The following is a 141,323-nucleotide window of genomic DNA, read 5'->3' on the forward strand; positions in this document are numbered from 1 at the left end:
AAGGAAAGAGAGAGAGAAACATCGATGTGTGAGCGAAACATCAATCTGCTGCCTCCTGCATCCCCCCTACTGGGGATCGAGCCCACAACCCATGCATGTGCCCTGACCGAGAATTGAACCAGCAACTTTTCAGTGTGTCCAGGACAACGCCCAACAAACTGAGACACACCAGCCAGGACTTTTAAAACTGTTCTGAGAAGATGACTACAGAAGCTAGCTCCTTTCTCTTTTCCCCTTTCTGTCACAATTTCCTCTTCGTCCCCACGGGACCATGGTTCTCAGCAAAGAGGTCAGGTTCCTCTTTGGCCACAGACGAAGTGACTGCACGAGAAGGGGAATGAGATGGAGGACACTAAGTTTCAGTGAACACCCACTATGTGCCATTTTGGGGGGATGAGGAGACAGAGATAAAGTAACATGTACAAGAGTACACAGTTAATGATGACGATGCTAATACTAATACAATGAATATTATCAGGTGAAACCATTATTTGAAAAGCCAACCATTTCTGATGGTTCAACCTAATGCATGTTATTCAGGCACAACACAGGATGTTTTGTCTTCTCTGCAAGGAAGGTTATTATTCTGATTTTTCAAAGCTGAAAAACCGGAGGCGGAGAGAGTGTTCAGGTAACTTGCCAATGCCTTCCAGCAAGTCAGTGGTGGGGCCAGGCCGTGAATTCAGGTCAGTTTCCAAAGTCCCTCAATTCCCTGACCTCAAGCCAAAACCACGTTGTACAGTCCCCTGTCCTGAAACTCATGCCGACTCAGGAGTGGAAAGACACTGGCCTGGGGGTTGGGAGGCACAGGCTCTCCCAAAGCGCTGGGTGGCCTTGGGCAGGTCTCTGCCCTCCCTGGACGCACTGTTCACATCTATGAAGGGAGGGAGGGAGCTCAGCGAGGCCCCACTGTGGCCACCTCTGGCTGTGTGATGGGCTCGAGGGCTGGGACCCAGGGCCTGCGGTGGCCCTTGGTGCTGCGGGGGCTTCAGTGAACCTCGCTGACTGTGGGGCAGAGGGAGCACAGTGGTTGGACTGCGAGTGGGTGGCTTGCAGGCACTAGGGCTGCTCCTTGTGCGGTGGGAGGCTGCCTTCCTGGTGACCAGGCGTCCTTCCTGCCCAGGCCTCAGGTCTCTGAAGGGAGAGATTCTGGGAAATCCCTCCCAGCCTCACTGGGGGATTGGCAGCCTACGATGCCCCTCCACAGAAGGCCCACTGCTCTTGACCTTTATTGGGTCTCTGAAAGGTCGGAGTTGGAAGCTTGCTAGGGGGCTGCAGTGTCTAGAGCAGTGATGGCGAACCTTTTGAGCTCGGCGTGTCAGCATTTTGAAAAACCCTAACTTAACTCTGGTGCCGTGTCACATATAGAATTTTTTTGATATTTGCAACCATAGTAAAACAAAGACTTATAGTTTTGATATTTATTTTATATATTTAAATGCCATTTAACAAAGAAACATCAACCAAAGAAATGAGTTCGCGTGTCACCTCTGACACGCGTGTCATAGGTTCACCATCACTGGTCTAGAGGCTTCCCCTGAACTGCCACAGTCACTTATGCCACCAAGTACTCAGTCATGTTCCTCTGCCCCCCCCACCCCCCCCACCCCCACCCCCCGGAGAAAGAAGACCAAGCCCATGGCCATGGCCAGCTGGAGACAGAGCTGTCTGCCTGCCAATCTCAGGTACCCGCCCCGCCCCCGGCACTCAGCTCAGAGGGGAGGAGTGAGAAGAAAGCCAGTGCGTCCACAGCCAGGCTGGGGGAAGGGAGGGAAGTCCGGTGGCCCCAGGGAAAGAGCTCATATGTCTTGTCTCTCATGACCTGGATTGACCTCCTGGTTCATGAACTTGAGGTGGCTCATGAGGGAGGCATTATGGGTCTTCATGTAACCATCTGACTGGCCAGCCACAGTAGCCACTATGACCATTTATTGAGCACTTACTGTGTGCCAAGCAAGATGCTCAGTTCTTTGTATTTAGTCTCACATTTGATCCTCACAACGGGCCTGGGGGTAAATTACTACTTTAATTCCCATTTTACAGCTGAGAAAAACAAAATCTTAAGAGATGCTATATAACTTGTCCAAGTTCAGACAGCTAAGATACAAATCAGGCAACAAAACTTGGACTCACTACTACATTATGCTAGTTCCATCCATCCAACCAATTACCCATTTGTATTAGATAGGACCCCAGTAGAAAACAGATTCTCATTAAATCAGGAGTTCTAAGAGGGCTTAACGCAGGGATTATGCATAAAACTGGGGAGCGGGTGGTATGAAGGGAAACCACACAGGATCCTGCAACATCCTGGAGTCAGGAAAGCAAAGTTGATATTGCCTAGAACCTGAAGGGGTGAGGGGAGGGAGATGTTAGTGGGACCTGGGGGGAGAGAGTCATGCGGAGAGGGGCCTGGCAGGAGCCCTGCCCTTTGTCCAGAGGCAGCACTCAGAGAGGGGGCCTGGGGAATAAGTACTCTGACTCCCCCCCTTCCTCTCTCATTCTTCCATCTCCTGCTGGGCTCCCCTTTGTTCAGACCCAACCAGAAGCCAAGAGGCACTGGAGTAGATGATGCAGTCCCTTCAGGTCAGCATCTGGGGCACGGAGCAGGGTGCTGAAAGGTGGACAGCCCATCTAGAGGGGCAAAGGGAAGACATCGCCCGTCCACCTAACATGTCTCTCCTGGCACTGTGCAGTGCGAGGCTCTGCTATTGGTGTGAGGATGCTATTCAAGGCAAAACAGATGTTGTTCGTTCGTTCATTCATTCATTCATTCATTCATTCATTCATCAAGTGTCCTTGAGAAGCTAGGGGCCCAGGGAAGAGTGAGGCCCAGTTCCTGTCCTTGGATTGCTCAAAAACCCACTGATAAGTCATTCCGAAATGTGATTTGGGCTGCCTGCTTCCTTGTGTAGGTCCAGGGGGTGGGAGGTCAGATGAGATGGAAACAGACTAACTAGCAGAAAATTTATTTGCTGACTTTGCTAATTTGACCAATTCTCCTCCTCCTCCTTCTCTTCCTCCTCCCCCTCCCCCTCCTCCTTCTCCCCCTCCTCCCCCTCCTTCTCCTCCCCCTCCTCCTCCTCCTTCTCCTCTCCCTCCTCCCCCTCCTCCTCCTCCTCCTCCCCCTCCTCCCCCTCCCCCTCCTCCTCCTCCTCCTCTTCCTCCTCCTCCTCCTCCTCCTCCTCCTCCTCCTCCCCCTCCTCCCCCTCCTCCTTCTCTTCCTCCTCCGCCTCCTCCCCCTCCTCCTTCCCAATTATTCTTAAGGTTATATTTGTCTTTTGGGGGTGGGGCTGTAGCCAGGGCCAAGGTGAGGCTCGGTGCCGTGGTCTCATTAGCGTCATTATCTTATGGTGAGGAAACAAAGCCCAGCCATGTGAGAGCAAGTCACAGCCCATAACTAGTAGGGCTCCTGGGTGCACAGGGAGGCAGGCAGAGCTCACTGACCTCAAGACCTGGCTTCTACTCCAGCTCAGCTACGAGCCCTTGAAGGAGTGCCTCCCTCTGGGACTGCCTCCTCAGCTGTACAGGGGCTGCGGGACCTCCAGCCCGAGGTTGGCTGATTCTGGGAGGAGGCCACAGCTGTGGACTCCTGTCGCTCTCCCCGTGCCGTCCCCAGAGCGTTGGTCAGGCCCACAGAAGTGCACGAATGCCTCTGTACTTCTGTTTCTCTCCGGAACCTCGAGGTTGCCGCCTCACTTCCCTGCACTCACGTAGCACCTGCTCCCCTTGGCCCTGATTTCATTACTGCACCCAAACCCCTCCAATCTCATTACTCCACTTGCTGTGAAGTCAGTGGTGCTAGTAGCGCTGCTCCAAAGGGCCCAGGCAAGCTGGGGGCAGCTGAGAGTCCGCCTGGATATGTGAGGGGGTGAGGGGTTCACTTCTCTGATGCTCTTTTGCCTGCTGACATCTCAGTGTGTCCAACACAGGAGTGCCTGATGCTCATACACTGAGCATTCTCAGCCCTGGAGTCTCTGGCCTGGTGGGGAAGGCGGCCACTTGTCTCTTACTTCCTTCTCTGTTTCTTGCTGTTGTTTGCCCAATCGTTTAGTGGGCTTCCAAAATAATTTCTTACAAGACTGTACGTATCTGTATCTGTATTTCCGTCTTCATGATATGCACGAGTCTCCGGACACCAGACCCAGGCAGGGCCCCTGGCAGATGGCAGATGTGAGCGTGGGCACCATCAGATGGGAATGTGGGCCCTTCAACAGAGGCCAGTGGGGGAGACGTTGGTGACTAGAGCCACCAGTGGGAATGAGAGGGCAGTGGGGGGTTGACGTTATGGAATGAGCGTGACCAAGAACAGGTGGCCCTCGCCATTGGCCTGGCACTATGCACCCAACCCACCTCCAGAACTCCAGCTCCCCAGATAGGAGGGCGGGGGAGAGCCCTGCCTCGTCTGAGAGGACCCTGAGCTGACCAGGGTCGTTTCCATCAGCAGCAGAAGTGAGGCCTCAAGTCTGCACCTGTGCACCCGTGAGCACGGCTGACGAGGCCCATCTCTCTCTCCAGCCTGAGCCTGTGTCAGGGGGTCCTGCCAGGCGAGCACCTTCTATTCTGCTCTGATGGCAGGAGCATCCAAGCCCATCCCAGCTGGAAGTGTCACTCCCTTTTTGGAGAGGGAGCTGAGCCCGAACCCCACGTGTGCAGGCTTACGGCCGCTCCCTCATCGCAGAGTTCTGTCTCCTGCCCAGCCGCCGCCAACCGCACCCCCTCCTCAGTTGGCAGCAGGTGACTGCTTGGATTATACATTCTTGGCTACGACTATGTGTGACTGTGGGCTTGACTGTGAGCGCGGCGAGAACGAGGTTTGCATGTGAGAACGTGCACCCACACAAGGAACCTCATCAAAATTTTAAAAATCCGAGAACATTGAACAAAGACAGTCACGTGCTGCTGGCCGCGAGCCTCTGAGTCGAGGCGCGTGTTTCAAAGCGGGGCCCAGCAGTCAGCTTGCTGGGCGGGCCAGTTCAGCAGCTTTGAGCCAACGGACCCCAGTTGGGACTCCAGGGTCTTTGGGTGTCTGGGGATGAGGGGCCCCTCAGGCTGAAAGGTAAGGGGGAGACTCGTGACAGAGGCCAAGGATAAACTCGGGGTCACCCAAAGCAAACATGGCCCTAACTTGGATCTCACAGAGAAGGCCATCGTTGGATCCGTCCATGCAGAGGACCTGGCCTCTGGCGGGAGGGGGGTGGGGAGGACCCAGCCTGGCAGAGGAAAGAGCAGAGCTCGCCTGGACACCGCTCTTGGCCCCTCGGGTGTCACTCAGTTCCCCTTCCTCATCGCCCCACTTTACGGAGGAAAAAAGCAGATGCTGCGAGAGGGGGAGACAGCTTGCTGAAGGCCATACAGCCAGGAGGAAACTCCATCCTATGGTGGTGGCGCCCTTGCTCCCTAACACACAACAGAACTACTGTTGGGAAGCAGGGCGGGAAGGGGCCGTTCCTGCACAACGGAATGGAGTTCACATCTGGGACGTTGCAGGCACAGTGGCTGACGGCTGCTACCTGAATGTCTAGGCGCGGCTTGGTGGGCACCCCACAGTTCGGAGGGCCAGGGGACCCTATCAGAAGGAGTGTCCTATACGGAATTAAGTTATGTTTTCTTTAATGAGAGGGGTTATAGGCGGACAGTAACTTTGGAATCCCCAAGTGTGGCCTTTCTCAGAACCCTCATTTTAGGGACGCTCCCTCCCAGCCTGTCCTCGGAAAATGAGAGGTCCTGTGGGAGAGGGGGCGGGGGCAGGGTTGCTGAGAAGGCAGACACTGGAAGCAACCTGAATGCCTGGCTCTGGGGTTTCCTGGGGTTGAAAACTGAGAAAGGGCCCCTAAGAGTTGCCACACTGTGGGCTGAGGCTGGCCTGTGTGAGGGGCCGCGAGGTGGGCCGGAGCATTCCTCTGTGCCGCGCTCTGGGAAACACAACCACCCTTTGACAGGAGCGGGGAGGGAGGTCCGGAGAAAAGCCGCCCCTGGGTGGGACCAGCAGCGTGGTCAGGGAGAGGGAGTGTAATTAGAGTGTAATTAGCATGTTTTGTGGGTTGAAAAGGAAAAGCTGCCAGATCCCCGAGGAGAAAAAGGTACAACTGGAGGCCAAACCTTGTCTTGCTAGAACCGCCTGTGGCCATGGGCCCAGCACAGGGACCTGCCAGCCTGGACCCCAGGTGTGTGTGCGATGATCTGAGCATGGCGTGGAGGTGGCAGCCTGGCCCTTCGGAGGGACATGTGGTCCGGCAGAGGGCCTGCTCCTGCTGCAGACCGTGGGGGCCAGCTGTCTGTGTGGGGGTGCTGGCTGGTAGGCAGGAGCCATCAGGGCAGAGGCTGCTGGAGACGGGTGTTCTGACACTGCTGGGAAAATTGGACTGTCTTTTGTGTGTGGAACAATTCAGGAGGTCCCTCCCCAGGAGAGAGAGACCAGATTGGAGGCCTGAGAAAATTTTTATTTTGGGTGTCTTGGGATGAGGGTCTTGTTTTTAAAGCTAACAGTCCTAAAGATCAGTTTGCTACATTTGAGCAACTTCAATTAGAAACTGCTTTGTAACAAAAGACAATCTAAGGTTAAAATGCAAAGGACAAATCAAGAGAAGTATTTGCCACATGTATGAGAAGAAATCAAAGTGTAGGAAATAGAAAGATCTACAAGTCAATAAGAAAAGTCGGACAAGCCGATAGGAAACAGGACAAAGTGAACAGGAGAGTCACAAAGAAGAAGAAGGATTTCCCCATGCAGAGGTGCCCACCGGGCTGCTCCTCGGGGAAAGAAAGTGTAAATTGAACATCGATCGGGGAATTAATTTTGCCTATAAGATTGACAAGTTCTGAAAAATATTGATGATACTCAACGTTGATAAGGCTTTCTGGCAATGAAAGTTGGTAAAGCTTTTTTGGCGGCCAACTGGCAGACTCCATCCGAATTTAAACTACACATACGTGGCTGTATCTGACCTAGCAATTCAGCTCTTCGGATCTACCCCAGAGAAACGCCTGCAGATGTGCTCCCAGAGGAAGGCACAAAGAGGCTTATTCCAGGACGGCTCCTAAGAGTAGACACTGGAGGAAACTGTACGAGAAAAGGGATGGTACATTCATCCTATGAAATACCAACCAACCACAGGGACATGGAGCCTCGCAAACGGGGACTTGTAGGTGGTCCAAGAGAAAGGGGCCTGAGTGTTTGCTTCCCGGGCTGCCCTGCACTCTGAGGGGCTTGGCGGCTGAACGGAGCTAATAAAGCAGGAGGGTAAAGGCAAAGGCTGAGGGCAGCCCGTCAGCAGGAGGCTAATGGGAGGCCAGGCAGGGACGGTGCCTCTGCAGGCATCTTGAGCCGAGGTGTGGCCAGGTGGGGCGTGGCCTGGGTTGAGCTCATTAGCTCAAGACCTCGCGTGAGAAGCTCAGCAACCAGGCAGGTACAGGATCACCCTGGAGGGATCCGGGACTGCACCTGCCTCCTCAGGGCAGCCCTGTCCCTGCCTGGCGGCTCACAGGAAGGCCCCTCCACACATACACAGCTGGGGAGGCAGGTGGAGGTAGCAGCTACCCGAGGAGTAGAGCATTTTTATGCCAGGCAGACTGAATATTCCCTAGCCAGACCGTTCAAATGGCCAGATCAGACCAAGCTTTAAACCACATTAGACGACGTGATGTAATCCTTCCTGGTAGCCAAGGGAGGAGTGGTTTGAGAGGAAAGTCAGTTGGGTAAGAAACAAAACATTACAGCTTCCTTCTGCGTTGGAGCTGAGTTCTGGGGCCCTGACGCAGTGCACTTTGTTGAGTCTATTTCCTCGGCCTGGCATGTGCTCCCTTCCCTCCCCTTAGCTCCTATTTGCTTCTCAATTTAGCCCTGATTTCCTCCTCAGGGAGCTGCCCTTGAACTCCCAGACTGGCTTCCACACCCCGAGCTTCCCTTGCAATAGCATTTAGCTCACTGTGTTGTCATGCTTGCCTCCCCCATCCGACGGTGAGCACTGGGGGGCAGAGGCCATCTACTGTGCATCACTGTACCCTCAGCACCTAGCACAGTACTTAGCACATGGCAGCTGCCGAATAAAGGTGTGAATAAGTGAATACAGGAGTGAGAGGGGCTGCATTTAGGGTAGACCTGAGCACCATATGACCTTGGGCTAGTCATTTCCCCCTCCCTGGGCCTGTTTCCCATCTTCGAAGAGGTGAGGGTGGAGGAGCTGGGCTTCTCTCTGACAACCCCAGCCACCCAGTCCTCTCTTGCCCAGGGAGCCCAAAACTTCCGGTGTTATGTTCTGTCTGCCCCTGAGAAATCCAGACCAGAGAACCCTGTCTATGCAGCCGCCCTGCCCCCTCCAATGCAGGCCTTTGCAAAATCCGGCTGCTTCCTCTTTCCAGACATGGCTCACGGCTGGATTCCTCCCCAGGCCTCCTCCTTGAGGGACCCTGAAGCTTCCAGATGGGTGTGGTTTCTGCCTCTTTCCCGGAGTCCAGCAGGCAGCAGCCCAGCCCCCGCTGAGGAGCTGCCCAGAGCCTCTCTCTCTGCCCTGGCAGGGGGGGTCCCTCTCCTCTTAGACTCTTCCTCTTCCTCTGTGCCCTCCCCCCTCGCCCTCCCCCCCTCTCCTTTCTCCCCTCTCCCCTCTCCCCTCCCCCCTCCCCTCTCCCCTCTCCCCCTCCCCTCCCCCCTCACCCTCCCCCCTCCCCTTTCTCCCCTCTCCCCTCCCCCCTCCCCTCTCCCCTCCCCCCTCCCCCCTCCCCCCTCCCCCCTCTGTGTGTTTGTTTCTTGGCCGTTGTGCCTCTCGCTTTGTTTTTTCTCTGCCTGCCTTTATCTCTACTTGCTCTTTGTACCTTTCTTTGCTTTGTTGACGTAAGAACATCCAAACCTGCAGGGAATTTTTAATTAAAGTTTATTTGAGCCAAACAGAGGCTATGCCTGGAAGCAAGATCTCAACAGATGGCAACATGTGCTTCTCAGGATGGCAGTTTGCAGCTTCTTTTGTGCATTTGGAATTAAGGGGGAAACGTAGGGAAGGTTCCATGAAGCTGGGAGAGAGCAAGGTGGGGATTAGAGTACAGGATAGTTAACAAGATCATGTGCTTTCCTGAGAGTGGTTTCTCTTTGTTAAACATTTTTTTAATTGAATTTATTGGGGTGGCATTGGTTAATAAAATTACATAGGTTTCAGGTGTACAGTTCTACAAGACGTCATCCGTATACTGTATTGTGCGTTCGCCACCACAAGTCAAGTCTCCTTCCATCACCATTTATCCCTCCTATCCGCTTTTCTACCCCCCCCCCCCTTTCCCCACCCCCTTTCCCTCTGGTAATTGAGCGTGACTTCTGAGGGGTCTGAAAAGAGGCACGTCAAAGGTGTGTTAACCTAGGTCAGTGATGGCGAACCTTTTGAGCTCCGCGTGTCAGCATTTTGAAAAACCCTAACTTAACTCTGGTGCCGTGTCACATATAGAAATTTTTTGATATTTGCAACCATAGTAAAACAAAGACTTACATTTTTGATATTTATTTTATATATTTAAATGCCATTTAACAAAGAAAAATCAACCCAAAAAATGAGTTCACGTGTCACCCCTGACACGCGTGTCGTGGGTTCGCCATCACTGGCCTAGGTGTACAGAGAGACTCAATGGACAGGGCTTGCTAAAGACAAAGATAAGCCTTTCATCAAAGAAGTTGTAGGTCTGGGATGTGACCACCTGCCCAGTTAGGAATTTATGATCAGATTACCCTGTGGGGTTACTTTCTGTAAAACTCCTTTTTCACTCACACCTTTTCTGTCCCTCTCTCTGTGTCGGTGGTTGCCTGTGTTCTTTTCTCCTATTTCTTCTCCAGACCCCTGTCCCACCCTAGTGGCCTTTTGTCCCTCCACAGGCCTTAGCCGCCCCTACTGGCTGAGGGCTGTTCTCAGTTTGTCCCAGAGCCCCTTCCTGGCTCCTGACTCGTCTGCCCCAGCCCTGGCCAGCCTGAATCCCCACCCACAATCCTCTGCCGGGAGGGTGCTCCGGGACAGCCACTGGCGCCCGCACAGTCTAGGGGGCATGCTGGGCTCACACATCCTAGCATTGCCTTTTTGAAGAAGAGGAGGGAGGTGGAGAGACCCTGCCCCCACCCTGTGTGAAGCAGCCTGACCCTCTTTCTGTCCCTGACTGCCCCAGTGGTCTCCCCAAGCAAGGGCTGCATTCATGGCTCCCCGAGCGGGCTGCTTTCCTCTGCTGGCTTCTTCCCACAGAGCCTGCTGGGAGCTGGGCCATTTGATAGCAGGACTGCTTCAGTTGAGAAGAATTAGACCCCAAGGCCCAGATAGAGGGGATGTAAGAGCCCAAGAACAAACATGAGACAGAGATGGTGAGGCTGGAATGTGAAAAGTGATGGGGGAATTAGGCATGGAAGATTCCACCCGGTTGGGTCCTGGGCTCTGCCCCTTACCGGTGGGGCAGTCTTAGGCAAATCACTTCCGCTTTCTGAGCCTCTGGGTTCTTTCCTGTAGGATGGAACAACCCATGCCCTCCAGGAGTGCTGTTCTGAGAATTACCTGTGAAGACAGTTAAAGCATCCAACACTGAAGGCTCATGGTAACCATAGATGCTACTGGACATGGAATATAAATGTCTGACCAAGAAATGAGCTTGCGTCAGGGGCTCTGTGTTAAAATCCCATTTATACCTCCTGAAGCCGGTGCAGGGGCTGGGAGGAGAGATGCTCAAAAAGGGTTGAAGAGTAGATGAAGGGATGAGGGGATGGATGACTGAATCTCAGTCACTGATCAACTGTGGCCCTAAAAAAAGTCACCGGTCCTCAGTAAAATGGAGAGGGAATTTTTACCTTGCAAGGGTGTTATAAAATGAAATTAGACAAGGAATGTAAAAGTGCATAATTAGTGTTCAACAAATCTTAGCCTTTATAGACATTATAATACTCATAGCACAAGAATTAAAGTGAAAAATTCAGTGTGCACGGCCAATCCTGATACAAAACAGGCCAGTTGCCCCATTTAAGCTCACAGTGCTAAGAGCATGGACAAAGGGCCTGGCTTACTTTTTGGTGGCCCTTGTGCTCAGAGCAGACTGAGTGAAGATGCTAGGAGTTGTTTTGGCAGGCTCTTGACCAAGTGGCTGCTGAGGAACCAGAGCTCCAAATCCAGGGACACTACAGCCTGGGGGCAGACCCAAGGAGGCAAGGATCTGGGGGCCAGTCCTGCCAGTGAGGGCAGAGGCCCAGGGGGAGGCTGTCTCCATGACTACAGGCTTCATCCCATTTCCATAGTGAGACTGGATACATCCTATCTTAAGGCTGGGCACCAGGCCCCTGTCCCACCTGAGCACAGGCCACAGTGGCAAGGCAGCCAGATCTGCCCTTGCCTGATTCTGGCTGCCCTTGAACACGTCCCATGTGCTACCGAAGGGGTACAGAACTGGCTCCCCCAAGATGTGCCACACTGGCATGTGAATTATTTTGAGCTGAAGGCAATTGAGACCCTGTGGGCTCTCAAGAAACTTTTGCCTCTCCCTTAAAGAGTCTAAATTAGGGGCCTTGCCCATAATAAGAGTTATCAACAGAAATAACCTCTTATGACTTACCTATAGAGCAAGGAAACATCTAATTACTGACCATCTGCTCATCCTGCAATGAACTTCCTTGCCTCTGAAGTCCCAAGGTAACTATTCCACATATACTTAGCTCAGAATTCCACATATACTTTCTGTCTATGAACCTGTCATATATGTGGTGGTGGTGGTGGGGGGGCTATCTCTGACTTTCTCATGTATGTGGGGTTTCCATACATGCATATGTAATTAAATTTGGTTATTTTCTCTTGTTAATCTTGCTAATGTAGATTTAATTTTCAGAAAGAACCTTGAAGGGTAGGGAAAGTTTTTTTTCTTCCCCCACACCAACCCATCTGTGCCTTGGCTGCCACCGTCCCTGCCCCCTGAGATGTGCAACCCAGCCTTCTCTTTCTGTTACTGTCCTGCTCACCCTTCAGCTGCCAGCTCTACTGCAACCTCCTAAGATTTCGCTAGGTCAGAATGACTCACTCACTAGCCTGATCTTGGGCAAGTTACCTGACCCACTGAGCCTCAGTTTACTCGTTTGTTGCCGGGAGCCGGTCCATACTTGCTGTTTCAAGGGACCTGGCATATATGGCATACTGTTCTTAATATGTTTGCTCACCTTCTTGGCGCTGTGTTTTAACCAAGGTCACCTCTCCGAGAAAGGTTGTTTCCCCAGGTAGGGATTTTCCCCTGAAGTTAGGGAGGGAATAAAACCCCTCAACTAAGTGCCAGGTGGGTAATTAATCACTTTAACTACGAACAATCATGCTTAAGCTACATAATCTTTACTCCCTGGAATGGAGATAAGAAACGCCCTAACCTTTGGAATAGAGATTGATAGGATTGGAATCAACTGGTATAAATACAGATGCAACAAGACAGCAAAAGACAGAACTCAGGAGACAGAACTTAGAAGAGAGAACCTACAGACAGAACCTACACAGAACCTACAGACGGAAGAACTTCGCTGGAGAGAACATGGCAAAAGATCCTGGACTGAACCTGACTACAGAAATTGGCAAGAGAACCTGACTAGAACCTGGTGACTGAACCTGGCTGGAGAACCTGCACAGAACCTGGCTGGAGAACCTAGCGAGGGAACATGGCTACAGAACCTGGCTGGAGACCCGAAGCAGAACCTCTCTGGAGATCCAGACCAGAGCTTGGCTGGAGATCCTGGCTGGAGATCCTGGCTAGTCTGCTGATCAACTGAACACTGTCTCCGTGTCCTTCCTTCTTTGCCGACTCCGTCCACACCTTTGGGGACCCCTGGACCTGCTGGGGTTGGACCCCGGCAGTTTGTAAAATAGGGTTGTTTATACCTACCCATAGGTCTTATGAGCATTTAGTGAGAAAACACATAGGAGAGTGTCCAACATGATTTTGGCACGTAAGTTCTCCCTTATCGTGACCCGTTCTTTCTCCAATAAAACATCTGTCTTGTTATTCCCCTTACGTTAGCTGGCATGTGTGCCCCTTCAGAATGGGAAGTCTTTGAGGACAGAGTTATTCCCATGCCCACTGCTTCATACAGGACCCAACCCAACCCAACATGCACAAAGGCAAGTGGCCATGGCCCTGACCATCACAAGGTAAATTAAGCCACATTTTCTGAGGACTTGCTATGTGCCAGGCAGCATTCTCTAAGCATCATTCAACCACTCAACAACTGATTTAGTGAGCATCTACCATATGTCAGGTTCTGTCAATGGCACTTAGGCGACCTCAGTAAACAAGAGTCACACATTCTGTGCTCATGGAGCTTGTATTCTAGCAGAGGGGGCAGATGACAGCAGCAGACGCTAGGTGTTAGCGGGTGACAAGTGCTGTGAATGAAAATAGTGCAGTCACAAGGGGGAGTGTGGGGGAAGGAGAGCAGATTACAATTGAAATAGGGAGGTCGGTGTGGGCCTTTGAGCCAAGGTTGAAAGGGGTGAGGGAGTTCATATTGACATATCTGTGGGAGGCATGTTCCTGGCCAGGGGGACAGCCAGGACAAAGGCCCTAGGTGAGCTGGCCTGACCTGTTGGGTGGAGAAGGGGAAGAGGGAACATTAGGTCATGGGTCTGGGGTGTTACTGGGTCAGTGCACCGGGGCCTTAGAGGCCATCGGAAGGACTTTTGCCCCGAATAAACTAAGAAGCCACGGGAGAGCTTGAGCAGAGGAGTGACATGATGTGACATATCGTTTAAAAGGCTCGCCCTGCATGACTATTCTGTGGGTTTAAATCCAGGCCCATCTCTTTGTAGCTGCATCGCTGGGCAAGACAATTACCTCTCAGCTTCAGTTTCCTCTGTCAAAAAGCAGAGGAAGACTATGTGCCTGACGGGTCCCTGGCCGAAATTCCCGTCTGCTTTGAGGCCTAAGAACAGCAGTCTTTCTGAGCAGTTGGTTCGTTTCACTCTCACGAACACTGTGGAGGCATTTCTCATGCTTGCTGGTTGGTGGGAAGCTGAAAGCAAAGTGGGCGTCCACCCAGAGCCCATGCATCGATCTGGAGGCAGCTGCCGCTTTATTCCTGTGCTTGTCCCTTTCCACGCCTACTTAAAAAAGCACTTTACATGCTATAGGCTTTAAACAATTTCCTTAATATAACAGATTACAGAAATAATACATGCGAATGTTAGGTATTTTGGGAAATGGGCATGTAAAGTACAGTGGGGCCTTGACTTACGAGTTTAATTCATTCCGTGACGGAGCTCGTAACTCAAATTACTCGTATGTCAAATCAAAAAGTGAACGAGTGAGACACGTGATGCTGGGCTGATGTTGTGGCGTTCACTGTGACGTTCGCTGCACCAACTAGCGGTGGGGTATCTGAAGCTGGTTTGTAACCCGAATTTTAGCTCACAACTCAAAGCAAAAAATTAGCCGAGAGACGGCTCGTATCTCGAAAAACTCGTTAGTTGGGACACTCGTAAGTCAAGGCCCCACTGTACCATGAAGAAAATATATGGACCCAAAGATAATGACTTTAAAAACAATCTTTATTGTTGAAAGTATTACAGATGTTCCCTTTTCCCCCCCTTTGATCCCATTTTAGCCCACACCCTCCCATCACCCCAGGCCTTCACCACACTATGGTCTGTGCCCATGGGTGACGCATACATGCATACACGTTCAAAGACAACGACTTTTACTCCGTCATATCCTTGCCCAGGCTGCCAGGGAAGTGCACCTGCGTACCATGGTGGAACACAGATAATAAAGGCAGGAAACAGTTGGCTTTTGAGGTTTGAGTGTAAGCAGCACATTTGAAAAAATTGATGAGGAGTTCGATTCCAGACCAGACAAGGAATGTTCTAATGGAGAGGAGAGAGGTGGAGGGAAGGTGAAGAATTGGGGGTGCTAAGAAGGGGCTCAGCACCATCCCCCCACCCCCCACCCCACCTTGATTTTCCCCCAGAAAGCCAGTGTGCTGGACCAGCCCCAGGGAGGCAGAGGGGTGTGGTGGGACTCCCTGAGCTGGGAGGAGGCCGACACTTGACTTCCCTGCACCCGGCCGAGGCTCTGGGTAGCAGAGCAGAGATGGGTGCGGAAATCCAAGCGGAGGGGCCGAGGGAGCCTGGAAGATGCCCCAGGAGAGGCTTGGAGGTGAAAGAGGTGGGTCCTGGCCCCACGGGTGTGTGTGTGTGTGGGTAGGGCTTTATGGAAAGCTCCCGGGGGTCCCCTTGGCTCACTCACAGGTCAAAAGTGCACCTGCTGTGTAGCCGTATCAGTTTCCTGTGGCGGCTGCCATGAACTGCCACACAGTTGCTGGCTTAACACAACACTGTTCAGGAGGCCTGGGGTCCGAAATCAGCTTCACCGACCTGAAATCGAGGAGCTGCCAGGCCATGTTCCCTCTGAGGCGCTTCTCCCAGCTTCTGGTGGCGGTTGGCATTCTTTAGCTTGTGGCTGCATCTTTCTCTGTTCCATCTTTGTGTCTGTCCACACTGCCTCCGCCTCTCTCTTATGAGGATGCATGTGATCGCAGGGAGGACCCATCTGGATAATCCAGGATGAACTCCTCTCAAGATCTTTATCGGCAGCACCTATGTTGACATTCCATCTCCTGCTGTATAAGGTCATATCACAGGTTCCAGGGGATTATTAGAAAGTGACTGTGTTTTGGGGGGGGAAGGGAGGACTTTTTTTCCTGCCTACCACACGGGCTGTGCAGTGGCCAAGAAAGCTGCCTGGAGCTGAAGGGCAAGGCCTGGCCAGGCAGCACCCACTGAGGACCAGCAGCCAGGGCTCAGACAAGCTGATGGGAGGTCTCAGGGGACAGCATTGTGGGCAGATGACGACACCTGTAAGAACAGGATCTACCTAAAGAACCCCGTAAAGGAGGGGGGGCGGGCTGTGTGGGTGGGGGATCCACAAGTGACTGAGATTAAGTTTCCATCTCATAAAACGGGGGTTCACAGCAGAAATTAAATTAGAAAATAAAATGAAGCAAACGCTTTGTTTGGCACCGCTGAGTCTGAGTGGCCTGCAATTGGAATTCATGACCTATACCCACATACATGCATAATCACACATACACTCTCACCTATAAATACCTATTTTTAGGCTCTATTTTTAAACTTAAAGTCCTGCAACCATCTTTCCCTGCCATTAAATTAAATATTCTTCTACATCATCATTTCTACAATTGCCTTTAGCCTTCCATGGACTAATATACAATTTAATGTAGACGCCATGCAGTTGTATAAGACTGGATTGAAACAGGCCGGGCGTGCGAGGGGAGCCTCAGACATCAGACTTTATTGGGTTTACGGGAAAGTTGGGTCCTTAGCCTCTGGTGAGGGGGAGGCCACCCGGCGTCCACAGAGGCCGGCCACGGACAAACCACATGCAGACGAGTGAGCGCTTACCCCGTGGCTCTGACTCAGGCAGGAAGGGTCTGAAGACGTATGCACATCAGCATTGATGCCAATTAATATCCCCATATAGGCCTGACGATCTGACCAGGTCAACAAGCACGCCAGTGTTGGAACATCGCCAACGCTGGGAACCAAGTGAGTAAAGGAGAGGCTCATGTGCATCATGAGACCAGCTGGCGACTTCCCCCAGCACCCCCGTGACTCTCTTGGAGTCTTAGAGGAGCCCGGAGGCTCTGTTGGCAACACCGGTATGGCCTTCAGCCAGAGCAGATACTCCTGTGTCCTCTTTCAGGAACAAATGTCATTATATGCTCACTAGAGGCCCAGCGCATGATTGAAATCGCGCGAGGAGGCGCCCTGCTGGCCGCCGAGGGAGTCAGGCCAGGCCCGCGCCACAGGCGGCCGGGATCCTTGCCTGACTTCCGCCCCAGGCCTCCCTGGCCCCCTGCCTGTGTCTGCTCCAGGCCACCGGGGCCACCGCGCTGGCTTGGGCAGGCCCCCCTGTGTCTGTCTCCGTCTCCGCTCCAGGCCTCACCTGTGCGCTCAACTTCTTCCTGTTTGGCCGTGACCCGTTAGGGAGCTCCGGCCTAGTTTGCATATTACCTCTTTATATATATATAGATATATAGATTAGATCAGCCGTTCAGCAGCCACTTCCTGGTGCCTACTTTGTGCCAGGCCCTGGGCTGGGTCCTGGGACACACAGGTGCTTCAGACATGATTCCTGCTCTCAGAGGGCGCACCCTCAGGGTGGCTGGCGGGAGACAGAGTTCAGTACTGTGGTGGAGGGCAGCATGGAGACCCTGAGTCACTCCATGAGTCAAGGTAGACTTCCCGCAGGGGTGATAAACAGGATGGGTCTTGGTGAGTGACTAGAAGCTTGATGGCTAGGATTGATGTGGGGAGGAGGGCAGGAGGGCATTCCTTCCGCTCCATTTAGGGAGCACCTGCTCCGTATGGTAGGCCCCCTGCGAGGGAGTGGCTGTGTGAAATGAGAAACACAAGAACATGGGTGCTGAGGGACCCGAGTCCCAGAGAACCAGTGGCGTGCTCAGTCACACGGCACATCAGGGCTCAAACTCTCCAAGTCCCAGCCTCGCTCTGGAGGACAGCACCAGGCAGCTGCCGGGGACAGGCTCCCACTCTGAGTGTACCCACGCAGGCCGGCCCCCGGCCTCCCATCCCTGACTCTGCAGAAAGTGTCTGCTCCCAGGTAAGACCACAGTAGGTCTCCAGGCCAGGTGACCCTGGGGGCAGTTGGGGGGTGGGGGGGGGGCAGGTGCTGAGACAGCTGGAGAAGTCAAGCCCAAGTAAAGACTATCATATTAGATGTGGTGACGCCAGGGTCGGAACCAGAAAGCAGCTGTGTCACCTGCCCAGTGCTAGGGGCAGGGCGTGGGGTGGGGCAGGTTGCTACCCAGAGCAGGGGATGGAGGTTGACCTGTATGGCATTTTATGACCTAGCCTTGGAAGTCCCATAGCATCACTTGGCTGTACCCTATTGGTCAAGGCAGTCACAGGACCTGCAGGTCCCAGGGGAAGAGGGTACAAGCCCTACTTCTTGAAGGGGAGCGGCAAGGTTCTAAGGGGTGCAGGTGCCGTTGCCTCATCTTCGGGAAATGGGATTCGCTGTACATACCACGTAGCAGCCTGTGCTTTCACTTTCTTTATGGCGCCTTTGGATGAAGAGACGTTCTAAACTCTCTAGTCGCCGACTTTACTGCACGTGTCTTTCCCTTTATGTTTGCATTTTTTAATGTATCTTTCGAGAAGTCCTTCCCTATCTTAAGTTCATAAAGGAATGTTCCTATACTTTCTCCTGAAATTCACAAGGATGTTGGTCTTCACGTTGAAGTCCTGGCTCCACCTGGAACTGGCTTTTGCGTATGTGTAAGGTGCAGATCACATTTCATTTCATTTTTTTTTTTTTTTAGGATAACCAGAGGTGTCAGCACCATTTTCAGTGAATTGTCCGTTCTTCATCTGCAGTGCAGCTCTTATATATCAAGTTTTTAAAAAATCACAAATGAACATTGAATTTTATTGACTCTTTTTCTTTTCTTTTTATTGACTCTACATCTCTTTTTCATCTGAGATGAAACTACGGCTTTTCTCCTTTAACCTGCTATCGTTGGATATTAGTGAAGACAAGATTTGGCTGTGAATGGCAGAAACCCCCAAATAACAGTGGCTTAAACATAAGAGGAGTTTGTCTTTCTCCCATACAAGTCTGGAGAAAGCAATTCAGGGATGATTTGGCAACTGTGCCCCAGCAAGTCCTCAATTTTCCAAGCTTCTTCACAGGAAAAATACTGCAGAAAATTATTCATTTTTCATTTGTAATAAGTATTATGTAGGGAAGTATTTTGAAACTATATAAACATTCCATCCTCATCAAATCCTCCCTCGCTCCTCCTCCTTCCTTCCCTCCCTGACAGTTTGGATTCGTGGTCTCTTATTTTATTCACTGAGTTATAATCTGTTACCGTCACTATTTATTTTGATGCACAAATCGTTCCAGATTTGACCAGAGACTTCTGTGTCCTTTTCCTATAGCCCCATCACTGTTTGAGCACTTCCTTACTTCTCTGACTAAGAATCACGGTGACCTCTGGTATCTGTTGTCCAAATTACGCCATTTCCCTCTTCGCTGTCAGCTCACGTTGCTTAGGCCTGCCAGCGTGCCCACCTCCAGTGTGCTTCCTCTGCGTTTACTGTTTAACCTGAGGAGCCAAATCACTAGGATCGATAAGAGCATGTGGAAGTGAAAATCACTGTGTTCATTTCTGTTCAGCCCACACCACACTTCAGTTGCTCTGCCTGTGGCCGGGACCTGGGTCAGGCAGAGGTTCTCGGGCCTGTGGCCCTGCCAGATCCCCAGCTCAGGGAGAGGCCAGGTGTTCTCTGCTCTGGGTGTCCTGGGTCTCCCTGCCACAGCACCCAACCTATGGGCCACATGCTGGCCCTCTTCCTCATCCCTTCCGGCTCCTCTCCCCTGTGGGGCTTTCTTTCAGGCTCCCAACTTTCCGCCAAGTTTCTTTCTCCTTTCACTGTCTTTGTTGCCTGTAATCCAGTGATGGCGAACCTATGACACGTGAACTCATTTTTTGGGGTTGATTTTTCTTTGTTAAATGGCATTTAAATATATAAAATAAATATCAAAAACATAAGTCTTTGTTTTGCTATGGTTGCAAATATCAAAAAATTTCTATATGTGACACGGCACCAGAGTTAAGTTAGGGTTTTTCAAAATGCTGACACACCGAGCTCAAAAGGTTCGCCATCACTGCTGTAATCTAAGCCTGGTTCTGCTACTGATTTGCTGGGCCTCCGTTTTCTCATCTGTAAAATGGGAGAGGGCTGACCGTGGTAGAGTCTAAAGCCGGGGTCCTCAAACTACGGCCCGCGGGCCACATGCAAATACAAATATTGTATTTGTTCCCGTTTTGTTTTTTTTACTTCAAAATAAGTTATGTGCAGTGTGCATAGGAATTTGTTCATAGTTTTTTTTTTTTAAACTATAGTCCGGCCCTCCAATGGTCTGAGGGACAGTGTACTGGCCCCCTGTTTAAAACGTTTGAGGACCCCTGGTCTAAAGCCCCTGCTGGCTCTGTGCTCTCCCAGCTCCTGACTCTGGCACATGGCCTTTTGTTTGCCCCTCTCTTGTGCTCCTTGTCTGACTTATCATATACTCCTCCCTTCTGCCTCTGATTCTCTTTAGTGTCTCTCCTTCCTCTTTCTATGACTTTATTTCCCTTTCAGAACATCTACTTGCTATCTTAACTTTTCTTTCTTGAGTCTATTTCTCTCTTTCTCCCTTTCTCTGTTTCCATTGCTTCCGACTCTACAGTCTCTGCCTCTCTCTGTCCTTCTCTCTGGCTTTCGACCTCTTCCCCATCTACGAGAAATTTGTTCTGAATTCTGTTTCTCCTTCTTATCCCATCACTACTTGACCACCGCTCCTGGACTCCCTGCCCAACATTGCTTTCTCAGCCTATTCCTGAGTCAATGTTTCTGGGTCCCCACCCTTTCCTATTCCTGCCCAGAGTTCCCTTTCTCATTCATGCCCTGGCCTGGGGCTGGGAGCTGGGAGCCCCTACCAGAGCCAGGCTCCTCCCTGTAATGGAAACAGCAGCTGTGAGACTGGCTCCAGGAGGCATGTTGGGTCCAGTTGGCTGCCTCTGTCTCAAAGAAGCTCAGAAAATCAGACGCGGCTCTCAGATGAGGTGTCCCCTCCTGCCAAAGCCCAAACCCAGGGAGCGGGCACCAGCTGCACAAGCAACCTCATCCCATGTTCGGAGGTACCCGCGCCTGTACACACACACACACACACACACACACACACACAGCCAGGCCATGAGCACTGGCAACCACCTCTCACTGGGAAATGCTGCTGGGACTCAGGGTCATCTAAAAGGTGCTTCCTCTCTTCGGAGGCTACTCTGGCCTTAATTGCCAGTTTCCAGCCTTTGGAATGTTCGCCACGTGGACATGGATCAAGACTCAGTAGGAAGAGAGAATTCTGACCCGACCGTGGATTGGGTTCTGGCTTCGTTTCCATCAAACCCACAGGTTCTACGCCTTGTAGTCTGGCCCTACACTTTGCAGAATCTAGATTTAACATTCATTTACTGGGCAGCTCTCTACCAGTGCCAGGAGCACCTGTCACCCCACACATACCTCACAGCAACCCTGGAGGCAGACACAACGATCCTCCATTCCACAGTAAAAAGACTTAGGCTCCCAAGGTCACAGGCCAGTCAGAGGCAGAGTTTGCAGCCCACACACGCCTGATCTGCCCACATTGCCCGTTACCCACCACGACAACCCAACAGTGGCCATTTGGCAGTGGGAGGAGACGCTGAGAGAGCCTGTGGGAGCCGATCACTGGCACCGGCTCAAGTCCTGGAGAAGGAACAGCAGAACTGAGTGTGGCCGGGTCTGATATCCAGTGGGGGCCAGGCCACTGTCATATTTCTGACGAAAGGCTCGGATCTGCATATCGGGGGGTGGGGGGGAAGTGTGGCACTCAGGGTTGGAGGTGAGGTCCCATCACGGGTATCACACCCTTACAGGAAGCCAGAAAGCCCCAGATGTCAGAGTGAGGAGCGGCAGTGCCTGTTTGGAGATGCCCAGCTGGTCGTCTGATGGTAGAGGAAGGAGCAGCCTTCTGCTTGACTCACGGCCCAGACCCCTCAACATTGAGTCAGAGTGGGTGCCTCAGGCCTCCAGGGCCTAGTGTTGGCTCTGTGCACATGGTCCTGCTCCCGGCCGGGGTTAGTTCTACAGACACTGTAGGGCCTGCCCTGTCTGGGGTCCTGGGGCCATGGATAATACGTTGACAGTGCTTCGGGCTGCAAACTCTCAGGCCCATGCCCTCCAGGGTGCTGACCAGGCCCCGCCTGACAAGCGTGGCTCACTTCCTCATCATGCTGCTGCAAAGGTTTTCTAGATGCTCCCAGGTCCTCCTGCTGTTTGCCGCTGGCTCTCTGTCAGCTGGTGGGTCTCGCCAGCTGCCCAGTGTTGCTTCTCTCTGCTCAGCCATTTTGCTGAGAGTGGGGTGAAACGGCAGGCCAGCTCATCAGCCGCACACGCTTGAGGAAGGGAGGGGCTGAGGTTCACCAGACCGCAGAATCCATTCCAAAGCGAGTTGTTCCCACCGCCTTTTGTGCCTCCACCTTCCACTGGGTTGCAATCCTCTCCTTCCCCCACCGGCTACCGCGGGGGCCCTGGCCTCGTCGCCTGTCTTCCTGGAAGCTAGGAACAGAGCTGACATAGAGGAGGGGATCAGAAACTGTTGAGGTCACAGATGAATGAAGAGGCGAATCTCAACAAGCTGGAGTAATGAATGGGAGGTGCCCCGAGTGAGTTTATTAAGAATGAGTGCCAAGATCCTGCTCGCGCTGGGACAGGGGAGTGGGCATGTGCTGCTGGTGGGAGGGCAGACCCTGCAGGTGGCACTCCACACTGTGCACAGCACTGGGGGCTGCCGAAGCCCAAAGGTAGCCTTGGGCCCCGGCAGCCCACGGGTGGGCCTGGGCCTGCTCAACCCTGCATTAGCCTGCAGCACCGTGGCAGGTCCCAGACCCCACCTTCTGAGCAGAAAAAGGGCAAACCTCATTGGGCAAACCTCCCATCTTGAGGCCTGCCCCGTGCATGCCACCCCTGAGATAGGAGCTCTGTGGCCTGGACAATCTTCCTCCTCAGGCTCAGGGCCACGGCCCAGGCCAGGGGGCCAGCTTTCCATCTGAGGACCACTCGCTCCTTTGTGCTCTGGGCCGGACACTCCCTCAGCCCAGCCAGGCCGCCTGCTCCAGAAAACGTTGGTTTGCTGTTTATTTTTTTGTGTGTGGCACTGGGCTTAGCTTTCTGCAGGGGCCGCCTGCCCGCACGCTCATTCCGAGGCCGTTTCCATCAGACCTGGTCCCTGTGATCAATCCCTGGAGAGATCAGGAAGGACAGCAGCGCATGAAACAAACGCAGAAGGAGAAGCTCAGCCTCCTGAAACACTGGGGTAGGACGGCGAATTCACACCCAGTGGCTGGAGGAGGCTGGAGGAGGTGAACGCAGGCTCCACATTCACAGTTAAGTTCCCACATGAGGAAGGTGCAGGGGAAGCTCCTGGGCGGGCTGTGGAGTGGGTATGTGGTACCCACCCCAGGCGGCAGGATGAGCTCACTGAATCTGTCTCCAAGAACCTTCCCAGCCCCTGAGCAGCTGCCCCCACACAGCTCCCACACGGGCCTCGACCTGTCTTCATTCCCCAGAACCACTGGTACCCTAACTGTCTCTGTTCACCTAGAAACCCCATTAGGGACTCGAGAGACCCCTTTACCTCCCACCTTGTGCTTGAAAGTCAGACAAACCCGTCTGAGCCATGCATGCCTCCCCTGTGAGTGCCGAGGGCCTCCGGCGTACTGAGCATTGCGTGGCGTGTATCTCGTTGAATCCCCCCGGCAAGACCAGGAGGGACACTTATTTCTCCGTTTTACAGAAGGGAACTGGGATCTGGGCTGTGAAGTCCCCTCCCCGAGGCCGCCCTGTTCCTGGAGGCAGGGCAGCTGGGTCTGTCTCTAAGCCTGTGCTTCTCCCCTCTCCCCCTGCTCCTCACAGACTCTCACCTGGTCCTCTGTGCCTTTGGTTCTTTCACCCGCCAGAGCTGCCAACAAGCTACAGGCCTGGCCCCGTGCTGGCTGAGCTGTGCCCTCCTGTGGGAAGCTTTCTACTGCCAAGGAACTCTAGTGCAGGCCAGTTACTGGGGCCTTGGTGCCCTCTGCTGGATAAAGACTTCTTCTGGCTCCATGCACACCTTGTGCTTCTACCAGGACTTTCTCTGTGGAGGCAGACGCCAGCCCATGGCCCCCTCAGACAGAGAAAGCGCGTCTGATTACAGGGCTGGGCCCCCAGGACTAGTTGGCTAAAGGCTAGGTTTGGTCAGATGAGCCCTGGAAAGAGCTGGACTTGAAAGGCCATGGCTACTGGGTGGACGGCAGGATGGAGTGAGTGGGGCTCCAGCTGGGGGTGTCAGCCCTGGATGGACCCCTGCGAGTCTGCTGAGGTCTCCAGGTGCCAATGTGGGAGGTGCCAAGCCAGGAAGATGGACAGACTTCAGAAATAGGGTGTCTTCCAGGTGAAAGGAGACTTGGGCCCCGGTTTGACCCCCAGGCCTGCGTGTCAGCTGCATAGGCTGACCCTGGCCCTTTCCCTCCAGGCACACAGCCAACGCCCGGATGAGCCTGGCACTCCCTGGTCTGCACATTTGCTTGTGTCACCCCTTTCTCCTTAGGTGACCTCCCGCGCTGCTCCTGGGAAAACCTCCCCTTTGTCAAGGCCTAGATGGACGAAAGCTGCCTTCGCCATGGACTCTCTCAGGGAAAAATTGTGCCAATGTCTTCCATTTGCCCACCAGATCCCCTCCCTGCCTTTACCCACCCCTTCTGGGCCCCAGGAGGCTGCTCTGCATAAGCGATACCACCGGGGTGTCTTGCCTCCCTAAATGACGTTGAAATGCCAGAACGTCCTTGGAACGCTGTGGAGGAAAGAGTCTGAGGCTCAGGAAAGTGGTGCATCTGTTACATGCAATCTGCTCTCAGCCCTGGGAGACGCTGAGGTCACGCCCTTCGCCAGCGCATTAAGGAACACATTCATGGCGGGGGGTGGGGGGTACCTCACCATCCTCGAAGGACTCTATGATGCTTGTCCTCTGTAAGCCAGGGGTGGCCGGGGGGGGGAGGTGTAATCCAAGTTCATGAGCTCCGTGTGGAAATGGGAGCCCAGATAGATGGCAGCACTGAATCATCAGAAACAAGATGAACACAATGACCAAATAAGCCACAGATGTGGAGTGCTTCTCGGTTCTTGGGGTGTGTTAGGGATCCATGGGGTGGCTAGCTAACCACAGGGTCCCCCAGGGGAAGGGCAGGGGAGCCTTCCAAGGCGCTGCTAGACACACACAGGAAGACAACGCCTAGGTCTGCTGGGTGGGGACCTGGAGTCATCACCGTGCGGATGCATTGCCTCAGACCAGGTCCCAGGCTGAGCAGCTCGCAGGCTCAGAGCTCTGGACTGAGCTGCATCCTGGGTCCCTTTGAGAAAAGAGTATGTCATCCTCCTCCAAGGACTCCTGTGGTCATTTATCAGGTGACTGTTCTCTTGGAAAAGGGAAACACCCAGCCCACCCAGGAGGGTACCAGGCACTGGCTCTGTTGCTGGCATTGATGAGGTGGGCTGCCAGGAATCCTGCTGCCAGCAACCCAGGGAATTTGACAGTGGATCCTTCCCTACTTGAACCTCCAGGCAAGCACTTGCCCCGACTGGCGCCTCAATCGCAGCCTGTTAGACCCTAAACAGAGGTTCCAATGAAGCTGTGTGCAGACTTCTGAGCTACAGAAGCTAAGATGTATGTTGTTTTAAGTCGCTAAGTATTGTTGTATACAACATGGAAAACTAATGCAATGCATGATATCTTAAAATGCTGGTTAAATTAGAAAAAATCAGAATACTAAATGCTGAGGAGGATATGGTGAAATTTGTACATTTAAAAAAATATATATTTTGATTGATTTCAAAGAGGAAGGAGGAGAGAAAGAGAGAGAGAGAGAGAGAGAGAGAGAGAGAGAGAGAGATCAATGATGAGAGAGAATTATCGATTGGCTGCCTCCTGCATGCCCCACACTGGGGATCGAGCCTGCAACCCAGGCATGTGCCCTGACCGGGAATCAAACTGTGACCTCCTGGTTCATAGGTCAACGTTCAACCACTGAACCACGCTGGCTGGAGAAACTTGTACATTTTAATGGATATTAATACTATTTTATTTTATTATGAAAGTTTTCAAACATACACAAAAGTAGGAAGAACAGTACAGTGAACCCAACTACAACCATGGCCTAGATTCCTTCCATACTTCATTTATTCCTCCCTCATTTTGTGTAATAATTTCAAACAAACCCCAGACATCTTGCCATTTTCCCTTACACACATTCAAGTATGCCTACTTCAAAAAAAAATGTCTAATTTTTTACATAACCACCTTGCCATTATCATACCCCAAAATTTAAAAGTAATCTGTATAGCTAATGCTCAGTTCATATTCAAATATCTCCAATTACCTAAAGTATATCTTGATCCAATAGATTTTTTTGGAACTTGCAATATGAAACTATATGCAGCAAAAGCCTTAATAACATTTCTCTTCTTTGATCCAGTATGACTATTTCTGAGGATTTATCCTAAGGAAAAAATTCAAAATATTACAAAAGCATGGTATCTATTAAAAAGTTGCTTACAATGGGGAGAAATTGCAAACAAATCAGATACGTAGGGTATTAGTCAGGGTGCAATCTGGAAAACAGAGTCCTCGCCAGTAGTTCAGTAGCAGGAAATTAGAACGGGGAAGTGATGGCAAAGCTGTTGGGATTGGAAGCCATTCAGAGATCGGTAACCGCAGGAAGTTTCTCCCACTCCTGCTGGGGATGGACAAAGGGAGGAAGGAGGTGGTGGTACCTGATTCTAGACATTGGGGCCACACAGGAAGGGGTATCTGAAGTGGCCAGAACCAGAGAGGAGACCCAGCCCTTGTTGGCACATTGTCCAAGGTACACACACACACACACACACAGAGAGAGAGAGAGAGAGAGAGAGAGAGAGAGAGATCTCCCCTTCCTGGCTTCTCCCTTTTTCTTGTGCTCCAATCTCCTGTGAGTGTCTCCAATTGGCTGAATGGCTGAATCTGGCCAGAAGCCAGCGGCAGGGGATACCAGGAAGTAAAGTTTTCAGGATTAGCGCCTGCAAGACACAGGTCCCTCCCTCGCCTCCCTGTTGGGAGCCCAAATAGGGTTTGGGAAGGGCAGGGAATAATCTGAGAGCAAACAGGCATATGTCTGGCACATCAACAGAGGCCCTAAAATCTTTCCAGCATAAAATAAGGGCTAAATAAAAATATCCAACAAAAATATAATTTCTAAGTTAGGACACATCCACTCAATGTGTTCTTTGACCATTAAATTATAATTATAAAGCTTGTGTAGAATTATGGAAAACACTTATATGGATTATAATATGACATTATTGCCAGTCTTTCCTTTTTCTTTTTTTATGCCACCTATCACTTTGCAACAGAAAAGATAAAATCTACTTATTTGTCATGTGTATTGCTTGTTCACTCACACACATCACTCTCTACTTCTGCTATAAAGTTAGCTCTGTGAGGGGCAAAAACTTTGGGTTGTTTTTTTTTGTTTTGTTGTTGATGTAGCTCAAGTGAACATGCCTGAAACATAGTTGGTGCTCAGTAAATATTGCTAAATGGATAAAGTGATGTAAAGAAGGCAAAATACAACACTCACTTCACAAGGTTGTTGTAAGGGTTAAGGGAGAGGGGGTATGTATGATCCCTACCACTTGGTAGATACTTCTTGTACTTAGTGAAAGCTGATTTGACCTAAGTACAAGAGAGAAGGTGGGGGAGGAAGGGCTGACAGTCCACTGGAGAGTGGTGCCTATCTACCCATAAGGTCCACCTTAAAAGGGAAGAGAGGAAAGCCTTCATGATAATTCCCAAAGAATCAATGTGTTATGATGAGCAGAAACCTGGATGTATAGTCACCTCTCCACTTACTAGCTCTGTGTCCTTGGTCAAATTACCTAACCTCTTTGGGTTTGTACTTTCCTTATCTATAAAGTGGAAATACAGTAATAATAATACCTGTCTCAGTGGGTTGTATAAATAGTGTTGGCACATAGTGGGTGTTCAATAATGCTGGGTTCTTTGGTGCTGGCTCATCCTTCCTCCTGGGAGTCCCCAGCCCGGTCTGGAGCTGTCCGGAGTGCTGAAGACATCTCCCCTCCCTCCTTCCCTCCTTCCCTCCCTCCCTCTCTCCCTTCTTCCCTCCCTGCCTCCCTCCTTCTTTCCCTCCCTTCCTCCCTCAGGTCCTCTCTCCTTCATTCCCTCCTTCCTTTCTGGCTTGGTTCCCCAGAGCCCTGGAGTCTGAACAGATCCAATTTTCCAAGTGGCTTCTTCAGGTTCCTGAGGGGGGCAGTGAGGGAATGAGCTGTATATGAAGCCTCAGGCAGGAGTCACTGGCAGCTACCGGCAGCGGGAATGGTGACATACTGGCTGCTGTGACAATGGGGGCTCCCCAGGCCAGAGCCTGTTTGAAGGGCTTGACATCGAGGACCCTGGTGCGGGAGCCCAAGAGCCCCAAAGAGGCAAGGAGTCAGCCCCAACAGCGCAGTATGGCAGGTGGGTCTTCGGGGATCTTGTCCTGAAGGAAGGCAAGAAGGCCAGGGTGGGGTTCAGGAGGGTGACCCTTGGGTACAGAGGTGGGAGGGCCTTGACTCTGACAGGAATCCCCATGCCCATTCCCTGGCTTCCTGGCATCTTCCCTATTTGGGGGGTTTAGTCTGTTAATGTAGCTAAAGGCTTCCCTATCTTTTTGGATTATGATCGTATGGAGTTAACCAACTCCTTGAACTTGGCTCTATGAGCCAAGCAATCTGTGGTTAAAAATGGAAGTGGTCTCGCTCCAGGAAGGTGTGCATTAGCCCATCGTGCCGGAGGTGGGAGCACTGGCAGCCGACATACTCCTGGGAGAGGGGACATGGCCAGCCTCAGAGACAAAAGTCACCTGTTTCCTGATGTTTATTAACAACCCGGACATCAGAGCTGAAGGATCTTTGGAGACCTAAACATCTAAATTAAGCCCTCCCTGTACAAATGGAAAAACCGAGGCGCAGAAAGAAAGGTGAACTCCATCCCACAAATCAGGAGCAGAGCTGCAGTTAGCGCTGGCTCCTGCCCTGCCCGCTCCCTTCCCCCGCCCTCCCCGCCCCACGGCTGACCCTGCTACAGGCCTCAGCCTTCTGTGAGTCCCTGCAGGCCATCAGATGCAGAATTCCCAGACACTGAGAGTGGCCAGCAGGACAGTGGGGCCAGGGGAGCCTGCTGCTGCTTGCGGGACCTAGGGAAGGCCCTTCTTATTCCTCCTTTTGGTGCCTCGGTTTCCCCACCTGCACACAGAGGAGTTGGTTTAGGCGTTTAGATCTCCCAGGGTACTTCAGTTTTGACATTCGAGGTATTCAATAAAAAGAGGTGAGTTTGCCTTTGCCTGGGCCATGGGAAGCCAAACCCTATTTCAGCTCAGCCCTAACTTCCGGTGAGACCTCAGGCAGTCACTGTCCCACTCAGTCAGTTTGCCTCTACTCAGGGCCTCGGGGAATACAGGCAGAGCAGCGGGTCACAAGTGCTTCGGAAAGTACAAATTGAGGGGCGAGGTGGCTGTCATTAGTATCAGCCACATACGCTGACATTCCCACCCGGAAATGATTAGCTCTCTGTGAGCCCAGAACAAGCCCAGCTCCTCCCAGGGGCTCGTCCTGAGGGGCGGGCTGCTAGGAGCCCACGTGGAGCATCATGGCAGAAGAGGAGGGAGGGTGCAGAGGGCTCCTCAGAGGCTGGCGGAAGAGCAGCCGTCCCCCCAAGTCACCGAGCTCTGAGCTGGGAGAACCCTGGTATCAGACCTGGAGGAACCACAGTTGGCCAGCTCTGCAAACTGGCTTCCTTACAGCCGAGGGGCCGAGGCTCTGAGTGGGGCAGAGGCAGGACTGGGGCTGGAACCCAGACTCCCACCTCCCGACCAGGTCTTTTTACAGGCAGTGCACCTGCCTCCCCCCAGAGATCCGCAGAGAGCGATGGTGTGGTAACTGTGCCGATTAGAAAGTGCCTGCTTACTCCCTTTAGTAAGTGCTGCTTCCTCACCTACTGACACAGTGAGTGTCCCCACAGTGCTCTCCACAGTGCAGTCTTCACACAGCACTCCGGTGGCTGGGCTCATCTCCATTTTACAGGTGAGGACGCTGAGGCTCAGAGAAGTTAAGCGTCTTGCCCAAGGTTGGGGGCTAGTGCAGCCGTGGGCAAACTACAGCCCACGGGCCAGATCCGGCCCGTTTGAAATGAATAAAACTATTGAAAAAAAAAGACCGTACCCTTTTCTGTAATGATGTTTACTTTGAATTTATATTAGTTCACACAAACACTCCATCCATGCTTTTGTTCCGGCCCTCCGGTCCAGTTTAAGAACCCATGGTGGCCCTCGAGTCAAAACGTTTGCCCACCCCTGGGCTAGTGAGTGATAAAAGTAGGATGGATTCGTCTGTGTGATTCCAGGGCCCTTCTTATTCCTCTGCTCTGAACGTAATTTCTAAGAAGCTACTCCGCACAGGCCATCACTGCTGGCATCGGGAGGGTTTACTCTTACTCTCTCGCTCTACACTTCCCAGGGTCAGCTAGTTCCAGCGGGGCCTCCCCTGGGAAGCCCTCCCTAAGCCTCCTCAGGAGGCCCTCAGAGCCTCCCCACTGGCCCTGCCTACTGCCCGCAATGTGGGCAGCTCTGTCCCTGGCTGGGACCCGCCTCCCTACCAGCCTGGCAGCTTCTGAAGGGTGAGGAGGGGTCTCATGCCTTCCTGGGGCACCCAGGTGGAAGGCTACTGGCTGCATGAGCATTGTCGGGGGACTTGGCTGAGTCCCGTGGGTGGGGAAGGGCAATGCTAGGGATGCAGGCAGAGGCCAGGCAGGGTTGCCCGGCTGCAGGACGGCATCGAGGTCCTGGCACAGTAGGACGGAGTGGGGAGTGCTCCAGTCCAGAGGCCCTCCCCTCAGTTCCCCTGCGTTTCCTCACCTGCACAGTAAGGATAGAAAGTCCTCTGACTTCACAGGGCTGTGTGGGGACCAAGAGGGAACTGTGCACCTGCATGGTAATCCCTCTAGCCACAGACATGCGACGGGGGAGCTACCTGACCCAGGCCCTGCTTACACCGGGGGACCCATGGGTTCCAGCAGGGTCAGGAAGGGTGCTGGGAACGGTGCTGGGCTTGAGGGTAAGAGGCAGGGAGGTTCCGAGGCACCAGGAGAACTTGGCCCACCTTGGAGGGCGAGTGCAGGGAGAAACAATAGCAATAGATGGACAGAGGTAGGGCTTATGGGACACCTAAGTTCCAGGGACTGAGAGAGTAAGTGCCTCACATCATGTTCACAGCTCCATGAAGTAGCTTTCATTATCCACATTTTACCGAAGAGGAAAATGGGGCTGGAAAACTTCAGAGACTGGTGTAGGGCCACGAGGATGGGAAGCAGTGAGCGAGCCTGGCCAGCTCCAGCTCCAGAGCCCACACGCTGAGCCACCAAGCGCCAGCCCAGGACCAGGCGTGGGCATCATGGGCCTCCCAACATCACGGGTCCAAATCCCTTGTTTTACTAATGAGGAGGCTCTGTTTCTGGGCAGGGGGAGGGGCGTGTGGGGAGCTGTCTTCAAATCATGTCGAAAGTGCTGGCAGAAGATGCTAGAAACCTTGTCGTTCTCCTCTCTCCCAGGACCGCAGGGGGGCTTGTACCCTGAAGTTTGGCACTGGAGACTGCTGCACGGGAAGACTTGCCGGGGTCTGCAGGAGTCCCCTTTCATCCGTCCGAGGAGAGCCCCTTCCCTGCCGCTTTTCTCTGTGGCTCTTTGGGGTGCCCTTCTGTGGGCTTGCTCCCACCCCAGTCAGGCCTGGGGGGTGGGGACGTTTACCCTGGGGGTGCTGGGTCCCTGGGACTGTGACCCCATCTTTGCCCAGGCTCTCCCCAGAGTGGCCGCCCAGCTGGCTGTGGACCGAGCCAACCAGGACTCCTCACTGATGCTGGGCTCGCGGCTGGCTTCCGTGGTCCTGCCCACGGGTTGTGACACGCCTCGCGCCCTGGCCACGTTTCTGGTCCACAAGAACACCGTAGCTGCTTTCGTGGGTCCTGTCAACCCTGGTTACTGCCCAGCGGCAGCCCTGCTGGCCCAAGGCTGGGGCAAGACCCTCTTCTCCTGGGCATGCGAGGCCCCTTTGGGAGGAGGTGAGCTGGTGCCCACGTTGCCTTCGGCCGCCCATGTGCTGCTGTCTGTCATGAAACACTTCGGCTGGGCTCGTGTGGCCATCGTGTCCTCCCACCAGGACATCTGGGTGGCTACAGCCCGGCAGGTGGCCGTGACCCTCAAGACACACGGGTTACCTGTGGTGCTGGTGGCTTCCCTGGGACCCGGGGAGCAGGGGGCCACAGAGGTACTGGAGCAGCTGCGCAGTGTGGACGGCCTGAAGGGTAAGTGCACGTGCTGCCTCCCTCCTGTGGGCGGCCTGGACTCCATGTGGCTGCTGATGGGGAGTTCCCTCCTCATCAGACGCTGGGCTGAGCACTTGACCCCGCGTTAACCTCCCAGGAGCCCTGTGAGCTAGTCCTGCTGAGGCCTGCACTTTGCAGCTCAGAGAAGGGAAGTAACATGCCCAAGTCACACAGCTGGCAAGTTCAGCGGAGTTTGAGTTCTGATTCAAACATCAGCTGTGGAGTGGGAGCCAAGGGCTATCTTAGTCCTTGCCTGGTACAGAGAAGGAGAGGAGAGCGTAGGAAGGGAGCCCCAGAGAGGGAGTTAGAGCCAGTCTTTGTTTCTTGGAATTAGACTCAGAACTTTCACGGATTCATTGATGGATTGCTTGATCGCTTCCTGAATTTATCAAGCCCCTGCTGTGCTGGGTGCTGGGTTGCATGGGTGCTGAACAGACAGGTGCTTATGCCAGAGAGGTCAAGGTCATCCCAAGAAGCAGAGGCCGGGAGCATCAGAGGGGGCACGGGGCTGGGCCCCGGAGGACCAGAGGAGGCTTCCTGGAGGAGGTGACACTTGACCTGTCTTTAAGGAAGTGGTTACCCAGGGAGATGCATGGCAGAGCGGGTATAGGGAGAGGTGTTGCCTGGAAGACAGAAGGGATCCTAGAGTTCGTCTAGACTGGGGTTTTCACACTGTGGGCCGTTTGGGGCCATAAACTAACTTAGTGAATCAGACCAGCATTACAACAATAAGAAAGAGAATGAAACCGAAAGGGATAGAGAAGAACGAAGCAGAATGGAAATACAAGTAGTGAATGTGGGGGTGCATTGCAGATAGCAGGATGAAGTCTCGCTCTTGGGAACCTCCTTTCAGTTTTGTGAGTGCGCTCACGTTTCATATACTCATTTGAGAGCACACAAAGGAAAAATGTATTTCTTACCATTGGGCACAGTTTGAAAACCACTGAGACCAACCACCAAGTTCTAGATCCGGGGGCACTGAGGCCAGTTCCAGGGAGCAGGGGCGGGCTGGCAGCCCCCGAGCTCGCGTGGCTGGGTGGTGACTTGGAGCAGAGTGGAGCAAGGGACCTGGCCCAGGTGTTCCCGCTGCCCCTCGGGGTGGGGCCTCGCTTCTCTGAGCCTGGTTTTCCAGCAAGTGAAAGGAGAAGGAGGAAACCCACCTCCCAAGGAGCAGATGTATGTAACCGAGTGCTGTGTGAACATTCAACCAGGAGTCACTGAGCAAGGCTCTGGGGATGGGGGAGGAACTGGCTGGGTCCCAGCAGTGAGGCTGGAGTCTGGCAGGAGACAGATGTGTATTTAGACAACAGAGGAGCCCAGAGGCTGGGGGAGCTGATCTACTTGGGGGTGGGCAGGGCTTCACAGAGGAGGTGACATTAGGGCAGACTCCCTCTCCGACACTAGCAGGAGACTGCGTTCCAGCCACTGTGCTGACTTGCAGGAGCCAGGATGCAGAATGGTTAGGGGGCACATTTTCTGGACTCAGCCAGGATCCCACACTTAACTCATTTCCTACCAGCTGTGTGACCTCAGACAAGTCACTAAACCTCTCTGTGCTATAATTTCCTCATCAATGATATGAACCTAATAAAAGTCCTTACTTCATGGGTTGTGAAGAAGAGATAAAGGGCTAATAGCCCTGCGCAGCACACAGAGAGCACTGCTTACAATCAATGTAGGCTTTTACCCATTAGCCTCCCCAGTTTTGTGCATTAGCTCCCTCGTGTGGCCAACTATAGAACAGCTCCAACTCCGAGCAAGAGAGAGGGGGTTTGGTGAGAAGTGGAACAGAAGCCAGACAGAGGAAAAGGGACAGAGGAAGCCCTGGTTCTGTGTCCCTTCAGTCCTGGTGGGTCTCTCTCCGAGGACCTTTCTTACTATTCTGAGGCCAAGACGGGGTGGCTCCCGCCCACGTCCACATAGCATGGCCACCCAGGCTCAGCAGAGGCTGGGCTCCAGGCTCTGACTTCCACATGACCAGGGTCCTCAGGCCCCAGCAAGACCATCGACCTTCCTTGGCGGTCCCATATTCCTGGATTTTTTGGAGAAAGGGCTTGCAACAGGAACCTGGGGCCACTCCTTAACCTCTCTGGGCCTTGGTTTCCTCATCTGAAAGTAGAGATAATGATAAACATACTTCTTAGTACTGTTGTAATATCAAATGACTAAATGTTTGCAAAAGTACTTCAGGCTAACAAGAGCAAGCTGTCAGTATACACTAGCAATTTTCAGAGACAGCAGGGCACAGGGAGGGTGGGAAGTGGGTCATGATGATTGGGTGTGCTGGCTGGAAGGGAGCTATTCTCGGGTGAGATTGGGTGGTCCTGGATGTTATGGCTACAGAGGGAGCAGATAGAGGGCATATTTCTCCTTTCCCCAGACTGATGGGGAGGGAGGGCGCTTGGCAGTGGCAGCAGAGGGTGGAGGAGGACCTAAGAGCTCTGGGCCACTGACTTCTGGGCTCCAGGGAAGGCTGCAAAAGTGAGCCTGCCACGTCTGCCTCCAGTCGTGGTGCTGTGCATGCACTCGGCGCTCCTGGGAGGCTCTGAGCAGATGGCCCTTCTGAGACAAGCGTGGGCCCGGGGCCTGGCAGATGGGAGGCTGGTCTTCCTGCCCTACGACACCATGCTCTTCGCCTTGCCCTACCGGAACCGCTCCTACCCAGCCCTGGGCCGTGGTGGGCCCCTTCGGGAGGTGTATGATGCCGTGCTCAGCGTCACCCTGGAGTCTGGCCCCGTGGACAAGGTCATCAAAGCTGCCGGGGCCAGTGAAGAGGGAGTCGCCCACCTGGAGCCAGAGCAGGTAGGTCAGTGCAGACCCTCACACGGTTCAGAGCATGGGGTCAGGGGCAGGTGTGCAAGCGCTCCGCCCCCATGCAGGCCTTCCTGGCCTTGGCCAGCTGCCCACCTGGCCTGTCAGTCCCACCTCCCCCGTGGGCACAGGACCTGTTCCTTATTTGACAAAGGGTCTTTGTCTGGTCCCTGGAACACTCTCTTTCATAGTGTGTGTGTGTGTGTGTGTGTGTGTGTGTGTGTGTGTGTGTGTGTTCTTTCTCATATTATTCACTCTTTGGGCCTGCTGGGTCACTTCACTTGAATCTCCTTTGCTTCTCTTTTTTAAAACTCTGACTCAGTTCCTCTATTTGTAATTTCTGGCCCAGCCTCTTTCTCTTGCAGACATTCTTCCTCTCCTTGCTCTGTATCCCTCTAGCAAGTTGTGCAGATTAGAAGGAGAGCGTGTTGGCAGTGTGGGAGAGTGGGAAAGTTTTCTGGAGTCACCACGGTGAATCTGAGGAGTACTGGGTGGGGGTTGTGGCTGTGGCTCTGCTTGGGCTCATAGGACTCAGGTGGCTGTGCTTCTTGATATAACAAGACAATGGTTCCTAGAGGTGGTGACAGAGATTCAGATGCTGATGAAGGGTCATCAAGCCAGTGATTCATCTGACAAATGTGACGTGAGTCTTTCTCATGTGCCACTGTGCCAGGTGGCGGGGACACAATGATGGACAAGACAGAGCTGGCTTTCAAGGAGCTTCCACTCTGTTGGTGTGAGATAGACAATAACCGAGCAACCTGATGACAAAATTTTACAGCGATAATGTTGCCAATAAGATAAAACAGGGTAAAGTGACAGAGAGTGGCTGGGGTGGAGAGTGGGCAACAAGAGATAGGATGGGCAGGGAAGCCCGCTGAGGAGGTGGCACTTGAGATGAGTGCTGAGTGATAAGGAGGCAGCCAGGTAAAGCTCTGGATGAGGAGCAGCCAGGTAAGGGAAAACAGCAAGTGCAAAGGCCCTGGGGCAGCATGCGCTTCAAAGCCAGAGGAGCAGGTAGAAGGAGTGGCTGGACTGTCTTGAGTGATGGGGAGAGGGATCCGAGATGAGCTTGGGCCTCATCATGAGGGTCATTCTGGGCCGGGGTTGGGAGCCTGAACTTAACGTAAGAGAAACCGTCAGTGGGCTTAAGTAAGAAATTATTTGATTTGTCTTTTTAAAAACCACTTTGGTTGCTTTATGGGAAATGGCCGGAAGAGAGCTCAATGAAACAAGGAGGCCCTTGGGAAGCTCCTGTGTGGTCCAGGTGAGCGGCGAGGGTAACACAGACCCAGGTGGGAGGAGTACAGTTGGTGAGCAGGCAGTTGAGTTTGGAATAAATTCTGAAATAAAGCCAAAAAGATGTGCTGATGAACTGGAAGTGAGAAAGAGAGGAGTCGGGAATCAAGCTGAGGTTTGAGACACTAGGCAAGTGGCAGTTCCATTTCCTGAAATGAGGGAGGGAGGACGGGCTTGGTGTGGTAGAACCAGGCAGGCCCTTGCAGGACCGGGAGTTCTGTTTGGGGCATATTAGGTAGATCTGAGGTGCCTGTGAGACGTCAGGGTTGGTGGTGTTGGTGGACATGATGGTGGCAGTCATGGGGATTGTGAGGCTGCTGAGTGGGGACTGAGGCGATGGTGGGATCAAAGAGAGGAATATGGTGGGGGGTTGATGGTTAGGGATGATCATCCTGGCGATTGCTGCTGGCAGGAGGGCTGGGACTCAGACATTTCTGGGGATGAGGGACCTTCTCTTCCACAGGTGTCCCCGCTCTTTGGGACCATCTATGATGCTGTGGTCCTGCTGGCCCATGCCCTGAACCGCTCCAGGATCCATGGGACAGGTCTCTCTGGGGCCCACCTGGGGGCCCACACAGGGGCTCTGGATGTGGCTGGCTTTAGCCAGAGGATCCGGACAGACGAGAAGGGCAGGAGGCTGGCTCAGTACGTCATTTTGGACACAGATGGTCAGGAAAGCCAGTTGGTCCCCACCCACGTCCTGGACACAGACACGTGGCAGGTGCAGCCCCTGGGCAGGGCCATCCACTTTCCAGGAGGGGCCCCTCCGGCACGTGACTCCAGCTGTTGGTTTGACCCCAGTGCACTCTGCACCAGAGGTAATTCATCTACCCATCGATCCATCCATCCATCCATCGACCCACCCATCCATCCACCCACCCATCCATCCACCCACCCATCCACCTATCCATCCATCCATCCATCCATCCATCCATCCATCCATCCACCCACCCACCCATCCACCTATCCATCCATCCATCCATCCATCCATCCATCCATCCATCCACCCACCCACCCACCCATCCATCCACCCACCCATCCACCCATCCATCCATCCATCCATCCATCCATCCATCCATCCATCCATCCATCCATCCACCCATCCACCTATCCATCCATCCATCCATCCATCCATCCACCCACCCATCCACCTATCCATCCATCCATCCATCCACCCACCCATCCACCCATCCATCCACCCATCCATCCATCCATCCACCCATCCACCTATCGATCCATCCATCCATCCATCCATCCATCCATCCATCCGCCCATCCATCCATCCATCCATCCATCCATCCATCCATCCATCCGCCCATCCATCCATCCATCCATCCATCCATCCATCCATCCATCCACCCACCCATCCATCCACCCACCCATCCATCCACCCACCCATCCACCTATCCATCCATCCATCCATCCATCCATCCATCCATCCATCCATCCACCCACCCATCCACCAATCCATCCACCCACCCACCCATCCACCTAGCCATCCATCCATCCATCCATCCATCCATCCATCCATCCACCCACCCACCCACCCATCCATCCACCCACCCATCCACCCATCCATCCATCCATCCATCCATCCATCCATCCATCCATCCATCCACCCATCCACCTATCCATCCATCCATCTATCCATCCATCCATCCATCCATCCACCCACCCATCCACCCATCCATCCACCCATCCATCCATCCATCCATCCACCCATCCACCTATCCATCCACCCACCCATCCATCCACCCACCCATCCATCCACCCACCCATCCATCCACCCACCCATCCACCTATCCATCCATCCATCCATCCATCCATCCACCCACCCATCCACCCATCCATCCACCCATCCACCCATCCACCTATCCATCCATCCATCCATCCATCCATCCATCCACCCACCCACCCACCCATCCACCTATCCATCCATCCATCCATCCATCCATCCACCCACCCACCCATCCATCCACCCACCCATCCACCAATCCATCCATCCATCCATCCATCCATCCATCCATCCATCCACCCATCCACCTATCCATCCATCCATCCATCCATCCATCCATCCACCCATCCACCTATCCATTCATCCATCCATCCATCCATCCATCCATCCATCCATCCATCCATCCACCCATCCATTCATCCATCCATCCACCCATCCATCCATCCATCACTCATTAAGCCTCTCCATGTGGACAGTCAGGTCAGTCCTGTGAGGTGCAGGAACAGTTACGAAGAAGAGACTTGGCGCTCTGTAGAGAAGATCGAACCAACAGTTGTGAAGTGCAGGGAAGGTTAGCAAGGCCCCCCTCTGCTGAGCAGGGCTAAAACACTCACAGAGCACATGGTCCCAGGCAGCCGCTTTTCATCCAACTCCTGACATCAAGGCTGGAGATTCGGATTCAGTGTGAGGAGGACTCTTCTGACAGTCAACATGAATGACAATATTCTGACTGCCAGAACAAATAGTGAGCGCCCGTTGTGAAGGGCATGTAAGAAGAAGTAGGATAACAACGGACAGGGAGACACAGTTTTAACCCAGCATCTGCTGTGTCCAGGCCCTGTGTTAGCAGCCAGGGACCCTGAGATGACTAAGACACAGGCCCTGCTGTCCAGCTACTCTCGGTCCAGTGAAAAGAGACCTGACATCCGGCAGACAAGAGGCCATAGTGTGATCAGGACCATGATGGGGTCTGAGCAGGGTGCTCCTGGCCAAGGCAGGGAGCCTGAGGCGAGAACCCAGACAGCAATACTGGAATCAGTCTCTGTGTGTGATGATCTGGCCACAGATAGGAACTTCCTAATTGGGGGCCATCCTGAACTTCATCCCTGGGAGCGGTGGGCAGAGGTTTGTGTCCCCGTTCCCCAGAGGGGACCAAGAAGCAGTGCAGGAGCTGCGAGAGGGGCGGTACTCCTTGTGCGGTTGTTACCGTTAGGACTCACATCTGCCCTCTCCTCCCCTCCAGGTTCGCAGCCCCCGGGCAGCTTCCTCGCTCTGGCCCTGGCCTGTGTCCTGGTGCTAGCGGGCGGGGCCCTCACTTGCCTCATCAGGTGAGACTGTGTGCCTGAGCCTGGCACTGCCCCTCTGTGCCCCTGGCCCCTCCGGGCCTCTCTCCTGTGGGCAGAGCCCTGGCTTTCCCATCGTCTATTCCCAGGACCTCAGGACGGTCCTGCCTCCTGTCCGTCCTAGAGCCCCTGCCAGACTCTGTGAAGGCCGGGGTGCTCCTGAGGAGGCCCGCGGGAGACTTGGGGAAGAAGCCTGGGCCTCACACAAGACGCCGTCCTCCCCGAGTTTCAGCCAAGCACCTGTGCAGTGGGCTTGGCCAGGACAACCTTCAGCTTTGGAAGCAGTTCTTTCTGGGTCTCGGGACACCTGTGCCCTGAGGCTCAGCCACACCCAGGAAGGGGCAGCCCTCCTCGCCCAGGCCCCCCCCCAGGCTCTGGCTGCCCCTGAGGCCGAGACTAGCAGGCACATCAGGCTGGGAGTCCAGCTCTGAGCCGGGCTGAGGGCCTCTGAGGCGGGCACTGCCTGGTGGGTCCTCTCAGCCCAGCTGGGACTGCCGGGGAGGCAGGAAAGGAAACGGAGAGAGGATAGGTGAGGGCTCTGGGTCAGAGACAGGGCAAAGGGGCCGGACGGAGGCAGGAGTGACGCTTGTGCCAGCCCCTCTGCCCTGCAATCTCTCTCCCCTCCAGACTGGGCGTCCGGCAGCTGCAGCTGGTGCGGGGATCTCACGGGATCCTGCTGACAGCCCAGGAGCTGGCCTTCATCCATCCACCATTGAGCAGTCAGGTGGGTGGGCCAGGCGCTGGGCTGGGTGCGCACAAAGGGGACTGAGGCCCCGGCTAAGCTTTTGACCGTGTCTGCCCCCTCCAGAGGCTGCATACGGACAGGGATAGTGCGAGTGAATCAAGAAGTGTGGCAGATGGTGGGAGCCTGAGGTCGGTGGCCCAGGGGTCAGCCAGGAGCTCCCAGGAGCCTACCAACGTGGCCCTGTACCAGGTGGGATCCTCTGCCACCCCCACGCCCAGACCTGGGGAGCTGTGGTCGGGTTAGGAGAAGCCTCTCAGGTCCCTATGCCCCACCCTAATCACTGAATGGGAAACTGAGGCCTGAAGAAGGGCAGTGACTTTCCTGGGTCCCCTAGCAAGTGGGCGGCAGGGCTAGGACTGGGAAGCAGGACTCCCAGCTCCCGTCTGGCATGGCTGGCGCTCCGACCAGCCACGTGGGCAACAGCTAGTTCCTGGGCACTGTCAGCAGTGGGTCCACCCCAGGGCTCTCTCAGCACCAGGGCCAGCCCAGGCCGCACGCCTGCCTGCTCCGGTGACAGCCAGTGAGATCCTGGTCCCTGAGACCCTGACTTATGGGGGCAGCACCAGCCCAGGACAGCCACTCCTTCTCCCAGCTGGCAGGGAGGCTGGGAGGTCAGAGGTGAGACTGGGAGGTTCTGAGGTCGCTGAGGACACTTGGATTTCTCAGGTGCTGTGTCCTCAAAGGCAGCAGCTCACTGAGGCTCCGCTTCCCTCTCCCTGGCTCACGCTCCACGAGCGGCTAATGGTTTCTGCAGGAAGGAACATGTGGCTCTTGCTCCTTTTCTACCTTCTCCTTGGGGAATTCCACCCCTTTTTCTTTTCTGCTGAAAGGAGGCTTTAAAGATGCACAAAGCACTTTTGTTTGCTTCTCCAAGTTGGCCCCCAGTGAGGTTGAGGAGGCAGGAAGGCCTCGCTGAGAGGGAGAGAGGGCTGAGGGAACAGCTCTGGGCGGAGGCCTCTGCCTCTGCCCCTGCCCTGGAGTCCCTGGGTCACAGAGCCCCTCACTTCCAGGGTTTGGGGTGTCTGAGGCCCTGCAGAGTAAAACTGACCTTGGGGCCAGGTGCTAACGCCTTGATATCCACCATCTCGTCAGCCTTGCATCAGAATTGAAACGTGAAGCTCAGAGATCTGCAGTCACCTGCCCAAGGTCACAGGGCTTGAAAGTGGTGGAGTTAGGACGGGAACTTGAGTCTGTGAGCCAAGCCGGGCCCCCGGCTCTTCCCCAGGGCCGCAGCCAAAGCCCAACTTTTGTGTCCCCTGGCCTCAGAGCACACAGAAAGAACATATTTATGGGGGAAAGCTCAGGCTGAGAGAGGCTGAGGGTCCGCCCGAGGTCACACAGCTGGGAACTAGCAGCAGCTGAACTCGTGTTCCTCCTTGAGCAGGGGGAGTGGGTGCGGCTGAAGTCGTTTGAAGCTGGCACGGCCCCGGAGCTGCGGCCCAGCTGCCTCTGCCTCCTGAGAAAGGTAGGGCTGCAGAGGGCCTGGAGGGGGCCTGGGGACGGGGTGCCGTCAGGAGACCCTGTTGGTCTGGATTGGTCTCTACTCAATGTGGAAGCTTCTCACCTCAGAAAGGAAGTCCTCCTATTAGCACGATCGCCACCACATTGCCAACACGTCCATCGCAGTTATACACCCTCGCCGTCACCATCACTCACCAGCATCCCAAAGCCATGTCACCACCTTCATGTGATCATCGCCATGACCACCAGGGCCACGTTCCCATCAGTATCACCACCTGTGTGCATTCAGCACCATCAAAGGGCCTCATCCTGTACCTGCCATCCCTCCACCCACCCGCCTGTTTATTCACTATTTATTGGCACCAACTCTGCCAAGCTGTGTTCTGGGTTTGGAGGATACAGCCATGGAGAAGAGACAGGATCCCTTCCAGTCACTTATCATCATTAATCATATAAGTCCTTTCACCCCTGAAATTGTCACCACCCTGAGAGGCTGGAGGATGGAGGATGAGCCCAGGATCTGAGTCAGGAAGAGCCCAGGTGGAATCCTGCCTTCACGGGACACTTAGCTTTCTTGTAGAATGGAGCTAATAAAACCACCCCAGGGGAACTCCGAGGATGGGAGAGAATATATGAAAAAACCTAGCAATGTCCTGCCAAGTGGTGCAGCTTCGATAAATTGTGAATTTTATTATTATTCCCAACATCTGAAATTAGGTTTGTAGAGACTAAGTGACTGGAGGTTAGGCATTTCAGTGGGCATCTTGTAGCCAATGTGCAAGATGTCTCCTGGAAGAAAAGGCTTGATGGTGGTCAAATGAGTTTGGAAATTGCCTGGGTGAGCGATAGGCCTTCTTGGGATTTCTAACATGCTGTTCTTGCTATCTATGCCTGTGTAACAATTTACCCCCAAGTATACTGACTTAAAGCAGCAACTAAAATACTCCCCCAACTTATTTTATAATATCTTACAATTTTGTGGGTAGGAAATTTGGGCAGGGCTCGGCTAAACAATTTTTCTAGGGCCTCTCCATGTGGTCTCTCTAGCATGGTGACTCTGGGTAGAGGGACTTCTTGTGGCCATTCAGGGCTCCAACAGACAGGAAATAGAAGCTGTTAGTCTTCTGAGACCCAGACACGAAACTCCCCAGACCACTTCTACCATGTCCTATTGGTCCCAGTGTCACAGAGCCCGCCCAGACTCAAGGGGAGGGCACAGAGGCCCCACCTCTTGATGGCAGAGATGTCAAAGGATCTGAGGCCATTCTTACCTCCCCACATCTATAATAATGAAAGCATAATATGCTAATTAGACCGACAGCCGAATGACCTTCTGGACGTCCTTCCAGACAGCCTTCTGGACAAAGCCAGGGCTGCAAGGGCCGAGCCCCTTGCACGAATTTTGTTAATCTCTAAGGGGGAGAGTGTTCAGCTCCCCCTCTCTTAGTTAACCCTGAACTGTGTTTGTGAGGAGGGACTTCCTAGGCAAGGGTCCCACCTTTTTTGCTTGAGCAAATGCTAGCCTCGCAGGTTGGGTTCAAGCTCTCTGGCCTGTTGGGCAGCCACCAGGGAGGCTGCTTTCTGCTTGGTCCTGGTCCCCTCTGCACCTTTTCTTCTCCTTATTGGTCATTGAGTCTTGGGGTTTCAGGTTCATGGTGCCACTTAGGTTGGGAAACAGGCTTAGATCCCTGTACCATGGAATTGGTTACAGCTCATTCACTTATTCATCTATTGTGTTTTCACTCAATTACTCATCTATCCATCCATCCACCCACCCACCCATCCATTTATCCTCCGCTTATCAAGCATCCATCATCCATCTGTCCATCCAACATGTCTGATGCCTCTCTATGCTCAGCCCTGTGCTGATGTACTGAGAGTCCGGGTGTGGATTTCACCCGGCCCAACCCCTGGGGGCTCCACAATGCTCATTTCCCTGGCAGATGCGAGAGCTGCGGCATGAGAATGTTGCCACCTGCCTGGGGTTCTTCGTGGCCCCTGGGGTGAGTGCCCTGGTGCTGGAGCACTGTGCCCGGGGCAGCCTGGAGGACCTGCTGCAGAATGAGGCTCTGCGGCTGGACTGGACCTTCCAGGCCTCCCTGCTACTGGATTTGATTCGTGTGAGAACCTCCCCTGGGCCTGGAAGGTGGTGGGAGGAGACAATGGGGAAGGGAGGGAGACAAGATGCTCACACTTCCCAGACCCGGGCTCTCTTCACTTTGTCTGAGATGAGTCTGAATAATGTGGCAAAGGGCGAGGGAGGCAGGAAGGGTTTCTGGGGTCCGTGGGAATTCTGAGAGGACCAGGGTCCCCTTCGCTCCCCACAGGCCTAAAGGACCCCCATTCTGTCCACCCCAGGGCGTGCGGTATCTGCACCATCAGCATTTCCCGCACGGCCGCCTCAAGTCCCGAAACTGCGTGGTGGACGAGCGCTTTGTGCTGAAGGTCACTGACCACGGCTACGCAGGGCTCCTGGACGCTCGGCGGGCTCCCCGCCCGCGGCCCGCCCCGGAAGGTCAGCTCACGGGTGGGCAGTTGGTTCTGAGGCCTCTGTTTAAATCGGGTGCTTGTGAGGCGGGGAGAGGGCGAGCTCTCCAGTGCTCCAGCCTCCGTGTCGGTGACCTGGCGCTGTCCTCCCTGAGCCTGGGGCCCCTCGCTGGGAATGGGGAGGAACCCAGCTCCTCCCGCGGCTGAAGGGGGAAGGCGGTGACACCCCATGTGGGAAAGGCTGCCCAGCTCAGCCCAGCTTGGGTGGTTCGAGGGGACATGGTGGGGCCCCGCCCTGTGATTGCAGACCTGCTGTGGACGGCTCCGGAGCTGCTGCGGGGGCCCCGGGGGCCCGGGCGGGGCACCCTCCGAGGAGACGTCTTCAGCCTCGGCATCATCCTGCAGGAGGTTCTGACTCGAGGCCCACCCTACGGCTCCATGGGGCTCTCGGCGGAAGGTACAGCATCCCCCCCCGCCCCCCCCGCCCCCCCCCCCCCGTGGTCAGGGAGCTCCGTGACATCACGAAACTCGGGCCTGAAAATAACCACACAGACACACTTGCCTATTTTGGCCCCAAGCGTTGGGTTTCTTTGGCTTAAGCCAGGCAGCCTTCAGCAACTCTGCCAACATGGCAGCTGACCGGTTCCAGGGCTAAAGACACTGGTTTCTGGGTGAAAGCCCCACCCCTTCCAGTCTCTCCCAGGGCCCTTGCCGAGTGTGCAATGCTCAGGCGGAGCACCCCACTGCTCAGCACAGACTCTGTGTCATTACTGACCTCGGTTCTTCCCCAGCTGTAGCCTTTCCTTACTGTGTGGCCTTTCACACATCACTCACCCTCTCTGAGCTCAACTTTCTCCCCTTTAAAACGGGAATCAAACTTAAGATGTGGCAGACACAGCCGGCCCATGTCTGATGTGGCCAGGCTGCTCGGCCTTGGGGGCTTGGTTCTCTGCTGGGGGGCGGGGCTCCTTCTAGACCAGTGATGGCGAACCTATGACACGCGTGTCAGAGGTGACACGCGAACTCATTTTTTTGGTTGATTTTTCTTTGTTAAATGGCATTTAAATATATAAAATAAATATCAAAAATATAAGTCTTTGTTTTACTATAAGTCTTTGTTTTGCTAAATTTTTTGATATTTGGTTGCAAATATCAAAAAATGTCTATATGTGACACGGCACCAGAGTTAAGTTAGGGTTTTCCAAAATGCTGGCACGCCGAGCTCAAAAGGTTCGCCATCACTGTTCTAGAGCATCTCTGTGCCCACACTTTGGGGCGTACAGGAGAATCATCACACCTGCCCCACTGTCTCCTGGTCTTAGACATTTTCTGTCCTCTGACCCCAGGGCCAGGGCCCAACTTCAGAAATGTTTCCTCTCCTCCCGTGTTCTCTGTCAGGGCCGCCTGGACTCCAGGCTGCTCTTGCAGTTGTCCCCCAGCTGCCTCCACCCAGTCCCAGGGCCTGTCCCCACAGGGACCCTGGCATCTCAGCCCGAAGTGCAGGGCAGTGGAGCCGAGCCCACCATCCCGTGTCCTCCCCCACCCCCTCCAGTGGATAATCCGTGACTCACAAGGAGGCCGGCCGCTTCCTTTCTCCACCAAGGCGCTGCTCAGTGAATAATGAGCATTCCAGGCCCCAGATTTATGAGGTGGAGGAATGGGAAGGAGGGGGTTCATCAGGCCCTTTGTTCAACATTCCTCAGCTGTCCCCCCACCCCCCGCCCCATCTGCACTGATAGAGGGAAGACCAGCCAGATGGGACCCCCAAGCCGTGCTGCCAGTGCAGGACCCTTCAGGCCGGGGCCGCATCTGCCTTAGGCACAGGGACCAGGCTTGGAACCCCATGGTCACCCTTGGGTTGGGCTGTGAGACCGGGATCTGCTACTTCCTGGGGTGCTTTTCCTGATCATAGGGAGTAAAATGTTAAGCACACAGGCCTACAGTGTTAGGGGTCACCCACCTCAGCCCAGCTCCACGCCAAGCCACCTCATGACTTGGAGAAAATCCCTTTCAGACTCTGAGCCTCAGTTTCTTCCTCTGTAAAATGGGAGCATCATGCCTGCCTCCCAGAGTAGCTGTGGGGATTCAGTGAAATACTTTAGACAAAGTGCCTGGCTCCCAGTAAAAATCTGCCTGGGTAGTTTCAGGGTTGTGCTAATGAGGCTCTCAGGGTCTCTCCTGATTCTCCCACGTGGATGCAGACCCTGTTAGACATAGCATCTTTTTAAGATCCTGTATGTGTAAGGCACTTGGGAGGTGGGTAAGTGCACGCTTTTCAGAGATAGTTAAGTGAGGCTCAGAGAGGAGACTTCTCAGTGGGAAGCAGTGGGTCTGGGATTTGGGCAAAAGTTCCCTGACCCACGCTCAGTGCTTCTGCCCGAAAATCTCTCGGTGTCATCCACGGAGCATCTCCCCACGGAGCTGGATGTGCAGCAGGGCCCGTCAATCGAGGTGATGCAGGGGGTGAGGACCGCGGGCCTGCCCAGTGCGGGAACACGAGACCCCGCCCGGCCGGGGCCAGGGGTTCCCAGCAGGTTCGCCTTGGGACTCCACTCCAATGTCAGAAAAGGCTGGAGCCTCACATGCTACTATTTGACTTTTAATATCCGCTGGCTGAGAGAATACCCAACGACAAGATCTGCTCTGAACTCAGCAACACTTTGAAATGGATTTGTACTTGTTTGTACTTGAGCCATCACAGCACCAGCTGAATACTTTTGAAAACGTGTTGTACATGTGCGCGGGCAATGCATTATTGGTTCCATCTGCTCACACCCCTTTGTGAGCACATCCCGCTTCCAGACCCTTCGCTCAGAGGCCCTCGGGTCTGGGGCCGCAGGCTGGGAACCTCTGGGCGGAAGGAGGAAATCGTCCAGGTCACAAGGGGATCCGGCCCAGTTCTGGAGTCTACTTTTAAGCGACTCTGTGGCTGTGGGCAACTTAGGAACCTCAGTTTCCCTGCCTGTAAAATGGGACAGTGATGCAGGCACTACCCCCAACAAGGAGGCCAACAAAGAGATGGGCAGGGGAGTGAAATCCAGAAAGACGCTCCTCCTCACTGGCTCCCAGGATGCCCTCCTCCCACCAGGAGAGGAGGGTCTCCTCCGAGGAGATTAATCAGCGCTGCCTGGAAACAGCCCTAGCAGGTCTGTGCTGTTGTTACGCCCCTGTTACCGGTGAGGAAACCGAGGCTCAGAGAGGTGATGTAACTTGTAGAGAATGTAAACGGTTAATGTCGACGTTCCCTCCTGCTCCGCTGGAAGCCTGAACGTGTGCCCAGCCCCTCTTGCTCCTGAGGTTCTCTCCACCCATCGTCAGGTGGAGAAACCAAGGCACCGAGTGATGCCAGCAGGCAGAGCCAGAGCTAGAACACCGATCCATCTGACCTCAACTTAGTCTGGCGGCCTTAGCACTTGGAGGGGGACAGGGAGGTCCACGGCAGGGCCGTCTGGGGAAAATGATGATGATGACGGTGGTGGTGACGATGATGAAGATACTGATCAGGCAGTTTTGCTTTGCACTTGTGAGGAGTTGGCCCCAGAGGGTCTCCAGGAGGCAGGGCTGGTGAAAAGAGCCGGGTGGCCATCACTGGCAACAGAGCAGCCACACTGGATTCAGCATCTGGGGGTGGGGAGAGCCTGCTGGGTGCCAGGCACCTAACCTCTACCATTGCGTCCCTCAGCACCCCTCTCAAGAAGGCAGTTTATTAAGCTCATTTCCCAGACGGGGAGACGGAGGCTCAGAGACGTCACTGCCTTGCCCACCATCTCACAGACCAAGAATTTAAAGCCCACCCTGAAGTAGACGCTTTCTCTGAGACCCTGTCCCTAGCCACACCCAGGGCGGACCCAGGAAAACAAGAGTCCTGGGTCCACCGACTACCATGCCTCGGGGCCCAGAGCAGGGGCCAAGGAGCACCTTCAAGGCCCGATTCCCCGCCCCCCCCCCGGCCCCCGCCCCAGGCCTACCCTGCTCTCCCTCTCAGGCCCCCAGCCCCTCCCACAGCCCTCCTGGGGACCTCGGGGCCACCACCACATGGTGTTTGTTGCAGAAATCATCAGAAAGGTGGCATCGCCCCCTCCCCTGTGCCGGCCACTGGTGTCCCCTGACCACGGGCCGCCCGAGTGCATCCAGCTGATGGAGCAGTGCTGGGAGGAGGCTCCGGAGGACAGACCCAGCCTGGACCAGATCTACACCCAGGTCAGTGCTCCCGGGAGGAGCCGAGTGCTCACAAGAAATGGCTGATCAATGCACCCCACTTTGCCCAGTGAGAACCCCACACTATGCCTGGGGCCTAGAAAGGGGGCCACAGGCCAGCACAGTAACCCGGCGGGGCCTGGGGTACAGCCTCTGAGGCCTTCCTGAGCGCCACGCCCCACACCGTGCTCCGCTTACTTCACTTAATCCTCGTTATCACTCTTCATCGTTCTCCAAAGAAGCACTGTCATTATCTGGGCTTTACAGAGAGAGACCGAGGCACAGAGAGGTGAGGGGACGTTCCCAAGGTAACTGAGGGAGTGACAGCTGGCCTGGAGTCCAGGCCCAGGTTCGTCTGTCTGCAGACCTGGCACTGGGAACCCCAACCCTATACTGGGCCTCCTGGCACTGGGGCAGAGAGGCTGTTGGTGGCTGTGGTGGCAGCACTGGCTCCCTGCGGAGTGAGTGGGGGATGTGAGGGGCACTGGGGCCCCCAGGCCTGCCCTGGGGACTGCAGAAGGAGGGGTGAGGCAAGTCTGCACGAGCTTGTGGGGCAGTGGAGTGTGTGGGCCTGCCTGCATCGGCTAATGGCTCCCACGGGGCCAACCCATCAAGCCTGAGGTGAGGCCTTTGTGCCTCCCCTTCCCACCCACCCCCTCTCCAGCCACAGCAGAACACTGTCAAGGAGAGGCTGTGAGGTTGTTGACCGCACGGTTTGTACCCACACATGGATGTCCTCACAGGAGACCTTCTCTCTGCTCAGGGCAGCAGTAGGCATGTTTCTCTTGAGAAACTAGTTTAATGCCCCATTGTCTCGTGGACTCCACGGATCATACAATCTATATTTCCCTCTTTGCCTTGTTGCTAGGAAGCTCCTATCTAAACTTGGGACCAAATTCTAGTGCGCATTTTGCACACAGATCTCAATGCTAAATTAGCTTAAAAAGAATTTTATTCTTCTTTGTTCCCAGTGTCCTTATATATTTATGATTTTATTTTGTGGCATTGATTTATTTTTCTTAGTACTTAAAATTTTTTGGAGCATAGAGAGAAATCGAGAGGTAGAAACAGATTAGTATATAAATAAGCTACATATATTCTTTCTACCTACCTATCTGCCCATGTATTTATCCACTTAACCATTCATACATCATATCCACCCATCCATCTAGTATCCATCCATCCATCTCGTATCCATCCATCCATCCATCCATCCACCCATCCATCCGTCATCCATCTTTGAGAAGAACAAAGAGCGCCTTTTCTGCAGGGTTGTTGTAAGAACCAATGCAGTAGGGCCAGTGTTTGTTAACGGTAATGCCGTGCTGAGCCTGGGCTCCTTTGCAAAGTCCTTTCTGCCCACCTCACACAGAACTAACCCAGTCACCTCCCAGCCGTCTGTTTTCCCTCAGAGGAGCTGCCTCCCCCTGTCTATTCCGTATCTGGTCCCCACCAGCCCGGTTCCTCCAGGCAGGGACTGTGTCTGGCCCATTCCTGTGAACCAGACTGCGAACAAGCTGTGGGCTGAGTGTGTTGCCCTCTGTGGATGAGTTGGGAATTTTATTCCATCTCCAGTTCAAAAGCATCAACCGAGGCAAGAAGACCAGCGTTGCCGACTCCATGCTGCGGAGGTTGGAGAAGTATTCCCAGAACCTGGAGGGCCTGATCCGGGCGCGGACTGAGGAGCTGGAGCTGGAGAGGCAGAAGACGGAGCGGCTGCTCGCTCAGATGCTCCCGCCGTGAGTGGCCCCTTAGGACCCGGTTGTGCTTCTAGCTTCGGTGGCTCTGAGCCTGGGACTGGAACATAGTAGGTGCTCAGTAAACCTGGGTTCCATGAATTCATTCAATCCATTCATTGTTTATTTATCCAACAGATGTTCTCAGAGCCCTTACATGTGCTAGGCACTGTGCTGGGCACGCGGGTTTGGAATTTCTGCCACCTCTCTCGCTCTCTTGGGAGCCAAGGAGAGGGTACAATGTCCCCTGTCTCACTTCAGAAAAAGTGATGTCCAGAGAGGGACAGGCATTCGCTGGAGGGCAGCCAGAACATCAGCGGACCTGTCCTAGATCTCCTAACCCTCAACGCGGGATTTCCTCCAAAATATCCCCCCCACCCCCCCTTACCTCCAGACTGTGGGAAGGGGATCCTTCTACCCTGTGACTCTGATCCGTCCCATCCCTCCAGGTCTGTGGCCGAAGCTCTGAAAACGGGGGCGACTGTGGAGCCGGAGTACTTTGACCACGTTACCATATACTTCAGTGACATTGTGGGTTTCACCACCATCTCAGCCCTGAGTGAGCCCATGGAGGTGGTGGGCCTGCTCAATGACCTCTACACGCTGTTCGATGACGTTCTGGGCAGCCATGATGTGTACAAGGTGAGAGAGTACCAGGGGGCTGGCATTCCATCTCTCCTTCCTTTGCCACTATGTTGATGTCACACATTTACTTCCAGTCATTTCTTCATGTGTTTTTATCAGGTTGCTAAAGCTGCGTAACAAATAACCCCCAAATCCAGGCATGTGAAATGATAAGTATTTATTGTTGCGCACAGGCCTATAGGTGAGCTGGAAAGTTCTCTGGACTCAGCTAGACGCAGTCATACATCTGTGTCAGCTATGGACGTGACAGGAAGCTCTGTTGATCTTGGTTGGGCTCTCTCACATCTCTGGAGCCTTGGCTGGGACAGCTCAGTCCTGGTCCACATGGTCTCTCAGCCTGCAGCAAGCTAGCTGGGCAAGGGCAGACGAGGAGTCAGTTCCCGTGCCTGCCCTCAGGGAGCACTTGGTGCTGCAGGTAAACGATGAAGGCAACCCACAGCGAAAGTGATGATCAGGGAGGCAGTGAAGGCTGAGAAGGCTTCCAGACAGCCAGGGAGAGACATGCAGAACAAAGAGCAAGACAGGCTTCCTGGAGGAAGTGCTGCCTTCCTACCTTTGCTCACTCTGGGTGTGGTGGCTCCCCGTCAGCAAGGGGGGAATGTGTACTACAGCTTGAGGCTTGAGAGAATGGGCCTGGTGAGCGTGAAGGATGCTGACTGGGTTGTGATGGCTGGACATGAAGGGGGTCTGTGGTGGGAGTAAGTGGATGGGTGGGGGCCCTGGGGAGGGCAGCGGGGGCCTTAGCAGGCCTGTCAAGACCCTTCATGATCTGTGCACCCCTTGATCCTGGCTTCAAATCCCAGCCTGGCCCCCAGCTTCATGTGGCTTTGGGCAAATGGCGTCCCCTCTCTGGGCCCCTGCTCTTTATCTGTAAAACAGAAATAATGACTCCAGTCCCAGAAAGGGGGGTGAGAAGGGATTCACAGATAATGGTTGGATCCTACCGCCCTGTAGAAGGGCTCTGTAAACTGGGGAGAGCTTCCTGCCCCTCTGGACCTGCTGTGGGGACTTTCCCGCCCAAATTCTGCCCTTTATTCTGTTGCTGGGGGTCATGGGTCAGCTTCAGACACGGAGGAGGTGGGGAGGGAGGTTCCAGGAAAGGGCCATACTCAAGCTCCACTGGCCTTAGCCTTCATTTGTGACTCCCCAACCCCCTTCCAGCCATAGCCCTTCAAGGACACAGCGACAGGACAGGAAGGCCTTGGGGCTGAAGCCAGAGTGGAAAGGCTGCTTGGACAGGAAGCTTCAGGGGAGAGAACTAAGTGCTTGGGGTGCCAGGCAGTCTGCTGACACATTATGTACAGTATCCCAGAGAACAATGACCAGCACTTACTGAGTGCTCACTGTATACGGGACACTATTCTAAGTCCTTTAAATGTATTAATCCATTTAACCATCATCATAATCTGTGAGGTAGGTACTGGTACCCCTATTTTATAAATGAGGAAAATGAGATGATTAAACGGTTTGTCTAGTTACATATTCCCAGTGGCACATGATGCTGAAATTTGCACCTGGGTATTCTAGCCCCCAAACCCCCTTTTAGTGGGGCTCCCATCCCCGTGATATGGATGTCCTCAGGCTAAAGCCATAGGTTCTCGGTGGCCCACAGGGTCCTGCGGGAGCTGATCTGCCCACCTCCCCGGCTGCATCTCTGGTCACTCCACCTCCACAGCCCGCTATATTCCTCACGCATGCTTTTGCTGTCTCTAGCCACTAGGCCAGTGGTCGGCAAACTCATTAGTCAACAGAGCCAAATATCAACAGTACAACGATTGAAATTTCTTTTGAGAGCCAAATTTTTTAAATTTAAGCTATATAGGTAGGTACATTGTTATTAACTTAATTAGGGTACTCCTAAGGCTTAGGAAGAGCCACACTCAAGGGGCCAAAGAGCTGCATGTGGCTCGAGAGCTGCAGTTTGCCAACCATGGCACTAGGCCTTTGCACATGCTGTTCCCTCGCCCCGGAACGCTGCTCTCCCTCCTCTTTGCCTGGCTCCCTCTGGTCATCCTGGTCTCGGGTTAGCTTCCTTGTCATTCAGACATGGTTAGGAGCTCCTGTGTGACGCTCTCATAACTACCCTTGTACAACAGCCACACTTCATGGTTCCAACCTGAACCCCTCTGTCCCCAGTGCCTGGAAATGCCCAGCACATGCCAGGCCCTCAGGAAATATGTGTTAGCTGGATGAGTTGCTCATGGAGGCCTGGAGGAGAAGTGACTTGCCCGAGGTCACACAGCTGGTAGGTGGCAGAGCCAGGACAGGAATCTGCAATGTCCACCACCACAACCACCACCACCACCTGGCTCTGTCCACTGCACCTCACTGCCCAACCTGGATGCAGAGACCTGAGCCACAGACATTCTGAGGATGCAGCTTCCCTCCTGTTCCCTGTTCAGGACCCCACGCTCTGGCCCCGGTGGTGATTCTGAGGTGTCATCTCCTGTGTTGGCTGAATTCCCCTCTTGCCTCCAGAGCCGCCCTGGCCCACGGCCCCAGGGAAAGATTCCTCATCTCATCTGTCTGGCCTTGCTGAGCCTTGCAGCTTTGATCTGCCCTGAGTCACCCCTGGCCTGTCTCTTCCTCCCCTGCTAATCTCTTCTCACACATGTGTCCCTCCCAGCTCTGAATCATGCCTTCTGATCTACTCTGAACTCTGGCCAAGAGGTCTGCATCTTTCTGGCAGAGTGAAATGACATAAAACAAGGCCCGCACACCCCTCCAGATGTGGGGGACCAGGAGGCCCATTCCTCACGATGTTCGAGCCCGTCTCTCATCACTCACGCCATCTGCCTTGGTTTCCCCTCGCCGCCCAGCAGGATCTGGTTACGGCTCTTTAATCCGGTCTGAGTTGGGAGGCAGCCAGGCGATCGTTTCCTGGTTCCGTGGGGGTCTGTGATTCCCTCCCCACACGCGCTGAGTGAGCGCTTTTATGGACAGAACTCCAGAGCAGAGCCCACGTGGGCTGCCCCAGGGGGTGAGTTTGGCCCCAGCCATACTGCCTGCCGAGTGACCCTGGACAAATCACTTCACCCCTCTGAGCCTCAAGCTCCCATTTATAATCAGACATGAAAGTGTCTGCGGCTTACAGTTGTTCTGCGGACTAAGTTATGTCATTCATTCGCCAGCACAATGAAGCCTGTAGCGCGGGAGGTGCAGCCCTGAGGCCTCTCCCTGAAAGCACAGCCTGGGAACAGGGGCACCGGCACTGGTTAAGCATCTACAGAGGGCGGGCCCTGCCTAGGGATTGTCACAGGGCCTCTCGTTTGGTCCTTGCAGTGCTCCTCAGAGGGACGGGTCATTCTCCCTCCTGTACAGATGAGAACACAGGCTCAGAGAGGCACTCAGCAAGCCAGGGGTGGAGTTAGAATTTGCATCTGTTTGTTCGTATGGAAACCATTGCTCTCATCTCCCCCCCAGCTGTGTTCTGCCATCTTTAAAAGGACCACAGCTATGTGCTCATGGCCCTCCCTTGCAGCCAGGACCTAAGCTCCAACTAAGTCTTTGCGGGATCGTCTTTATGCGTCTGAGTTCCTAGAGAGCGAGCCTGTGCCTGGTCATCTTTCTGCCGCTGGGGCTGTAGGGTGATTGCCGATTTCACCACACTCTCTCTTCCGGTCAGCCGCAGGCAGGTGGAGGGCTAGAGGTCAGCTTTAGCAGTTTGGAGAATGTGGTCTGGATGTGTGGCCAACATGGAGCTTTCTACTGTTCCTCTTCCCCAGTCAGGGCCTTGGGTCACCCATCTGAGGCCATGCTGGTCCCCAGAGCAGGTGCACTGTCCCTGAGTCGCAGCTGCAGACCTGGAGGGCTGGTGGGAGGGCCCGTCGAGCAGCAGGCCTCCCGGGCTGCCTATGGGAGGCAAGACTCGGCCCAGACACGTGAGCTAACCAGGTGCAGGGCAGGACCAAAGGGAAATGCCACACAGCAGGCAGAGCCTCACTCCTCTAAAGAATAGGTAGACTTTAAACTCCCTTCCAATTCTGAGATTCTGTGACTCTATCTTCTCCAAACTCATTAGCCAAGGAAATGATGATGATGATGATGCTGGAGACTGAAGTCTCCATTTATTGAGCATCCTTGATGAGCTTGACTCTTTAAATACTTTCTCTTTATTGTGCATTCCACGCGAGAGGAAACAGGCTCACGGAGGCGAAGGGGTCTGCCCAAGGTGAACAGCAGAACCAGGGTTTGAACCCACATCTATCTGATTCCAAAATCGACATCCTTTGCAGTACAAGTTGGAAGGCCAATGGGGTTTGGAAAACAGGATAATATTCAATGTACACATGCTGTTCTCCAGACCAAGCCCTGATCTGCCGCTGTGGCATCGTGCAGAGGGGCACCCAGTCTGCCACCAAGGAGCTCTTGGCCTGGAGTCAGAGGAGATGGGACAGGCCTGGTGTCCTGCCATTCAGACAAAGGCGATCTGAAACGTGCAGACCCAAGCGGTGCTGGCGTGTCTGGAGGGAGAGGCAGGCAGAGATGGCCCTGAGGGCCACAGACCAGAGGGGTCGTCATGGGCTCCCGAGAGGCGGCCTGGTGTGGGATGAGGGCAGACCGGGGAGAGCGGGTTCTCGGCTGCAGAGTGAAGGCTGTGACTTCTAGGTAGAGACCATTGGGGACGCCTACATGGTAGCATCGGGGCTACCCCGGCGCAACGGGAGCCGGCACGCAGCTGAGATTGCCAACATGGCCCTGGACATCCTCAGCTCCATGGGCGACTTCCGGATGAGGCATGCGCCCGACGTGCCCATTTGCATCAGGGCTGGCCTGCACTCAGGTATGCGCTGGGGGCTGTGGGGGTGATGGGCCAGACAGTCTCCCAGCCCTGCCTGGGTACGGGCTTAGGTAACCCCAATGACGTGCTTCTGGAATTCAGAGATTCTAAAACTCTATAATAGAGAAAATTTACATTTCTTTTTCCCCTTCTATTATTTTAAGGCTCTAGAATGTTATACATCACAGAATCCATGTTTAGATTCACACTTTTTTTTTTTTTTGGTCTCAGCATCTGTCAGGAGCATCTAAGTCCCATGCTGAGGAGCTGATAGTCTGATGGAAGAGGCAGGACAGAGACCTTCTGTGGTCATGCAGACAACTAAATGTTTGCTGGGATGGGTCTGGGAGAGACCTCAGAGCCTCTGACATCTCCTTCTCATGCCCCCATTCCTTCTTCCTTGGCACCTGCTGTTCCCTGCTGACTCGTTCTCTCATCCCTCATCCATCAAGACAGCTCATGCACCACCTCCTCTAGGAAGTCCTCCGGCCTGGGTCAGAGTTCCCCCTCTGGGTTGGCACAGCCCTGGTGCTTCCTTTTCACAGCATTGATCACAGTTCCTACATCGCCCCACACTGAGCTGGGAGCTCCCCGAGAGCAGAATCTGGCTTCGATTGGTCTGTGTCCCCCTACCCCATCCCAGAGCTTGACACAGATGTCATCTCCTCTCCAGATAGCCTCATCCTTACCCGCCCTCCCCCAGCTGGAGCCCAGAATGTGGGGTGGGGACCACAGTCGAGGCAGGGAAGGGAAAGGCTGTCGTAGGGACTTCTCGGTGCCCCAGGACCTGCCGGAGCTCACTGAGTGCCTTTGGGTTCCAGGGCCCTGTGTGGCGGGGGTCGTGGGTCTCACCATGCCGCGGTACTGCCTCTTCGGGGACACCGTTAACACTGCCTCTCGGATGGAGTCCACGGGGCTGCGTGAGTGTCCCCTATTTCTATCCTGCCAGGCAAGGGCTCTGTCTCCATGACCACTGCAGCCGGGCTGTTTGAAACATGCTTCGTAACCAAATCACCAGGTGGTGGCAGCGTACCCTCGTTGTTTGTAAAGCAGCTGTAAGATGACGTATGTCACTGGTTCTTTTTAATTTTCCACGAGGTTTTTGTGACGACGCATGAGAAAATTAGCAGATAAAGCAACGACTCAAGAGGTAGGAAACCTAGGCCCTCGCCCTGACTGCAACTGGTTTGCTTAGGGTCCTTGAGCAAAATGCTCTTCCTCTGGGTCTGGGTTTCCCCACTTTTACAGTGAGGAGACCCCCTCTAATTGTTAAAATGCCACTTTAGGTTCCTCCTGGCAGCAGGGGCCACTCTGCGTTCGGTTAGAGCAGCCCTGGCCTCTGCTTCCGGCCATACAGCCTGTGTGCTCCACACGGCCACTCAGAGCCCATCCCGCACAACCAGACGTGGCGGCCCTACTGCAGAATCCTGGTTTTAAAAGAGAAAAACTGCTCATATGCTCTGCCTCAGCTTCATCGGCTTCCCTACATGTGGAAATTATGTTCTTAGAGGTTCTGACTTCATCTTGGGTTCCTCCTAACATTCAATCTATGTAATGTGCTTTGCTTCGAGGCCTCTATTGTAGGGAACAGCCACCCACTAAAGGAACAAAAGAGCCAGGCAAAGGGTATCGCAGGAATCAGAATTGTGGGTATTCCAGGCTAGAACAGCACTCAATGATTTCACCAGACACTAGGTATGCTGCCACCAGGTGCTGACATGGATTCCTACCTTTCTTCTCAGCATACAGAATTCATGTCAGCGGAAGCACTGTCCAGACACTGCTCACCCTGGACGAGGGCTACAAAATTGACATCAGAGGCCAGACCGAGCTGAAAGTAAGAAACTATTTCCATGTATTTGTGAGAATAGTTCCCAAAGGTCCAGTTTCTGTGGGCAGCAGGTGGGAGTCTCATCTGACTGATGTGGCTGAAGGAAATGCCTGCCTGGTGTTGGGATGGGGCTGATCACCTTCACATGTTCTCTCTACTCGCCAAATTCTAAGGAAACATTTCTTCCTTGAGCCACCCCCTCATTTGTCTCCTCATGAGAAGGACTAGAACAAAGAAGTTACTTCCATAGATGATCTACCTGGGTGGCATGCTGGTGCACAACATACATTTACATATTATTACTCACAGCAATAACGAAAGGAGGGGTCACTGTCCCCATTTTGTAGTTGAGGAAATTAAATTAGAGAGCCAAAGGGACTTGTCCAAAGTCTCATAGCTTGGATGCCAGGTCTGGTGGCTGAAAGCCAGTGCTTTCTCCATAGCACTGTTGGGCTCCTACTCATCCCTCAGAACCCTAACATAGACATCACCTCTCACTGAAGCCCGCCCTGATCCAGGAACGCTCTTCTTCCTTTCCCCAGCAGCCACTATCAGGCCTTGTCTGTTCACTCACCAGCCTAAAGACCAGCCCTCTGCTGTTATGGGTGTGATATTGTGTTGTACTTGCCCATGAGCACCTCAAAGGCAGAGACAACTCTGTAACCTCCGCATTCTTTTATAATGTAATGTTCATGAAATGGTACAGCATTCCTATGAATGATTTTTCTTCCTACCCACCTCCTCTTTCCCCCAATTCCTTGGCTAGCATCAGGCCTGGTGGGGAGACTAGAGCAGCCTCGGCATTTAAACCCCCAGGGCTGCGACCAGGCCTCAGAAATTGGGTGCTCCAGGGGATTCGCTGCATTATGCTGTGGAATGTTAGAGTAGGAGGGTGCAGCTCAGAGGGGGGCAGTGACTTGTCCATGGTCACACAGCCTGAGAGGGCTGACAATGTGGAATCCTTTGCCCTGGAGGCTGAGGTGATGATGGGAGAGTGAGCTGGAGTAAGTCAGGGCAGATGTGTCTTGTTTGGCAGAATGGGCACTGGGTGTCCTGAGGAATAGAGGCACTGATGATAGAAGGGGATGCTGAGAGGGAATACGGAGGGCAGCACGCCACCCTCAGGTTCTTCAGGCTGGCCTGGGGGCTCCAGGGGGCAATATCCCTGTCTGTGCCAGGGTGGGGTATGGAAGCTCTAGACCAGCCCTGACCCCAGTGCCCCTCATGCCCCCCTCCTAACCTCCAGGCAGCAGCATTTCCATCCCAGGGGAGGCCACCAGGTCCTTCAGTAGTTGGGGGAGAATCCCAGGTCATAGAAGCCTGGCATTTTAGCATTCCAGATCTGCTGGGTCATAGAATTCATGATTTATCATTTATTTTTTCTGACAGATAAATATTAACTCATTTCATCCACACAGCAACTTTATGAGGTATTAGGCCAGTGATGGTGAACCTTTTGAGCTCGGCGTGTCAGCATTTTGAAAAACCCTAACTTAACTCTGGTGCCGTGTCACATATAGAAATTTTTTGATATTTGCAACCATAGTAAAACAAAGACTCATATTTTTGATATTTATTTTTATATATTTAAATGCCATTTAACAAAGAAAAATCAACCAAAAAAATGAGTTCATGTGTCACCTCTGACACGCGCGTCATAGGTTCACCATCACTGTAGTAGGGCAACCGAGGCACAGAGAGGTGAAGTAAGTCGGCCAAAGTCACACAGCTAGCAAGTGAAAGAGCCAGGATTTGGACCCAGACGGTCTGCCTCCAGGCTCCAGGCTGCCCGCCCCCAGGCTGCTGGGAGGGGTGCCCCCCTCTGCCTTGCTCTCTGCTTGAGGAGGTGGCTCAGCCCTCTTTCCGGTTTCTTCCAGGGCAAGGGCGTGGAGGAGACCTATTGGCTGACAGGGAAGGCAGGCTTCCCCAGACCCCTCCCCACACCTCTGGACTTCAAACCTGAGTGAGTAAGAGGAATTTCCCCAGAAGCTTGGCCTTTTTGTGTGCGAACTTCGGTATTTGTTACTTTTCTGATCATCAAGGTCTTACCCGTGTCGTGTGTAAAACTTGGAAAATACAGAATTCTTTAACGATGACATCACCGTCATCTTCCCACTCCTGAGAGACAGCACTGTGAGCAGGTAGGCGCAGTCCTGCTGCCTGTATCTGAGGAGCTCGTGGCGGGGAGATCACGCTGCCTCAGTGACTCCTCACTTGGATCTGTGCTCTCAGCTCAGGCCCCAGGTCCTCTGTGTGGGTCAGAGCACTTACAAACACACTCGTGGTGACAGCCTCCGGACGGCCGCCTGTGGGGGCGCCACGACTAGCTCGACCTTTCTCTGGTCGCTGGGCATGGAGAATCTCCCCGCTCTGAGCTGGGCACAGGCAATGCGCTGGGCACTTGTCGCCATTCAGATGATTTCAGCAGAGACTGGAGGGCAAGGCCACAGGGGCTGCCAGTTGCTGAGAATTACAGTTTCCTATAAACAAGAAGGTCCCCTGGGGGCCCAGTCATCCCACCAGTGGGGAGGCTGAGCCTGGGGATGGGCAGAGCCGGCCAGGGTCCCCCAGCATGACCGCATCACAGCTCCCCAACCAGTTTTTCCGTTGTCAGCACTTCCCGCTGGCTCCTCCGCCCTTCCAGGCGGCCCCTCCATCGCTCAAAGGGGAGAATGTGTGGGACACACCTGGGCTTCCCGGGAGAGGCCAGCACTCAGCAGCCCAGGCTGTGTGTCCTTCAAGCGGGCGGATGGGTGTGGACGATGTGGCTGGCCGGGAGCCGGCTGCAGCAGCCACTTCCTTTCCACCCTGCTGTCAGGGCGCCCCCAGGCCTCGGGACCCCCCAGGAACCAGAGGACAGGAACTGACCCCATCCAGCTCCCAGTGCCCTCCCCAGTGGGGTCCAGCGAGGCAGGGAGCGGGCAGGGCGTGGATGGGCACACGCTGACATATGCAGAAGCTGCCAGGTGTTTGGAGCACAGATGTGCCCACTTTATAAGGGCACGCCAGCCTCCTGGGTGCAGCGCCGGCTTACGCTCACAGAGAGGCCTCCACGCCCGGGGCCTTCAGGCCTGCAGGGCGTCTCCATGGGGGCGGCTTGCTGGGGCACCGGCGTGGTGTGAGGATGGCTCCGGGACTGGACTGTTTGTGTGGCCTGGGCAGGTCCCTGTCCTCGCTGTGCCTTTCCATGTGCACAGCAGCCTTGGCTCGCCCACCCCCAGGAGCACGGTGTGGCCCTGTGTGCCCTTTCCCTACCCTCTAGGTCAGCGGTTCTCAACCTGTGGGTCGCGACCCCTTTGGGGGTCGAACGACCCTTTCACAGGGGTCGCCTATGACCATCAGAAAACACATATATAATGACATATTGTTTTTGTGATGAATCACTATGCTTTAATTGTATTCAATTTGTAACAATGACATTGGGGGTCACCACAACATGAGGAACTGTATTAAAGGGTCGCGGCATTAGGAAAGTTGAGAACCACTGCTCCAGCTCCTCAAGTCCCACTCACCTCTCTGCCCCTCGAAGGGCCAGCTGTCCTCTGACCTCACAGGCCTCCGTTCCCACCCCACTTCTCGCCTCCACTCGGAGCTGCACTTCTCAGAAGGCCTGTCTGCTGATGCCTCACTTCCTCACCTCCCACTCCCCGCCCAGCCCCCGCAGTCTGACTTCACCCCCACCCGCCGGCACGCTCTGTGAAGGTCACCTGCACCCATGTCACTAGGTCTGTGGGCAGTTTTAGTTCTCACTGACATTTCCCCTTCCGCTCCCGCTTCCTACAAACGGGCTCCGGCCTCCTCCGCACTCCGCTGTGCTCCGACCTCTGCAACTCACCCCCCGGCTCCTCACCTCTGCCCAGCCCTGAAAGGCCGGGATGCACAGGGTCATCCCCCCGGCTCCTCACCTCTGCCCAGCCCTGAAAGGCCGGGATGCACAGCCTCTTCCCTGGGGCTGTCTGTCCCTCCAGATCCGAGGACAGGGATCGCCCTCCTGGCCTCGGGCCCAGCGCCCCTCTGGGCTCCAGGACCAGGCAGCTCACTGCCCCTGGTTGAGTCCTTCCAGAGCCCTCATGGCATCTCAGACCTCGGGGGTCCACCTGGCAGCTGGGCCTCCTCCAGAACTCTCTTCTCCTGTTCGGCCTTGCCATCCTCCCTCAGAAAGCCGGGCGACGTCCCGCTGTCCGGAGTCCTCAGCAATCCCACAACTCTGCCTCCATCACACCCCCAACCTGCCAGCTCCCCACCTCCACGCCTCTCTTCTGGCCGCTGCAGGGCTCCTCGCCATTTCCCCTCATCCACTGGCCCCTCCACCCGTCTCCCCCAGAGTGATCTTTTACAGAGAAAACAAATGCGATCAATACAAAGGTTCCCTGTGTAACCCTCGGGGGCCTCCTACTCCTCTGAGGCTCACACCTGGGAAGCTCCATCCCTGCGGCCTGTGTGCCCCTCCCTTGGCCTCATCTCACCTGCCACCTGCTGCTGCCAAGCCACCTGCTCGGGGCCTCCTCACTGTTCCTTAAACAACCCTGAGCTCTTCCCAGCCCAGGGCCTCGCTCTCACTGTCCCTGTCCCCCGAGCGCCCTGGCCTGGTCCCTTCCTATCCTGCAGGTCTGGGCTCTGACGCTGCCTCCCGCGTGAGACAGCTCTCGTCACACAGGGCAAACAGAGCCCTGCTGTCACCCTCTCTCCCCATCCCCCAGCATTGCGTACCGTAGCACTGGGCACTCCCTGGTATTTCCTGTTGACATGTTCATGGAACTTTCCCCTGCATGGACCAGCCCGGAGACCCTGCCCCCATGTGCCGGCACAGGCCCCAGTGCCCGGGGCCCAGCTCTAGAGCTCCGGCCTTTCCCCTGGACACGCAGGCTGGGCAGCCAGCTCCCAGCCCTGCCCGAGCCACCCTGACCAGGAGTGGGAACCAGCAGGTCTGGCAGCCACTTATCATCCCGAGCTCCCTCAGCTGATGACTTTTCCATCCCGGACAGAAACTTTAGAAAGTGCCAGAAACGTTTCCATCTCCTTGGCTCAGGGAGGGAGGAGAGTAGAGATCATTCCCCCAGGCCTCCCGGCAGGCAGGGGAGAATGCCGCACCAACCTAGGCCCACGGGCTCACACCCAGCACGTGGGCGCACAGGAGACTGTGCACGCACACGCACACACAAGTGCACACACATGGGCGTACACACGGCGCTCATCGTGGGCATTGGGCACACACACACATAGAAACAGCATCGCATGCCCATCAGCCTGCTTGGAGATGAGATCACAGACAGATGCACAGACACGGAATCTGCAGGAAGGGCTAGGATGCCAGTTGGATGGGAACTTGTCTTAAGAGTTGCATTGAGAAGGCAGCTACCAAATTGTTCCTGAACTGCGTGCTACAGCTTGATTTTTTTAAAGTCAAATTTCCTAAAGGTGCTTTTATCTTCACGTTCTGTATTTGTCATATCTGCATACGCTATTCCTTCTTCTATTTGGGGGTGTTTAGGAGATTGGTGGGATTAGGGGAAGGGGCGAAAGGCCCCTCCCTGTCTTGGTGTAGCCACGCCCCAGGCAGCAGGGCCCATGCCTGCCGTTATGTGTCCCAGAAACGGTCCATACAGTGGCCCCTTCTCTCCCCTCTGCTCCTGCTAACCAGGCTCAAAAGCATCCCCTGTCAGGTTGCTGTGAGTCACTCAGAGCCTTGCTTGCTTCTCTGTGCAAAGGCAATAACCATGCTCTACCCTCCTGTAGGCACCTGCGGGAAGTGAATGAGAAAATGAGTTTGTGGAGGGGGTGGTCCTGTGTCCCTATCTGGACTCGCAAAATACCCAGAGAGTAACAGAGCCCCTCACCCTCTGGCCTCCCAAGGTCATGTCCCTAAGTAAGGGACAGAGCTGGGGCTGGCTCCCCGTCTCCTGGGAGGCCTCTGGACGGAAGCCACACGTGCAGATGAGCCAGCAGCACTGCCCCTCTGAGCCTTGGTCCCCGAAAGGTCCAATGGGGAGGGCACTGGGAAGCCACGGCCCGGCCAGTGCAGGGACCAGGAGACCCCAAGGGAGGGAAAGGGCTCTTACTCCCTCACTGTTGTTCTGGGCTTTCCTTATTCTTGTTTCTCCTTTTTCCCTAGGGATCCCTGGAAGGACCTCATAAACCAAGAAATCAGGGCGGCCTTTGCCAAAGTCCGCCAGTGCTCAGCTGGACCTTCGAGCTCAGGGAAGGCCTAGGCCCTGAGGAGAGGGACAGCGTGGGACAGGGGCCTGCACCAGCCTAGACACCCCCAACCCCTCTCTCTGCTCCACTCCCCTCAAAGAATTCCCTTGCTGAGCCCTCTAGCAGCCAACTGGGTGCTCATTAGTAAGTGCCCTAGAGCGATATTAATTGATGTGTTCCAGTGTGAATCCTAAGGGCAAACTTGACTCTTGACACAAAAGCAATAAATATAGAAACATTCCCTTCCTTTCGGGCAGTGCTTTGTTCTCGACAAATGGTTTTGAGTCTGAGAGCTCGTTATCACAGAGCTCATTATCCCTCACACCAGGAACAGCTGCCCCACGTGCAGCCACGGTGCCCAGGCGCACAGGGAGGAGGTCATTTCCCCGGTGGCATGAGCGGAAGCAGGACAGGTGCCAGGGACTGGAGCCAGGCAGGTGAGGCTCCAGGTTCAGCAGGGCCACCTCCTCACATTGCATCTCTTCTCCGGGCCTTTGTTTTGTCATCTCTCAAATGGGAGTGGACAGGGCCCCCACGAGCCTTGTTCCTAATGCAGGTCTTGGCCCACAGAAAATGCTGCCTCCTTCCCTGCTTGTCTTCCCCAAGCCGGTCTAATCCTTAGGTCATCTGTGAGCACTGTGCCAGGAGTCCAGGCTTTGGTCATCTGTGAGCACTGTGCTGGGGAGGAATGGGGAGTGATAATGCCTTAATTCTTAGGAAAATGAGACTTCTGTCTTACAGAGAAAACAAACAAACCCACAGCTAACTCATTAAACTGGCTTCTGACATCAAAGGGTGCTCACCAAAACCCGCAGGCAGACCAGGAACATGTGGAATTCATTTCCCTGGCGGGGGGAGAGGGCAGGGAGCCAGGGGACAAGTTCAGCCCTAAACAAACTGGTCCTTCTTCAAAAGACCCCTTGGGAGTTGTTGGGAAAATGTTCTGCCCACAGGCTGTGCTCACTGTGTGTGTGTGTGTGTGTGTGTGTGTGTGTGTGTGTGTGTGTGTGTAAGAGAAAGGCAATATGAAAGGGATATGGGTGTTGTGTTTGGAGCCCTGAGCTGCTGTGTGAAAGTGTTGGAATGGTTTTGGGAGATGCCACTGCCAGTCCCTACCTGCACAACTGTGCTGTTGTTAATCTTCATGAAAGAGACACACTGACTGGTTGTCTCCTGCCTGCGCCTCTGCCTGCTTGAAGGGGGCAGGGATGGAGCCTGCAACCCAGGCACGTGCCCTTGACAGGAATCGAACCCGCGACCCTACAGTCCATGGGCCAATGCTCTAACCATTGAGCAAATTGGCTAGGGAGGGACCTAACCTTTTTTTTTTTATATTTTATTGATTTTTTACAGAGAGGAAGGGAGAGGGATAGAGAGTTAGAAACATCGATGAGAGAGAAACATTGATCAGCTGCCTCCTGCACACCCCCCAACTGGGGATGTGCCTGCAACCAAGGTACATGCCCTTGACCGGAATCGAACCTGGGACCCTTGAGTCCGCAGGGCGATGCTCCATCCACTGAGCCAAACCGGCTAGGGCAGGACCTAACCTTTATATGCCTCAGTTTTCTCAAGTCCCCCTACCTTCCATGCCACCGTGAGAAGTGACGCAGAGGAAACACCACGGGGTCTGGTCTGGAGCGAGCCTGCAGGAGTGCTGAGAGGGAGGGTCTGCACCCGCGGTCTGCGGGACACGCACACAGCCGTGTCTGTGCGTCGGCTGCAGCCATGGGGTGGGGAACAGAAGCATGGCCCCGGTTCCTCCACCGCCCTCTGTGTGGCGCGCTTCAGGCTTGTCGATTTTCTCTCGGGGCCTCGGTCTCTCCATCAGTAAAAGGAGCGGCTGCTCTGGGGGACTGTGAGGCCCCTCTGGGCATGAGGGTGCATAGCACACTTTGGGTAAGTGGAGGCCCAGCCTGGTGGGCAGACACAGGAGACCAGAATTCAAACCGGGACCCAGCTATCCTGCCAGGAGCCGGTCAGGGGGCCTCCCTAAGACCTCAGCTCCTCACTGCACAGCAAGGACCAGACCTGCCCTGCCGGCCTCCCGTGCTGCTGTTCGTTGAAGGCAGCAACGGCTGTGAATGCACGCTCCCAACTGAGGAGTGTGCTGCAGCCGTGACTTACGGTGCATATATGTGTGATGACCTGTGTGGTATATATATTTGTGAAGGCCATGGGGCTGTCAGAGCTCAAAGTGCCCTGAGCGACAAGTGGCAGTGTACCTGTGCATATCTGCGAATGTCTGTGTGCATGCTGTCCGTCTGTGTATATGTGCATTTATGTGTCCGTGTGAGCCGTGTATATGCACTTGTGCATCTATGGGCCTTGGTGTGTCTGCACGTGTGCTGCTCCAGCTGTGTATGTGTCCAGTATGTCTGGGTCTGGGCACCAGTCCGGGAGCAATGGTGGATCTCCTTACATTGGTGTCTGTGCACACAGTGTGTGTCTGCATGTGTGGTGTGTATCCAAGTGCATGCTTTGGCCATGTGTGGGTTGTATGTCGTGTGTCTGCATCCGGCCAAGGGTCTTCTTACTCTTGTGCCCTCTGAGAAGGACTGAGGCAGCTCTGCTCTCAGATGCCCCTGCTCAGACCCCCAGGGCAGAACTGGGGCTCCGGGAGGGAGCTCTGGCTCCAAAGCTGAGACACTGAATGTGAATCGACCGCCACACACCAGGGCCCTCACCTCTCCCCAACCTGCCATCAGCTGCGAACACGTTCTCCGGAGAGAAAGGCCCTCCTGGCCCCTGTGTTGTACCCTTGCCAGGGGCGGGGCTGGTTTCCTCTGTCCTGGGAGGCTTTGGGCTCATTTATTCCACGTTACCCCGCTGCCTGCTGTGGGACAGACCCCTGCCTGGGGCTTCCACTCATATCATCTCAACCACAGCACCCTCTGAGACGGGAGTTATTGCCCACTTTCTAGATGAGGAAACGGAGGCTCAGAGGGTGACGGGACTTGTCCGTGCCGGCTTCTCTCTGCCTCCTGCTCTGAGGGGGTTGCCCAGTGCTACAGCAGCCCAGAGAAATGGCAGCGGTCTCTGGAGGCTCCCAGAGGGTATGGCCTCAGGGGCACACAGCTTTCTCTTCTGCAAACCGGGGTGAGGACAGGTGAGGCTGAGGCGCTCTCAGAGCGGGTTCCTGTCATGAGGAGCCAGCCCAGCATTTGCATGGTGCTTCCGGGCACATGCCCAGGTGGAACCCCAGAGATGGGGCCCTCATGTCATGACTTTCATGATGAGTCAGTGCCAGCTGGTCCCTATGAAGTCCCCCTGTCTTCCCCTGCCAGCCTGAGATCACCCTTCTGTCCCTTTGGGATGGTTCCCAGCAACAGAACACTCCTGGCATCTCGAGGGGATGGGGGTTCTTGCAATGACAGCGGGGGCCACGGGCTCCAGAAGGTCCTCCCCGAGTCAGGTGATCTGGGCTGGCTTGATTTGTGGTGCTTCAGGCAGGCACCATTGGGGATGGACTCCTCAGAAAAAGTCCAAATACTTTTCACTTGGCATTCCAAGCCCTACACATGCTGCCCTCGCCTCACCTGCCCCCTGCACAGCCAGCTCTCTGGCCAGGACAGACTGCGTACTCTTCCCCAGGCCCCTCACGGTGCCACACCTTGCTCTTGCTGTTTTCCTACCTAGATGACCGTATCCCCTTTTCAACATTTGGTGAACTCCTACACAGCCTTCAAAGCCCACCCAAAAGGCACCTCCTTCCAAAACCCTTTTCCAACTGCCCCTTGTATGTACTGTGTTGCCACACTTGGCTCTCCCTTGCTGGCAGCAGCCCTACCTAGTTCATTCTTTATTCCCATGCCCACGAAGAAGTGAGCATTGGGAGGGTGAACGGATGAATGGACAAGCTAATGAACCAGTTAGCCCAAAGGCTTTTAATGAGCCATCTCTGCCTCTGAGGTCTCCTGCCTAGTTTCTCCTCTGCTGTTCTCTGCATCTGGGCTTGCTTAATCTCATGCTTAGTTGGAATCCTGTTTGCCAGGTGTCAGCCTGTGGCTTTCCTGGCTGCGCTTTCTCTCCTTCCTGGCACCCTTCCTGTGCTATGGACACTCTACCTCCAACCCCCAACCCCTATACCAGCCTGGGCACTCTTCCCACCCCCTGTGCTTCCCACCCCTTCTGGCTAACTTCTCCTCACCCTACAGACCTCTGCTCCTTTGCTGCCTCCTCCAGGAAGCCTTCCCTGAAACCCTCCCTTCCTCTCCCAAGTGCTGTGGGAGGGGCACCTCCCTGTCTGGCTCCTGGGCCTCCTGGCCACCCTGTGTAGCAGACTTGGGCTTACCTGAGGGCAGGGCTGGGTAATCCTGGTGGGAGAAGAAACAAAACCGGGCAGGGGAGGTGAGGAGGCCACTGTGGTGGCAGGTGAACCTCACGTTAAGGAAATCCACCGACATGAATGCATGAAAACTCAGTTTTGCTCCAAGACCGTTAGAGCTATGTCTCCACTCTCACGGGGAAGGTGAAGTGACATAGAGCAGGGGGAGGGCCACACGCGCACTGAGCAGCTGCGTGCTCATTGTCTCAGGGAGCCGGCCTCACAGCCCTAGGAAGTGGTGCATCGCCCCATTGCTACTGAGTTCCTCTGGGGCAGTAGGGCACCAAAGCCCAGGTCTTTCCCCAGCGCTTGCCACGCTGCCTCTTACCACTGCTCTTCCCCTGGATCTGCCTGCACAACACTCCTCTCTGCCTTCCCACAAGTCTCCGAGACTCTTCAGAAGTCCACTAGGGGGCAGGCAAGCTGTTCCAGGGAGACCCGAAGCCCTCAGCAACCTTGAGATTCCTGGCCCCTCCCCTGCCCTGGGGCTCCCTGGATCCCACTAGAGAGGGAGGATGGCTCCCCAGCCCACAGAGAAGTCTTGCTTGGGAATATCCCCAACGACTGAAGGACTAAGGACAGCAGATCTCAGTGTCCTGTCCCCGTGCAAAAGGCCTGGCCCAGGCCAGCATGTGTCAGAGGTTTGTCCAGTCTCCAGCCATTTGCATGTCTGAATAAATAGCACTGAGGTGACACTGTCTTATTCAGTGCTCTCCTGGACCTTAGCTCACATGGCCTAGCACACCCTCTCCTAGGAGGCAGGTGTGACGGTCCCCGGGCACAGCCAGGAAAATGAGGCTCTTGCTGGCAGTTCTCCTCCATTGCTCACCTAGACCTTCCTTCTGGGCTCCAGGCTCAGCGTCCGGCTGCCTGCCAAGCACCTCCCCGATGAGCCACTGCTTACCTGACTGAACTCTGCCCTGTCCTGGCCAGAACCAGGAGTGATCACCCTCACTTCCCTGTCCTTCCCATGACCCTCTCCCCCACCCCCATCAACCTCCATGTTCATCCCACCTGCCACCATAGTCTCTGTCCAGGCCCCACTGCCCAGTGCTCAGTGACAGTACGGGCCTGGCCTCCATGCTGCTCTCCTGCCCCCATTCCCCAGCTGGCTCATGCCATCCCGTCTACCTGTGGCACAGACCTCACCACGTCACTTCTCTACTCAGCACGCTTTCAAGTGCTGGTGGCCGGGCCCTTCGTCATGATGCTCCTGCCAACAGACCTCCCATCCCCGATACCCCTGACATCCAGCCCTTTCCCACCCCATGCCTAGCCCCATCTTGTTCTCTCAAATTGCTCAGACCCCCGGTATGAAAATATTCCTATTAGCAGTTATAATACCCCGCCCCCCCCGCCCCCAAGACCTGGAAGCAGTGACCTGGAGACTGTGTAACCTTCCCCTGTCACCACGGTGAGCAGGTGCACAATCTTTTCAGCTGGAGAAAACTATTAATATCCACTTGGCTCATTTCAGGACTTGTCATTATGTCCATGGCCTGGGGAAGCTAACAGTGGGGGCAGTCTTTGTTCCCCGTGTGTCCACCTTGAGCCCACAAACCAGGGCCAACCTCCCGGTGTGTCTGTGAGAAATGGAGCGTTTGCTGGAGCTCTCCTGGGAACCAGAGAAGAGAGTGCAGCCAAGCTTCAGGGACACCCCCAAACCCCCCAGTTCTCCCTCCCAGTCCCCTCCCTGGCAGCCCCCCTTCTCTTCCTCGCCACTCGCTTACCTCCCAGCCCCCTGTTGCCCCAAATCTATCAGACCCAGTCTCCGCTTCCTGCTTCGTTGACAGTTACCCAAAGAGCAACTACAAGATCAAGTTAAGGCTCAGGGGCCTTTTAAAGGCCCATTCAGGCTTTCCCAGGCTATTGTCTCCAGAGCTCCCCCTGCAGGCAACCCATGGAAGGGCTTTTATTGCATTGAAAAGAGGCAAAGGATGGATGGATGGATGAAATAGCTGAACTTTAATCCTCACCACAAGCATACGAAATAGACATTCTCCTCTCATGTTTTCGATGAAGCTACTGAGACTCGGCAAGCCAGTGGCAGGGCTGGACCTTCACTCCCAAACCCCCGCCACGTACCACCCCGGCTGCCTTGTGGGCCACAGCCACGTACTACATGGAAAGAGGTGACGCAGATGCAGCAACAGACTCAGGCACCAGACACAGGGTGGGACCAGCCAACGGAAATGGGGTGAGTTCTAGGGTGAGGTCTGGAGGAACAGGCAGATGAGGCGGCGCCGGGGGAAAGCCAAGGCCAACAGCCAGGTGTCCAGCTGGCGGATGGAGGAGCTGAATGGAGCAGACCTCAGAGTGTGTTGTGAACAGAGGTCAAGGTCATAACTAGCAGTGAAAGTAGGGCAGTGGGAGAGTGGAAGAGCAGGGAAGCCAATTACCTCTGGCCATCCAGGGCCTTTCGAAGAGCTCGATGCAGGTCTTGTAGGCACCGGACAGGATGCCTTTCAGGGTACCTCTGCAGGGAGCCCGGAGAGGGTGGTTTTTCTCAGTCTTGTGGCCACAGTCTCCCCTCTGGGCATCTCATCAATTATTTCCTACAGCCCTCACCTCTAGCGACTCTAAAAGAAGAGAGAGACAGAGGCAAAGAGATGAGAGAGGAGAGGGAGTTTGACAGAGATAACTGAGCACAGTTGGGAGACAGCAGGAAGGAGAGAGGGATGATGGAGGATGTATGTGGGTGCATGATATGGCGTCTGGCCTCCCCGAGCAGTGAAATAGACAGGAAAATGGGAAATGTGACATATGCTTGGACCCCCAGGGCCATCAAAGCGTTTTAAGCAGGGAGTGACCTAGTCGAATCTGTTTGGAGAGAGAGTTCATCTGGCCACCATGTGGAGGATGAATGACTGGATGGATGAACAGGAAAGGAAGACCCTGGGGCAGGAAGTTCTCCTGGGGGAGGGGGAGGGGAGGGGGGGGAGGAGGGAATGCAGCCAAGTGACCAAGGCAGCTGGGGTTGGGGGAGTGTCTATCCGTTGTCGTTCCAGATGCGCAGGCCAGGGATGAGCTGGTTGAATGATGGGGCTGGAGACAAGTGGAAGAAGTGAGGAGAGTGGAGGGGAATAGAGACAGAAGAGTAGGTGACAACGTTGACGGGTCAGCTAGGAGAAGACAAGAGGGCAGGGCAGTAGCTGGCTGGGGACTTGGGGGGCCTGGAAAGAGCGTGTAAAATGGGAGTGTCCATGCTGATGGGAGAGCCTGTGGGGGGAGGGGCTGCTCAGAAGCTTTCCCAAGAGGCAGCCTCTCCAGCAGGAAGCAAGCCCACCGCCAGGCCTGGTGGCTCTAATGCAGGCAGAGGTGAAGTTGGGTTTAGGGGTCTGGTTCAGGCCTCAAACCCAGGTCTCCTGCCCCAACACACGGAGGGGAGGGAAGGCAAGCAGGCAGCAGCCACACAGCCCAGAAGAGGCCAGAGAGCAGCAGTCTGGAAGGCTGAAGGCCCATTCCCGAGCTCCAGGTGTAGAGACAGGGGCTGGCTATGGGGACACAGCTGGGCACCCAATCCTCAGGAGACACGATCCAGCCCTCTGCACCCTGGGGCTCCTGCCCAGCCTCCAGACTCCTGGGGTTCTGAGCTCACAGCATCCCATCAGGATTAATCATGGGATCTCTGGGAGGCACAGTGGTCTGTCCAACCCTTTCGCTTTCTCCCCTTTCACACCCCAGGAAATCAGCCCTAGTGAAAGTCTCCCAGCTCATGTGTGTGGTCTGCTTCTGAGAAAGTTAGAGTCATGAGCAATGCAAGATCACAGCCTAGCTCCCATGGGCAAGTTCACATGTGCATGTGTGTCTGTGCATGTACACATCCACACACACAGCCTCTCTGTGTGCTATGTCTGGTGTGTGTGTGCTGAGTTTGGAAGCCTGAGACATTTAAGTCTTTGCTGTATATATGGGATATGATGTGTTTGTCATGTGTGTGGAGTGTTTGTGACTGTGGCGTTTGGTGGGATATATATCCTATATAATAAAAGGCTAATATGCAAATCGACCAAACAGTGGAACGACTGGTCGCTATGACGCACACTGACCACCAGGGGGAAGCCACTCAACACAGGAGCTGTCCCCTGGTGATCAGAGCACTCCCACAGGGGGAGTGTCGCTCAGCCAGAAGCTGAAGCTGGGCTCATAGTTGGCGAATGCAGCTGCAGTGGAAGGAGCCTCTCCTGCCTCCGCCGCAGTCGGACATCCCCTGAGGGCTCCCGGACTGTGAGAGGGCATAGGCCAGGCTGAGGGACCTCCCCTCCCCAGTGCACGAATTTTGTGCACCGGGCCTCTAGTGTATATATATGTATATATTCTAGTGTATATATATATACACATACATACATTATGGTGTCCCAAAAAAATGTATACACACTTTAACAGCTGATAGCTCAATTGGAATTGGAATTAATAATTGCTCAAAGTGTGTATACATTTTTTGGGACACAACATATATATATTTTGTGTGCACATGTATGTTCACTGTGTATGCTGTGTTCTGTGCTGCATATGTGAGAGTTGAATTTGTGAGGGCGTATGCATCTGCGTGTGGCCACTTTGAGGGTGTCTCTGTGAGAGGTTTGAAATGTTTGTGGATAGCAAGTATGTCTGTGTGAAATTTTTGTGTGAGGTTGATGTATGCTTGTTTTCATGAACTGTGCCCCTGTGTGGCCTGTGCTGTCTGAGGAAATATATGAAGAGTGTGTGCATGTGTGTGCATGTTCGGGGGAATACACTGTTGCAGGTGTACTGTGTCCTTGGGGGAAGCGCCGGTGTTTAGGGACATCATGGGGGAGGCATGACAGCCTAACACAGCAGAGAGGGGCAGAGTCGCAGCTCCCACTTTGACATCTCCTGTCTGTGTGACCTGAGCTAGCTCCTGCCCCACTTATTCCCCCAAAGGCCAGTATTTGACGTTTTCTAGGAAGGCCCCAGGCCAGGAGGAGGAAGAAGGCAATATGAGTGGGACATTGGGTCACAGTGGCCAGTGCTAAAGAGGATGGTCCCGGGTAAGCTGGGTGTGCTCGGGCCTCTGCCCCCTCATCTATCCTCTGGGGGCCCCACCTGTCCCCCTGCAGAATGGGAATGCTGCCCTTGAAAGGCAGTCCCAGCAGGTCCCCTCCCCACATCCCCTGAGCACAGCCAGGGGGAGCTTCACAAACCACTTTCCTCCCCTCCCTGAACTAAATCAGCATGAAGAAGATAGAGCTGCTGCCAAAAATGCAAACAATAACCCCGCCAGGAATCACAAGCCCTGCCACCTGACTGGGCGACTGGGCGAGTGCCATGGGCGGGCTGGCGGGCACTTGACCCAAGAAGCTCACTCTTCAAGCAGCTCTAATCGTCCCTCATTGCTCCACTCGACAGAGACAGAATGGGTTCAGAGAGGTCAGGCCACCAACTCAAAGCCACACAGCAGTGGGCAGTACAGAGAGGATGGGAACCCAGGTAGGTCCCTCTCTGAAACCTGGGCTGCTTGTCTCCATTGGCTCTGCCCTCCTCAGGCCCCTCCTCAGCCACTCAACAAGGACGAAAAGACAACTCCCAGCAGGCAGTCTGTTTCAACACCCTTGGGGGTTCCAAAGTCTGAGAAGACCTGAGCTGGAACCCAGAGGAGCTTGCTGTGTGAGGCAAGTGAGAGAAGGTAGGGGGAGGGGATTCTCTGACACTTTAAGGGGTGACATTATCTGTGGGGATCACCTGGGTACACATGCGGCTGTTTCTGGAAGCTCTACCAGCCCTCAGGGCTTGGACCACCCAGATGAAGACAGGAGCCCCTGGCTGGCTGGGAGCTCCGCGTAGCAAAGAACCCGAAGTTTGGAAAGGTTGGGGAGTTGGGAATGGACCTCCGGGGAACCTCTGAGGGCAAGGTACCCCCACCATGGGGTGGCCTATCTGGGCCACAACCGTTCCCCCCATGGAGCCCGGGACCCACCTCTGCTCTGGGACCACTGAGCCTGCAGTGACAGAGTCCCTCCTACTCAGCCCCCTCTCAGTCATTGTCTCCCATCACTGGGTGCTCCATCTGTCCCTTCAGTCAAACCAACTTCCACACGAGGACGACGATATCAGTAATCATACCGACCCCAACCCCTATCCATTCAGGTTCCCAGTGTCATCATCTCAAAACTCCCCTGAAGTGGCAAAATGACTGCCCAGAGGTACAGATGAGAAGCTGAGCCTGCCAGCCTGAGGAAAATGACTTGCCCAAGGCCACCCAGCTCCCTCGTGGCAGGCCTTCCTCTAATTAGCCTGCTGCTCTCTGGCCCCGGGCTTGTCTCTGTAGCCGTTGTGAACGTGAAGATGACACGTTATGACATCATGGGCCTAACCAAAGCCCATACCACTAACTCTGAATCATCAAGAAAAGGGTACGTCGGGTTTAACCTTCACGTGGTTAAAACGGGGGACTCACAGGGACAAGCCCTCGGGTTCCCAGCAGCCTGGGCGCTGCAAAGAGCTGTGGTTTCACGGTGCATGACACGGCATACTTCAAGTGAGGAGACGCTTCTGATCCTGCCCTGCCTGCTTCACCCAGTCTCGAGTTTTCTCACCTAACATCCCCTCTCTCCCTTGGGGCTGCTGGGAGCCTCCAGGCCCTCAGCCTCAGTTCTCACTGACCAGACTCAGAGCCGAAAGCCTCTGATGTGGCAGCTGGGGCACATGGGGCCTCACCAACACCTGCTTCCCCTGCACTGGTCGCTCCGAGTGCCACAGTGAGAACAGAACACCAGCCAAGCCAGCTGCTGGCCATGCATGAGGGCCTTGGAGCCTGAGGACTTGGGTGGACATGGCTGCTGTGTCCTGTCCTTCCCCATCTGTTAGCCGTGTGACTCTGCACAAGTCACAGTCCCTCCGAGCCTCAGGCCCTCTTCCATAAAAGACAGGCCATGAGCGTCCCCACTTCGTGGATGGCCGCAAGAAGGAGATAATTCAAGTAAAGTCCCTGGCACCCGGCCCAGTCCTGGAAAGCCCTCATTAATCCCATTTAACACTTCAGCTATTCTTCAGAGCAAGGGACGCGCCACCTGCCCCTTATAAGTGTTTCCCAAGCACCCACTGTTGGCTTTTGGCCCACGAACGCCATACAGCTGACGCCCAGCAGCATTTGCTCTCCTCTCCTACGGTTCCTCCAGGAAGTGGCCCACTGTTGGCATGATCTGAGCCCAGTTTCCCTAGGGAGCACGGGCGGTTGGGCAGAAGAACTGGGGAACCCAGGGTTCTGCCCCAAAAGGCAGGGCGGCAATAGGGGCTGATGAGGGAACTTCCTGACTCCTGGGGGCCCACAGGGGTGCTGGCAGGGGCACGGAGTGAGGACAGCCACATCCTTGCACTGAGATCTGGACTGGGAGTCTGGAGACCCGGGTTCAATTCCTGGTCCCAAAGCTGGGTGTCTTGGACCAGTTACCGAACTTCTCTGAGAATAAAGACGCCCAACTGGAATGCTGTCCGTGGCTGTCTTTACCCTGATTTCCCACATGAGACGAAGCACTGGCCCACGATGGGTACTCAGCAACGAGTAGTGGAAACGAACTTGGGGTCTGGGGTGCCACCACCCTTCTCACTCCGGTTCCACAGTTAGCAGCCTGTCCAAGGTCACACAGGACACGCGCATCATTGCCCGCCTGGGCCACCCACTCCTCCCTGGGACCCTTCCGCTTCATTCTGACTGAGGTGGACCCCTCCCGGGAGGCCTTGAGCCTGACTTGGTGCCTGAAAGGGTTTTCTCACCGCGGGATGGACTCCTGAGGACACAGGAAAAGATGTGTCTCCTGTTTGCACCGATAGATGCGTACGGGACTGGTAGCGTATCTACAAAAATACCAACACGGTGACGACTGAGCGGCCCATTGATGGCCGTCCAGCAGGACTCCCTGTCCCGGAGGTGTGTGAGCAGGAGCTAAGTAGGCGACACTGGATGGAAGGCTGGCCTTGGTGGCGTTTAAAGAAAGCACCCGGCTGCCAGGCATTCCCACCTGCTCAGCCCCAACTTCCCTTCCTTCAGATCAAGCTCCGACTCCCAAACTTGGCCTTCGAGGCCTCAATCATCCTATGTCCTCCTCTGCCTCCCATCTGGTTGGGGAGCTCCACAGGGTAAGGCCACCAGTGCCCTGGGACAAGCCCGAGGAGGGACCATGGGCCAGGCCCGCAGTGAACCGCTTTACACGCGTTGTTGCATTTGATCTTCACGGCAAGCCAGGACGTCGGGCGCTAATATTAGTGCCACTTTGCAGAGCAGCAAACGGAGGTCAGAAAGATCAGGCGACCTGCCAAAAATCACACAGCAACACGACTGCTGAAAAAGTGGAGAGGTGAAGGAAGGGGTGCTGAGCACGTGGGGTTCCCAGCGTTTAGTTCCCCCTGGTCCCAAGAGGCAGCTGCAGCAGGTGGGCACCCTTGGTTGCCCATCTGTGTCTAACTCTTGGGGAGCCCCATCTGGACGCTGAGTGAGGTAGAACCCGGTGAACTAACCACAACCACAGCCTTTGGGGGGGGTGTGGGGAGGCAGGCTGTCTCCCCAGCCGGCCATGGCTCCAGCCCTGCCCGACTCCAGCCCCATCAGAGTTCCTGCCAGCCCAGCATCTGCTGCTTGGCGGCAGCTCAGGAGAGGGCGCGGCAGTGCTCAGCTGACCTGGGGTGCGGCGTGGGGTTCGGGTCAGGTGGAAGACCCAGGAACTGCCTGAATGCCACTCAGCCATGTTCTGCCCGTATCGGAGAACTGCTAGCAATCACTTCCTGGGCACTGGCTGGCCTCTTGGATAAGGATCCGGAAAAGGAAGCCTGCTGGGTACAGCAGAGATATCACCAATTACCACCAAGACAGTGAGGAGTCACCTAACACCCACTGGGTGCAGGCCCCAGGCTGGCTCCACGACACTTAGTTCTGGCTCCAACCCAGAGAAGTAGCTACTATCTCCCCCACTTTACAGACAGGGAAACTGAGCTTGCATTTGACAGGTGAGCGCTAGAGCCCAGAGAAAGGGTTGGGATCACCAGCTGGGACCTCCATGAGCAAAAATCTGAGGCCTCAGGTGGCTGGGAGGGAGGGTGGGGGTCTGGACACCCTGCCCACCGCCTGCAACTTTCCTGCCCATGTCTTCATTGCAGCTCAGTTCCCGCCGTAGGACAGCTCTCCCATCTCCTCCTCTGAGGCTAGGGTAGGCCTGTCTCCTCTGGGCTGCCTTCTGCCCAGGCCCACCCCCACAGTGAGCCAGATGGGAGAAAGGGAAGGCAGCAGCCGCCAAGCAGGCAGGGAACCCAGCTCTAAGCCCAGTGCTACCCCGATTTATCACAAACTTTGGGGGCCACTTTCCCATCTGTAAAATGGGGCACTTGTGCCACTCTATCAGGAAAGAGAAACAGTGGGCAGAGGAATTCCCTTCTACCCTGGGACCTAAGGAAAGCCCTGACCTTCCTCCCACAACACCCCCACCCCGGAGTCCACCCCCAGCAGGGCACCACCATCCCGGTGACTTAGGGCCAAGGCATCTAGAAGAGGGGTGGCTCGGGGGAGGACTTGCCGCAGTCTCTGATGTAAAGGTCAGTAGTGCCACCATGCTACTCTGCACAGCACCTGAACACAGCGCTTGAGCCTGAGCACAATGGAGCCTGCAGAGGGGCCCTCCGCTGGGCACGGATTTAGCTTTGTGGCCGCAGGGGGCTCGCATCCCTGTCTCCTAGAGACTTTGGATATGCCATCGAACCTTCGCGAGACTCGGTTTCCCAAATATGAATGGGCTCTTAGCAAACGCAGACCGGTTTTTGTTTCTATTCGCTGTCCCCGTCCCTAACCTCAGTTTCACAAGCTGAAAGCTGGGAGCGTTGATGGGACCGGTCACAGGGCTGCTTCAGGGTCGGTGACAGGTCTGGATACTCGCCACATCCAGAGGGGGGTGACTTGCCCGGACTGTCCAGAGGAGGCAGCGCGGGGTGGGGAATCCCCTCGGCGGCCGCCCCAGGGCCAGTGACGGGTCATTTCCTTCCGTGTTCGAACCCGCGGTCACTTCTCCTGTTTGCCTCCCTACCGCCCCCCCCCCCCCCCCCCCCCCCCCGCATCCTAAGTGTAGCGGCGCCGGCCGCGGGAACTCGGGACCAGGCAGGATTTCCTCTGCGGACCTGCGGCTCCTAGAGCCGCCCGCCCCTCCAGACCCCACGGGGCCACGAGCTGCACGTGCGGCGGCCCAGGGCTGGCCTCGCTGGCACTGGGCTTCCTCGGCGACCCCGCTCCCTCCGGCCCTTCCATCCCGCCCCCTACAACCCGCCGCTTCCCAGCCGGGGTTTCAGCAGCATCAAGAAGATGCTTCCCTCCCTCTTGGGAACACCGGCCGGCGCTAGGACCCCGCGGCTGGCCCGAAAGGAGGCGTGGTGGGGCGGGAGAGGTATTTAAATTGGAGCCCGAGCCGCCCCCTCGCGGGTTCGGCTCCCGCGGGGCAGTGGATCTGCCGGGCGCCTCCTCGGGCCGCGACCCCGGGGTCTGGCGCGGGGTGGGACCGGGGAGCTGGTTTGCGCAAAATGTGCCGGGGCTGCGCGGAAAAGGAGCGGCGGCCGCGCTGAGCCAGGTAGGAGCCTCCGCGCGAGCGGGGCTGGCCCGCCCTCTGGGGACCCGGCTGCCCCGCGCCCCTCGGGAGCCCAGGACCTGGAGCTGGGCGGGGTCCTCCTCTCGCCGCCGTCCTCCACCCGCACGTGGAGCCAGGGCTGACCCTCCCCGAGCGCTCCCAGGCGGCTAACTCAACAGGTCTTTCCCGCAAAGGGGTGAAACCTGTTCCCATTTGACAGATGGGAACACAAGGGCAGAGAGGCCAGCACTTGCCAGGAATGTACATTTAGTCGAGGGCAGACTAGGATTTGAATCCAGATCTCCTACCATCCTCTGCTCCGCGCTGGGCGGCTGGGCGTGAGGCTTCCCATCCCACCGCGCCAGACAGCCTGCCTACCTGCGGTGACGGGGAAGGGGGACGCTCACCTCTCTCCAGGGGTCTCAGAAGCAGCCTTCTTCGTGGGCGGTAAGATGTGAGGGACCCCTACCCCCACCCTGAGCCGCCTGAGATTCTGTCATCACAGCCACACTCCTTTGGGTTAAGGTCTAATTCCTCCGTGGGATGCACATGTCTGCCCCTAGTGATTCACTGCTGGCTAGGGGCTTCCACAGCAGCTCTCAGGACCCCACTCTGCCAGGGATCCCTGATGGGCAGGGAAGGGGGAGCCGGGTCCAGCACTGTGAGCCTGTCCACTAGTGGATGTTGGGGGGAAGCTGTCATTCGAGGGGGTTAGAGAGGGAGATCTTGGCCTGGTGCAGGGGAACATGAGCTTTGGAAGCAGACAGACTGGGTTCTTATCCTGACTCTATTAACTGACTGTGTGACTTTGGGTCAGTCACCTCCCTGAGCCTCGTTTTCCTCCTAGGCCAATTGAGGACATTTATAAAGGGGCCAGGCAGTTCAGCACCTGCTGGGAAACACAGCATTCGGGTCATGTAGACCTGGGCTAAATCCCAAAATACTTATGAGCTGGGTAACTATTGGGTAAATCCTCTCATCTTTCTGAGCCTCAGTTTTCTCATCTGTAAAATGGAAATTATAGTAACTACTTTACTGGTTTGTTGTGAGAATTAAGTGAGATAATATAGGTGAGGTACTTAGAAGAATGTCGAACATCCTTAAATGGTAAGGATGGGCTTATTTATGATGGTAGGCATTGTCCCACCTCATCCCACCCCCTCCACCCTCTCTCTTTCTACACACACACACACACATTGTTTAAAATTTCCCCTCCCGGTCAGAATCCTAAGATAGCTCTTGCCTCCTCTTGCCTAGGCCTCTAGTCTGCAAGCTTGAGGTCTCCATTCTCAGCATATCTCGCCTAGGCCGTTTAGCTCTGCCGGTCATTGTCCCAGCTAAAAAGACAATCTGTCCAGGACATTATCACTGGCATTATCAGCTTGCTCATCGCAATAGTTGGAGTAGCCAGTGGTAGAACAGGAACCAGGCTATTTGCCCTACTGATGGGGCACTGAAGCATTGAAGGGTTAGGGGACTTGCCCCAGAACAGGCTGGGGAGCAGTAGTCTAGATGTCAGCCTGGGTCTAAGTGACCCCAGTCTTCCCTCTTGAGAGAGAGTTGCCCTCAAATTCTACACACTTTGTTTTGGGCACTGCTGATGGATGCCCACTGCTGAGGGGCCCCCTTCTGTCAGATGCCGGCCCGAGTTCCATTGGTGCAGGGACCGTCCCTGCTGAATGCTCTGATGCCCACCTTGGGGGCAGGCAGAGGAGGGGAAAATGAGGGCCCCTTTGGGCGGCAACGCCTTCCAGTTCTGTACTGAGCCAGGCCCTTCCTTGTCCTCACCTCACACTTACCCCTCAGCCCGTTTCAGTAGAGCTTCTACCCCTCGCTCCGCCATTTGTCCAACAGATCGTTGGTGAGCACCACTTGATAGACTCCTGTCCACATAGAATAAAAAATTAATGACCAGGAAATCTTCAATGTGATGAAAACAATAAGCCATGTGAGGGTGTGGGGCAGAGCCTTCCAGGTGGAGGGAGCAGCAGGCAAAGGCCCTGAGGCAGGAATGCAGTGCCGGTGTTTGAGGACTGGTGAGAAGAATGGCAAACACGAGAATCTGGTGAGGGAAGGGCAAATGGTAGATGGAGTCAGAGAGGAGAGGTATAAAGCCTGGATTATACTGGAGGTTTTTAGGCAGTGAGATTCATGATCTGATCTAGGATTTAACGACACCTCTCTGGTAGCTATGTGTAGGCCAGGCTGAGAGGGGTCAGGGTGGAAGTTAGGTGTTGCTGTGGTGGAGGCCCAGGGTCATGGTGGTGACTCTGTTTGTGGCAATGATGGAGGAGGGAGGCGAGCAGCTCTGGGGGTTTCTTCATAGAGAACAGACAGAGCCCACTGTCAGGGAGAAGGAGTGTAGCAGGGAGGTGAAGGGAGAGTCAAGGAGAGCAACTGGTCCCGCCAGTGTCACCATGTCACTGAGACTCCTCCTGTCAATTCTCAGTGCCTTCCCTGGCCTGTCCCTCTGCCCTAGGGGCACTTCCCTTAGGAATATGTGGGAGGGAATACTCATAGAATGCTCGGTGCTGTGCTCACTGGCAGCTTGGGGGCTGTGGGAACCTGGAGGAAGAGCCAAGCACATAGCCCAGACTTGGGAACCTAGAGCAGGCTCCTTGGAGGAGGTGACATCTTAGCTGAGACCCAAAGGATGAGGAGGTATTCAGCACAGAGAGGGGAGGGAGTGAAGGTTTGGAGCAGTGAAAGGGCTCTGACACCTGAAGGCAATAGGAGGCTTCCAGAACCCTGAGTGGGAGATGGGGCAGTGAGAAATGAAGTTGGAGAGAAGATCTGGCCGCAAGGCATACTCCCCAAGGGCCTCAAAGGCCCCCTGAGGGGTTTCCACTCAATTCTGCGTATACCAGCTTTCGGATGGGTGGTGATGTTCTGCTTTTTAAACAGCAGAACAAAATTTCCTGTAAAAGCCTGACCCATAATGCAGGTGAGAAGAGGGAGCCTTTGTGGGGGCAGAGGCCCATGGCCTAGGGGAACCCAGGGAACAGGTTTTGAAAGACCACATTTGAACAATAAAGGAACTCAGGGCAGCCACCTTCATTTAAAATTCGTTGTAAGGACGCTAATTGGGTCGAATAGTAAAGGCCCAGCCCACAAAGGTCCTATAAATGCGTCTTCTCCTAAAGCACCCTCAGAGTCACAACTCAGCACCCACGTATTGATCCCTTTTGGAGACCATATAGTGTAGAGGTTAAGAGCACAGAGTAGGAGACAGACTTGTTATCTGTGAGACCTTGAATATGTTACTTAATCCCTCTGGGCCTCAGTTTTCCTGTCTATAAAATGGGAACGCTAATCATGGAGCCAAGTCATTGAATTATTGTGAGGATTAAATGAGTTAATGCATGTGAAGTGTAGAGAAGCGTGCCTGGTACGGGATAAGGGCTCCCTGAGTAGAATATACGTCATTTGATTTTTAAGAAAACTTGGTGACGTCAGCATTAACCCCAGAAAGGAAACCGAGACTCAGAGAGGTGAAATGATTTGCACACGGTCGCCCAGCAGGTTAGTAGAGGAATCAGAGGGAACAGTTGGATATGGGCGACTCTGAGTCCAGTGCTCTTGGAGGGTCCCTCCTTCTTAATGCTCTGTATGTATTATGGTCACTTCTGTGCGTTTATTTGTGTTCTTAGTTTCCAGCACAGAGCTAGATGTGAGGAGGCATTCAATAAAAGTGTGAATGAATGAATGAATGAATGAATGAATGAATGAATGAATGAAATTGACAGATTGAGCTGTGTATTCCTAGCCCCTGACCCAGGTCTTCAGTGAGTGAGCTCCTAGTAGCACTGAGATTCCACCCTGCTGAGGCCACCCTGGCTGCTCATAAAGGGAAGGGCAGGTCCAACAGGCCCGCGTGTCCCCCTGCCCTGGCACGGGTGGTGGCTTCAGTGAAAGTAAAGGGCCTGGCAGCCTGCTTCTGGGGAAGTTCACAGCCACAATGCCGGGCCAGGGCAAGCCTCCGGTGGGGCTTCCTGTCAGGGCTCCAGGCCCAGCCATCAAACAATGGCAGGGGCTCAAGAATCAGAAAATCAAAAGAAAAAGGGCAAAATAAAGGCATGTGTGTGTGTGTGTGTGTGTGTGTGTGTGTTTGTGTGTAATTCCGTTCGGGGTCTGAGGAGCTACGAAGGGGTGAGCTGCTTGTGGTTTGGGTAGAAAGGGAGTCAGAGGGCCAGCTGCCCACCTCACCTCACCCCAGCCCTGAGGTGGGCCCAGGGCAGCCCCTAGGGTCCCTCTGCCTCCTGCTCACCTCCTCTAGATCGTCCTCCGCCAGTTGGAGACTTTTGAAACCCAAATCTGACCATGTTGCCCACTGTTTAAAACTCTTTCTGGGGGCATGGCCTAGCTCCTTGGCGTAGCATCGGAGGCCCTCTGTGATGGGCTACACCTTCATTTCAGATACAGCTGTGGTCTGAGGGCAGGGTGGGGGGGTGTGGGCTGGCCGTGGGAAGGAGCCTGAGATTTTACAATGTCCCCTTTCCTCCCTGCCCTACGCAGAGCCATGAGCCACCAGATCCTGCTGCTCCTGGCCGTGCTGACCCTGGGCCTGGCTACCTCCCAACAGGGAGACAAGGTGCCCTGTAAGATGGTAAGAAGCCCTGCCCAGGCAGGGTAAGCTCCCCCACCCCCACCCCCACCCAGTTCTAGGGTGTTCTGTCCTCCCAGCCCCAGAAGCCAAAGTTAGAGGCGTCAGAAAAGGAAAAGGAATGCATTTAAACCTTGCATTAGATTAGCACCTGCTAGAATGTTTAAATACCTTATTTACTATTGATCCTGCCAGGTAAGTACCATCATTCCCATTTTACAGAATTGGAAGCTGAGGCTTGGAGACATTAAGTAACTTGTCCGAGGTCATTCAACTGGGACCATTGGGGCCAATATTGGACTCTATTCCCTCTGCCCCCACAAGGTGATACAGAATTTGGGGTCAGTCAGCTGGGAAGGGCTCTTCTGTTTTGGGTCCCTGGGCTCCTTGACTTGGGCCCATCTGCCACAGCCCTGCTGGGAAGCCTCACTCATCACTGCCCAGGTCAAATGCTGCCTCCTTCAGGAAGCCTCTTCTGATTCCTCCCAGGCTGACCTGGTTCTGTTGCTCCCTTTGCTGGTCTTCCCCAGCCCCAAGCTTCCCTCCTCCTCAATATTGAGCACGTGGTGTAGTTCGCAAGTAGGCCCAAGCCTGCCTCACCACCAGACCAAAGTTCCCGAGGGCAGGGAGCGGGCTTGATTCACTCTGTTCCTTTTTCCTGTCCTTGGCCAGGAGACTAGCCCTGACGTATTGTCGCCCTGTGGGGTGCAGGGAAAAGAGACCACCCAGGTCCACTTGTGAAGCTGGGCAGTCACTGAGCTCAAGGCAGAAGCTTGCCCTGGGGAAGGGACAGGCCCTGTGGCAGCCCCACGTGGACCTGGGACTGGAAGCTTATGACACAGAATGGCCACCGGCTTCTGGAGGCTGCAGGTGCTGGCAGCCAGGCCCGGAGCCTTCCCCTGGCATTGCAGTGTCCTGCTGTGGTCACCTTACTTCTTGCTCTTTAGAACCCTTCTGAGTTCCCAAAACCCAGAATTATAGGCAGAGAGGCCTCAGATGTCAACAAACGCAGCCCCACATTCTGCCCAGGGAGACAGCTCAGAGAAGGGAGGCCTGAGCCACCCAGCAGGAAGGGGAACGGGGTGAGCTTTGGATTGGGGAGAGATGAGGTAATAGGCAGGAAGGTGCCTTCTGGACTGCCATAGAAGGAGTCATGATGATTTTTAAGATAATAAAAAAAATTTAAAAAAAATTTTCACATGCCGAGGGCTCGCAAGGCTTGCCTGCTGCATGCTGAGGACTTTCTCTCCCTTTCTCCTGCCCAGATTCCTTTTTCAGCAGGAAACTGAGGCCGAAAGAAGAGCTGTGGCCACCAGGGTTATGCAGATCAGAAGTAATAGAGCGGTTTCGAACCCAGCTCCCAGGGCTTATGCTGCCCACTGCGAGTGACTTACTGCCCTGCTTCCCTGCTCTGTGCAGGTGGCAAAATGGAGTTGGGTGGCAAGTCCTCTTCCCTCCTAAAAAACAAAACAAAAAACAAACAAACAAAAAAACTTGGGGCAGTGGCATCCTGGCATCCCAGAGAGAGTGGGTAGAGTGTTGCTAAGGGCTGACTCCTCCAAGACCCTTCCCCAAGTAAGGCAGTGGTGCTGGGAGCTCAGAGCTCGGGCTGTGGGGGGTGCGCTGGAAGTGAGTGCTTCGAGCTGCGCTGGCCTTCAAGCTCCTTCAGACTGAACTGCAGAGCTAGGCGGTGGTGCAGCACTGCCTGCAGCCACCTCCTCTGGGTCCCTGGCAGGGGTCCTGGGCACCCGGGCAGAAAGCAAGTCTTAGGCTCTGGGCTGGGCCAGCCTGTGTCCTGACTCAGCTCTCAGGGGCTGGTGGCCCAGGGAGCCTTTGAGAATTCAGGGGTGAAATGGGGTATGGGCTTGCCTGTAGGAGAACATGTGATGCATAGCACAGTGCCCCCCACAGGGTAAATGCTCAGGAAGTGGTAACTGGTGTTACTTACTCTGCTGAAGGACTCAACCTGGGTACTCAACCAGCTGAGGGCGCAGTGGTTAAACGTGGCTGGCAGTAGGAAAAGGAACTCCTAATGGTAGTTTTGAGCCTCTGACTATATGATTTGGGGAAGCCACCTCCCTCCTCTGAGCCTCAGCTTCCTGAGAGGGTACAATGAGGTAAATATGCCTTCGAAGATTGAATGAGGCAAGGGATCTATGCATTCAGCACAAGCCTGGCACACAGCTGGTGCTCCATGGTTGGTGGCAGTCACTGTGTTAATGTTCTTTTTGCTGTGGCTTCTTAAATAAGGATGGTCCAGGAGCTGAGGACAGGATGAGGGACCATGCCTGGTGGCCCCAGCTGGCCGAGAAGTTGGGAGGGAGAAAGGGGCAAGGAGCCAGGCAAGACTGGCCAGGTGGCCAGGATAGGTTTCTGGTTCACATGGTGCCCAACCTCAGGGGCATCCCTGGGCCGCTGTGCAGGCTGGTTACTGTGCTGCATAGCGTAGGGAGAGGCACACAGGTGCCTGTCGGAGGGCAGTCCATTCCTCGCCCTCCTCACCTTGGGGATCTTGAGAGGAAGCTGACAGCTGGGGCCAGGCAGGGAACCCCCTTACCCTCACCCCATCTCCAGGCCCTGCTGGCTTAGCTACTGACTCACCATGACCTCGTGCAGGTCACTGCCATCTTCAAGCTCCGTCTCCCCATCTTGGAATTGGGTGGGCTGGACCCTTTTTGCTCTAACGGTCTTTGACTTTAGCCTGAATATATGGATCATCCCTTTACTTTCTTTTTAGAAAGGTGGTGACTCAATCCCTCAGGCCTTTACCAAACCAATGATGTCTAGGACACTTTCATTCATTAAAAAGATTTAGTGAGCACCTTCTGTGGGCCAGGTCCAAGGCCTCCACATCAATCAAAACGGTCCGTTTGCTCTGAGCTCACTGTCTAGCAGGTCCCCACATAGACAGCCACAATTCAGGGGCCAAAGCTATGACAGGAAGCACAGAGGCTGTAAGAAAACCCAAAGGAGGCCCCAACCTGGCCAGGAATCAGGGAAGGCTTCCTGGCAGAGGAGATCCTGGACTTAGCATGCAGAGTTCCCCGTGCAGATTTCGTTGGGAAGGACATAACCAGCACAGGGAACAGTAAGGAGGAGACCCAGAGCTGGGGCTGGGAGGGTTAATGGTCAGTGGTCCGATATGGTCCCTGTGGGCTGGGCTGGAGTTGGTTGGGAGGAGGGGGGACAGCTCCTCAGGGGCCACAAACAGCCTTGAACCTGCTGAGAGCCCTGGAGTTTGCCCTGGAGGGGTTTCAACAGAAGGCAGCACTCTCTGAGTGGAATTTGAGAGCAATTGCCAGGCATCTGGTTGGTGGGTGGATCAGAAGGGCCAGTGGAGACAGAAGCTGGGGCAGGAGTGGGCCTGAGCTGGGTGGTGGTAGAAGTCAGACCAGCTGAGAAAGGCTGGGGCTCCTGGAAAAGACGAGAGGAAGGCTGCACTTACATGGAAAGAATTCTGGCCTCAGAAAGCACATGAGATAGAAGGACAAAAGTGGGGCCTTTAGTTGTTAAAATATCTGGGTTGAAAACCCAGCTCTGTTCCTCAGCAGCTGGGTGATCTGAACCCTTCCTTACCTCTCTGGGCTTGCTTTTCTTAAATGGGGGCGATCATATTGACGGGCCGGCTATTGTGAAGACCCAGTGAGACCACGGGTCAGAAAATGCCAAAAAATCTAAAATGCTGAGTGGGTGAGAGGGAAGGATGAGTTACTTTCTGGATAAGAAACCAGAGTGGGCGTGTGACTTGATGGGGCATGCGCCACAAAATCAGAGTGTTGTCATCAGAGAATGTGGGCTGGGACCCGGGACACCGTCCCCCCTGCCCCTTACGCCCACCCCATCTCCAGGACCAGATCAGGACCGGGCCTGGGGAAGCACAGCCACTGACAGGGGTGGGGGTGGGTAGCAGCAGCAGAAAGGGCCCTCCTGGGGAGTGTTACCGAAGAAGCAGGCTCTGGGACCCAGGATGAGGGCTTGAATGAGATCTGAGGACAGGAAGCTAAAAACTGATGACAAGAGGGAAAACTGCCTTTTTTCCTTCTGGAAACAACTCCCCCAAAGTGGGTTCATCTAGTCTTACACCAACTGGGTCAACGTAACTACCCGGGCCCATAGGAGGAAGCCAGGGTGTGGAACCAGGAGGCCTGGGTCCCAGCTCGGCTCTGTTCCTCATGGCCCTGGGCCACTCTAGACCAGTGGTTCTCAACCTTGGCTGCACATTAGAATCACCTGGGAATCTTTTTAAAATCCTGATTTCAGGGCCTCAGCCTCTGGAAATTCTGTTTCTTTGTTATGGGGTGGGGCCACAACATTAGTAACAAAGAAACAGAATTACGGAGGATGAGGCCCAGAAATCAGGATTTTAAAAAGATTCCCAGGTGATTCTAATGTGCAGCCAAGGTTGAGAACCACTGCTCTAGATCAAGCATGTCAAACTCGTGGCTGCCGGGCCGCATGCCTCATTTACTTAAACAAAGCTTGCAGCCTGCTGGCGGTGGAGAGTTTGGCATGCTTGCTCTGTGGCTCAGTTTCCTGTAAAATGGGTTAATGATTAGTACAGGGTTTTTGGTCATTTGTCCTTCTAACTTTCTATCATCTCTCTGTCTACCCATCAAAGCTTCCTTGAGTCCCTCCCTGATGCCAGTGCTGCACTGGGTGCCGGAGACAGGGGCAAGGAGCAGGATGGGGGTCATCCGGACATGGGGTGATTAGGCTGGGATGGAGGAACGTCGAGCATCCTGGGAGGCCAGGGGAGAAGCCCAGCCAAGCCTGGCGGGAGCTCAAGGTCACCCTTCCTAGAGGCACGTGTCCAATTCCAGCTCCTACTGCGCCCATTAATGCCTGCTGCTCTCTCTGCCTCCCCGTCCCCAGGTGAACAAGGAGGTCTTCTGCCAATTCCTTGGCCTGGTGCAGGTCCCCTCGGTGCTCCCGCGGGACGTCGAAGCCCTTGACCTGTCTGGAAACCAGCTTCAGAGCATCCTGGCCTCGCCCCTGGGCCTCTACACAGCGCTTCGTCACCTGGACCTGAGCTCCAACGAGATCAGCTTCGTCCAGCCAGGTGTCTTCGAGGCCCTGTCCCACCTGGAGCACCTCAACCTGGCCCACAACCGCCTGGCGCTGAGCCCTGGGGGTCTGGGCCCCCTGCTGCACGTGAAGTCTCTGGACCTGTCTGGGAACAGCCTGTACAGCGGCCTGGTGGAGCAGCTGCTGGGGGAGGCGCCGGCCCTGCGCACCCTCGCACTGGCCGAGAACAGCCTGACCCGCCTGGCCCGCCAGACCTTCTGGGGCACGCCCGCGCTCGAGCGGCTGGACCTACACAGCAACGTGCTGATGGACATTGAGGATGGGGCTTTCGAGGCCATGCCCCACCTGGCCCACCTTAACCTGTCCAGGAACTCCCTCACCTGCATCTCCGACTTCAGCCTCCAGCAGCTGCGGGTGCTGGACCTGAGCTGCAACAGCATAGAGGCCTTTCAGATGGCTCCCGAGCCCCAGGCCGGGTACCAGCTCACCTGGCTCGACCTGCGGGAGAACAGACTGCTCCGCTTCCCTGACTTGGCCGCGCTCCCGAGACTCATCTACCTGAACGTGTCCAGCAACCTCATCAGTCTCCCTGCGGGGCCGCCCCAGGGTGGCGAGGCCATCTATGCACCCTCTGAGGGCTGGTCAGCCTCGCCCCTCTCGAACCCCGGCCGGAATGCCAGCACCCACCCCTTCTCCCAGCTCTTGAATCTGGATTTGAGCTACAATGAGATTGAGCTCGTCCCCGAGGGCTTTCTGGGGCACCTGACCTCCCTGCGCTTCCTGAACCTCAGCCGAAACTGCTTGAAGGCCTTTGAGGCTCGGAGTGCGGGCTCCCTGCCCTGCCTGGTGCTCCTGGACATCAGCCACAATGCGCTGAAGACACTGGGGCTGGGCACCAGCGCCCTGGGGTCTCTGCGGACGCTGCTCCTACAGCACAATGCCCTGCAGGACCTGCCCCCACACACCTTTGCTGGCCTGGCTAGCTTGCAGAGGCTCAACCTGCAGGGGAACCGGGTCATTCCCTGTGGGGGGCCAGGGGGGCCTGGGCCCTCCGGCTGCGTGGACTTCTCTGGCATCTCCTCCCTCCGCAGCCTAAACCTGGTGGACAACGAGTTGGAGGCGCTCTGGGCCGGTGCCTTCCTCCACACGCCACTAACGGAGCTGGACCTCTCTTCCAATCCGGGGCTGGATGTGGCCACGGGGGCCTTGGTGGGCCTGGAGGCCTCCTTGGAGGTCCTGGCCCTGCAGGGCAATGGGCTGGAGGTGCTGCAGGTAGACTTGCCCTGCTTCAGCTGCCTCAAGCAGCTCAATCTCGCCGAGAACCGCCTAAGCCGCCTGCCGGCCTGGACGCAGGCCGTGTCTCTGGAGGTGCTGGACCTGAGGAACAACAGCTTCAGCCTGCTGCCCGGCAGTGCCATGGGCGGCCTGGAGACCAGCCTGCGGCGCCTCTACCTGCAGGGGAATCCGCTCAGCTGCTGCGGCAATGGCTGGCTGGCGGCCCAGCTGCACCAGGGCCGTGTGGACGTGGACGCCACCCAGGACCTGATCTGCCGCTTCGACTCCCAGGAGGAGGTGTTCCTGAGCCACGTGCGTCCTGAGGACTGTGAGAAGGGGGGGCTCAAGAATGTCAACCTCATCATCATCCTCACCTTCACGCTCGCCTCTGCCATTGTCCTCACCATGCTGGCCACCTGTTGCTGTGTCCGCCAGCAGAGGTTCAACCAACAGTACAAAGCCTAGAGCAGCCAGGCTGCGGAAGCGCTCGGCCGGAGACCCTTCCAGGACAGCGAGGGAGCCCGAGGCTCAGAGGAGGGTGAGGTCTGACCCAAGGCCACACAGTGGGCCAGGGTCCCAGAGCCCTAATCTCTAAAATCCCAGCCCCGGCTTCCTTTCCCTGCATCCTGCTGCATCGGTAGGTGACGCACTTCCCAGGCCTCACGTGCGGTCCAGCTGTGGAAGCTGGACGCTGAGCAGTAGTGGGAGTGACAGAGAATGAGGATGAGCCATCAGATCAACAAATCTTCACCAGACATCTGTTTTGTGCCACACCCTGCGCTGGGCACTGAGGACACTGATGAAGGAGACACATCAAGCACCTCCCAGTCGGGGTGGGGATGGCATCACAGAGCTGTGCAGCGGCCACACAGAGTGTGGAGCCCAGGGTTCCAACGCTCAGCAGTGTGAGCTGAGTGCTGGGGGGAGAGGGATGTGACGGGGAGGGGGGGAAGGGGGGTGTCCTGCCCCGCCAGGCCAGGCCAGGGAGGGGAAAGACCAGGAGGATTTGTCTGAGACCTTGCCAAGCAGACTATTTGTCACATCTTCTGATAATGACTTGCAGCTTCTCTGGAACATGACGAATTTGTAACTGGAAGAGACCCGGAGCCATGAGTGTGCCGTGGGTCCTGCACTATGGCAGGCTGTGGCGGCTGCAGCAGGTCCGGTTCACAGGCTGTTGCCCTGGGCTCCGGCCAGCATTGGACCGTCATTTCCTGCTCTGGACAGACTTTTTGCCCACCTGGCACTCTGGTGTTGCACACTGGCCCCAATACTGCCGTGGCCTCCACTCCCCGCTCCATCCCAGGAGTGAAGGCCTTAGGTCTCTGGTTCTGTTTTGCCCCAGGCTTGGCAGCGGTAACAAACCCAAGTCTGTGTCTGCCTCTTTATGACAACCCTCTGAGGCTGGTATTTAATCCTAGTTTATAAAAGAGGCTCCAAGTCTCCCTGCAGGGTGTCCCAGCTACAAAATGCCGCACTGAGATTCAGAATCACATCATCCCGACTCCGGGGACTGAGCTTGGCCACTGCGGGGCTGCAGGCTGTCAGGGGGACAGCAAGTGGCCCCCATGCTGGCACAGGGCCTGGGAGCATCCTGCACTGTACATCCCACCAGCTCCTCTCCCTCCACTCTCCCAGGCCCTCTCCTCCTCTGCCTCAGTTTCCCTCATTCCCTCCTTTGCAGACTGGTCTTTTTCTCTTGTGGCCCTTGCATCCCCATTCTCCAGTGAGCACAGTCTAGAATGTGAGACCATTGAGTCCCACCTCCCCCTTACACAGATGGGGAAACTGAGGCTTAGGAAGAGAAGAGGACTTGCTCCGAGATGCACAAGTCAGGGGCAGAGCCTGTGGAAAACAGGTGGAGTCAGACCTCATTACGGGTGTCAGGGGGTGGGTTGGGGGGTTGCACCTGAGTGGTTTTCTTCTCAGGTGTCACATCACAAGATAATGCTCCAAACGCTCTTTTGGGTCCTCCTCATACAGGGACCCTCCCCTCTTAGAAAAATGGGTTAAAAAATCTAGATCTAACCCTTTGTCCCTCATACCCATGGAACCATGGGCTGTTGTCTTCCCCTCCCACCTGTGCTTGGCCGTGGTCTGGCTCAGGATGGTGCTGGGTCAAGTGGGAGACAATGAAAACTCCACTCTCTCTGCCCCATTTTACAGATGAAAAGGCTGAGGCCCAGAGAGGATCAAGGACTCAGGGAGTCAGTGGCAAAGCCAGGGCTGGAACTTGATGTCCTGGCCCCATCTGGGGCCCAGGGGGCCTGAGGGACAGCTCAGGGCCCAGTCCTGGTTGGAATTGTGACTACAGGTGCTCACTGCACACACACTCTTTCTCAGTCGTGGGGCAGGTGTGGGCCCCTCCACGCCTGATCTTTGAAAACACTACACAATGCTGCTCTCACCGCCCAGGAGCCAGGCCACAGCCCAGGCCCTGGGACTAGCTCTTTGTATAACCCACATGAATGTATTAAAAAATAATGTTGGAGACACAGTGCGGCCTGCCAGCCTCCTCCTTGCTTCAGGTCACCTGCACCATTGCATCCACTCCAACCCTGCCCTCCCCTACTCCCACTGTGGTCTTTGAACCCTCATGGCAAACCCCTGGAAGGTAAGACCTGTAGGTGGAAGATTGAAGCTCCGGTCATCACCACCCAGGACCTCGGGGCCTCAGCGCATCATGTCCCTTCACAGTCAACAAACCCTGCTCCCACCACCACTGAGAGATGGTGGCTTTCAGCAGTTACACCCTCTCAGGCCCTTTCTCTGAGCTCATCCCCTCTGCCCCACCTTGGGGTCCTCATCCCTCCTCTCTCATTTGCCCCCTTGCTTTCCTCTCTCCTCAGCCCTTCCTCTCTAGTTACTTCTTCCTCTCAGACCAGCTAAGCTCAAGTGGTGCTCATTTGAAAAACAGTGAAATGAGCCCAGGCCAGTTGCTCAGTGGTTAGTGTCGGGCTGTGGACCGCAGTGTCCCGGGTTCGATTTACGGTCAAGAGCACGTACCTTGGTTGCAAGTTCCCCAGCCCCAGTAGGGGTGCATGTGGGAGGCAACCGATTGATGTGTCTGTCTCATGTCGATGTTTCCCTCTCTATCCACCCCTCCCTCCCTTCCCTTCTCTCTAGAAATCAATGGGAAAAATATCCTTGGGTGAGGATTAAAAAAATAAAAATAGTGAAAAGATCCTAAAGCCACCTTCCCCTGCCTTCTCCTACTTCATGGGTAAACTTCGTGGTTAAGTAGCTTCTCTTTCCTCCCCCCATATTCAGCCCACCCAGCTGCCTTCCGCTCCTCAGAGCCCCACACTGCCCTGGCTAAGGTCACCAAGAGTTGGCCAAACTCAGTGCACTTTTCAGTCCGTACCCCCTTGACCTCTCAGCTGCAGGGGCTCCCAGCCCTGTCCTCCCCATCACCCACGCCCTCCCTGGCACACTCTCCCAGCATCTAGGATACGTACCCGTTTTCCACCTTCCTCTCAGGCCCCTTGTTTTCAGGCTCATCTGCCTGGAGCCATCTGAACGACAACTACTAGCACTCCTGTCCCGGGCCTTCTCCCCTCGGGAATGTCATCGCCCCCGTTGCCAGAGCCACCCCAGAGCTCGGACCATGCCACCTCTCTATCTCAGCCCAGCCCCTTCTGATCTGCAGCCCTGACACCCAGAAGCCTCCCAGCTAGAGAACTGAAGGTCGCCCCACGGCTGGAGAACGAGGGTGAGCAGCCGGGCTGCAGTTCACGGTTGGCCTTGGAAGAAGAGCCAGGAGGGTCCAGAAGAAGAGCTCTTCTGGGTTCTGGAAGGGAGCTGGAGGGTCAGGGTGTGGGCTGGGAGGGCTGGGAGAGGAGGCAAGAGCACCTTACATGGGTAGGGGCGGGCAAAGGGCTCTGAGGCAGAGTCTAGAAAGTATGGAGTGGCTCCCACACACTCTTTTCCGCCCCCTGTGCTTGCCCTCATGTGGTCCCTAGTTCCCCTGACACCCAGGTGCTGCCTCTTTGCAGGTGCCAGCCTCCTCTCCCGCAAGTTCCAGCTTAATGATGCTCTAACCTCCACTCCCCGCGCACCCCCCCCCCCCCCCCGCCCTCCACACACACACAAACATCCTGGAGATTTCTCTAACCAGTTTCTTCTATGGTCTGTGAGCTCTTACCTCCCAACTCTGCTCCCAGTGCCTACTCTCCAAAGGAAAAGTTTACATGCCTATTTCATGGATGGGGCTGGGCAGTGCGAGAGCATGAGAATCAACACCCTGGCACACAGTAGGTGATCGATGAAGGCCCAAGGGGAGGCAGTAGCAGGGGCTGAGCTCAGCCCAGGGCGTTATGGGCCTCCCATCCAGCCAGGAGCCCATCAGGCCCCTGACCCCTTTTCCTGGCAAACAGGGGTGTTTGCTCACCTGGTCAAGACCCCCCAGTGAGGCAGAAATTCCTGTTTTTAGCCAAACGTGGACATAGCTGCCAACTAGGTCATCAGAGCATCCGGCAAGGGCCGGGGAGAGGGGAGGTCCTCGCCCGCCCAGTCACAGACAGCTGTGGAGCAGGTCACCAGGCTCATTCGGCTCAGTGAGCTGTGATGGGGAGGTGGGCAGCACCCATGGCCGGAAGGTGTCTTACCAACTCAGTCCTCTGTCCTGGCACACCCCCAGGACCAGGGATCCCCTGTCTGGGTTCTGTGCCCCTGCCCTGTAGGCAGCTCCCAGGCCAGGTCCCTGAGGCCCTCCAGCCCCATCTCTCTCCGGCCACCTCCTGCCTGTGTTCAGAGCTGACACTGAGCACTTGATGTACATTGTCGTATGTTTTTCTAACAATATGTGAAGAGATTGCTATTATTATCATCCTCATCTTAGAGAAACAGAGACTCAAGTTCCCACAGCTAAGAAGTGTCCAAACTCCAGAGCCAGCAACCTCAATATGAGGCAGGTCCTCCCCAGTACCACCCTCTCTCCCACTTCCTCCTCCCGAATGTCTCAGACATCCTGACCCCACCTGCGAAACTCCTCCTTTTTTAACCACGGCCCCAGTCACCTCCTCTGGGGAGACTACCCTGATTGCCCTCCTCCCACTGCTCAAAGCCACAGCACTGGGAAGTCTGCCTACTAGGCGCTCCTGGAAAGAGGTCCTACTGGAGTCCTTTCCCTGTCCCGGGGGGCCTCATGAGCCAATGCAGAAGGTGAGTTCAGAAAAGGTTTCCTGAATGGATGGACTTAAAAACTTGTGGAGATTAAGATCAGCCCTCAGATGGAGACTGGGGTGACAGGCTTCTCAGACAGACCCAGGGGACACAGAGACCTCAGAGGTGATGCAGAGCGTGGGCTGCCCAGAAGCAGCAGTGGCCAGTGGTGTGGCAAAGAAACAGTCGTCTCTCTTCCCTCCACTTCCCTCCACTTCCCTCCACTTCCCTCCACTTTCTTCTCGCCTCTAGGACCTTGCCTGACCTTCTCCTTCCCCTCCCCACTCTGGCCTCTTTTTTTCCTCCCTTGGCCATCTCTCTCCCCTCCCCCATCTTACTGGAAGCAGTTGGGGCTGTGGTGGCAGAGAACACGGTCGGTGGAGGGGAGGGAGGCCTAAGCTGTTTATAGGAACTGGAACAACTCCATCCATCAGCTCTGTTTGGAGCTGGAGACCAAGCATAATAAATACCTTGGCTCCTCCCCAGCTGTGCTTTCCCTGAACTTGGCCATTTGAACTCCAAAGCTCTCTGGCCTGCTGGTTCTCAGGACCCAGCTCCCCATCCACCCTCCCTGCTCCCACCTCCCACCAAGCTGCCCTGGAAAGAGCCCTGCCTCTGGGATCAGAAATGCAGGCCTGAATCTAGGCACTGCTGCAGCGTTGCTTTGGGAATAATGGCAGGTCAAGCCACCTGACTGTGCCTCCACTCCCCTATCCATGAAATGGGATTATAACCACTGCCCCTCACACCCACAGCAGGCCAGAATGGCTTGAGCATCCACTCTGTGCTGGGTTCTGGTGGGATCCCTGGGAACAGACCGAGCCTCTGCCTAGGGTGGGGAGGGGGGAGGGAGGGGCCACACCACAGCACAGGCAGGAAGTGGTCAGTGCCACGAGGGAGGTCCAGATTTTGTGTTGGGGGGGGGGGGTGTTTGCAGCAGGGAGTGGCCCTTCCAGCTGGAGGAGTGAGATGGACTTCGAGGACATCTGGGCTGGCCTGGCTGGGAAGGGTAGGATTTCAGCTTATGAAGATGGGAGAGGCTGCTCCAGACAGAGCAAACGCATGAGCACGTTGGCCAGTGGGACAGTTCCATCCGGAATGAGACAGGGAAGAGTCTGCCCATGCCCAGCCTTCCTCCCGTCACTCTCAGCTTTGTCTTCTTTGATCCTGTAGCACCTTCTGCTTTGACCGTCCAGCTTTCATGGATCTTCCCTTCTTTTCTGGAGAACTTCCTCCTCACCCAGCGCTCCCAACTTGTGGATGCATTCCTGGAATTCTGCAGTCATGTCCCTACTCCCACCTTCCCCCAAAAAGCCACCCTAGGAAACTGAAGACTCATATCCGGAGAAAAGTCATTAGCCAATTGCACATGCTTCTGGAATGAATAAGGGAATAGATGAATAAAGGAATGAATATAACAGTGAGTCAATGAAAAAGAGGATAAGTGAATTACTGAAGTCAATGGAAATTTCTTAAGCCCCTGATACCAACCATGCTAGATGCTGTACTCACAAGCTCCTGGCTCACTGCTTATGGGGGGAAATAGACATTAAACACACACACACACACACACACACACACACACACACACACTCAAATAAAGACAAAATGGCAAATTACGATGAGAACCATGAGAGGAAATAGTAGGGAGACATAATTGAGATGGGTAGACTCAGAGAAATCCTCTCCAAGGATGTAATCTGCAAGCTAAGATTGCTGGAGGACTTAAGTTGAGTGAGTGTGTGAGTTAATATTCCTTCTAACCTCTTCCCCTCACTCCCATGAATTTGCCAAAATGCCCGGGGAGAGAAAGCGCAACACCATAGACCCTGAGGTTCATTTTCATGCACTGAAAACAGCCCCTACACTGGGGCCTTCCTGGCCTTCCCCTGCCTCAGTGCCTTGCCTACCCATTCTAGAATCCTGGAGGAAAATATGGAAGGCCACATACATGGTGGTGAGAGGAATGGCCAAAGAAGCGTTCTCGGGAGCCAATCGTTGTAAGGGTCCAGTTCCAAAGGCCGTTGCTTCAAAAATTTTAGGGTAGGTGGGTAGGATGGGCTTGGCTCCCTCCTCTAGTCCTGCACCACCCATGTCAGCTTGCACCAACCCTCCCCTTTTACCCTAAGTAACTTATTAACATTCTCATATCTAACCTTCTGTGTTTTCTCTATAATCAAGTAATCATTGACAGGCATTTAAATTATATGCAAATACACATATGCATGTCTCAGTGTTTCATAGAAATGGGATTATATTATATACATTTTCCTGCCTCTTGCTTTTTTTATTCAACAATACTTCAAAAAATCCCCCCCAAACAAACTGACATAGCTCTGATTCATTTATGATAGTATATAATATTCCACAGTGTGGATATTCCATAATTTATTTAGCCACTTGTCAATTGATGAACATTCACTTTGTTGTATTTTCTTGAAACTATAAACATGCTGCAAAAATACCCTCGCCCATATGCCTATAGTCTCTGGGACTTGTGTTTCTGTCAGATGAGCACTGATAAGTGGGATTCTAGGTCAATGGATAGAAATTATGTGTAATATGTGTACTTTAATAAAGATTATCTTTCCAAAAGACACTAATGTTTTACATTTCCACAAGCAGCTTATGAGTGTCTTTTTTGTTTGTACATTTTTTCTTGTCAAACTAGAGAAAAGTGATTGGCTTCTGTACATTTATCTTGTATCCAATAACCTTATAAATTTTTATTAATTCAAATTGTTGTTTTTTAATTTGTTTCTTTGTTGTTGCGCTTATTTTTGACTTTTGTTTCTCTGCTAGGGGCTCTCGGGTTTTCTAGGTATACCATCTTCTAATGGCCTCATTGTTGCCACAGCTCCTTTGATGCCCTCACCACAGTAGCCTCTGCTTCCATTCAGGCCTGTCCGTGCCCAGCCTGCAGCTAGGTTGCAGGGATCCACACTGCTCCCCGCTCCCCCCCAAAAAAAGCTCCTTCTCCCATGTCCTCTCTTCCCAAGACCAGGGCTCCAATCCCGTCTCCCTGGTTTTCAGGAATGGAGCGGAGGTGGGGGTGGGGAGCTCGGAATCCCTGTTGCTCTGTTCCACAGAGTGAACTTGTTCCACCCTAACTGGAATTCTGTTCTCCTCCTAGAGCAAAGGTTGAAAACTGGTGGCCTATGGGCCAGATTTAGCCTTCAGGCATGCTTTGTTTGGCCCGCACAGAAGTTTATTTAAATCTGGATTAGTTGCCAACATTTAAAAATTGGTAGAACTGTTTTATATGGGAACATATAAAATCTGTATTTCTGATTTTTCTTAAAATTCTGGAAAATCTAAAATGAGTGGCAGGAGATATGAAATTGCATCTCCCACTGAGGCTGTGAGCTTCTCAAGGACAGAGGGGCATTCTATCTTCTGTACCCCAGCACCTGACACCGAGCCTGGCTTCAGAGTAATTCCTTTCCTTCTATATAATGCACAAGTTTCAAAAACATGTGAATGAAGAGCCCCACATTAAGGGTTCTGACCTTTATTGTGCCATGGACCCTTTGGCAGTTCGAAGAAGCTGATGGGTCCCTTTTCAGAATGAGGTTTTCAAATATATAAAACAAATAATACACATGATTACAAAGGAAAACAATTATATTGACAGCAGTTATCAATATATTTTAAAAAATAATTGTGACTTGGTAATACATGTTTTTATTAACACACTAGAGGCCCAGTGCACAAAATTCATGCATGAGGGGGGCGGCGGGAGGGGGGGTCCCTCAGCATGACCTGTACCCTCTCCAATCGGGAACCCTCAGGGGATGTCCTACTGATGGCTTAGGCCCGCTCCCCGTGGTTCTCTGCTGTCTGTGGGGCCCGCTTGGCTGCTCCCAGGTCACTGCCGGCGATGGCCAAGTGAGCCCCTGCACACATAGGCCCAGAGCAGCCAGGGGGCGGGACACCCACCCTGCCCCCAGCCACTCAGCGCTTGAACGCGTGCGCGCTGCCCACAGGCCTGCCATCTTTGTCGGGTTAATTTGCATACTCACTCCTGATTGACTGGGGGTGTTGCAGACGAATGGTCAATTTACATATTTGTCTATTATTAGTATAGATTAAATAATGAGATCTAGTGGCAGGTCTAATAATTATTGTAATTTTGAAGCACTGATGATCATGAACAATATTTTGAGAGATCTGCAACAGCTGTAACAAGGCATGAAAACACCTGAGATTTCTCTCAGCGATGGGGCTGCTAATGTCACAGGGACTGGTAATACCACAGGAATTTGTGGCCTACATTTATGACAGGAAGAGCTATTACATTTTAATTGCAGGCTAATGATGGAGATAAAGATGTAAAATTTTTCTCATCGAAGTTCACAGACCCCAAGAATTCTACCCAGGGGTCCCATGGATTTCAGGTCAAGACCCCTGTTATTATAATGGAGAAGGTGCTAATGGCAGCTACAGTGGAACCACAATAACAGAGAAACACAATCCCATAGAAACCACCCCAGTCTTGGGTGTTCTCAGGGCAGGATTGATGTGCAAATTAGATCACTGTTTCTGGAGGGCTCTTTGGCCATGTGTTCCAAGAATCTTAAAAATGTGCATTTGCTTTAACCCAGCAATTCTGCTTCTAGGAAATTAAGATGTAGCCATCGGAAAATTGAGTGTGAAGCTGTTTATCACAGCCAGGGGCACAGCCAGCTTTTGTGGGTCCTGAAGCTTACACCATTTAGAGGGCCCCAATTACAAAAAGAAGACAACATCGTGAATATAAAATTGCTAGACCCTTTTTGGGCATTTGGAAGGGTCCTGAGGACGTGAAGGATTCTGCAGCCAAAGCTTCACCAGCTTCACTTGAATTAGCCCAATTACAGCATTATTAAGAATAATCTAAAATTAGAAACAACTGGAAATTGCATCAGAGTTTGATAGTAAATCATAGTATATCCACACAAAGGAATAGGACCAGTCATTTAAAATAACATGAATGTAGAGATGTACTTATTGACAAGATGCCCAAAACATAATATGAAGTGAAAAAAGGTAGGTCATAAAATACTAGAGGCCCGGTGCACGAATTCATGCACAGGTGGGGTCCCTCTGGGAGGCCTGCAGGGATCGGGCTGGAATCCACAGTACAATGCTGCCTGCAGCTCTTACCTGCCGCTCCCACTCACCTCAGCCCCACTGTGCCTGCCACGACCTCGCACCCAATCAGTCCTGATTGGAAGAGGCTCACGCTTCTGCAGCAGCACTCATGAGCCCTGCATCTGGCACCCTCCCAAGGGGAGTGGCCTGCAGGATCAGGCTGAAACCAGCTCTCTGACATCCCCTGAGGGATCCTGAATTGCGAGAGGGCACAGGCCAGGCTGAGGGACCCCACAGGTGCACAATCGGGCCAGGGAAAGACCAGGGGAGGGCTCCAGGGCGTGTCCAGCCCATCTTGTTCAGTCCCGATCGGCCGGACCCCAGCAGCAAGCTAACCTACCTTTTGGAGCATCTCCCCCCTGGAGGTCAGTGCATGTCATAGCGACTGGTCGACCAGTTGACTATCTGCCCCTGGTGGTCAGTGCACATCATAGTGAGCAGTTGAGCAGCCTTAGCATTCATTAGCATATTACGCTTTGATTGGTTGTTTGGTCATTCTGCCATTTGGTCTATTTGCATATTACCTTTTTGTCATATAGGATGTGAAAGATCCCAGTTGTGTAACAATTACATTAGTTATGTGTAATGGGATGTTAATGGGACTTCTCCTGTCTCAGAATGGCTACTCTCCCCCAGAACCTCAAAGGCAGCACCAGATGCAACCCAGCAGGACTCCGGCAGCGGCTGTGACATCCTCACCCCGTCACCTGCCTCAGCCTCAAGCAGGCACTGACCTGGCAAAGGAGGGTGGGTGCCGAGGCTTCCCCCAGGGAGAGGTGTCCAAGCTGCGCGTCACCCTGCACAGCTCAACCCAAGGGACGTGGAGCTTAGAGGACACAGAGCCGGAGCCTACCTCGCCCAGGGGGAGGACCTGAAATGAGAGGATGGCGGGAGCTGCCCCGGTGATAGCCGATGGCTGTGAGAGCGCCCTGTGCTTCCAGAGCTTGGCAGCAAAAGGAAAGAAAGTTTCCAAAAGAGGACCAGTTGGACACAGTGCCAGGTCGCTGGGCAGGAGCCATCCCAAAAGATCCCAGGCCAAGAAGTCTGCCGTTTGCCTACGGAAGAACTTCGCAGTTGGAGCGGAGGGGGCAGGCACAGGTGGTCAGTCAGGGGTGTGTCCGCTGAGCCCAGGAACCAGCAGGATGAGACCCCAAAGAAGGCGCCACAACCCCCAAAGGTCTGCCTCCTGAGAGCAAGGGCCAGAGTTTGGGCATCTGCCACCCGGAGGTGTCCAATGCCAGTTGACAATGATTCCGCTCCAAACAGACCTGTCACTTTCCTTTACCTTCCCCGAGCCCCACTGAACCCTGAGCCTGAACCAAAGACGTGGACGCAGACCAAAGGAGAGACAGGCAATCCTTGCTCTCCCTGCCACCGGCTGCTGGACTGCGTCTGGCTGAGAGCCGTGGGGGAGGAGAGAAGCTCTGAGAAACTCGGCTTGTTTGTGTAATTGAGATGTAATTTCCATCTGGTAAAATCCCCCCACCTCATGTACGGTTCTGTGTTTTGATAAACACATACAGTTGTGTACCCACCGCCACAGTCAAGATGTAAAACGTTTCCATCACCTGAAAAGTTCTCCTGTGCCCCGCTGTTGTCAACTCCATTGTCTGTCCCCAGTCCTTAGCAACCTGTTTTTCTGCTATACTTCTTTTTGCAGAACGCCGTGTAAATGAAATCCCACAGTACACAGCCTTTTCCATCTGGGCTCTTTCCCTGAGTATAATGCACTTGACAGCACTGATTCCTTCCTATTACCGAGTGGTAGTCCATTGAGTGGAGGTACCACAGTTTGTTAAACATTCACCTACTGAAAAACATCTGAGTTGCTTTTTTGGCTGGAATTATAAATAAAACTGCTAAAACATTCACATGTAAGTTTTGGTGTTGACCTAAGTCTTGGGCCAATACCTGGGAATGGGAGTGTTGGGTCTTGTGACAGGTGCTCGTTTAACTTTCAAAGACACTGCCAAACTGTTGTCCATTTTTAAATTCCCATCAGCAAAGTACAAGAGTTCCAGTCGCTCCTCATCCTCACCAACACTTGGTACTGATATTGTTGTTTTTAATCCATTTCATAGGAGTATGGTAGGAGACTAAAGATTTTGTTGTTGCTGTTAATCCTCACCCAAGGATACTTTTTCTATCAATTTATTTTATTTTACTTTTTTAGAGAGAGTAGGAAGGAGGGAGGGAGAGAGGGAGAGAGAGAGAGAGAGAGAGAGAGAGAGAGAGGTGAGAGCAGTCCTTTATCAGATATGTCCTTTGCAAATATTTTTTTCCAGACACTGAAGTTTTCTTTGAATTCAACTGGATTTTTTTAAAAACTTCTAGTTTTGAAATAATTTCAAACTGTCAGAAGAATTGTGAAAATAGTACAATAACTCCCATATATCCTTCACCCAGACTCACCAACGGTTAGCAATTGTTAACATTCTGTGTTGTCACCTTCTGTCTCTAGATACACACACGTTTCCCCCAAACCATTTGGGAATATGTGGCATCATTACCCAAACATTTCAACATGTATTTCCTAAGGGGAAAAAGACATTCCCTTACACACCATAGTAGAGTTATCAGTTCAGGAAATAACATTGTTATTATCTAGTCCTCAGGCCAGATCCAAATTTCGTGAAATGTTTCAACAATGTCCTTTCTGGCACTTTCCCTCTGATCCAGGCCCCACTCCAGGATCATGTCTCGAGTCTTCTTTAGTTGGGGACGGAGCCCGGTTTCTCGTTGTCTTGTATGACATTGACACTTTAGATGAGTCTGGTTTTCAATCTGAGTTTGGTATTTCCTCTGCCAGGTTCTGCCCTTTTTGACAGAAATACCACAGAAGTGGTGTCTTTCTCAGATCACCACATCAGGAGATCTTTATACTCCACTGAGAACGGTTTTTAACATGCATTTGGGGAGGGGGTGCGTGGAGATACGCTGGAAGGAGGATGCTCGCCTAAAAATAGAGTTGGGAGGATGTCAGGGGGTTTTACTTTCTCCTTTGATTTATGCATGGAGTGGCCTTTGCCCAGCAAGCACTTAATCCAGTCACCCACCACCTCCAAACTCTGCCCTCTTACCCACTTCAAACTAGACCCTGGCCTTCGATGCTCCCGGGAAAGGAGGTCACAGTCAAAAGGTAAAGAATATTACACAATGGAATCTTTGTCTTCTGAATTTGTAACATCCCAGGTCCTCCCACCAAAGGGATTATGTAGGGTCATTTTTTTACTGAATGCAATTTTCACTTCCTACTCATGAGATCCAATGACACTGTATTTTCAGAGTTTTTATAAGGTCAACTCATAGGATTTGTGAGGGATAAGAAAAAAATATTTAAAAAGGTGAAACTTCATCTGCTTCCATGAATTGACATTTTGAACTGCCTGGGGGGTGGGGGGTGGTGGTGGCTCTTTTTGTTGTTGTTGTTTGTTTTGTTTTTTTGCTCTCTCACCAAGACTGACAGCTGTCAGAGAGGGGCTGGGGGTGGGGGGACTTTTATGTCACTGTAGACATCATGGAAATTCTCAGTGTGGCATCTTCAGAAGGAGGAGCTTGGAGGCTGGCACCTCAAAGGGGAAAATACCTCCAAATCAGTCAACAAGCTGGTGTTTCTTCCTCCTAAATGCCTCTCATCGCTCCATCCTCATGCCCCTGAGGGTTCGGCTCTCACCTGGATTGTGGCCTCCAGACTTCTTGGTCTCCCTGTCTTCAGGCTGTTCTGTGGCTGAATAATCTTCCCAGGACCTGTTCTGTTTCCTTCTCGTGGCTCCCCACTGCCCCACTGCCTCCCAGGTAAATAGGTTCCCTGAAACACTGACAACATTCACGTGTCCCCACCCTCGGGTCCCACCCTGCCGCTGCCCCTACTGGTATCCCACACCCTAGCCAACCGTAGGTGCCCACCCACCCCCGCATTGCCCTTTCTGGCCTAGGTGCCTTTGTCCATGCCGCTCTCCTCCCTGGAAGGCCTTCCCCTGATAGCTCTGCCTGTCCAAACCTCCCGCCCTTCAAAGGCAAGCATCCAAGTTACCTCTTAAGAAGTCTTCCGCAAACCTTTGCTGAGTGGCTCCTCTGGGCTAGGTGCTGTGCCGGGCCCTGAAGAGACAACAATGAGAGTGGCACAGGCCTTGTCTCCAAGGGGTTCACAGTCCGTCAGGGAGTGAAGAAATAGACACACGTAAACAAGGACACAAAGGTTGAATGAGAAGGGAAGGTTAGAAAAATGATATTGGCAGCAACAATTTTAAAAAGTTGCTTCTGTAGGTGGTGTATTAGTTTGCTAGGACTGCCAGAACAAAAGACCACAAACTGAGGCAGAGGTGGGGAGCTTAAAAATACAGAGATATACTGTCTTAGTTCTGGAGGCTGGACGGTCAAGGTCAAGGTGTCGGGATGGCTGTCCTCCCACCAAAGGTATAAGACAGTGGTTGACAAACCGCGGCTCGCAAGCCACATGTGGTTCTTTGGCCCTTTGAGTGTGGCTCTTCCACAAAATACCATGAGCGGGCACGCATGTACAATGCCATTGAAACTTTGTGGCCCATGCACAAAAGTCGGTTTTCGGCCTGGGCGAGTCTATTTTGAAGAAGTGAGGGGTGTCGGTCAGTCAGGCGATGGGAGAGGCGCAGGTGGGCCACGGGATACGCATCGCGGGGGAGGTACATTGTTTTGAGGTACGTTCGCTGAGGTCTCCCATCCACACTCATCTATCTGAAACAAGTATACAAGACGAGTGTGGACGGGAGAGTTGGAAGGGGTCGACCTCAGCGAACGTACCTCAATCAGATTGAAGACTTTTTTAGCAACGTCTAAAACGGCCAGCTTAGGAATACCCTAATTAAGTTAATAACAATGTACCTACCTATATAGTTTAAGTTTAAAAAATTTGACTCTCAAAAGAAATTTCAATCGTTGTACTGTTGATATTTGGCTCTGTTGACTAATGAGTTTGCCGACCACTGGTGTAAGTTAAGGGTCTGTTCTTGGCCTCTCTCCTAGCTCTAGGGGTTCCCAGCTTGTGCAGCACAATTCCAGTCTTCACAGGGAGTTGTTCCTGTGCATATGTCTTTGTGCCCAAATTGCCCCTTTTTATCAGGGCACCAGTCATGTTGCCCTACTTCAGTATGATCTCCTCTTAACTAATTAACATCTGCCGCCAAATAAGGTCATACTCTGAGGTGCTGGTGGTTTGGACTTCAACATACGAATTTTTTTTTGGCAGGGGCAGGAGAGGTACAAAATTCAACCGATAGCAGGTGAGTAGAGGCCAGAACCCAAAGGACAGGGATGAGCATGGAAGGCTAGAACTGGAGGCGCAGGCTCAAGCTACATTCACCCATGGGAGGAAGGCAGCTGTGAGGTCAGAAGAGGGATCTGGGGGAAACGTAGAAGTGGCTCACGGGATTTAAAAAGATAAGCTATCTCTGTGTGGTATGCACTGTCAAATCTTCTATGTTCCCACGAAAGCTACCTCTGCTCTATACAGTGGAGTGGGGGAGGGGGTTGCAGCTGTGCTGGCTCAAAGCCAGGACTAGATCAAACCAGCACTGCCCCAGGAGGCCAAGGCTCCTGGGTCACATGCGCTAATCCACAGCATGGAGGAGATGGGGCAATCCTGCCTGAGGGAGCAGAGCGAGGAGGAGACTGGGGCAGTAGCTTTGTGAGGGAAGAAAGAAGCAGACATAACGTTGCATTTGGCATCAGACTTCCATATGTATTCATTTCTGAGGGCACATTTGATCCTCAGAAACATCTTGTATGGTAGAAATTAGTGTCCCTCTTTTACTGCTGAGTGTCACATGCTGCACCAAGGCCTGTGTCATGCTGATTTTGGAGAAGCCCAAGCTAAGAGAGCGATGCAGGCCCTAGCGGGAATGAGGAGGAACCCTTCCCAAAGAGGCCATTCTGAATGGACTCAGAGCCAAACATGAAGAAACCAGCAAAATCGAATGGGTTATGGAACATTGACTAGGGTCTTGCTTTAGAGGTGAAGTTGGAGGGAGGCCTGGGCATATCTCAGAGGTTGGCGAGTTTGGGCTCCACTTAAGTACAGAAGAGACGTGCATGGATTTGTATTTCTGAAGGGCCACTTTGGCTGCTGAATGGAGGATGGATTGGCCGGAGCAACACGAGGGTCAGGGCGATCAATCAGGAGACCATTGTCGTAACTGAGTGTAGGTTCGAGGCCCAGACGAGGGCAGTGGCGATGGCCTGGAGAGAAGATGACAGAGTCCAGGGCAGTTCAGAAAGTGGAACTGCAGGACTTGGTCAGAACCTGGATAAGTCAGGGTTTGGGGGCGGAGAGAGGTGGGGGGGAGACCGTCAGGGCTGACGCCAGGCTTCTGGTGTCTTTCCCTGATGGAGGGGACCTGGGGAAGAGTAAGGAGGAAGGGGCCATGTTGGGCATCAGCTCTCGTGGTTCACAAAGGTCTCTGGAGCATGTGGAGGTCTGTGTGTGGTGCTCAGGGGGGCGGTTGGGCTTGAAGCAGAGGCATCTACCTAGTGGCCTCAGTCATGTCCCTCATTTCAGGACCTGTTCCTGCTGCTGAACCCAGAGGGTTGCTCTGGGGGACCTCGGGGTCCTGCAGCTCAGCAGAAAGAGCCTCTGCTGCTCCTCCTCCCCCGACTCCAGTGCCTTCTTCACCCCCAGCTTGGAGGTGGAAGCACACAAGCCGAGTCCAGACCTCTACTCTGCCAAGGCCTACCACCCCCCTTTCCAAGCAGGACACTGTGCTTCCACTAGGCCCTGGGCCCAGCAGGTCCAGCCTGTTCCAGGGGGTGGGAGATTTGGAGGGACCCGGTCTCAGACTTTGGAAACCTCCCTCTCATTGTCTTCACAGCAGTACCAGCGCCCAAATAATTTAGGGGGCCCAGGGGAAAGCCGACTTTACTAAGTCACTGCCCTCCCTCTGGCAGGAGTGGATGAGGTGGGGGGACATCCCAGTGGATATGGAGAGCAAGGCAGCAAGATGGAGAAGGGTCCAGCTCAGTCCTGGCCAGGATTCCAGCAGGAAACAGAACCACTCAAGGTGATGGGCTGAATGAAAAGATGGGCATGGTGAAGGGAACCAACAGAAGGGGAGGAGCACGCCATTGGCAACAGCAGGACACAGTTACCTTCCTAGGTCTGCAGGGTCCCGAGGCAGCAATGGTGTGTTCCTTCCGGAGCCAGGCTGGCCCTTGGAGCCGTAACATCATAATGTAGCGCCTGCCAGCACTGTGGCCCCACAGGGAGGAGCAGGGGGACCAAATGCTTTGACCTCTCCCCTCTTGCTGGTCTCCTGCCACAGCCTCTTGTTGGCCGAACCTAACAGAAAGGTGATGCATCCACAGAAGGCAGCCTTCCAGGACACAGAGGGGACAGAGGACAGACCTGGGGCAGACAGAACAGCAGCTCCCTGTGGGATCTGGGTGCAAGTGCCAGCTACATTGCTTTCCAGATGTTCAGGGAGTTTTGTCACATCTTCATTTTCCTCATCTGTAGAGTGAAATAACAACAGGCTAGACGTCTAGCTACTCAATTTCCCTCCCATTGTCACTCCCATGTATTTTATTCAGCGGCAGGCAGCCCCACCCCATGTACACATAGGCATGCCCACAGCACCCCAATGTTCACATGGGATTCGATGCCTTTTACAGCATCTTGGTGTGCAGTGCTTGTAGTCTGAGGACCTGGGTCAGCCCCATATCCTCCCTTTACGTATCTGAATCTTGATTTACTCACCTATTTAAAAAGTCACCGTAAAAAAATGTTCATCTTTATCCTTTTTACCCACATCCTTCAGTACCCTTCCCCCATGTGCCCTGAGATGTCCCTTCAGGAAAGAGCTGGATGCACTAATGAGCATGTACAAGAAACTCCAAATTCTTGCAAGGCGCTGGGAGGACAAACCAGGAACGAGGCAGCGAGTTTACAGGGTGTATCTTACTCATATCTGCATCACTGGTACCTCCTCCTCATGGACAGAGGATAAACGTAGAACGGCTAAACTCTCGCCCTGTGTGTCTGTGTTTGGGGTACTGAGACCAAGCCTGGCTCACAGAAGGGGCTCCCGTGTGTGTAATCGGCCCATAAAAGGATTACTGGATTCAGTGGGGCCCAAAGGCCATATCTGGGTGTGAGGTTCATGACCCAGGGGAGCCCGAAACAGACCCCCGGGGCAGGATCTCCCTCTTTGCATGTAAGAACTCAAGGCCTTGGCAGCAGCTGCAGCCAGCTGGCACCAGGTCCCGGCGAGAGTTATTGTTTGGCCAAAACAGGAAGCCGCCCAAGGGGAAGTGTGGCCTCGCCTCACTGAACCCCTGAAGAATGGCCCCCGAGAAGCGTGGGGACGTGCAGGCGGGCACGGGTGGCGTTGCAGCTGCACCCAGCCTCAGGCCCAGCAGTGGACCTCAGTTGACCCCTGTGGCCTGGTGCAGCGAGGACAGGGCTGGGAGCCAGGAGACTGGGTTCTAGTCTTGTGTGACCTTGGGCATGTCACTGCCCTTCTCAGGACATATCTCCTCATCTGTCAACTGATGGATGTGAGCTATGCATTTGCAGCTGAATGGATCCCCATCTGACTGTCTCGTTGATCCCTCTGGCTGCCTGCTGCCTGATGTCATCCAGTGCCAATGAGGCTCCTGGAATGACCGTTTCCCACCAGGAGAAGGGAAACCTGATGGCTCCATAGCTCCTCACAATCAGTAAAGCTCCGTCTCCTCATTCCATTTGAACCCCCAACAGTTATATCAAGAGGTAAAGGTGGGGCCCTCTCGCCGCGTCACCAGGAGCCAGCCGCCCCGGACTCCTCTCCCTGCCGAAGCCCAGGGGACAGAGTGGGAAGCGGGACCGTGTTCTGACGCAAGCTCACGGCCCTCGATTACCACAACCCCGCCGGCTTCAACTGCAAAGATGAAACAGAATTTAGAAACTTTATTGTTTGGCTTGAAGACCAGAAAATCAGACCCTGCAAGATTGAAGACAGAGGTCATTTAAGAAACATCCACAGCAGTGGCTGGCCCAAGTTCTTGAAAAGCATGTCACAGATGTTAGCTGTCCTTTCAAGATTCAAGATCGACAAGAAGCAATTGACTGGCTTCTAGGTTGAGCCGTTGGACCTTAATATGGAGATGCCGTGGAAAAATACAAGGACTCAGTAATCTGATAATACAAAAAATGCTGACAATGCAGCTAAAAATGCAGAGCCACTGATCAATTTGGATGTTAATACTCCTGATTGTAAGGCTGGTGCAATGGCTTTGGCCAACCTTCTCCAGATTCAGCGTCACGATGACTCCCTGGTAATGCTTAAGGCGATTCGCATTTTGGTCCAGGAGCGCCTGACACAGGGTGCAGTTGCTAAAGCGAATCAAGCAAAGGAGGGATTGCCTGTTGCTTTAGACAAGCATATGCTTGGTTTTGACACAGGAGATGCAGTTCTTAATGAAGAGGCTCAGATTCTGTGACTGTTGCAGATAGAAGAGCTCAGAGAGCTACAGACAAAGTTAATGAAGCCATAGTAGCTGTTCAGGCAATTATTGCAGACCCAAAGGCAGACCACAGGCTCGGGGAAGTTGGAAGATGAACCTGTTAGGATCTCAGCCTCTCACCTATTTAGTACAGTTGGGAACCATGCAGACCCTGGTATGTGTTTCAAAATCAAATATCACATTTTCAAGGGAAGAATCCCAGAAAATGGACTATGTTTTAGCAATTTGCCATCATTGCTTTTTCTTTAATAAAGTTTGAGAAAACAGGGGGGAAAAAGATGTAAAGGTGGGATTCATGGTTCCATCTCACAGAGGAGGACACAGAAGCTCTAAGTCAGGATTCGAACCCACACCCCTGGCCTTTATCCTGAAGCTCTTGGACAGCCTCATTTGATGAGTGACTGAGTGAATGTTCAAGCTGCAGAGGGAGATGGCCATCCACCACTGCGAGGTGACTCTAGACCAGTGATGGCAAACCTATGACACGTGTGTCAGAGGTGACACGCAAACTCATTTTTTTGGTTGATTTTTCTTTGTTAAATGGCATTTAAATATATAAAATAAATATCAAAAATATAAGTCTTCGTTTTACTATGGTTGCAAATATCAAAAAAATTCTATATGTGACACGGCACCAGAGTTAAGTTAGGGTTTTTCAAAATGCTGACATGCCGAGCCCAAAAGGTTTGCCATCACTGGCCTAGACAGAGGGCCTCCAGCAGGGCAGGCACTGTGGAAACCCAGAGGAAACAGCAGCCCCCTGTCTGAGGGAGGAGCTTGACTGGAGGCTGGCAGCCTGAGGCCTGCTCAGTTTGTCTGCTGTGTTTTTATTTTTCTCAAGTGAGGCTCTGCCACTTACCTACTGTGTGACCCAAGCAGGCCACTCCACTCTATGCCTCAGTGACCTCAGTGGTCATTGAGGGATGACAGCTGTCCCGCTGACCCTGGGCTGCGTGGGGATCCAAAGAGCTGATGGGAGATGGAGGCTCATGGCCATGTGGATGTGCTGGCTGTTCACCTCTTCCTTCCTCAGAGGACTCCAATTCTGCTCATCCTCCCTATCTGTCCCCAGGTTTCACACGGGATCTTAGTGAGTCAGCACATGGCACCCCCTCAGAGGCTGTTATTGTTGGAAACACTCAAGTCATCCTAAGTGAACCAAAGAGAAAGGCTTACAGTCTGGGGCTGGAAGAGAAGTCCTCTCTTGCACTCTCCCGCCAGTTGCTCACATGGAAGCCTGTAGCTCCCATTGCCACTGACTGGCAGCCGACTTTCACCCCTGAGGGGAGAGACAGCCATCATGGGGCCACAAGGGAACCAGCTGAAGACAAGAGAGAAATAGAAAAGTCTGTGATCCTGATGACAGCAGGACCTGCTGGAGGTGCTGGAGACACACCCTCTGGACAGGCGGTTCTTTGTTTTATTTAGACTTTGGAGCCAGGGTGTTCTCTTACTTGCAGCCAAAGGTATCTTCAGGGCCCCTTCTCATCTTGCAGCGTCTGATGCGCAGAGGAGGGATGGGGTGCCCTCCCCACGTTGGCCCACTCTTGATATTCAAGCTGGGAGGACAGTTGCGAAACCTCTGGGCACCAGGCCAGAGCTGATGACTTGTTCACAGCTTTTTGGAAGCTCTGCATTCTTTCCTGTGTTTCTCGAACCAGACAATTCCTCCCTTTCCACAACTGGTCTCTGGCCTGGGCCCAGGCCACCCCACTGACATTAATGCTGCAAGATGGATGGGGCAGGGAGGCAGGGAGCCTGGACTTTTGAGGCCCCAGCCCCAGATGCATTCTTTGCTCAGCCTGTTTTTCTCCCCTTCCCTCCCCACACGGACCTTAGCCACTTTGCAGTCTTAAGATTACAGGTTTCAGAACATAAGGGCCCTTGAAGATGATCTAGTACAACCTCCTTGGTGTACAAAATGGAAACTGAGGCCCAGTGTAGGCCAAAGGCTTGCCCTGGGTCACCTGGAGCTGGGACTGGAACCCAGGTACCTTGACTCCCAGTCCAGGACTCTTTCCCGTATACGGCAAGAAGGTCATAAATTGACATGACTTTTTCTGCGCTGATACTTGGTGTCTCTTGTCTTGATCCTCCTTTTCCATCCCTATGGCCGCTGCTCTGATTCGGGCTTCATGGTCTCTTGCCTGGGTGTTGGCCTCATTCTAAAAAGCTGTCCAATTCCCATCTGCAATCCTGCTCCCGACACAGCAGCTGGAAGGCTTGTCCTTAATACCGACCAGATTCGGTCTCACCTGCTTCACCGCCTACAGGACAAGATCCAGGGTCCGTAACCTTGCTTAAGGGCCCCTCATGATTGGCCACTGCCCCACATCAGCTGTCACATAAGACCTATATTCCTTACTACTAACGCAATTGATGCCTCCTCCCGTCAGCTTTCCCAGGTCCCTCCTTCTGTGAATGGCACTTTGTCTGAGTTTATCATGGAGCCTTTCTTAGGATGGGAGGGTCTGACCCCAGCTGTCTGCTTCACTGGATGATGAGGGCTTCCAAAGCAGAGGTAACATCCACTGAGCATCACTGCCTGCCAGCACCCTTCACCAGGTGTGACCTTGCTCCTGTGCCCTCTCCTCTGGTTGGTTCCAGGTTGTCTGTCCATAGCCCTGTGAAGGCAAAGTCCACAGGGGCAAATGATGGGAGAGTCTGATTCTTCATGGGTTCCAGCCCACCCAACTGAGTCCACCTGCCGATCTGACTTGGGTGTGAATGTATCTCTACTCAAGATAACAGACACTGAGAACCAGGCCAGGCCTGGGGCTTCAGGAAGAAGAAGAAATATGAACAATAAAATGGCAATAAGATTCAACCAACAATTGAATCTAAAAATCAAAATAAACGAACAAGGAATCTAATGAGCAAATAAACTGATGAATAAAATAGACCCAGAGGCATGGACACATGGAACAGACTGACAAATCTCAGAGGGAAGGGGAGGTGGTGAGGCGATATTAGCGAAAGGACCTGTGCCCATATGCATTACCCATGGACACAAGCAATAGGGTGGTGGCGGTCTGGGGGTGGGTGGGAACTGGGTGAAGGGGCACAGGGGGGGCGGTGGGAAGAGAGGACATCTGTAATACTCTCAACAATAGAGATTTCTTTAAAAAAAGAAACCCAAACCATAAAATCTATACTAAGCATTAAAAAAAGAAAAAGTCAACTATGAACTTGTTTATTTTATAGCTGGAGAAAATTAGACAACAGTGAGAAAGGAGAACAATTCTAGTTCCAACTCTGTTGACAGCTGGACATGTGGCCTTGAACAAGTCAGTCGTCCTTTTCAAGACTCACTTTGCTTGTCCATCTGTTCCTTCCTTCGTTCTAGAATCTTTCCTATGGACCTCGTCTGTGCCAGCTGAGGACTATGGATCCAAAAGTTAATCAGAATCTAAAGAAATAAAAAGATGTTCAAACTTGTTTGTAACCAGAGAAATACCAATGAAAACGGAGCCACAATGCCATATCTCATCCATCAGTTTGGCAGAAACCCCAAAATTTTACAATGCACTCTATTGGCAAGGCTGTGGGAAAACAGGCCCTCTTGTACATTGTTTGATGGGAATACAACATTGTGGAGGGGAATTTGGTAAATTCTAGAAAATTACCAAATATGTGTTTACCCTCTGATTCAGCAATCCCACTTCTAGGAATCTGAGCTGCAAAATAAAACAAGATGTATGCATAAAGCTATTCATAGAAGCACCATCTGTAACAGAAAAAAAACAAAACAAAACAAAACTAGAAACCACGCAAATGTCCGTCAATGGGAAGTAGTTGCCCACACAAGGGGTGACTTTTTACAGATAAAAAAAGAGAAGGAAAAGTATATCTAGATGCTGTGATGACATCATTTCCAGGCTACAATGTTATAGAAAAAAGCAAAGTGGGATAAAAAAATATATATAGTGCACTCTCATTTACTAAAGAAAGGGAATACATATTTTCTTTAATTTTAAGAAGTCAGTTAAAATATAAAAAATAAAATTTTAAAATTGTTACCTATTGGAGAATGGAGGAAATAGGGTAAAGGGAATGGGGGTGGAAGCTAGACTTCTCTGAATATACCTCATTTTGTAGATTAACTTTAGAACCAGGAAAATGCTTTACATAAAAATAAAACGAAGCTAAACCCAAATAAAAGTCAGAAGCAATCCCCAAAAAATCAAAAGCAAAATTGAATAGTTCAATCTGTTTATTGACTTCATGGCTTCACCATGCCAAGTGGAGTTATTTGGAGTGACTTAGAGACCTGGTGACTGGACTGCACAGCACTCACAGGATATAAATTCTAAAGACAAAAAAACTGCAAATAAATTGTAAAGTGTTTTCAGTCATCATATATGTTTAGTAATACTACTAGTATTGTTATTCTGAGATTTAAAGAAAATAGGAGGAAACAAAGCAGTCATCATGTTAACATTGTTAGGAAGCAAGATTTTCAGTATTAGAGAAAAGAGATACAAATATAAAATCAAAGAACTTAAGTAAAATCCCGATATCTTAGCTTTAACTTAAAATATCAGTATGAATTCCTGATATATATGTACATATGTATTTTTTTTAAAGAAAGCATTTCCTAGCTCTGTACATTGAAAAGCCTAAATGCTTTCCAATAGCACTGAGCACCCCTAGCATTCAGTTTTGTGGCATCTAAATACCTCCTTGGAGGAATAGCTGATTCCAGCTATAAATGAAGAAGGAGTGATAAAATTAAAATATTATTGTGTTGAAAATCTCCAACAAAATAGTGGATCTAGGTAATGGTTATCAAAGGCTTCTAAAAGTGCAAAAATCAGACAACTGAGCCTTAGGGGCCTTTTGAGGCAAGTACACACACCTCTTATAAAGTATTCTTGCCAAAACTTTGAATCTGAATTTAATCAGATCTAACTACTAGTTTCTAGGAAAAGCAAGGGGCCAAAGACTATGTCAAACAACACCTTGGGGGACGCAGTAGGAGAAGCCCACTTTGTAGGATAATATAGGGGACGAATAACCTGGTTTATTCGATGAATAAGTGGGATAAAAAGAGGAGAAACTTATAGAATGAAAGAGACATAAAAGAGCTAACAACCAAGTGGAATGTATGGATCTTGTTTGGATCTTCATTTTGAACAAACCAACTTTAAAAAGACCATCTATGAGGTAATTATGGAGAAATTTCAACATTACTGGATATTTGATGATAAAAATATTATTAAAATATAAGTATGATAATGGTATTCCAGTCATGCCTTTATCTTTTAGAAATACATATAACAATATTTATGGATAAAATGATTTGATGTTTTGGAGTTTCTCCAAATAACCCAGCGAGGGAGAAGCTGGGGAATGTAAGTGAAACAAGAGTGGCTTCAGTCGGCGAAGGTTGAAGCTGGGGGAGGAATATGCAGGGTTCTTTGCACTGTCCTGTTTTGTTGTTTTGTTTTTTTGTATGCTTGAAAATTTCCACAATAGAATGTTGTTGTTGCTCTCAAGGCGGTGGGAAGGAGGACTTAGACATATCAACCAAAGAGACCAGTTCCCTCTGAGGTAGTGAGGGGGGCCTTGGTTGGGAGTGAATTCAAATAGGAATGTACATGTAGAGGTAGGAGTTTCCCGTAGAGGGAAGAGCAAGTGCAAGGGAGTTCCACATCTGGGGAAAATCAAGGCAAAATCTCTGCCTTGAGTGAATGGAGGGGCATACCAAGGTGGTGGCTGAGAATAAGATGGGGAGTATCTTTGAGGGCCTCGAATGCCCAGCCAGGAGCCCCTAAAGGCTCTGTGTTTTAGCAATGCCACCCAGTCATCTGGGCAGATTGGAGGAAGCCATCTGGATGGGTGTGAGGAGACCTCAGCAGAACTTGGGCAGGGGTTCTAGAGAGAGACGAGGAGGCCAGAGCTGGAGGGTGCCTGGGGTGAGACTGAAGGAGAGGGGCAGCTGTAGTGTGGAAGTGCTGGTGAGACAGGCAACCGTGCTGGGGTCAGTTTCTGAGCAGTTTGGTGGAGGTTGGTGCCATTGTTAAGACAGGGTTGGAGGAGTAAGCTACGCCCCTTCATGTAGAGCCCTGGCTGGGAGGCAGGGGCCTGGGTTCTGCCCCTGCTCTGCTGTCTGGCTGTGGACCCCAGGGCATGTCTTTGCCTCTTTCTGACCGATGGGTAGGAGCCCCAGAGCGAAGGGTAGGAGCCCCAGATCAGAAGTCCCCCAAATCTACCACCGGACGGATTTGCGCCCAGCCCATGCACGCATCCTTTTCGCCTTCAAAATCACGAGTTCTCATCTGGCCTCGCTGACAATCCAGTTGTGTGATGTCAATGGCATTTCCCTTCAGAAAAAGGAAATGAGGTTAGCAAGTGTGTTACCAGGAAAGGAAAGTTAGCTGGGCCCCACCCTCTGCAGCCCCATGCTCCCCCCTCAGAGCATGCAGGGCCCCTCTGCCTGAGCCTGGGAACAGGACCCAGAAATGTCACAGTTCAGAGAGAGACACCAACACAATATGGGCGAGTGTTCGCTGCTACAACTTTGATTTCTGAGCAGGGCTGCCCCCAACAGAGGCAGCGCCCTCTCCAATGCCCGTGGCCCAGCCCCTGGCCACACTTGGAGACGGAGCTCACGGGAAGTTCCAGGGGGGCTCATTAGATGTCAGCGAGGCCCTGAACATGAGCTTTTTGTCCGTGAGGAATCTGAGGCCCAGAGAGGAGAAGGGACAAGGCCAAGATCACAAGTCAGGTACGGGTCACGTGGCATCTGGGGTCAACAGTCCAGAAAGCCTGTCATGCGGCAGGACTCCCAGAATGCCCTGCTCCTGATGGATGTCCCCAGAAAGTCTTTCTCCAGTTAAAAATAGTAAGTGCCTTTATTAAACTAAACCACCCCAACCCTTAGCTTTTGACAATCTGAAATTCCTTAAAATGCTGTTATGAAGACAAAATGGAAACAAATTCCAATCCATTCAATAAAATTGCGGTATATTTTTGAACTGAAAGAAAAAGTTAACAGCAAATTGATACATTTTGTATGTTTGGCATATCAGTCATTTGAAGATTGATCACTTGGCAAATTGGCCATCAAGTGAATGTATTTTTAGAAATTTGGGTAAGAGCCTCTCACTGGTCCATCCTTCATCCCTCCTCCTGACTGTGAGTCCCGTGGGCAGGCCCAGGGCCAGCTGCCCTCTTTGCCCCTAACCATGGCCCAGTGCATGGCACACAGTGGGATCGGGCACTGGTAGTCAATTGTGTAGTAAACTGATGTTAGACCTGAATGTCCTCAAGGGTTGGAGGTAACGGGGTGGAAAAACCCCTCACCTTTGCTCTTATTGCAAAAGTCAACTTGGGTCATACTTTCCACTGTCCCCCCTGCAGGAGGGCTTCGTCTGGTTCACCCTCCCACACACCCAGGGGCTGGGGGTTTTCAGGTGAAGCGGAACTAGGTGTCTGTGCCTCTGTACCTTTGCAGGATTGTTCGGCAACAATGGAGCCGGAAAAGGCAGTGTGTACTGGCAATGTGCAGCATTGCTGAGCTTGTGTGTGTGCATGCAACGGTGCGCGCTTGTGTGTATGTGTGTGTGCATGCACAGGTGTGTGCACAAGTTTCCACATGCAAGTGTGGACAGCTGTGATGTGCGGTTCTGTTATAAATATGCAGATACCTATGGATCGTGTTTATGTATGGAAATGTGTAATGAACTGTATGTGCATATCCATGTTTGTATAGGCATGTGTGTATACGCCCATTTGTGTGCAAGCTTTCACAATGCAAGTACATTGACTATATGTCCCTGTTTATCTATGGAAGTGTATATAGTTGGGTAAGTGTAAATATGCGTTTATTTAGGCTTCTTGCATCAATACATGTTGTGCATTTATGCTAATCCATGAGTGTATAGAATATGTGTGCATGTTGGTGTAAGGTGTGTGTGTGCTCTGTAGATGCATCTTAATGTAAGAATATGGTATGAGATGTATGTAAGGTGCCTGTAGACACATGTGCATGGAGATCTGCAAATGTGTGCATAGGAGTCTGTGTGTGAAGCATGTATGTGCACATATGATGTATGTGTGGTGTGGATGATGCACATGGTTGCAGGTGTGCACACGCGAGCACATCCTTCTTGCCCTTTATTTTTCTCTTGGGGATGACAGGGCTTCTGAGTCCTACAGTGGCTGGTGGTTCTTCCAGGAACATGGTTTCCTGGACCTGAAAGGTAAGAACATCAGAAGCCCCGTGTGAGTGAGGACGCGGGGTGGCCTGAGGCTTGGGCTCCTCTGAGAATTGTGTGGACACCCCAAGTCCACTGCTGTGGACCAGGCTGGTGGAGGGGTTGGGACATCAGGGGCCTCTGGCCACACTGTGTGCCCTGCGGAATGTCACTGCCACCTCCAGTCTTCAGTCCACGCCTCATTGGTTTCCAAACTTTTTTTTTTTTTGGTACTAGAGCCAAAATAAAATCTTAAGGGTCCTTCCCATGGAAAGCAGATGAATAAGTGGGAAATGCTGTGGCTGAAGGCTGGGGTTGGGGAGGGGCAGGAGGGGTCTCCATGGAATCTAGTTCTAAGCTCTGAGCCTACACTGCTCCTGGGCCATTTCAGTTTACATTCTAGTTTGTAGTTTGAAAAACATACCCACATCCATAATCTCAGCTGATTCTCACAAACTTCTTCCAGTCTGTTTGGAAAAGCTGGAAGCAGAACAGAGAAAAGGACTGGTCCTGGCTCCACTCCTGCCCCCTCTTCTATGTGAGCAACTTCTGCCCCATCAGCTACTCTCACGGCCTCTCCATGTGAGGTCACATGAGTCAACACCTGGAGGTGTTCCATTCGAAGCTGGCTCGCTGTAAGCAGCCCCAAATGCGGGCTGTTGTGCTTACGATGATCCCCGTTATGCAGGTGCAGAAATTGAGACCAGGAGAGGTTTTCTGGATTGGTGTGACGTCAATCTGGAGATGCTGGGAAAGACTGGGCCCATCCTGACCTCAGATGCCCACCCTCTGTCATTGGAAGCTCTTTTTTATTCTTCCGGGCTCGGCCATCCCGTGGTAAACCCCACATGTGGTTCTGTGGTTGCCCACACAAGCCTAAAAATAGCCAATAGGAGGCCGGGGCTCCCCCTTGGTGAGTGGCAAAAGGCCCAGGGACTTGCTCTGCCTCACAGATGAGCAAATCCTGTCTAGCGAAGACGGGTGTTCTGGGTACCAAGTGTGACGAGCTAGAGGCCGTGCCAACCTTGGAACAGAGATTATTTTATTTCATTGGCTTGCTTTTTAAAGTCTGTGATGTCCCATTAGACAGACATGAAAATCAAGGTTTAGATGAATGAAGTGGCCTGCCTAAGGTCAAGGAGCTTCAGTCAGAACCCAAATTGTTCTGATCCAAGGTCCATGTTGTTCATCCCTCACCCCTTCCTTATCTTGACCCTGGGGACAGCTGGTGCAGAGGTAAGAGCAGGACCTTTAGAACCACCTCGGCTTCCGATCCTGCCTCTCTGGTGACTCCTTGTGGCCTTGGTAAGCCCTTACGTCTCTCGTCTCAGTTTCCTCACCCACATCATAGGGGCCTCGGGGCCCCTTATGTAGGATCATGGTGGGGATTGACTGAAACAAGGCATGGAAGTGTCCAGGGTAGGGCCTGGCATGTAAGAGGGGCTCAGTAAATGGCCATTCACTGCCTCCCCCCTCCCACCCCTTAGTACCACGCTTCCAAAGTTGGGGTGAGAGGGGCAGTGTTGGTTGAGCCTCTGGAAGTGTCTTGCCAGGTCATGGAAGTGGAACTACTGATGAGAGGTCAGGAGAGAGGGTCCCTGTGATGGGGCATATTTTCAAAAAATGGCCTCAGGAGTATTTTCGGGTCCCCATACTGAAACCTTGTCATTCTTCACCAAGAGATGAGTCTATCGCTCCTACCTGTGAAATTGCGCAGAACTTTGTGACTGCTTCAATGAACAGAATGAGGCCGACGTGACATTACGTAACTTCCCAGGCTAGATCTATAAAGGTGATACAGCTTCCACCTGCCTACCTATCTCTCTGTCTCTGTCTCTCTCTGGAATCCAGCAGCCATATTGTGAGGAAGCCCAAACCATAAGAAGAGGCCACAGTAGGTGCTTTGGCCAACAACCCTAGTGAAAGCCTCAGCCAACAGTCAGCTTTGACCTCTGGACATATGCATGAACAGCTCTTTAAATAATTTTAGTTCCCAAACTGCAAACCACCCCAGGTAATGTCAAGTGGAAGAGAATAAACTACCCCAAATGCAGATTTGAGAACAAAACAATGTCTTTAAGCTCTGAGTTTGTGGTACATAATTCTAGCTCACAGGAACAGCCCTCCTTCCCCGCAGCCCTCTGAGTCACCCAGCCAGGTAGGGAGAAGCGCCTCCCTGTGTCCCCCTCCCACGCCCTCTGTCCCTGCTGAGCCTTCCACGCCAAGCTGCACAGCCCTGGTTCAAAGCCCAGCTCTGTCACTTCTCAGTGTCCTCTGTGCCAAACGGGAGTTCTGACAGTGCCTCTCAGGAGTCTGGGGATTCATGAAATAAAGTGCCTGGCACATAGTGAGTGCCTCCGAGGTGGATGCCGGCAGGTGAAACTGGAGAGAAAGGAAGAGGTCAAAGATGTGGCCCAGCCTCTGACTTAGTCGAGGGGGAGAGGAGGACTGGGTTTCAGGGAGCCTGGGGGGCGATGGGTCTGGTGGACACTGAGTGTGAGAAGCCCAGCTCTGTGCAGGCCAGGAGGGTCCCCAGATGGCTCTCAAAATGACCTGAGACATGGGAGTAAGAGGAGCGGGACTGGACAGGCCCTGGCAGGATCCAGCGACAGGTGAATGTGGAGGGGGCAGAGGGGAGGAATGGACAGCACCGCAGGCAGGAGCTAGAGGTGAGGGGGAGAGGGAACCACACCAGAGCCAGGTGGGCTCGGCCACACCTGAGCATGGATTCTCAGAAACCCAGGCCGCCCTCCCTGTTCAGACAGGGCCAGCCCAGCTCTATCTAGGGAGATAAAGCCCCTGCAGAGGCTCCCAGACCAGAGACGTCCTTATCAGCTGCTGCTGCCTGGAGTATTTGGGAATGTAAACGCGCTTGATGCGCCAGACACAGGGTGACATAAAGCAGACGCGCAGGGGTCAGCTTCTCCCCTTCCCCCATTCTCTCCCTGCAGCACGAAAGTGGGTAACGCGGGACACCAGCTTCACACGGCAGGACACCACTGGCCTCGGTGTCCTCTACGCTAACTCCTGGATGGGGGTTTTTTCCCTTCAAGTCACACTTGGATTTGGAGGGGCCTCAAGGAGCCCTTTCTATTAAGGTCATGTTGGCCAACAGGCCCCAGGTGAGCCCAGCACGGAGAAGCAGGGCCTGCAGCCTGATGTGCCTGTGTGGCCTTGGACAAGTCCCTCCACATGACCAACAGGCTCTCCTCACTCCAGGGATGTGCACTGAAACCCCTGCTGGGCCAGGCACAGGGCTGGGCACTGGGGTAAAGAGGGACCCTGAAAACTCAGCCCTCTAGCCCGGCTGGATTGTCTCAGTAGTTGAGCATCGACCTATGTGAACCAGGAGGTCACGGTTCGATTCCCAGTCAGGGCACATGCCTGGATTGCAGCAGGCTCAATCCCCAGTGTAGAGCATGCAGGAGGCAGTTGATCAATGATTCTCTCTCATCATTGATGTTTCTGTCTCTCTCTCCCTCTCCCTTCCTCTCTGAAATCAATAAAAATATATATATTGAGGGGGAAAGACAGCCCTCTGGAGTTCTCTTTCTGGTGGGCAGAGGGACAAACAGGTAATCATCATCATAATAAAAGCTTAATATACTAATTAGACTGGACGACCTTCCAGACGAAGCCAGGGCTGCGAGGGAAGCCCGGGTCCCGGGTGCCAGAGGGAAGCCGGTCTGGCAGCTGGGGGAAGGAAGGCCTACTCTTGCACGAATTTTGTGCATCGGGCCTCTAGTCTAATAATAATCACAAGCACTTATTATACACCAGGCACGGCTCTGAGTGATGTACACATGTAAACTCATTCAAGTCCCACACAGCCCGTGGTATAACGTTGATAATATTTCCCCTTCACAGAGGAGGAAGCCAAAGCAGAGGGAAGGGATGCACAAGTTCCCAGAGCTGGGAGTCAAGGCCGAGAGGCCTGATTCCCTGGGGATGTGAGGAGAGCTGTGATGAGGGCTCCAGTCAGGACTAGGCAGTCTCTCCTGGCTGAGCTAGAGTGAGCTGGGATGGGACAAGGGAGAGAAAGGGGTTAGAGCCCAAGGCTGTCCCTGCTGCCTTCTTCCTCATACCCTTCCCCCACCCTTCTCACCCCCTGCCTGCCCAGCTGTGCCGGGGCCTGTGGCTTGGAGCTCCCAGTCTTGCTGTGGCCCCTTCACAATGACATGCACCTGGGATCCAGAGGTGTCAACATCAGGCAGTGGGAGCAGGGAAAGAGCATGGGTTTGGGGGTCAGATGGATGGGGTTTAAATCCTGGCTCTGCTCCAATGTGGTGGAGCGATGCTCAGCAGTGCCTCATGTCCCCATCTGTAAAACAAGGCGTGTCCTACATGACAAGCCATGAGTTCGGCTGACATTCCAGACTGTGTGAACACCAGTGACTGTGACTGCACCAGCAGAGATGCCAGCAAGGGGCATGGGTAGCCATGATAGGGAGATGCAGCCATCTGTGGGCCTTCCCGGAGAAGGAGGCATTGAACTGACAACTGAAATAAATTCCTTCCTTTCCCCATCATCTCTGACTTCCTTTCACACTTTTCCCTGAGCCCAAGATCTGGTCCCTGGGCTAAGGAGCTCCCAAGCTGGGCAGGAGGCTGTATGTTCAGTGTCACAGGGGTTCAGATCAAGGTTTGACAGGGTACAGGAAGGGAGTGGAGGAGGGGGCACCTTGTAGGAAAATCTTTAAGGGATATGATCCTTGAAGAATGGGTAGGTATTTGCCAGGCAGACCAGAGGGAGAAGGAGAAGAGAGGTCTGGGCAGAGGGGGCTGGGGATTGAAGCTCGGAAGCCGGAGCCCAGAAATCTGCCTCCTGTGGGGCTGGCTGGAACACGGGGCTCACAGGAGAAGCATGAAGAAGGGTCTTGAGCAGCTTGGGCTTTCCCTTGAGGGTGCTATGGAGCCTGGAAGGGTGTGATCAGAACTCTGCGCTCAAAATGTGTCTCTGGCTGCTGTGGGGAGATTGGACTGCAGTGGGAAGATGGGTGAGAGCCTGAGAGGCCACTGGGGTTGCAAGTCTGGAGATGCAGGTAAGAGAAAAGGAGGCCTGAAACCAGTCAGGGGCAGTGGGCAGGGAGAGTCTGTTTCAGAGCTGAAGGGATGGCCTTGGGACAGGAGTGATTGTCAGGGGGAAGAGGAAGGCAGGTGGCCTCAGGTAATGCAGGGGGTCTGGCTCTCTTGGGCACAATGTCCATGATGGTGTCCATCACTGACAGAAACTAGAAGGTGAGGAGTAGTACTCAGGCCCAGTGACGGGTTCTGTTTGGGACACACAAAGCATGGTTCTATGGTGCCACATCCTGGACTCAGCTCTGACCATGGGAACACAGCCTCCAGGCATCCAAGTGGGAGGCAGCGGTGGGGAGAGGGTAGGAAAGGCGTCGTGAAGACACCAAGGAGTCCTCCTCTAAGGTGTCAGGAGAAGAGGCCACAGAGGAGGGGGCAACAGAAGCCTGGTGAGCAGGAGGTGTCCCTGGGCCCATCCTGGTCTGTAGGCCGGCCTGTCCCTACACCTGTGGGTGATTTGGTTGGGAGCGGCAGGAACAGCGCCAGGAGCTGGAACAGAGGGGTCAGACCGAATCTGGGTTCAGCAACCTCACTATTTGAGTTCTGGGTAGGAAAGAATTCAGAGCCAAGGCTCAAACTATCAGAGAACATTTGTTTGGGAAATCATGGAGGTAGAAGTAATTTGTAGAAGAAATGGGCTTAGGAAACAAGTGACAGACACAAAGGAAGGGCCCTCAGTGAGGAAGGTGATGGTAATGCACCTGGGGGGAGGGGCAGCAGAAGACGAAGGCACAGGTGTCCTCCTGGGAGGGCGAGCACCCTAGGTCCTCCCTCCTCAGGGTTTAAGGGTGCAGAGTTTAGGGGAGCTCCCCGGGGAAGATCTCCATAGAACATTCAGCAGCTTTCCAGGTGTGTCCTTTCAGGGTCAGGTCTCCACTGACTGATTGGTCAGCACCAAGGCAGGGGGTCATTATTCAGTGCAGCTGGTCCTGAGGTCAGCCGTGGCCTCGCTGGTCTGGTTTTGCTGCTTTTCTGGGCCTGAAGCCGAGGCTTTAGGGAGGAAAGGTTAGGGGGTCCAATCCGCAAGACCAGTGATATGCTAGGGGAGGCAGCCAGACATCCTTTGCTCCTCCCTGAGGATGAGGTCCCACCCTACAGTTGTCCTTTGCCTGCACCCAGGGATTTCCACGCTGGTGACCTGCTGTACCTGGCCCACTGTCCTTACTCTGCTCATGTCTGCCTAACTGCCTACCACACCTTGAGCTCCATGGGCTTCTGTCCTGTGTATGCCGTGTGGGGGGTTGGACCAGAAGACCTCCAAGCCTCTTCCTCCTCTTTCTGACTTTTCCTGGATTTTTCATTTTCCTCTTCCCCTTATTGTCCATACGGCCTTCTGTCAGGCTTCCTCCACTCTCGGCCTTAGCCACCCCCACAGATCCAGAGCCTGTGTCAGACAAGAATGATCTCTAAGGTTGCACAGAAGGCCTCAATGTTTGTCCAAAGAGAAGAAAACAGATCCAGCTACCAAGGCCCCAGACTTTGCTCCTCTCTAAGGAATCTACTCTCAGCCCTGCCTCACCGGCCCCTCTGCCCTCGATTAGTCAGCTCCGAAGCTAAGGACACAGCCGTCTGCCCCAGCTCTCCCACTCCCTGACCCCCCGAGGACCCTGGAGCCCGGAGGAGCCGCCTGCAGGCCCGAGGATTTCCTTCCAATCTCAGGATTAGAGCCAGCTCCTCAGTAAAACCTCATCATCCCCAGAGCGGGGGTGTGGCGGCTCTCCACAGACCCTGGAATTCAGAAAGAAGGCAGCTGGTGGCAGAGAGATAATGACCTTCATCTGGGTTTTTTAGTTTTCTTTACAAATCGCTGGATGCTATCACATGGACCCCCCTAACCTCCCCCCTCCGCCCCACACACACACCCTGGCCCTGTGAGGACAGTAGAACAGGGAGAGCCATTGCTGTACAGACACAGAAATCCAGGCTCTGAGAGGGAGGGAAATAACTGACCCAGAGTCACACAGCGAGGGACAAAGCTGGGACTTTGACCTTGACTCTGCCACAGAGACTTCTGACTCTTGACCATTCCCCCAGTTTCTCCAGAAGTCACATGATATCTGAGGATCTCCCCAGGCAGATGAGAGAGACCAAGAAGATGGGCAGGACAGGACGGCGTGAGCCTGGTGAGCCTCATGCCATCACCTGCACCAGGCGAGAGCCTCACCCTGCTCTGCCTTCATGTGGATTTGAGGCCCTGCTATGGCCCTTAAGTCGCTGGGTGTCCTGGCCTCACTGACCCTCCAGCCTCTTCTCTGCCCTCTTCCTTTTTTTTTGTTCTATAGGTTCCTGCTACGAGGTCTTCTTTACTTCCTTAAACACACCAGGGTCCCAGCCACAGGGCCTTTGCATGGCAGTTCCCTTAGCTTAGGAGGCATGCTCCAGTCCCCAGCCCCTTCCATGTTCACAGGTAATGCCTCTTCATCCTTCCATCTTTTAAACATAACAGACTTATTAAGGTATAATTCATATATCATACAATACACCTGTTTAAAGTATATAATCCAATGGTTTCGGTGCATCTACAGATTGGGGTAACTATCACACAATCATTAGAACATTTGCAAAACCTGTACTCATCAGCAGTCACTGCCCCGCCCCCAATTTGGCAATCACTAATCGAATTTCTGTTTCTATGGATTTGCCTACTCTGGACATTTCATGTAAATAGAATCATACGATATGTGGTCTTTTGTGACTGGCTTCTTTCACTTAGCATGATGCTTTCAAAGTTCATCCATGTGGTAGCCTGTATATATGTACTTCCTTCCTTTTCATTGCCGAGCAATATGCCATCGCATGGACAATACCACATTTTATTTATCCATCCATCAATTGATGGACATTTGGATTGTGTTCACTTTTTAACTAGTATGAATAATGCTCCTGTGAACATTCGTGTACAAAGTTTTGTGTGCGCATATGTTTTCGTTTCTCTTGAATATATTTATCTCTAGGAGTGCGATTGCTGGGTGATATGGTATCTCTATGTTAAGCCTTTTCAGGGACTGCCAGACAGTTTTCCACAGAGGCTGCCTCATTTTCATAGCAACCAGCAGTGTTTCAGGGTTCTAATCTCTCCACATCCTCATCAATGCTTTTTGCTATCTTTTTTTCTTAATAGCCATTGCAGTGAGTATAAAGTGGTATCTCACTGTAGCTTTGAGTTGCATTTCTCTGATGGTTAAAATGTCAGAATATCTTTTTGTGGACTTATTGGCCATTTGTACACCTTCTTTGAAGAAATGCCTGTTTTAAAATTGGGTTATCTTTATATTATTGATTTATAAGAATTGTTTTTATATCCTAGATACAAGTCCCTCATCAGATATATGATTTGAAATTTTTTCCCATTCTTCATCGTGTTATTTGAAGCATAAAAGTTTTTAATCTTGATGATATCCGATATTTCTAATTTTCTTTTTGTTGCTAATGCTTTTGGTGTCATTTCCAAGACACCATTGCTTAATCCAAGGTCAAAAACATATACAGCTATGTTTTCCTCTAAGAGTTGTATAACTTTATTTTTTATATTGAGGTCTTTGATCAATTTCAAGTTAATTTTTTGTTTAGAGTGTTAGGTAAGTGGTCAACTTCATTCTTTTTAAAAATATATATATTTCTTTATTGATTTCAGAGAGGAAGGGAGAGGGAGAAAGAGAGAAACATCAATGATCGGCTGCCTCCAGCATGTCCCCCACTAGGGATTGAGCCCGCAACCCAGCCATGTGCCCTTGACCAGAATCAAACCTGGGACCCTTCAGTCCACAGGCCAATGCTTTATCTACTGAGCCAAACCAGCTAGGGCCACTTCATTCTTCTGCATGTGGATATCTGTGCCACACCGGCACAGCCAAGGGTGATCCCAAGTGGTGGGGTGAAAGGATTAAGGAAAGACAGACAAGAGAATAATAGCTGGGTCTCGGTGGGACGCTGCCTCCCTGATGAGGAGACGACAACGCCCACAAGCCGTGTCTTTATTTTATAGCAGGTGTCACGAGGCAAAGTAGGGGCGTGACCATGTTGTTTACAGCATTTCTCGTGAGTTTCACCTCACTCAACTACATGCACCTGAACTGTAGCACAAGGCACGTGGGGCTACGTGTTTGGACCATAGGTTCAAGCTTACAACCACAGCCGTTGGCTATAATTGTGCTGGGAGGGCCCTGCCCTCCAGCTGGGACTTGCACGTGGCAATGAGAGGACCCTGTCCTTTCATTAGTCTGAGGCTTGATCCTAGCCAAAACACTGTAACCGAGCCCCACAAATATCCAATTGTCCCAGCACCATTGGTTGAGAAGACTGTCCTTTCTCTAATGGAGTGTCCGTGGCACCATTGTCAAAACCTGTAAACGCCATTCATCCATCTCAACTCACGCATCACTTCCTCGGGGAAGCCTTTGCAGACCCCCTCCTTACTGTATGTATGTAAAAAAACTATGTTTATCTGTATGATGTAGTAGTCATGAGCTCACGCTCTGAAGCCAGACAGCTGAGGTGCAAATCTCAGCTCTGCCACATCCTAGCTGCCTGGCTTATGATTTCGCTTCTCTGTACCTCAATCTCCTCATCGACACGTCGGGGGTTTACTTACCTCACAGGTTTGTCACCAGAGTTGATAATGTGTGAAGTACATGGCAGGTGGTAATAAGGTCGAATGTACGAGATCTTATAAACCAGTGTCACCTCCTTACACTTAAGCTCCATGAAGACAGGAAGCCTGTCTATTTTGTTTTTCACGGAATCCTCAGGCCTGGCACAGGGAGGGTATTCAACACCCGCTTGTTGAAATAATTAGTAGTGAGGGCGCACGTGCATGAATGAAGGAGCCTGGTAAACAGGGTGCTAGTCCCACCCTCACACTGTCTGACTGTACGACTTTTCCAGACTCTAAAGCCAGACCATCGGATATATGAGTGCTTTACTTCCTTTCTCTATTGGGATGCACAACACTCTCTTCACTTGAAATCAGAGGAACCTAATAGATGAGGCAGATGAAGGGGGCTGCTGTGAGAGAAGGCAGGGCAGGGCCAAGAGCCCTCCTCTCCTGAGCACCCCAAAGGCCCCCCAGAGCCTCCACACAATGTGAAAATCACCATCTGGGATGGGATCCTACGTGCTCCCCCCGGCTGGGCTCTGAGGAGCCTGTGATTCAGAGGCAGCTGACGTCTGAGGCTCTTAATTCAGCCCAAATGCTGGAGGTCTGGGTCTTGCGGCCTGGGAGAGGGGGAGGCCACATTCCAAAGGGGAAAGCTCTTTCTTCCTTCTACCCCGGGAGGGACAAGATGAACCCCGAAGTTGCCCAAGCAAATAAGTGGCAGAGCAAAAGTTCAAACCCCGGGCTCCTGACGTGAGTCGGGACTAGCTCTTCAATAGCTGCTTCCAAGCCACTATGATGGGGCAGGCCCCTACCAGCAGGCGCTGGGGGTCAGCCCATCTCTGTGGCCTTTGGGAGGAGGGAAAGCCCAGGGAGGGGCCCTCCAGGGCAGGCCCCTGGCGAGAGACCTAATTCGCCCCCCAGGCAGAGGTCCGGACCACAGTTGGAAGGGCTACCCTGGGAAAGGAGGGGAGAGGGGGCCCCCAGTTGGCAGGTTAGGAACATGAACTTCAGGACAGACAAATCCATTGGAGGTACCATGAACCTCTCTGGGCCTCAGGGTCCCCCCACCTCATGACACAGGACAGTAACACCCGCATAGCTGGGTGGTTGTGAGGGTGAAGTGAGGCGGACGCGGCCCTCTTAGCCTGGTGTGAACGTGGTTAGTATTACTGTCCTCAGTGCTGGGGAACTGTCCGCTGGGCCCACAGGAGTTGCTGAGCGTCTCTGTGATTAGATAGATCAGGCTCATAAAGACCCAGACCTCCAGCTGAATGAAGACATTGGCTTCCCATCCCCCGCTGCCCCCCACTCCCCGTCTTTGAGTTCGCTGGAAGTGTTTTGTTCTAGGAACTATATTAGAGGGAAAAGGACTGGGGAGAGTCACTGGTTAACTGGAGAGTCACTTTGGGTTAATTCAGATTTCCTTCGTCTAGTAAAGACCAAGCGAGTAGACGTGGGGAGGGGAGGGGAAGGGAGGGGAGGGGAGGACGGGGCTGCTGTGTCACCTTGCTTTGACTCCTAAATGCAAATTATCCAGGGCAAGTCACTCAACGCAGACGAGCCTCAGTTTCCTCATCTGCAAAATAGAGGAAGGGGAGCAGCTGGGTGTGAAGGCCCAGCCACTGCTCCAGCTGCTGAGGTGGAGCTCCCTGGAGGCAGCGGCTGGGCCCAGAAGAATGAAGACAATCCAGGTAGAGAGAACATCTTGAGCAAGACGATGGCAGTGGGAAACCATCAGGCCCACAAATAATGATGGTGAGATTCACGACGGGAAGACCAGGGAGGTGAGGAGGGGGGATGAGGGTGTGGCGGGCAGCTCAGGTGACTGGCTCGGGGACACCTGCAGAGGCAGGATTCCAGCCGGGCCGGCCAGCCCTTCTGGCGTCCTGGCTGCTTCTGGGAAGAGCTCTGGATCTATTCTCAGAGCTCCCGAGGGATGGGAGGGCCGAGTGACTCAGGTCTGCTCTGCTGTTGACACAGCTTCCTGACCCGCACGTTGAGGGGCAGGTTCCCAGAGCACGTGGCCTCCCACACGCCACCCTCTCAGCCCCGAGCGACCCACAGCAGGGCCAAGGGAAGTGGGTCTGACCCACGCCTGAATTATTCATCCAACGGCCCGAAGAAAGCCAACAGGAGACACCCACGTCAACAATAAAAATAACAATTCCTTAAATGTGACCAGAAGCATGGGCGCTGACGGCCGAGGCACGCCTCCCTGTGAGGTCACACTCACCTCCCTCCTTCCACCGATGAGGAAACTGAGACTCAGGAGGGAAGTGGCTCCACGGAGGCCAGTCATGAGGATCCTAGGCTCCGACGTGGGGGCGGGGGCATTTGTGTGTGCTGTGAGGGGTGGGGCGTGAGCACAGCAGGAAAGCAACCACTGCCTGGGCACTTTACCCTAGTTCCTGGGAGGGAGGGAGGGAGGGAGGGAGGGGTGGTGGCTGGGCCGGGGCCTCTCTGTGCCTTCAACACAGACCCCACAGCCGGAGCGGCAAACTGCAACAGGGTGCACAGTGATGTGGCAGGGAGACCTGGGTGACGCGGGCAAAGCTCCGTGGGATGACGTGGGGGCTTGCAGGGGCCGGTGAGGGAGGTGGGCTCTGAGGGAGAGGGGGCAGGTCTCCTGGGCAACCTGCTGACGGACCGTGGGGAGACGGAGGCCTAGGGAAAGGCTATGCTGGAACATTGATATTGCACGCCAGTCTGAAGGGAGTTGCCTGTTTCCTGTGGCTCTGAAGTGGTCCCCACGGGGAATCCTGAAATGCGGGGACCCCGGGCACATGGCTGGCACAAGCGCAGTAACCTCCCAAGGGAGCTGCTGCAAGGGGTTATGGGGCGCGGCTATAGCGTTTTGTTCAGGTTCAAGCCTGGGACTGAGTAGAGGGCAGTCCTCTCATTGCCACGTGCAAGTCCCAGCTGGAGGGCAGGGCCCTCCCAGCACAATGATAGCCAGCAGCTGTGGTTGTGAGCTTGAGCCTGTGATCCGAACACGTGGCCTCACGTGCCTGAGTGATAGAGTTCAGGTGCATGTAGTTGAGTGGGACTGAAACCCACGAGAATGCTGTAAACATCTTGATCACAACCCTACTTTGCCTCGTGGCATCTGCTATAAAATAAAGACACGGCTTGTGAGCGCTGGCGCTGTCCATCAGAGGGGCAGCATCCCACCAAGACCCAGCTTTCATTCTCTTGTCTAACTTTTCTAAGCCTTTCACCACCCCCACTCAGGGTCACCGAACCAGGCTGAGCTGGCACGGCAGGTAAGGCGCCTGGGGCTGAGTATGCCATGGCCGTGCTGGCTCCCCACATATGGCGCCCGACCAGGGACTGAGTTCTAGGATCAGGGACTGAGTTATGAGGAACAGGGCCTGAGTTCGGGGGGAAATTAAAAGTGGTCAGGTGAAAGGAGGCTCCAAGGCGCGTGTGCAGAAAGTAAGGCTAAATGCAGAAAGTAAGGTAGGGAGCCGAAGTGTGGTAATATTAGCTCGGTGTAAAACTTGGGAAATTCAGGATCCCAGGAAGGAAATCAAGCGGTAAGAAATAAGCTGTAGAAGCAGTAGACGTTAGAAAGTAAGTGGCATTCCTGCCACTAAGCAGTAGAAAATAAGAAGTAATTAGGAGGTACAAAATAAGGTAGAAATCGCCTAGGTTTTGTTTAAGCCGCTGTAAAGTAAAAAATGGCTGTGGTTACGTTGTTTGAGGAAGTAACTTTTATTTCTGACCTAGCTTGTAAGTTCTTGTGGCAGTTGCATTGTTTCTGGGCTTTGGTTATCTTTGCTTGTGCGACCTGATAGCTCTCTGGGCCTTTGGGTCTGTGTGAAACGCCAGACTCAGAGCTGGAGGTCTTCAGCTCTGCAGGACTGAGGGCTGCTCGTTTCCATGCAGCAGCGGCTCAAGCAGGGGTGGGCAACCTTTTTGTGAGTGTCTGCCTGTTGTGGCCAAAGGTAAACTGAGTGGGGGGGTGAAAGGATTAAGGAAAAGACAGATAAGAGAATGAAAGCTGGGTCTCGGTGGGACGCTGCTCCCTGATGAGGAGACAGCACCAGTGCCCCCAAGCCGTGTCTTTATTTTATAGCAGATGCCACAAGACAAAGTAGGGGCGTGATCACGTTGTTTACAGCATTCTCGTGAGCTCCAACCCTACTCAACTACATGCACCTGAACTCTAGCACAAGGCACGTGGGGCCACGTGTTTGGACCATAGGTTCAAGCTTACTACCACAGCCGTTGACTATAATTGTGCTGGGAGGGCCCTGCCCTCCAGCTGGGACTTTCACGTGGCAATGAGAGGACCCTGTCCTTTCATTAGTCCGAAGCTTGAACCTGGCCAAAACACCGTAACCACACCCCACATCTGCCAAAACCAACAAAATCTCTGACTCAAAATTCTTCGTGCCAACCCTAATTTTTTGAGAACATGTTATGCCTACTTGATATCTCTTAAGGTGTACATATGTGAAGAAACTTGAAGAAATAATAAAATTCTTTCAAGCGACAAAAACACAGTATATGATGATGAAAAATACATTTATTTTTTAAGGTATACATGTTATGTAAAATTATTTATCGAAGATGCACCTACACTGAATTTATCTGAAAAATAAAAAAGTCGATATTAAGAAAGAAATCGTAAATGGAAGATTATAAGAGAGGGTTTCGCGTGCCAGCAAAAGTTACTGGCGTGCCATGTGTGGCACACGTGCCAGGGGTTGCCCACCCCTGGGCTAAGGAAAGAAGCTGAGAAGGGACCAGACTTCCAACAGCGTGGACGGGGCTGATCTGACTGGGACTGATGCCGACTCAGTGCCAAGGCCAACCGTCCAAACAGCCTGATCCAGGGGACTCGTTTTGCATCGGCAGCATTTTACTACGCAAGTGATCGAGATGTCAATGTGGAGTCAGCTGAAGAAGAAGGCAACTGAGGCCAAGCAGATGTTAGAAAAACAAGTGGAGCCCTGACCGGTTTGGCTCGGCGGATAGAGCGTCGGGCTGCGGACTCAAGGGTCCCAGGTTCGATTCCGGTCAAGAGCATGTACCTTGGTTGCGGGCACATCCCCAATAGGGGGCTTGCAAGAGGCAGCTGATCGATGTTTCTCTCTCATTGATGTTTCTAACTCTCTATCCCTCTCCCTTCCTCTCTGTAAAAAAATCAATAAAATATATTAAAAAAAGAAAAAGAAAAACAAGTGGAAGCTATGCTAGCGTTGGTGAACTGCCAGTTTTCTGTAAAATTTTGTGGGCCTAAATCTAAGGACTCTGAGTAAGAGATCCTGAAAATGTTAACATGTTTGTAGTTTGGTTTTGCATTGGTATTGCTTTGTTATTAGCCAGAATTTTGTTCTTTCTGTGCTTATGGTTTTGTTAATAGCCAGAAGTTTGTTTTGATATTTTGATTATGCTGTTTAGTTTTTGATCATGTAAATAGGCATGTTTAAAAACAAAAGAAAAGGGGGACAGATGGGGCGCGGCTATAGTGTTCTGTTCAGGTTCAAGCCTGGGACTGAGGAGAGGGCACAGTCCTCTCATTGCCACGTGCAAGTCCCAGCTTGGATGGCAGAGCCCTCCCAGCACAATTATAGCCAGCAGCTGTAGTGTAAGCTTGAGCCTGTTGTCCGAACATGTGGCCCCACGTGCCTGAGTGATAGACTTCAGGTGCATGTAGTTGAGTGGGACTGAAACCCACGAGAATGCTGTAAACATCTTGATCACAACCCTACTTTGCCTCGTGGTATCTGCTATAAAATAAAGACACGGCTTGTGGGCGCTGGCGCTGTCCATCAGAGGGGCAGCGTCCCACCGAGACCCAGCTTTCATTCTCTTGTCTGTCTTCTAAGCCTTTCACCACCCCCACTCAGGGTCACTGAACCAGGCTGAGCTGGCATGAGTATGCCATGGCCGTGCCAGCTCCCCACAAGGGGTGAGGTCTCTTCAGTAGACAGTGTCCTAGCTGTTCTGGTGGCATCTTTGATATCCCATCTCAGATGATATACAGGACCCTCCACCCCGATCAAGGTAGGGCCTGCTTGGCCTGCTAGCTGAGTACAGTTTGTTAATGGACAATAGATTGATTTTTGAGCCCTGATTCCCACTGGACCAGCTACTCTTACCCTGGCCTGACAGCCGGGGCCAAACCAGACAATGGTCAGTCCTTGGACCACACCTAGGCGTGTCCAGATTTGACCTGCCAGGCCTTCCAGGGCTAGAGACCTTCCTGCATGGCTCTGACTAACAGGCTACTGGCTCTGTGTAGCATCACAACAGAGCTTGTTGCCAGGGCAACCTCCAGACCTGGTGGTCTGGGATCTAATGCTTTGGCCTCTCCCCACTGGCTTCTGGCACAGACACTTACGGAGCAGCCCTCCCTGGCTCAGGGAGGCTGTGACGGAGAGTGAGGCAGGAGGAGGCCCTGTCTGGGCCTTTGAGCTGCTCAGCCTGGGGGAGAGCAGAGGAAGTAGATTCCTTGGCTTTGCTCTCTCTCTGGGTCCTGGTCTCCTGGCTTCTCCAGCAGGGACCCTACATGGCCACCTCATCACATGGACCAGGGTCCCAGGCAGCAGCATGGGTACCTCCCGAGCTTTGCTCACCTCCTCTCCCATCCATCACCACAGCCTGAGCCTCTGCCCTCTCCCAAGCCTCTGGCTTTCTCCCCTCCCCAGTCCCCCCTGCCCTCAGCCCCAGGCCAGCTCGGGCTCCCTCCTGAGCCCAGTCTGGATCACAGCCCAGGCTCCCCTCTAGAAACCTCCGGTCTCCAGTTTCCAAAGTGGCCTCACATGGATCCAGCCCCTCCCTCGGAAACCCCTCCCTGGCCTCCTCATCACTGTCAGTCACGAATGAATCTCGCCTTCCCTCCAGTAAAAGCAAAGTTCACGCAATCGAACCAATATATGAATTTATTTATAAATTATATACATCTGCCACCATACAAGTATTTTGGATAAATTATAAAATATATACCAAAAATAGAAGCTGAAAAAAGGAAAGAGTAAATATTATATTTAAAGGTTTGTTTTCATTTTATTAAATGTCCTAAAAAAAAGTTTCTTTAAATACATTATTACTAAAAATTGTGATATCTTATTTTTAAATATAATTTTGTTTTAGTGATGCAGTACACTTATTTGAGAATCTGGTACTAATTTCTATTTACCTTTTCACCTGATTTAATGTCTGTTGTAGTTGGAAAATATACCTCACAAGCCCTGGCCAGGTAGCTCAAGCTACCAATGAATGCACAAATAAGTGAAACAACAAATCTCTCTCTCCCTCTCTCCCTTCCTCCCTTCCTCAAATCAACAAAGTTGGGTTTTTTTAAAGAACAATAAATCTCACAAAGAGCCAAGCTCCCCATGGAAGAAGCGGGCTCCTGGCGGCACGCACTAAATCACACAGGGCGATTTCCAGTCCTGTGCAGAGGTTTTTGTTGAAATTTGGTTTAACTGATCTCAATCTGTTGTTATTGGAAACTAACCAGACAGTGTTATTTTAAAAATAATTTTGACAGACGAGTTCAAAACCCACTTAAGCAAACTCTTTACAGACATGTGCCTCAGAACGATGTTCCAGTTAACAGCAGACCACCTGTGCGAAGGTGGTCCCGTAGATCATATTGGAGCTGTAAAATCCCTATTGCCCAGGGATGTCAGAGTCACATGTCATAGTGCACATATTACTCACATGTTTGGGGGGGAGCTGGTGTGAACAAACTTACTGTGCTGCCCGTCGTATAAAAGTACAGCACATGCGATTCTGTACAGTACATAAGACTTGATGATGATAAACAACTATGTCACTGGTCTGTGTATTTACTATACTTTTAACATTTTAGAGTCTACTCTTTCTACTTATAAAAAAAAGTTTGCTGCCGAAACCGGTTTGGCTCAGTGGATAGAGCGTCGGCCTGCGGACTGAAGGGTCCCGGGTTCGATTCCGGCCAAGGGCATGTACCTGGGTTGCGAGCATATCCCCAGTAGGAGATGTGCAGGAGGCAGCTGATTGATGTTTCTCTCTCATCGATGTTTCTAACTCTCTATCTCTCTCCCTTCCTCTCTGTAAAAAATCAATAAAATATATATTTAAAAAAAAAAAAGTTTGCTATAAAACAGTATGCCCTTGCCCTAGCCAGTTTGGCTCGGTGGATAGAGCACCGGCCTGCAGACTGAAGGGTCCTGGGTTTGATTCCAGTCAAGGGCACGTGCTTTGGTTGCAGGCTCCTCCCTGGCCTGGGCCCTGGTCAGGGCACGTGCAGGAGGCAACCAATCAATGTGTTTTTCTCACATCAATATTTCTCCCTGCTTTACCTCTCTCTTCCACTCTCTCTAAAAATCAATGAAAAAATATCCTCGGGTGAGGATTAAAAAAAGAAAGACACAGTATGCCCTGTTATGCCAGCAGCAGTCTCACACATGTCATGTTTACCACGTTTCTTGACTGCACCATTTTCTCTTGTACTTGATTTAATCTCATGTTGTTTTGTAGAGCAGCATGCTGTACAGACCTGTGGCCTAGCGGCAATGGCCACACCATCAGGCCTAGGTGTGGAGCAGTCTACGCCATCTAGGCCTGTGTAAGTGCACTCTATGATGCTCACCCAACAATGAAGCCACCTACTGATGCATTTTCAGAACTTATCCTTGACGTTAAGTAGAGCATGTCTGTACATAGATTTTTTTAAAAGGTTATAAAATTTTATTAAATGTGCAGATGTAACAGGTTGTTCTAACATTCACTTCAGAGATAAAATAATTCCAAAACATCCATCTGCAAAGTACTGTCTCTATCACATGAGTTCCTTTCCAAGGTGGTTACTTTTTTATATACATTTTTATTGAATTCCAAGAGGAAGGGACAGGGCGAGATAGAAACATCAATGATGAGAAGAATCATTGATTGGCTGCCTCCTGCACACCGCTTACTGGGAACTGAGCCCAAAACCCGGGCATGTGCCCTGACCAGGAATTGAACTGTGACCTCCTGGTCGATGCTCAACCACTGAACCACAAAAGCCGGGCCAAAGTGGTTACTTCCTTACTCAAGTTTAAAACAACACCTTTACCTATGAGACCTTTTTTTAGCATCTGCTAGATAGTTATCCTTGTCACAGAAAGAGCCGGCATGTTTGGGTCATTTGTTTTTTCATAAAAAGAAAAAGGTAAAACATCTTTAAGGTGGTAACTCTTTTAAGTATTGAGCTATAACCAGCAAATTTCTACATGGTACAAAAAAAAAAAAAAATTATGTGCCCCTACCTCTATCCGTAGTAAGTTTTGTAAAGATGCTCCATTTGAAGACTTTGTTTTAATAGAATGAAGTGCCTGTGGCAGGCTAACTGAAGGCTTCACGGGGGGCGGGGCGGGGGGGCAGCCGTGGGGGGGGGACTGTTGTCAACCAAGCCCACAGGGAGGAGCCCACGCTGCTTCCTCAGGAGGCCTGGGATGTGGGACACAGGACCTACCATGGTGTGGACAAGGTGAGGGCACTGATGTCAGTCTACTTATTAAATACTAGTAGAGCTTAAATTTTTCTTCCTTCCTTAAAAAAGATAAATCTAAATAAAAGTTCTAGAATGTTCTTTCTCCATGAATGGATCCCTTGTGCACCCCATTTTGGACACTTCTGGACTGTTCGACAGCGTCGTTGGCCATGCTCACAGCCCCTTAGGATCAGTTCCTCCCACCTGCTTGGCTCCCACATAAAACCAGATCCACTGTTCCTGAGTACATCACACATTTTTGTGTCTTTCCAGTGCAAGTCTTTTTGCCTGACATACCATCTCTAGTGGACTGGCTTAAAAACCTATTATTTCTTCAAAAGCCAACCCCCAGGCCACCCCTCCATAAAGTCTGTTCTTATTCTCTGGGCAGAGTCATTCATTCAGCTACTCATCACCTATTTAGTGAGCATCTACTATGTGCCAGGCACTGAGGTAGGAATTGCTGGGAATACAGCAGTGAACCAAACAGATAAGAATCCCTCCTTCCGGACGCTCACATTCTAGTGGGAAAGAGGTTGATGTTCCAGGGTCAGTCCTTATTTCATTTACCCACAAGGCGGGTGGCCATTTACACGTGTGTCTGCCCACGAAAGCATTTGCTCCCAAGAGCAGGGTTTCTGAGCCTGAGCTCCAAGCACAAGTCCCAGCCCAGAATAGGGGCCCAGTGGATAATGGTTGGAACAAAAGGGTAATTATACAGGGGTAACCCTTGTCACTACCCCAGCCGTGGGTGAAGATTTGACACCAAATCCAGACGGAGGTCTTTCAAGCGCCTGAGTTCGCCACAGGCTGGCCGGTCACTCCGAGCTCATTCTCACAAACACCACTCCTGCCAGCCTCATCCCTGCTCCTGTGAGAAGGAACTGCACGGCCCCCTGCGGCTGGCAGGAACCACTTCCACCTCCTAGCGTCCCTATATTTAGCCGTCCTATCCGCTGTGACCCTGCAGCCCTCTCTTCTCCATGGCCAGAGGGAATTGCCCAGGCTTCTTTGATGGCCTGTTTTCCCAGGCCCTGCGCCTGCTTCCCAGACCCTTGGCCTCTCAGCAGGAGGTGGGGCCCCAAGCCCAGGCCCATCTCAACTGGCAGGTTCTGAGAACCTTAAAATAGCACCAGCACTTGGCAAGGAGAGACAGCCACCTGTAGGGCAGTGCTGGGAGTGGGGGGGAGTGGGGTTGGTGGGGGAGGGGGGTTGGTGGGGGAGGGGGGTTGGTGGGGGAGGGGGGTAGAGGAAAGGTTGCCTGGACAGAAATCTCCCAGGTAGTACACTCTGTGTTCCCTGATCCCTCCCAAGCTTGAAGTCCTTGGCCTCTAATGCTCCCAGGGCTCACAGGCTAACTAATTGCCAAACAAGGCCTTGAGCCTCCGCTCCAACCACTCCCCACCCTTACGCAATCTGGACGCGAGCCACACCCTTCCACATGGGTCCCAAATGAACTTCCCACCTCTGAGCCTCTGAAACTGGGCTTAACCCAGCTCCCCTCTGGCCCCCACTCCCAAGGAACGCCTGCGTTACGTGTTGAAATCCAGTAAATCTATAGAGAATTAGTTCAAATGCTCGTGGGCCCTGAGGCCCTCCATGCCATGGGCTCAGGGGAGTGCTCTGCCCCCAGACGCCCCCTCTCTCCCCCTTGGCCTGCCCACCCTGTAACTGCTCGGTTTAAAACCTCCAGGCTGAAGGTGGCAGGGTGCAGGTTCTGGCCTCAGCTTGCTGTGTGGCTGTTGCTCCCCTGCCTGTGAAATGGAGAGGTGGAGGATGGACCCTCCTGGCATTCTGAGCCTGTGATTCACCCTCATTTTGGTAGAGAGAACTGGCTCTGACCCTCAGCTACTGGAGGTTTGGTCCTCTCCTCTTCCCCCTTCCTCTCCACAAAGCCGGGGGCAGGTGTGGGCTCCCCAGGGGGTTCTCTGGCTGCTGGCAGGGGGACAGGCACAATGGTGAGGCCGGGTTCCAACCCAGCGAGGCAGCCTCCCATGCGAGGAGGCCGCTCTCTCACCATCCATCTGGTTCAGGTTTCTCTGTTTTGTCTCAGCTGGAGCACTCGGCCCACAGTCTTGCCAACTGGAAGGAAACATCCCAACCACAGCATTTCCATGTTGTTGACTTCAGCAGGGCCCAGGCCCAAGGGCTCTGCACAGGCCACCGGGATCTCGGCAGGACGGGAGGGAATTCCAGCAGAGGGGCTCTGGGACTTGGAGAGGGGGCCACTTCTCACTGAGGTCCCAGGGAGGCAACAAGGAGCCCAGAGGCTGTTCAGTGTCCCCAGGCCTTGAACCCCAGTGAATTCTCAGGTGCGCCCTCTCTCCTTTCAGTAGAGACTGGAGGCGACTTCCAGGAACTTGACCATTTAAACAGAACTGTGAGAGGCCGTCTAAACCACACTGTATGTCCTTCAGGTTAAGGATAGCAATTATTCGGTGGTAACTTAGTCAGTAAGTGTCCTCTGTGTGCCAGGCACTGTTCTAGGCACCGGGGTGCAACAGCGAGTAAAACTGACACAGTTCCTGCCCTCATGGAACTGACAGTCCAGCAGAAAGAAGTCGACAAATAAATAAAACATTCCAGGTAGTTCTAAGTGCTGTGAAGGAAAATGGAGTGAGATGAGGGAAAGACAGGGAAACTGGAACAGAGTCTATTTTTAAAAAGCCAGTCTGAAAGGCCTGCCTCTGGAGATCCATGGGAATATCTGGAGGAGGAAGAGGCCAGAGAGAGGAAACAGCTGGAGCAAAGGCCCTGGGGCAGGATTGCGCCAGGAGCGACACGGGAACAGCCAAAAATGACAGTGAGGCTGCAGCAGCGTGAGCCGGGGGAGAAAAGAAAGAGATACAACAAGAGGGAACCAGGGCTGAGGAGTGGCTTAATTTTGTTGATTATAATCCACAGTAAGAAATAAATTTGATATTGCAATTCAGTACAAACATACATATACAAAAAAAAAAAAAACAACACCAAAGTAATCATTTCATGAAACATACCTAGTTACAATGGGTATACACTCTTTTATTTTATGTAAATAAAATAATGCTGGTCATGATCCTTAAATTGATTTCCTGACCTAGGAAAGGGTCATGGCCCACAGTTTGCAAAACACGGACATGGGCCTTACAGACCTTTGTAAAGAGTGAGCTGGGAGTCATGGGGAAAGTTTGTGCAGAGGAGTGCTGTGGTCCGTTTGCTTTTTTGTTCCATTTCTTTTAACATTAATACCTAATTTACACCCAGTAAAAGGCCCCTTTCTAGAGTACAGTTCTGAAAGCGGTCACACAGGCTGCTGAGCTGAGTCGAGGAGGCAGAGGTGGCCTCAGTGGGGGTCAGCTGGAGGCTGTTGAAATGGCCCCGGTGAGAGATGGTGGTGGCCCAGAGCAGGGTTGTGGCTCAGACCAGAGTGCATTTCTGAAGGCTGAGCTGATCGGACTTGCTGACATTTCGATGTGGGGTGTGAGGAAAAGTGAGGACCAAAGAATGACTGCGAGGTTCCTGGTCTGGGCAATGAGCAGTGGGAGACAGAAGAGAATAGAGTTTGGAGAGAAAATCACGAGTTGTGGTTCAGACAAGCTAAGTGTGAACGTCGAGGGGCTAACCCGTTGGGGACGGTGAGGAGTCCCAGAGAGAGGTCCGGCCTGGAGATTTGCACGTGGGCGTCCGTGGTATCTGGCAGCATTGAGAGCCTTGGCTGCCTGAGGTGGCCAAGGGCGTTGGTGGGTGGAGAGAGCCCTGCAGCAAGGCCACATGGAGGGGGTGGTGGTGTCAGGAGTTCTCAGCAGGAGAGGGGAAATGAGCCGCTAGTGGGGTGGGCGGAGACACAGGGGCCAGTGAACAAAATGCCTCTACGAGGGTGAGACCAGCTGTGCTCAGCTGAACAAGATGAGGGAAGAACATTGATCTTTGTAGCGGGCTTAGACTTATACAGGAGACACTGGGGGCATAGTAGGTTTCTGAGCAGCAAGTGGCTGGAGTTGGGCTATACTTGAGAAAGATTAATAATAATTACTATTTATTATTATATTATACTAGAGGCCTGATGCACGAAATTCGTGCAAGAGTAGGCCTTCCTTCCCCCGGCTGCAGGCACCGGCTTCCCTCTGGCACCGGGACCTGGGCTTCCCTAGCAGCCCTGGCTTTGTCCGGAAGGTCATCTGGAAGGACGTCTGGTCTAATTAGCATATTACGCTTTTATTATTTTAGGTTATTTATTATTTACCATTGATTGAACCTTTGCCCTGGCCAGGCCCTGTGCTAGTACATTTTATGCATTAACTCATTAATTTTCCCATCAACCCTTTGTGACAGGTACTACTATTATTTGTGAGGTTCAGTGACTTGCCCAAGGTCACACAGCCAGGAGAGGTGGAGCTGGGCCTAGGGGAATGTTGCCTGTGACCTGTGAAGTTAGCAGCAGGAACACTTGATTCTGGTAGCTCTGCTCCTCTGCCTTTGGTTGCTCCTGGTGTCATGCCCTGGGCACCACCACCCTGTGCCCCCTGATCCAGGGGCCAGAGCAGCCCAAGAGGCTCCTGGGTGGGGTTTGGCAGGACTGTGGGCCTTTGCTCTTTGGCTGGCGTGGCCTCCCTGGGGGGCCCTGCTCCTTGCCCAAAGTGGTTAGTTTTTTGAGGAATCTGTCGCCATCTGGTCCCCATGTGCTGCCTGTGGGTCTGTCTGGGGCACTGGAGGATTCCATTCCAGCCCAGAGTAATTGTTACCAGAGGTGGGCAAGACCAGGGAGGGAGGCGAGGGGAAGGGCTGGAGCATGGCCCGCAGCAGCCAGCGGGGCCTTTGGTGACTTGGAGAGAGGGGGCGTGAGACAGAGGAAATCAGAGACAGAAGGTGACAGAGAGACAGAGGGAGACACTGACAGAGCCGGGGCAAGACAGAATGAGCTAAAGCAGATGTGACAGCGGGAGGCAGTCAGATGCAGTGACTGACAGAGATCAAGGCCGGGAGAGACAGGCATTGAGGGGTGGGCCCTGGAGGGAGCAGAGAGCTGGGGAGACCAGGCAGAGGAAGGAGAGATGGCAAAGGAGAGCGAGAGGGAGCGAGGAGGAGGGGACGGAGAGGGACAGCCTCAACAGGCACAGAGCAAGGCTGA

General features: G+C 53.2%; 2 protein-coding genes and 1 pseudogene across 4 annotated transcripts; all 3 read left to right on the forward strand.

The window, feature by feature from the left end:
• Positions 1-28,031: 28,031 nt before the first annotated feature.
• On the forward strand, positions 28,032-63,409 carry LOC132241662 (guanylate cyclase D-like). The gene is made up of 19 exons (XM_059710607.1): positions 28,032-28,146; positions 31,273-32,022; positions 34,550-34,845; positions 36,617-36,971; positions 39,132-39,216; positions 39,859-39,955; positions 40,040-40,165; positions 41,361-41,441; positions 43,381-43,557; positions 43,796-43,952; positions 44,232-44,381; positions 47,976-48,124; positions 49,697-49,860; positions 50,307-50,499; positions 55,111-55,285; positions 56,104-56,202; positions 57,025-57,119; positions 58,991-59,076; positions 63,226-63,409. Exons 1-19 carry the CDS (start codon positions 28,032-28,034, stop codon positions 63,320-63,322), a joined length of 3,447 nt encoding a protein of 1,148 aa, XP_059566590.1. The 3' UTR covers positions 63,323-63,409.
• A 14,619-nt stretch (positions 63,410-78,028) lies between these two features.
• LRRC32 (leucine rich repeat containing 32) lies at positions 78,029-91,594 on the forward strand. 3 transcript variants are annotated; one of them, XM_059708382.1, is made up of 3 exons: positions 78,029-78,197; positions 82,710-82,800; positions 87,670-91,594. In XM_059708382.1, exons 2-3 carry the CDS (start codon positions 82,714-82,716, stop codon positions 89,560-89,562), a joined length of 1,980 nt encoding a protein of 659 aa, XP_059564365.1. In that variant the 5' UTR covers positions 78,029-78,197; positions 82,710-82,713; the 3' UTR covers positions 89,563-91,594. The 3 variants fall into 3 exon arrangements, with proteins under 3 accessions (XP_059564365.1, XP_059564368.1, XP_059564366.1); XM_059708385.1 differs by lacking the exon at positions 78,029-78,197 and adding an exon at positions 78,204-78,390; XM_059708383.1 differs by lacking the exon at positions 78,029-78,197 and adding an exon at positions 78,400-78,641.
• A 14,197-nt stretch (positions 91,595-105,791) lies between these two features.
• On the forward strand, positions 105,792-109,088 carry LOC132241663 (RNA transcription, translation and transport factor protein-like; annotated as a pseudogene).
• Positions 109,089-141,323: the final 32,235 nt, after the last annotated feature.

This window comes from Myotis daubentonii, chromosome 9, assembly GCF_963259705.1.
Source record: "Myotis daubentonii chromosome 9, mMyoDau2.1, whole genome shotgun sequence".
Taxonomy (NCBI): Eukaryota; Metazoa; Chordata; class Mammalia; order Chiroptera; family Vespertilionidae; genus Myotis; species Myotis daubentonii.

Excerpts from the sequence above, each read along its gene's own strand:
- LOC132241662 (XM_059710607.1), top strand. The coding sequence starts at position 28,032 with ATGGGGGCTCCCCAGGCCAGAGCCTGTTTGAAGGGCTTGACATCGAGG. Across the intron at positions 34,846-36,616 it reads CCCACCTGGAGCCAGAGCAG|GTGTCCCCGCTCTTTGGGAC; the intron begins GTAGGTCAGTGC and ends TCTCTTCCACAG. Across the intron at positions 50,500-55,110 it reads GCAGCCATGATGTGTACAAG|GTAGAGACCATTGGGGACGC; the intron begins GTGAGAGAGTAC and ends TGTGACTTCTAG.
- LRRC32 (XM_059708382.1), top strand. The coding sequence starts at position 82,714 with ATGAGCCACCAGATCCTGCTGCTCCTGGCCGTGCTGACCCTGGGCCTG. Across the intron at positions 82,801-87,669 it reads ACAAGGTGCCCTGTAAGATG|GTGAACAAGGAGGTCTTCTG; the intron begins GTAAGAAGCCCT and ends CCCCGTCCCCAG.